Source organism: Rhinoraja longicauda, chromosome 8 (genome assembly GCF_053455715.1).
Source record: "Rhinoraja longicauda isolate Sanriku21f chromosome 8, sRhiLon1.1, whole genome shotgun sequence".
Lineage (NCBI taxonomy): Eukaryota > Metazoa > Chordata > Chondrichthyes > Rajiformes > Arhynchobatidae > Rhinoraja > Rhinoraja longicauda.
Window position 1 is genome coordinate 74,656,434 of NC_135960.1, and position 109,996 is coordinate 74,766,429.

Genomic DNA, 109,996 nt, shown 5'->3' on the forward strand with positions numbered 1-109,996 from the left:
CCACACTGTATCATTCCCCAGCCACACACACTGTATCATTCCCCAGCCCCACACACTGTATCATTCCCCAGCCACACACACTGTATCATTCCCCAGCCACACACACTGTTTCATTCCCCAGCGCCACACTGTATCATTCCCCAGCCCCACACACTGTATCATTCCCCAGCCCCACACTGTATCATTCCCCAGCCCCACACACTGTATCATTCCCCAGCCCCACACTGTATCATTCCCCAGCCCCACACTGTATCATTCCCCAGCCCCACACACTGTGTCATTCCCCAGCCCCACACTGTATCATTCCCCAGCCCCCCACTCTATCATTCCCCAGCCCCACACACTGTATCATTCCCCAGCCCCCCACACTGTATCATTCCCCAGCCCCCCACTGTATCATTCCCCAGCCCCACACTGTATCATTCCCCAGCCCCACACTGTATCATTCCCCAGCCCCCCACACACTGTATCATTCCCCAGCCCCCCACTGTATCATTCCCCAGCCCCACACACTGTATCATTCCCCAGCCCCCCACACTGTATCATTCCCCAGCCCCACACTGTATCATTCCCCAGCCCCCCACACTGTATCATTCCTCAGCCCCCCACACTGTATCATTCCCCAGCCCCACACACTGTATCATTCCCCAGCCCCACACACTGTATCATTCCCCAGCCCCACACTGTATCATTCCCCAGCCACACACACTGTATCATTCCCCAGCCCCACACTGTATCATTCCCCTGCCCCCCACACTGTATCATTCCCCAGCCACACTGTATCATTCCCCAGCCACACACACTGTATCATTCCCCAGCCACACACACTGTATCATTCCCCAGCCCCACACTGTATCATTCCCCAGCCACACTGTATCATTCCCCAGCCCCACACTGTATCATTCCCCAGCCCCACACTGTATCATTCCCCAGCCACACTGTATCATTCCCCAGCCCCACACACTGTATCATTCCCCAGCCCCACACTGTATCATTCCCCAGCCCCCCACACTGTATCGTTCCCCAGCCCCACACTGTATCATTCCACAGCCCCCCACACTGTATCGTTCCCCAGCCCCACACTGTATCGTTCCCCAGCCACACACACTGTATCATTCCCCAGCCCCACACTGTATCATTCCCCAGCCCCCCACACTGTATCATTCCCCAGCCCCCCACACTGTATCATTCCCCAGCCCCACACACTGTATCATTCCCCAGCCCCACACACTGTATCATTCCCCAACCACACACTGTGTCATTCCCCGCCCCACACACTGTATCATTCCCCAGCCCCACACTGTATCATTCCCCAGCCCCACACTGTATCATTCCCCAGCCCCACACACTGTATCATTCCCCAGCCCCACACACTGTATCATTCCCCAGCCCCTCACACTGTATCATTCCCCAGCCCCCCACTGTATCATTCCCCAGCCACACACACTGTATCATTCCCCAGCCCCACACTGTATCATTCCCCAGCCCCACACACTGTATCATTCCCCAGCCCCCCACTGTATCATTCCCCCGCCCCACACACTGTATCATTCCCCAGCCCCCCACTGTATCATTCCCCAGCACCCCACACTGTATCATTCCCCAGCCCCACACACTGTATCATTCCCCAGCCCCCCACTCTATCATTCCCCAGCCCCCCACACTGTATCATTCCCCAGCCCCACACTGTATCATTCCCCAGCCCCACACACTGTATCATTCCCCAGCCCCCCACTGTATCATTCCCCAGCCCCCCACTGTATCATTCCCCAGCCCCACACACTGTATCATTCCCCAGCCCCACACTGTATCATTCCCCAGCCCCCCACACTGTATCATTCCCCAGCCCCACACTGTGTCATTCCCCAGCCCCACACTGTATCATTCCCCAGCCCCACACTGTATCATTCCCCAGCCCCACACACTGTATCATTCCCCAGCCCCCCACTGTATCATTCCCCAGCCCCCCACTGTATCATTCCCCAGCCCCACACTGTATCATTCCCCAGCCCCACACACTGTATCATTCCCCAGCCCCCCACTGTATCATTCCCCAGCCCCCCACTGTATCATTCCCCAGCCCCACACACTGTATCATTCCCCAGCCCCCCACTGTATCATTCCCCAGCCCCACACACTGTATCATTCCCCAGCTCCCCACTGTATCATTCCCCAGCCCCCCACACTGTATCATTCCCCAGCCCCACACTGTATCATTCCCCAGCCCCTCACACTGTATCATTCCCCAGCCACACTGTATCATTCCCCAGCCCCACACTGTATCATTCCCCAGCCACACACTGTATCATTCCCCAGCCCCACACTGTATCATTCCCCAGCCCCACACTGTATCATTCCCCAGCCCCACACTGTATCATTCCCCAGCCCCACACACTGTATCATTCCCCAGCCCCACACTGTATCATTCCCCAGCCACACACTGTATCATTCCCCAGCCCCACACACTGTATCATTCCCCAGCCCCACACTGTATCATTCCCCGCCCCACACACTGTATCATTCCCCAGCCCCACACTGTATCATTCCCCGCCCCACACACATATAACATATAACATATAACAACTACAGCATGGAAACAGGCCTGTCCGGCCCTACCAGTCCACGCCGACCATTCTCCCTGACCTAGTCTCATCTACCTGCACTCAGACCATAACCCTCCAATCCCCTCCTATCCATATACCTATCCAATTTACTCTTAAATAATAAAATCGAGCCAGCCTCCACCACTTCCACCGGAAGCCCATTCCATACAGCCACAACCCTCTGAGTAAAGAAGTTCCCCCTCATGTTACCCCTAAACCTTTGTCCCTCAATTCTGAAGCTATGTCCCCTTGTTGGAATCTTCCCCACTCTCAAAGGGAAAAGCCTACCCACGTCAACTCTGTCCGTCCCTCTCATAATTTTAAAAACCTCTATCAAGTCCCCCCTCAACCTTCTACGCTCCAAAGAATAAAGACCCAACCTGTTCAACCTCTCTCTGTAGCCTAAGTGCTGAAACCCAGGCAACATTCTAGTAAATCTCCTCTGTACCCTCTCCATTTTGTCGACATCCTTCCTATAATTTGGCGACCAGAACTGCACACCATACTCCAGATTCGGCCTCACCAATGCCCTGTACAATTTCAACATTACATCCCAACTTCTATACACTGTATCATTCCCCGCCCCACACACTGTATCATTCCCCAGCCCCACACTGTATCATTCCCCAGCCCCACACTGTATCATTCCCCGCCCCACACACTGTATCATTCCCTAGCCCCACACTGTATCATTCCCCGCCCCACACACTGTATCATTCCCCGCCCCACACACTGTATCATTCCCCAGCCCCACACACTGTATCATTCCCCAGCCCCACACTGTATCATTCCCCAGCCCCACACTGTATCATTCCCCAGCCCCACACACTGTATCATTCCCCGCCCCACACACTGTATCATTCCCCGCCCCACACTGTATCATTCCCCAGCCCCACACACTGTATCATTCCCCAGCCACACACTGTATCATTCCCCAGCCCCACACACTGTATCATTCCCCAGCCCCACACACTGTATCATTCCCCAGCCCAGCACGACCAGGTTTTACCTTCTCCCCAAAATCCACAAACAAAACTGCCCTGGCAGACCCATTGTTGCTGCTTGCTTCTCTCCTACTGAATTAATTTCCATGTACCTCGACTCCATCCTATCCCTCTTGGTCGTTCCCTACCCATGTCCAAGACACCTCACATGTCTCTTCACAAAATGCTGGAGTAACAGCAGGTCAGGCAGCATCTCAGGGGAGAAGGAATGGGTGATGTTTCGGGTCGAGACCCTTCTTCAGACTGATGTCAGGGGGGCGGGACAATGGAAGAATATAGATGGAGACAGGAAGATAGAGGGAGATCTGGGAAGGGGAGGGGAAGAGAGGGACAGAGGAGCTATCTAAAGTTTGAGAAGTCACTGTTCATACCACTGGGCTGTAAGCTGCCCAGGCGAAATATGAGGTGCTGTTCCTCCAATTTCCGGTGGGCCTCACTATGGCACTGGAGGAGGCCCATGACAGAAAGGCCAGACTGGGAATGGGAGGGGGAATTGAAGTGCTCGGCCACCGGGAGATCAGATTGGTTAACGCGGACTGAGCGAAGGTGTTGAGCGAAGCGATCGCCGAGCCTGCGTTTGGTTTCGCCGATGTAAATAAGTTGACATCTAGAGCAGCGGATGCAATAGATGAGGTTGGAGGAGGTGCAGGTGAACCTCTGTCTCACCTGGAAAGACTGTTTGGGTCCTTGAATGGAGTTGATGGGGGAGGTAAAGGGACAGGTGTTGCATCTCGTGCGGTTGCAGGGGAAAGTGCCCGGGGTTGGGGTGGTTTGGGTAGGAAGGGACGAGTTACGGAGGGAATGGTCTCTGCGGAATGCAGAAAGGGGAGGGGATGGAAGATATGGCCAGTGGTGGGGTCCCGTTGTAGGTGACGGAAATGTTGGCGGATGATTTGTTGGATACGCTGGCTGATGGGGTGGAAGGTGAGAATGACCACATGTCTCTTCAATTACTTCCGGTTTCCAAACCCCAATCCTTCATCTTTATATGGATGTCCAGTCACTCTACCCCTCCATCCCCACCAGGATTGTCTTAAAGCCATCTGCTTTTTCCTCAACCGCAGAACCAGCCACTGTCCCTGTACCAACACTCTCCTCCGCCTAGCCAGTGGCGTATCTAGGGTGCGGCAGGTATGGCACATCCGCCACAGAGCATTTTCTGTTAACTCCAGCTGCTGGCCCTGTGATTTACCCTAGCCGCCCACTTTCCCCTTGGATACAGGTGTGACAATAGACAATAGACAATAAACAATAGGTGCAGGACAAGGCCATTCAGCCCTTCGAGCCAGCACCGCCATTCAATGCGATCATGGCTGATCACTCTCAATCAGTACCCCGTTCCTGCCTTCTCCCCATACCCCCTCACTCCGCTATCCTTAAGAGCTCTATCCAGCTCTCTCTTGAAAGCATCCAACGAACTGGCCTCCACTGCCTTCTGAGGCAGAGAATTCCACACCTTCACCACTCTCTGACTGAAAAAGTTCTTCCTCATCTCTGTTCTAAATGGCCTACCCCTTATTCTTAAACTGTGGCCCCTTGTTCTGGACTTCCCCAACATTGGGAACATGTTTCCTGCCTCTAATGTGTCCAATCCCCTAATTATCTTATATGTTTCAATAAGATCCCCCCTCATCCTTCTAAATTCCAGTGGGCTGTTGATTGGCCATTGGTTGGGCGTCGGGCCCCGGGGGGCGCGGTGAGTGGCGGCACGGCAGTGCGCTCCCGGGAGCCCAGAGACCATGGCTGTGGGGGAATATTAGTACTGCTGTCAGAGAATCTCCAGAGAATCTCCAGAGAGGTAACTGTGCAAAAAACAATATAGATATGAACAAAAGGAATAGCAGAGTAAAAGCGGCACCCTGTACATGCAGGTTGGACATGACAGGGGAGGGGAGGGGGGCAGCACCCTGTACATGCAGGTTGGACTAGTGACAGGGGAGGGGCACCCTGTACATGCAGGTTGGACATGACAGGGGAGGGGAGGGGAGGGGCACCCTGTACATGCAGGTTGGACATGACAGGGGAGGGGAGGGGAGGGGCACCCTGTACATGCAGGTTGGACATGACAGGGGAGGGGAGGGGAGGGGCACCCTGTACATGCAGGTTGGACATGACAGGGGAGGGGAGGGGAGGGGCACCCTGTACATGCAGGTTGGACATGACAGGGGAGGGGAGGGGAGGGGAGGGGCACCCTGTACATGCAGGTTGGACTAGTGACAGGGGAGGGGCACCCTGTACATGCAGGTTGGACATGACAGGGGAGGGGAGGGGGGCAGCACCCTGTACATGCAGGTTGGACATGACAGGGGAGGGGAGGGGGGCAGCACCCTGTACATGCAGGTTGGACATGACAGGGGAGGGGAGGGGAGGGGCACCCTGTACATGCAGGTTGGACATGACAGGGGAGGGGAGGGGCACTCTGTACATGCAGGTTGGACTAGTGACAGGGGAGGGGAGGGGAGGGGCACCCTGTACATGCAGGTTGGACATGACAGGGGAGGGGAGGGGAGGGGCACCCTGTACATGCAGGTTGGACATGACAGGGGAGGGGAGGGGCACCCTGTACATGCAGGTTGGACTAGTGACAGGGGAGGGGAGGGGAGGGGCACCCTGTACATGCAGGTTGGACATGACAGGGGAGGGGCACTCTGTACATGCAGGTTGGACATGACAGGGGAGGGGCACCCTGTACATGCAGGTTGGACATGACAGGGGAGGGGAGGGGCACCCTGTACATGCAGGTTGGACATGACAGGGGAGGGGCACTCTGTACATGCAGGTTGGACATGACAGGGGAGGGGAGGGGCACCCTGTACATGCAGGTTGGACTAGTGACAGGGGAGGGGAGGGGCACTCTGTACATGCAGGTTGGACATGACAGGGGGGTAGCACTCTGTACATGCAGGTTGGACATGACAGGGGGGCAGCACTCTGTACATGCAGGTTGGACATGACAGGGGGGCAGCACTCTGTACATGCAGGTTGGACATGACAGGGGAGGGGCACTCTGTACATGCAGGTTGGACATGACAGGGGAGGGGCACCCTGTACATGCAGGTTGGACATGACAGGGGAGGGGAGGGGCACCCTGTACATGCAGGTTGGACATGACAGGGGAGGGGCACTCTGTACATGCAGGTTGGACTAGTGACAGGGGAGGGGAGCCACTGAACACTTCAACATAACAAATTAATTCAACATTCATGTGTTCTTGCATATCTTTCATGTGCACCATTGAGTCTGGCAACTTGGGTGAAAAAGATCATTGCAACTTGTTTACGAATTTGCGATTTTCTTTCTTGTCAAGTCGTGTCTGGTTTTTTCCCCCAGTGCAATGCTGATTTTCGCCTACCTCTCTTTTAAAAAATCACTTTTAATGTTTGTGTGATTTTCAAATGCAAAGGTGCTGTGAAAAAGGATAAAAGATTTGCCTGCTGAAGCGATCTGTGTGTTGAATTATGAAGTGAATGTGTGATTCACTGGGTTGCAAAACTTCACTACAGTTCTTGTGAAAGGGTTTTGTAACTGTTTTTGTTCCCTCCTTCACCTCCCCCAGTCAACATTAATTGTGTATAAATTAGTGGAAATCTTCCCCATTAAGTGCATCCACGTTTCTCGGTTGCATTTAACATTACGTTAGCCAATTAAAGTATGATCGCAAAACATAAAAATAGTAATTCTAAAATTACAGCACTGCAAATTCCACCGCATCAGTGTGTTAAGTAGTGATCTGAGATAGCAAACATGTCTGTGTTGCTTGACTTGTATTTTTGAGCTGATATTATGGTAAAAGTTATCTAAAAGATGGGTGTCAGATGTTTGGACAGGGGTGCAATTTCAGTGCTTATCACAGGCGCTATTTTCCGTAGATACACCTCAGCGCCTAGCAGAGCTGGTCCTTACCTTCCACAACGTCTCCTTCGAATCCTCCCACTTCCTCCAAATCCAAGGCATAGCTATGGGCACTCGCATGGGCCCCAGCTATGCCTGCCTCTTTGTAGGGCACGTCGAACAATCACTGGCCCTATCCCCCAATTCTACCCCTGCTACATTGACGACTGCTTCAATGCTACCTCCTGCACCCATGCAGAACTCACTGACTTCATTAACCTTACTACTAATTTGCATTCTGCACTCAAATTCACTTGGACCATCTCCGACATCTCCCTACCATTTCCTGATCGCACCGTCTCCAACACAGGAGACAGACTACTAACCGACATCTACTATAAACCCACTGACTCCCACAGCTATCTAGACTACACTTCTTCCCACCCTGCTTCTTGTAAAGACTCTATCCCATACTCCCAATTCCTCTGTCTACTCTACATCTGTGCCCAAGATGAGATGTTCCATACCAGGACATCCGAGATGTCCTCAGTCTTTAGGGAACGGAGGTTCCCCTCTTCCATCATAGACAAAGCCCTCACCAGGGTCTCCTCGATATCCCACAGCTCTGCTTTTGCCCCCCCTCCCCCCAGTCATAACAAGGACAGAGTCCCCCTTATCCTCATCACATCACCCCATCAGCCATCGCATACAACACATAATCCTCCAACACTTTTGCCACCTTCAACGGGATCCCACCACTAGCCGCATCTTCCCGTCTCCACCTCTTTCTGCTTTGCGCAGACTGTTCCCGCTGCAACTCCCTAGTCAACTCGTCCCTGCCCACTCCAACCACCCCCACCCCCCAGGTACTTTCCCCTGCAAACGCAGGAGATGCAACACCTGTCCTTTTACCTCTCCCCTCGACTCCGTCCAAAGACCCCGACAGTCCTTTCAGGTGACCTCCTCCAACTTCATCTACTGTATCCACTATTCCAGGTGTGGATTCCTGTATATCGGCAAGACCAAGCGCAGACTCGGTGATCGTTTCGTTGAACACCTCCACTCAGTCCGCCTGAACCTATCTCATCTTCCGGTTGCTAAACACTTTAACTCCCCCTCCCATTCCCACATTGACCTTTCCGTCCCGGGCTTCCTTCATTGTCAGTAAGGCCCAGCGCAAATTGGAGGAACGGCACCACATATTTTGCTTGGGTAGTTTACACCCCAGCGGTATGAACTTTGACTTCTCTAACTTCAAGCAGCCCTTTCTTTCCCTCTCTATCTCCATCCCTCCCCCTTCCCAGTTCTACGACCAGTCTTACTGTCTTCCACTACATTTTATCTCCGTTTGCTTTGTTGCCACCTAGCTAACAATGATCTATTCTCCATTTTCCTTGATCTCCATTCCCTTTGTCCTGTTTTCACACATCACACTTCCTTATCTATCTATCTTCCTCCCCCCTGACGTCACTCTGAAGAAGGGTCTCGACCCAAAACGTCACCCATTTGTTCTCTCCAGAGATGCTGCCTGACCCGCTGAGTTACTCCAGGATTGGAAAGAAGGGTGACAAGAAGGGTTTAACAGCAAATCATGAGGTTCCACTCTTGGAACACTCTGACAATTCGACATATCAAAGGCTTTCTATCAATTTTAAAATGTCACTAACAGTAGAAAAGATTCAGATCCCAGTTTGGCCTGTGTAGAAAGTATCAATCAGTAAAACCATTTGCAATACTGGGCATTACCTCTCACCATTTTTATATGATGTGGAATCAGGAATCAAACATTAATTAGTAATAAGTAACTCTATTAGTAATAAGGAAAGAATGAGAGCCCAGAGTGCATTCAAAGGCACAACTTTACATTTAAAATAATATTGAGAAACTATCTGGATGTTAACATTATCCAAACTCCAAGCTTTGAATTGCTCTGCATCACACCTCTATATGGCATTTTACCCTGCGTCCTATGCTTATTTTTAGTTTGCTGTTTTCATGTCTAGGGGTGAAATAATTTTAAGACTTTACTGTCCTTCAGTCAAAATAGCAGGACTAGCTGAGAGGCAACCATCCCGAGGGCTGCTGTCAAGGTTGTATTGCATCAGCCAAGACTACTGGTACTTTGCCCGAGAGGGTGTGCGAATCCACATGCTTTTCCACAGCTGTGTTGCTTCAGCACAGAGCAGTGACCCTGCACAGAGTGAGATTCCAGTCTCCACTTGCCTCCTTCCTCTGTTGCTAGACACAGTCCAGGCCAGACCTCCCCCTGCAATTGCAGTTGCATCCTACAGTCAGTATATACATGAGCATGATAACAGTGCATCTAGTCTCTGTGAACTGTGTTGCTTATATATCTGAAGAAGGGTCTCGACCCGAAACGTCACCCATTCCTTCTCTCCCGAGATGCTGCCTGACCTGCTGAGTTACTCCAGCATTTTGTGAATAAATCGATTTGTACCAGCATCTGCAGTTATTTTCTTATACTCTTGCTTATATATCATCTGATAAAGTGACAGGGATTTGGAACGCATGATTGCATGGGAATAACGATGAGCGTTTTGGCATTTTCTTGTGGAAAACCAAAAATTTTGCTTTAAATCAGTGCACATGCACAATTGCCTTGCCTGATTCATATTTAGTTAATTATTAGCTTCTTATGTGCCACATAGATATTAAAAGATGTATGACAGAATGCACCATTGAAATTGTTCACCAAAATACTGTATGGAGTTTTACATTCTCCCCGTGACCTGCGTGGGTTTTCTCCAAGATCTTCAGTTTCCTCCCACACTCCAAAGACGTGCAGGTATGTAGGTTAATTGGCTCTGTATCTCTAAAACTAAAAAAATGAAATTGGCTAAATTGATTAGTATCTGTATTTCTGAACACAGATTGGAATTCAAAGAAGTGTACAATTTTAAGATAGGGAAAAGAATAGAAACCATCCAATAAAAAATTGCGAAGAAGACAGTAAAAACAAGAAAGAGCTGCATCCAAAATAAATGAATCAAATGGGAATTAAAGATGAAGATGGAGCACACAGTGATGAACCATACATATTGACAGTATCACACAATGCTGGATTAACTCAGCGGGTCAGGCAGATTAGCCAGAAAAAGTAGCATACCAGAGGACTGGGAGAAATTCAGAGTCCAGCAGAGGAGGACAAAGGGCTTAATTAGGAAAGGGAAAATAGATTATGAGGGAAAACTGGCAGGGAACATAAAAACTGACTGCAAAATCTTTTATAGATATGTCAAGAGAAAAAGATTAGTTAAGACAAATGTAGGTCCCTTGCAGTCAGAAACAGGTGAATCGATCATAGGGAACAAGGAGATGGCAGACCAATTGAACAAATACTTTGGTTCTGTCTTCACTAAGGAAGACATAAACCGTCTGCCGGAAATAGCGGGAGACCGGGGGTCTAATAAGATGGAGGAACTGAGGGAAATCCAGGTTAGTCGGGAAGTGGTGTTAGGTAAATTAAATGGATTAAAGGCAGATAAATCCCCAGGGCCAGATAGGCTGCATCCCAGAGTGCTTAAGGAAGTAGCCTCAGAAATAGTGGATGCATTAGTGATCATTTTTCAAAACTCCTTAGATTCTGGAGTAGTTCCTGAGGACTGGAGGGTAGCTAATGTAACCCCACTTTTTAAAAAGGGAGGGAGAGAGAAAACGTGGAATTATAGACCAGTTAGCCTAACATCGGTAGTGGGGAAAATGCTAGAGGCAGTTATTAAAGATGGGATAGCATCACATTTGGAAGGTGGTGAAATCATCGGACAAAGTCAGCATGGATTTACAAAAGGCAAATCATGTCTGACGAATCTTATAGAATTTTTCGAGGATGTAACTAGTAGAGTGGATAAGGGAGAACCAGTCGATGTGTTATATCTGGACTTTCAGAAGGCCTTCGACAAGGTCCCACATAGGAGATTGGTGTACAAACTTAAAGCACACGGTATTGAGGGTTCAGTGTTGAGGTGGATAGAAAATTGGTTGGCGGACAGGAAGCAAAGAGTAGGAATAAACGGGTCCTTTTCGGAATGGCAGGCAGTGACTAGTGGGGTACCGCAAGGCTCAGTGCTGGGACCCCAGTTATTTACAGTGTATATTAATGATTTGGACGAGGGAATTGAATGCAACATCTCTAAGTTTGCGGATGACACGAAGCTGGGTGGCAGTGTTAGCTGCGAGGAGGATGCTAGGAGGCTGCAGAGTGACTTGGATAGATTAGGCGAGTGGGCAAATGCATGGCAGATGCAATATAATGTGGATAAATGTGAGGTTATCCACTTTGGCTGCAAGAACAGGAAAGCAGAGTATTACCTGAATGGTGAACGATTAGGAGAAGGGGAGATGCAACGTGACCTGGGTGTCATGGTGCACCAGTCATTGAAAGCAAGCGTGCAGGTGCAGCAGGCAGTGAAGAAAGCGAATGGTATGTTGGCATTCATAGCAAGAGGATTTGAGTTTAGGAGCAGGGAGGTTCTACTGCAGTTGTACAGGGCCTTGGTGAGACCGCACCTTCAGAATTGTGTGCAGTTTTGGTCTCCTAACCTGAGGAAAGACGTTCTTGCCTTAGAGGGAGTACAGAGAAGGTTCACCAGATTGATCCCTGGGATGGCAGGACTTTCATATGAGGAAAGACTGGATAGACTGGGCTTGTACTCGCTGGAATTTAGAAGACTGAGGGGGGATCTTATAGAAACATATAAAATTCTTAAGGGGTTGGAGAGGCTAGATGCGGGAAGATTGTCCCCGATTTTGGGGGAGTCCAGAACCAGGGGTCACAGCTTAAGGATAAGGGGGAAGTCTTTTAGGACCGAGATGAGAAAACATTTCTTCACACAGAGAGTGGTGAGTCTGTGGAATTCTCTGCCACAGAAGGTAGTTGAGGCCAGTTCATTGGCTATATTTAAGAGGGAGTTAGATGTGGCCCTTTTTGCTAAAGGGATCAGGGGGTATGGAGAGAAGGCAGGTACAGGTTACTGAGCTGGATGATCAGCCATGATCATACTGAATGGCGGTGCAGGCTCAAAGGGCCGAATGGCCTACTCCTGCACCTATTTTCTATGTTTCTATGTTTCTATCTCAGCAGAGAAGGAATGGGTGATGTTTCGGGTCGAGACCGAAGGGTCTCGACCTGAAACGTCATCCATTCCTTCTCTCCTGAGATGCTGCCTGACCTGATGAGTTACTCCAGCTTTTTGTGATACCTTCGATTTGTACCAGCATCTGCAGTTATTTTCCTATACATATACTTACATGAGATGAGTATCACTGGTAAATGCCTCTGCACCCTCACCCTAATGCATTGCACACCATCCTAACCTTCATATATATCATGGTTCATTTATTGTTAGCAGGTGGAGATCTTCAAACTCCATGCTAACAACAATGAGAGTATCTTTACACCAGTAAAAGATGATGTCGTACCTCAAAAAGCTCTTTGTTTCAGACACACAATACAATACAATACCATATACAATATATCTTTATTGTCATTGTACAGGGGTACAACGAGATTGGGAATGCACCTCCCATACGATGCAATAAATTACTTAGCTAGTCAGTATTAATTTAAACAACCCAATGAAACAAATTAGAACAGTTTTAAAACAGAATAAAGTGCAAGTAGATCTGTGTCGGTTCACTGTGCGATGTGACCATCCGGTTCACTGTGCGATGTGACCATCCGGCTCAGCAGGACCGGTTCATAGCAGCTATGGCCCTGGGTGCTCCCTCTGGTGGCAATATATGGCCAGAGCTCATCATGAACGACACAAAGTTCAACAGGAATATCAATGAAAAGCACAGTAAAGACAAAAATATTTCTTAATTGAAAGTTTATTTCACGAACTTCTATATATATTACATGTATTTGTTCGATCTTTATGATGAAATGTTCCAGGGATTTTCTACTTTAAAAAAAATAAAATTGTTGATTCCTTTAAATTAGAGACAATCAGAGTGGGACTCGTGTCATTTGTAACTGGGGCTATTATATATTTTATAAAATCATTACCATTAAACCTATCATCGCTGCAGCGCCTCAGATTGCAAGCATTTGGGTCAAACAGATTTAGTTTCTCGATTATTATTAAAGGGCATGCACTTTAATTGGACATTCAACAGATTCAACAGAGCTTTATTTGTCGTTCGGTACCAAGGTACCGAACGAAATTACATAGCAGTCACACACAAAAAAGAACACAAGACACATGACCCCAACACAAACGTCCATCACAGTGACTCCAAACACCCCCTCACTGTGATGGAGGCAACAAAACTTCCACTCTCTACCTCCCCACGCCCACGGACAGACAGCTCGTCCCCGACCGACCCGCACAGTCCCCGCATACTCCTCCCCCAGTTTTGCAACATTTATTGGCATTATTATTAGTTTATTATTATCATCTGTCTCAAGGCACAGTGAAAATCTTTGTTTTCATGCTACCCAGTCAAATCATACCAGCAGCCACACATGTATACAATGTATACAATGAAGTCATGCAAAAATACACCAGGTAATGCAAAGGTCAAAAGACCGGAGTGCAGAATGTTGTGTTACAGCATTATACCATTACAGTTGCAGAGCAAGTGCAGATGACAAAAAAGTGCCAGGGCCACAAAGACTGGAAAATTAGGCTCCATCCTTAACTTATTATTCAACAGTCTAATAACAGCAAGGAAGATGCTGTTCCTGAACCTGGTGGTACAGACTTTCAAGCTTCTGTACCTTCTGTCTTGCAGGAGGGGGTGGGGGAGGGGGGTTGGGAAGAGTTGGGAAGAGAGAATAACGAGGTTAAAAATGCTTCTTGGTTATGTTGATTATGTTAGCTGCTCTTCCGAGGCAATATGAAGGGTAGATGGAGTCAGTGGGGGACATATTGGTTTATGTGATGGACTGGGATACATGAACACGTTTCTGCAACTGAGTGGGCAGAGCTGTTGCCAAACCAAGTTGTGATGCATCCCGAAAGGATGCTTTTAACGGTGCATTGGTAGAGGTTGTAAGAATTGTTGGAGATATGCCGAACTTCCTTAATCCTCTGAGGAAGTAGAGGCATTGGTGCACTTTCTTAGCCATTGCTTTAGTGTGGTTGATCTGGGACAAATTGTTTCACTGCAGTGAAGCCAGAGGAAAAATGCACAATGGAGACACCAGTTTATATACCAGTAATGGATGTCAGGTAAGTGAAGGAGCACTGGCTGAAGGCATGTAGGTGAGGAGTTTACATTTCACTCCTATTTCCCCTCAACTGACACCTTTCTGTTTCCTTTTGATCTCCACCCTTTGTCACTGACTGCTCCCATTCTGCCAATCTACACCCCCCTACACCCCCCCACACCCCCCCCCCCCCCACCATCACAATGTATCCACCTATAACTTGCCAGGCTTTCTCCACTTTACAATCATCAGTTTGAAGAGGGTCCCAACCTGAAACCTCACCTGTTCCTTCCCTCCAGATGATGCCTGACCCGCAGAGCCACTCCAATACTTTTGTGTTTTCTGAAAAATATTTAATGCTTTGTCCACTTTTTAAATTTCCCCATATATCGATTTCTATTATTGTGTTAGTGAATCCACATTTATTTTCACTCTTTTCCTACTTTTCTGCATAGGCATAGAAGCTATTTGTGTTATATTCAATTGATCCATTCCATTTTCATCACATTTCTGGTCATACATTACTGCTTCCTAAAACTCTCACAATCCTTTAATTTATCTTTCTTCCTCGCAACTTTCCTTTCTTTGCCTCCTTTTTTAGCTATGTTTGGATCATTTGTGGACTTCTTTTCCCCTATTCAATGGGATGATACATTGAGAATTTTGTGTTTTTGAGCAACACTTTCAGTCTGATTTCCCAATCTAGCTTTGCCAATATACCTGGTATATCTACGTAAGTGGCTTTTCATTCAAGGCTCCAGTGTTTCGACTGATGTACCTCTTTCGAACTGCCTATTTTCTGATCACTTTTCCCCCTTACTGTAAGATTTTGAGCCATGAATGAGATTATGAATTAGCCTTCTCATTAAACATGTTGTTTCCATCTCATTGATTTGACTGGCGCCTCCATCCTGACTTAAATCAAATAAATCAGCATAAAGTAAAAGTCCTGGGCCAACTGATCTACATTTGGAAACCTTCTTCAACATGGAGCAGCAGGTGTACTAGTAAGCATTTAAGATGGGGGCGGCAGCAGACGGAGATGATTAGGTGAGCGAGCTCGGTGTGTGGCTTCCAGGCCTCCCGAGACACTCTGTGGGTTTCGAAGCTCAGAAGGTGCCACAGCACACGGAAACGGAGAGATGGCTGCGGAATGCGAGAGGACCACGCGTTCATGGGTCAAGGTATTAGCGGAGGCTCTGCAGTGACCAGGGAATCATGTGGATAAAGTGCCGCTGGGAGGCCCCACAGAGGTCAAACACGGACTGGTGAAGCAGTGGTGGAGGACATCGACAGCATCGCCAGTCCAGGCCGACCCCTGCAACACTGACCCTGTGACCAGCCAAAACAATAGGCCTTTATCACCAAGATCAGACTATGTTTTTAAAAACTCTGAAACTCGAAGGGTACAAGTTTGTGCCAGACACTACCTTAATGTAATCTACTGTACTTATACTACAATTGTTTCACTCTTGTACTTATGTATGGTGGTGCTTATGTAACTGTACATAAGCACAACCAATTTTGACTGGATCTCGGGACATGTGACAATAACGTACCATTGAACCACTGAACTACGTTTGTCTAATTTATCCTTGTGGTCTGTATTAGCACTAAAATAGAAACAAAATAAAGCTTGAAATACTCAGCAAGTCAAGTCAAGTCAAGTCAATTTTATTTGTATAGCACATTTAAAAACAACCCACGTTGACCAAAGTGCTGTACATCAGTTCAGGTACTAAGAAACGAGCATACAATGGCACACAAACATAACAGCACATACATAAACAGTTCACAGCGCCCCCTCAGAGGGCCTCAAACGCTAGAGAGTAGAAATAGGTTTTGAGCCTGGACTTAAAGGAGTCGATGGAAGGGGCAGTTCTGATGGGGAGAGGGATGCTGTTCCACAGTCTCGGAGCTGCAACCACAAAAGCGCGGTCACCCCAGAGCTTAAGCCTAGACCGCGGGATAGTCAGTAGCCCCAAGTCGGCTGGCCTGAGGGACCTGGAGATAGAGTGGTGGGTTAGAAGATTTTTGATGTAGGGGGGGGAATGTCCGTTTAGGGCTTTATATGTGAATAGGAGTAGCTTGAAGTTGATTCTGTACCGTACAGGGAGCCAGTGGAGAGAGGCCAGAATCGGGGTGATGTGGTCCCTTTTACGGGTACCTGTCAGGAGTCTCGCTGCGGCGTTTTGGACCAATTGCAGGCGGGACAGGGATGATTGGCTGATTGCAGTAGTCTAGGCAGGAAGAAATGAATGCTTGAATGATTTTTTCAATGTCGTCAAATTGGAGGAATGGTTTGATTTTAGCTACGGTACGAAGCTGGCTTTTACCACAGCGTTGACTTGCTTGTCAAATTTTAATGCAGAGTCAAATATCACGCCAAGGTTTTTGACATGCGGTTTGACTAGGGAGGATAGGCTTCCAAGGCTGCCTGTTATCGTTTTGATGGAGTCGGGGGGGCCGAATAGGATGACTTGACTTGCTCTCATTTAGTTGAAGGAAGTTCTGTGCCATCCAACATTTTATGTCCTCAAGGCAGTGCATGAGGCTGATTAAATTTGACCGGTTGTTGGGTTTCAGGGGGAGATAAAGCTGTGAGTCATCGGCATAGCAGTGGAAAGAAATGCCTTGCCTTTGAATGATTTGGCCGAGGGAGAGCATGTACAGAGAGAAGAGAATGGGGCCTAGGATGGAGCCTTGTGGAACTCCGCAGGAGAGGCTAGCTGGGGAAGAGGAATAATTGCCTATGTTGATGGAGAAACTCCTATTTTTGAGGTAGGAGACGAACCAGCTCAGGGCAGTGCCATCAATGCCAACCCCATACCGGAGACGGTCAATAAGGATGGTGTGGTCCACTGTATCGAACGCTGCGCTGAGCTCGAGAAGGAGCAAGATTGCAGTCGCCGGTGTCGATGGCGAGAAGCAGGTTGTTGTGTACCTTCGACAAGGCAGACTCTGTGCTGTGGTGGGCCCTGAAACCTGACTGGAAACTTTCCAGGGTGGTGTTTTGGTGTAGGTAGGGCAGTAATTGATTTTGAATTGCCTTTTCGAGGACTTTTGACAGGAATGGCAGTTTGGAAATGGGTCTGTAGGTTAGGTTAGGTTTCTTCAGGAGGGGCTGGACCACCGCGTGCTTGAAACAGGTTGGAACAGTGCCAGTGGCCAGAGAACTGTTGATGATAGAGAGGATGCTGGGACCGGCTATTGCAATGATGTCCTTCAGAAGGGCAGTGGGGACAGCGTCAAGGGGGCAGGTTGCAGGTTTCATAGTGGAGACAAGCTTTGCAAGGGAGGATAGAGTGACGGGTTGGAAACAGTCCAATTTAGATGAACAGACCAGTGAGACAGCTAGGTCACGGGTTGGAGGGGAAATATTCATTCTAATGTTCTCAACTTTGCTAGTGAAAAATGTAGAGAATTCTTCACACTTAGCAGGGGACCCAACTAAGTTGGTACTGGGGGCGGGACATATGACAGAGGTAATAGTGCTAAATAGGACCTTGGAATTATGAGAGTTTTTGGAGATAAGGCTACATCTGCCAGAAGAAAACGGAGTTAACATTTTAGATGGAAGACCCCCCGTCGAAAGTGGGAAGAAGACAAAAGAAGCTTGCTAATGTGCAGGGTAGGTGGGATTTTTCAAAGAAGGGCAAAACTGGGGAGACCATGGAATAGGTTGTAAATAAGGTTATCTGGTCAATGAAGGAATGAGACAGTTACAGAATGAAAATAAAAACAAAGGCACATTAACAAGCATTTGGGAGTTCTGAAATGCAAAGTGGGAAGACATGTCCGATAGGACAGGTTCTGCATTCTTTCTCTACTTCTAGAGGGTAAAACATTCGATGGTACTTTCTTGCCATGTATACCCAAGTCCAGTGAGATTCTTTTGCATGCAGATCAGTGACAATCCTGCTGTACAATAGGCACAATCATTAAGATACACCGATCAGCCAAAACATTATGACCACTGACAGGTGAAGTGAATAACATTGATTATCTTGTTACAATGGCACCTGTCAAGGGGTGGTATATATTAGGCAGCAAGTGAACAGTCAGTTCTTGGAGTTGATGTGTTGGATGCAGGAGAAATGGGCAGGAGTAAAGACCCGAGCGACTTTGACAAGGGCCAAATTGTTATGGCCAGACGACTGGGTCAGAGTATCTCTGAAACAGCAAGGCTTGTGGGGTGCTCCCGGTCAGCAGTGGTGAGTACCTAACGACAGTGGTCCGAGGAGGGACAAACCATAAACCGGCGACAGGGTGTTGGGCGCCCAAGGCTTATCGATGCACGAGGGCAACAAAGGATATCCCATCTGGTCCAATCTAACAGAAGGTCCACTGTAAGTCACAGAAAACTTTAATGATCATGGAGGGAATGTGTCACATTACACAGAGCATCGCACCCTGCTGCTTATGGGGCTGTGTAGCTGCCCCCTACATCAGAGTGCCCATGATGACATAATGTTTTGTCTCATCAGTGCAGTTGACCACATTGAGTCAGTACACAAGAGTCGCCAGTTTTAGGCACCATCTTTGTACCCTTCAAGTCTGATTTTTTTTTTAAATGTTGAGTCTTAGGTTGGCCATAAAGGCCCATTGTCCTGATGGTAGGTTGGGTTGGAGATGCAAGAGCCGGCCTGGCCATGTGACGTGTTGACGTCCTCCACTGCTGCGCCACAGGTCCATGCCGTGTCCGTTCCGTGCTCTCAGCCACTTTGAGAGGCAGCCAATCTAATGGAGCCCCAGGCTGCTTCAGGGCCTCCATCAGCCCACTCCCTGACTCAACCACTCTGACGCCTCCTAGACATCAGTCCATGAACGCGCTATCCTTTGCCTCTGATGACCATCGATCAGCCCCTGTGCCCGGGACGCCTCCCACTGCTGACCCAAAGCAGCCAAGAGAGGCAAGCTCCCAGCCCGCTTGCTGCATCTGTCTTTTCTTCCATCTGCCACCGTCGCCATAGGGAAGATCAGGGGAAAAAACAGCTAACAAGCTGAGCCAATAAATGCTGGATGAAGATAGAAATCAGGTTATCTTCAGTTGTAGAATTCAATATTCAATCCAAAAGGCTGCCAATTGCTTGTATGGAATATGCAGGTGCTCCTCCTCCAGCTTGCAATGGGCCACAGATAGGTCAGAGCGATTGTGGGATGTAGAATAAAGTGACAGGCAACAGACTGAAAATAGATCCACTAAGCAATCACTCAGTCTGTTTGCTTTCTCCTGCTGGGAAATGTCCAACTTCGCACTCTCTCACTGCTTTCACTCCTTGACCAGGTAATCCCGTTTAGTTAGTCCTCATTGTCACCCCGGCTTTACCCTCTGAGAACCATACTTCGCTTTTTGCAGCTTATCAAGGTTATTTTGACTTCTTCCCAGTTCATACAAAACCTGAAAATGTTTACTCTGTTTCTCTTCCCACTTGTGTGGTCTGACCTGCTGAGCATTTAATGTTTTTATTTCAATCTCTGCAGCTTATTTTGTTTTTCAAAGTCTTAAGAAGTCTTACATCTTTGGTGTAAATCAGCATCTGAAGTTGCTGCCTATGCCAGAGAATCCTAATGTTCTCTTTGTCTATTTGAATTACTTTTCCAAAGTTACTTATTGTTTTCTCCTTCTATATGTTTCTATGAATACCCTGTAAATTACTCCAACCAATTTTTTGTATCCTTTGCAATCCATCTTCACCAAAATGAATTACTTCACTGGGGCAGGATTTCATACTACTGCCCTCCTGAATTTATTATCTGGCTAAACACTCCTGCAAACCCCCTCTACTGCACCTGTAACCCCATGGCCTCCCAACTATTTTTTCTGTTTTCTTTGTTCTTTCCATTTATTTAATTCTCAGCCCCGTAATCATATTTCTGCAATTACTAGATCAATTTGCCATAATTCCTATTCACCGGATATGGATATTGCTGATTTTTAAAAGCATCCATTCCGAAATATCCCCTGAACTACTTGGCTTGCTTAACCATGTCAGTCAGTAATTAAGAACTGAGATCTAGATCTGAACAACAGCAGTTGATTTCTGCCTTGAAGAATAAATGGCTTACATTATAAAATATTCCAGAAAATAGACCCCTTTCACTAAAGACTGCTTTTTCTTCGATTTATTCACAAAATGCTGGAGTAACTCAGCAGGTCAGGCAGCATCTCGGGAGAGAAGGAATGGGTGATGTTTCGGGTCGAGACCCTTCTTCAGACCCGAAACGTCACCCATTCCTTCTCTCCCGAGATGCTGCCTGACCTGCTGAGTTACTCCAGCATTTTGTGAATAAATCAATTTGTACCAGCATCTGCAGTTATTTTCTTATACTTCTTTTTCTTCGTTCAACCATATGCAGCTGTGGGCTTCTTACCTGAGAGAGTCTAACTTGTAGCACCATTTGACTCGAGCTGTTGGGAATTAAAGGGCCACCCCTTTTTTTCAATGGAAAGGATTAATGTGAAGGCTTGAGTGGTTGTAGTGGTGTAGGCAAGACCAAGACCGAGACCAAGGGGAAATATGGGGATTTGGGGGTGGGGGGAGGGATGTTGTGGAGGAGAGGTTTTAGAAATATACCCTAAAGGGTTTAACTGTTTATTACACACAAAAGCGTGTCATGCACTAGGTAACAAACTGTTATTAAGCTACAAATTGTATAAAATCAGAAACCCAACATTCGATTTGTAGCAGCGAAGGAGAAGGGACACATTCTGATGGAAGGAAGGATAACCAATATAATCTGCAGGATAAAAAATAATAGGCAACATAATATGCTTCAACTGGTGTTGCTAACGCAGCAATTGTGCACATAAATAACTATTAAATCCACCAAACAAATCCACAAATTAAATCCACAAATGCACCATTATCGTTTACAAATTCAAAGGCCACAACAGTTTCAATTTACACAGTTAAGCACACGATTCAGGCTTTGTCATTCTACTGTAAAAACTCAATAAGACAGCTTTTAAAAGGAAATTTATTCATTTTAACACAATTTCATCATCAGTAACATTTACCATTTCAAAATTTTAGAAAATACGACCAAGAAAATTACAGAAGAAAAATCAGTGTTTTGTGCTTGTTTAATGGGTTCTATATTCTGCTATTTTTCAGTTTATATAAAACAGACAGTTCATACCATCATAAGTCCTTCCATGCCATAAACTGCACAATACAATTAAGTGGTGGAGCATCAGAAGGACATCAGAATTTATTGCAACAAAAATCCCAGAAAACAAGTCTTTTAAAAGTTTTAAAAGTCAACTTATTTTAATTGGAAAACCAAGTTTAACTCCAGCTAAACTACTAGTTATGGGCAATTGAGCCCATCTGTTTTTGAACAGAGTTCCTCCAATTTCATAATCCTTTCTGGGAGAACATCTTACTCTTCTCCCTCTTCTGCCACATTTCTTTCACTATTCTTACCACTAATTTTGGTATTTCTTACCACTAATTCTCTTTTTTTAAAAGACACATTATTTAATCAACAAAATATGGCCACCTGTGGAATCTGGAGGAAGGGGGTACCAAAGGGAATGCATCACTGGTAGAGACAGTTAGTTGAAAGATAACAAATGGTCTCATTCAAACTACTTTCTCAAATTTTTATTATTTTTTCTCATTTTTGGGGAAAAAGATACGATTGTTACTGTGTACAAAAATAAACACCAGAAAGCAATCCAGTGTTTACTAGTAGTATTTCACGGTAATCAGTGATGCATTAGAAGTACTGCCATCTCTCACTATAATAATCCCATTAAAAGAAATAGAATACAGTGAATTATAAAAAAGGGCATTTATTCACAAAATGCTGGAGTAACTCAGCAGGACAGGCAGCATCTCAGGAGAGAAGGAATGGGTGACGTTTCAGGTCGAGACCCTTCTTCAGGGTCATGAAATGCTTCGAGAAGCTGATCAAGAACCCGTGTCTGTGACAGATGTCTGTGCCTTCCTCCCTCGCAACATGGACCCACTACAGTTCACATACCGTCCGAACAGATCCACGGATGATGCGGTTTCCCAGGTTCTGCACACCGCTCTCTCTCATCTTGACAGCCAGGGGGGGTATGTGAGGATGCTCACTGTATGTTTCTTTTTTTTCCTGGTCAGATGTGCAGCACTTTGGTCAACGTGGGTTGTTTTTAAATGTGCTATACAAATAAATTGACTTGACTTGACTTGACTTGTTCATTGACTTTAATTCAGCTTTCAACACAATAGTCCCCAGCAGACTGGCTGAGAAGCTGCTGAAACTGGGGCTTAACACTCCCCTGTGTGCCTCGGTCCTGGACTTTCTCACCGCCAGGTCCCAAGTGGTAAAGATGGGGAGACATACATCTAACCCCCTCACCCTGAACACAGGATCCCCCCCAGGGTTGCGTCCTTAGCCCCCCTACTGTACTCCCTGTACACACATGACTGTGTGGCCAGGTTCAGCTCCAACTCCATCATCAAGTTTGCTGATGACACTGTGGTGGTGGGCCTGATCTCCGATTAACGATGAGAAGGCCTACCGGGAGGAGGTGGCTGATCTGGCACTCTGGTGTCAGGACAACAGCCTCCTCTTGAATGTCACAAAAACTAAGGAGCTGATTGTAGACTTTAGAAGGGCTCAACATCCGAGGATGTACACGCCACTGGAGATAAATGGGATTACTGTGGATAGGGTGAGCAGCTTTAAATACCTGGGACTCCACATCAGAGAGGATCTGACATGGACAACACACATTGCCGCACTGGTGAGTAAGGCAAGGTAGCGCCTTTACAACCTCAGACAATTGAGGAAATTCAGAGTCTCTCTGAGGATCCTTCAGTGCTTCTACTCTGGGGCTGTAGAATGCATCTTGTCCGGAAACATCACAATCTGGTTTGGGAATAGCTCTGCCCAGGACAGGAAGGCTCTGCGGAGAGTAGTGCGTTCGGCTGAACGCACTATGGGAACTACACTCGCCCCCCTGCAGGACCTATACATCAGGAGGTGCAGATCCAGAGTCAGCAACATTATGGGGGACCCCTGCCACCCCAGTAACGGACTGTTCCAGCTGCTATGGTCAGGCAAACGCCTCTGCTGTCACGCTGTGAAAACAGAGAGGATGAGACGGAGTTTCTTCCCAAAGGCCATCAGGACTGTTATCTCTCATATCACCAGGGACTAATTTAATTTACTGTATTAATTTATTTTTTGTGTTAAAAAATAATAATTTCTATTCTGTATTGTAGTTTTGCACAATCCGCAGGTGTCGCCACTTTCATTTCACTGCACATCTTGTATATGTGACAAATAAGGTTGACTTGATATTTTGGAGTACCCAGCATGGCACACTTTTAATTCAAGTTTCATTTAGACAACCGAGCAGTGCAAAGTAATTCAATGCATATTTACCTTCCTAAAAAGGGAATAGAAAAATGTGAGCCTGGAGATGTTAATTCTTCCCAACTTTTTTCGATTTCTTGTAGAAAAGTAATTCAGCTCCTGTTTAATGTTTGCTGCCACCACACTCACCAGGAACGGAACATTCGAGCCAATAAATATGAATTGGTGGCCATGTAGTTATTACAAAGCTGGCTGATTTCACAAGGTAGTAAATGGGCTGCCAACCAGCAAATGGTTAGCAGCCCATTATGGTGAATGACATATTTGGGAAGCATCTTTCATGGAGAATGATCAACACCTAGATTGAGATGCGATGGGCATGATGCTGAACTCATTCAAGAATCAATTAAATAATTCTGGAAGAAGGCAATAAAAAAAATTAGTCAGATCAGCCTACTTCTTCTGACTTTGTCAGAATATCAATGCCAAAAGTAATAGTAATTCAAAACATTTCAGCATGTTTATAGCCTGCACACTAAGTGCCAACATTTATCAGGAAATTTTAACAATTAAAATGCACTTTTGCGGGTTTACACTGCATATCACAGACACGTCCTTGTGTTACATTTAAACTAGAACCCGTGGACAGTCTGGCACTATTGAAACTGCCGGAATATCTGACATCAATTAAAAGTATCAAGAAAACACGTTCTTCAATTATGCAGTTGGTAAGCACACAGACTACTGCGAAAACAGCAGTGCACTCCAGCAACCTCGGTAGTGTGAATGCTGCCCATTCCGCTGCTGACACTTGCCTGCTGTAACTGATTTTTCATTTGCTAGAAAAACCACGCGGCTTCCATCAGGTTACCATCCAGTGGTTCCTGTTGAAAAATTGCATCGGTGGAAATAGGATCAAACATCTTACATAAGTTATTGCCTGTGGAACCAAAACGTGCAGAGGTTAGTCCTTCAAAGTATGCGATGTCAAGAATATTTGTTTATAATTCCTGAGTACACTATTAATCCAAATTGGTGGAGAAAATGGCTATTCTCAAACAAAACAGGACACCCATTAAGATACTGAGTTGAACGGGGCAGATGTGATTTAGCACAAGGTACCCCACAATTGAGGAAAACTACAGGCATATTATTGCAAGCTATTGATTAATTTGCCTATACCTTTACTTTTCTGCAGTAACTTGCTCTGGAGGTTATTAATTTTAAAAGAACATTGGCTCCTGTAGACTTAAATCTAAAAATAAGCAATCGATGTGCAATGATTGCAAATATAAGCAATGCCTATAAAATATTGAATTAGAAAGAGAAAGTAATGGAATGAAAGAGAGAAAGCTATAGTTCAAATTGTTTCGTTTTCTATTCAGATCATACCTTAGGCTACTCTCCCCAACTTTGATAAACAAAGAAGACATTCAAAAAATTTCTGACTGTCAGAGGTACAGAGAAGAGTCACAAGACTGATTATCATTGCTAAAATTGTAAGGAAGTGACTTTTTCATACTTGACCTCAGATCTTCAAGAGATAACATTTGCAGTGCAATGAAAGATTAATTCTGGAACACTGCCTAGTTGACCATAGCTCATCAAGTTTATGAATCATTATCAGAAAATTATTTTTTACACACATTATAATACACATGTATATAAATATATATATAAATATATGTGTAAGAAAGAACTGCAGATGCTGGTCTGAAGAAGGGTCTCGACCCGAAACATCACCCAATCCTTCTCTCCAGAGATGCTGCCTGTCCCGCTGAGTTACTCCAGCATTTTGTGTCTACCTTCTGTGTGGGTATGTATGTGTATATATATGTGGATATATATATATATATATAACCACACACACATATATATATATATATATATATATATATATATATATATATATCTCATAATCTCTTTAACTAACAAATTCAGTACTACCTTTAGGTTAATGGGACATAATTTAAAGATTTTAAACACTGAGATTTGGATTTTGCATTAATCCAAAGTAAAGAACATTCCTCCTGCAGGTTTTCTGGTTCTCCCCTCACACCCATACCTTCAATATCACAGCACACCTTATGATATTCCACTTTGTTTTATCCATCTACTAAAATATTGCAGCACCTTTCCCCAAGTTGTGGCCAAATAAATTAAATCCATCTGCTGAGAGCATCAAAACCATTTGAAAAACAAAATCCTATCAACTTTGCAAATGGTAGAAGTAATAGAAGTTTTCTAACTTCATGGTGGCAAAATTCTCAAATGTTCACCAAATGTTCACAGAAGATGCCATTAATTTAAGTTCAACGACTATATATTTTAATGTTACATTTAAATAATACAACTTCCAATGAAAAGGAATTCAATCAAGTAAATCTGTATTATTGTTTGTGACATCCTTACAATAAGATTTCCAGGAGAATTATTCCAATAGTTTAAAATGCTGTATCCTTGTAATGGTCCAGTCAGGTTCCACACCTGGCGTAAATTCTCGTCGAAATCTAGAGTTTAGTGAAGAATGAAAGATTGGTTAGATTCAAGAACATACGACTGTTCCCAAATACCATTAAGAATAAATTGGAAATTATATTATTAAATTGGAAATGTTAGAGGGGCTAGTGGAATCTAGGGGCTAGTGGAATCAGGCGATATGGGGAGAAGGCAGGCACAGGCTACTGATAGTGGATGAACAGCCATGATCACAATGAATGTCGGTGCTGGCTCGAAGGGCCAAATGGCCTCCTCCTGCTCCTATTTTCTGTTTCTATTACATTTGCAATTGTGTAGTAAATTTTCAATACTGTTCAAATTGAATTTAGAAAATTTTGAATTTGTTATAGAGTACAGGAATGGGCCCATTAGCCCACAACTCCCACGTTGATCTGTTGCCTGTCGACACTGATCCTATTTGCCCGCGATTGAACAAATGAACTTGTTTCTGAGAGCCGATGATCGATACGATACGATAGAACTTTATTTATCCCAGGAGGGAAATTAGTCTTCCAATAGTCATAAAACACAACAAGATATATGAAACATGAAATTAAAGTGACGAGTAGAAATCTCAGGATTGAGGATGTGCAAAGACTGGGGAGGGGAAGGAAGTGGTCAGTCTACCCCATGACAGAAGGGGGAGGAGTTGTACAGTTTGATAGCCACAGGGAAAAGGGATCTCCTGTGGCGTTCTGTGCTGCATCTTGGTGGAACCAGTCTGTTGCTGAAGGTGCTCCTCAGGTTGACCAGTGTGTCATGGAGAGAGTGAGCTGTATCCATCATGCTTATTACCAATCTGGGCAATACAGACGGTAAACGCAGTATTCTTGCATATTTTCTAATTACACTATTTTAGAACTTCTTACTTACATTCTCTCTCAAGGTGTACTTCAAAAGTACTTTGCTGGCTTAAGTACTTCATGGTGGATTAAGTCGTAGAAAGGCGCTATATAAATACATCTTTTTTATCATCCTACCTATTTATTTTTCACCTGCATCAATGGTTTGAATTGCTCAGCTCTCTCATGCATTATCAAATAATATTTAGATAGACTGACCACACAGGAAAATTGACAAAATAACAAAGATTAAAAGATATCTGAGTTAAACTATTCTTGACCCAAAAAAGACACAACGTGCTGGAGTCACTCAGTGGGTCAGGGAGCATTTTTGGAGATCAGGGATAGATGACGTTTTGGCCCAGGACCCTTCTTCAGACTGATTGTGACGTTGGGGGGTGGGGGGGGGGGGGGAAGAGAAGAAAGCTGGAAGAGAGGAGGGGCAGGACATACCTTAGCAAGTGACAAGTGGGAACAGGTAAGAGAGGGGAGGGGGGGCTTTCGATCTTTTGTAATGTTGCAATATTTATCAAGGAGTCATCGTACGAACACTTTTATCGCGAAGACACTCCTTCCTTTTCATAACCAGTAACAGATTTACTGGATTAAAAGTTACCACTTGTCTAATGTAAACACATATTATATCACTATCTCATTATCTGACATAAACACTTCCTATGTACCCCTGAGACACATCAGTTATTAATGTACACATCAAACATTTGCCACCAGGTTTAGTGAATACTATAAATCATGAGTAGACTTACAGCTTGGGCCCAGATACAGAGAAACAGGATTCACATTAGATCCCAATAAGATTGGGACAATCAGCACACAAACGCAATCAAGGAGTCGTACAGCACTGGAGGGGGACATTTAGCCTAAAATACCCACGCAATGGAGTTAAACACATGCTCTCCATCATTTATAACAATTACAGTAATTAGCTAATAACAAGTTTGCATTTTACTAATTTCAATGATAAATCCTGCAAATCCAATGGGAAGCAATAGACCAAAATGGCGGCGCTGCCCTAGCAGCTGCGGCTTACCTGCGGTCCGTTTGTCTTTGTGTTTTTTGTTGTTTTTTTGTCTTAATTGTAGATGTGATGTCGTGTTTTTTTGTGGTTGTGTACTATGTGTGTGTGTGTGTGTGTGTGGGGGGGGGGGGGTGGGGGGTGGGGGGGGACTGTAAAATTGTAAATTGGTCCCTTCCGAACGGAGACCCGACCTTTGTTTTCTGGGTCGTGTCTCCGTTCCTGCTACGGCCTACCATCGGCCAAACTCCTGGAGCTGGCGGCCTCCATCCGGGACCACCTGGGCTCTGGTTCGCAGAGCCCGCGGACTGAACTTACCATCTGCAGAGCCGGCTGTCTTCGGAGGCTGCGGGAGCGGCTGCGACTCGCCTTCGGAGGCTTCGGCTCGGGCCGCGTAGATGCCGACATCGGGAGCTCCGGCAGCATGTTCACCCGCCCCTTGGCTCAGCCCGCCGCGGACATTTCACCGTCCGGCGCGGCCTGAAATAGGCCGCGGGATTTTTCTCTGCTCGGCGGGGGCTTCAATGTCGGGAGCCACGACCGCCCCGACGTGCAGCAGCAGCGTCTTCGCCCGCACCGGATCGCGGGGCTGGGGTCGGCCCACTGCGGACCTTTCACCGTCCGGCGCGGCCTGGAACGTGGCAACTCCAGCAGCCTGACCGCGGGAGAAGACGGCAGGGGAAGAGAAATGACATTCTGGCCTTCCATCACAGTGAGGAGAGGATTGGAGGAGACTCACTGTGATGGATGTTTCTTTTTTTTTTGTGTTGGTTGGGGTGGGTGTAATTTGCTTATTTTATTGCTCTTATTGTTGGACTGTGGGTGATGAAATCTCGTCCAAAAGACTTGTTTTTTGGATGACAAATAAAGGTAATTCTGATTCTGATCTTGCAAATTATGGAATAATAATATTCTATGGTCATATTTTAAATAGAATTACTCCATTAATTTAAAAACATCCATGCAATTGTCCTTTGGGGTTTCATATGTTTACGAGCTGTCCAAAAATGAGACTCTCTGCTTTGAGTTTCAGGGTAAGCCCATAAAAATAATGTATTGCCGCCTTGCTTTTGTTGTCCTTATGAGCTCATCTGTGATCGTCCACAATGTACACATGAATTTTATCTTCAGAAATGGCCCACAATAAACTCTCTTGGATTAAAAGTGAAAGAAGGGAGGCCAGCAAAACTTACAATTGAGAGTCAATTGTTCAGAAGTTGCTTTTCACAGGCTTAAATACTGCAAACTCTGAATCACTGATTAGATATTTTAGACCTTTTGCTTACCCTTTTTAGTGGTTTCATTCACAAATGCAATTAGATGAAGGCTATTCAGTCCATTACATGTGGAGTATCTGACAATCTCACTTACCCGTTCCGCCCATATATTTTTTTCCTTCAAGTGTTTACCAATTTACAACAATATACTTCTTGAACCTATAGCACTGTATAATATTGTACTATATAGCCTGTATTAACATTTCTCACTCTTCCTATCAAATTGCTTTATTGCCAGTTCAATTCCACCTGCCACGCCCACCAATTGGTCTATTATCTTCCTTGATATCTAATACATTACCAGGTACTCTTCGAGGTTTAAATGCAACAAATACACTATGATATCCTGCTATATGCTATTGATTTTACTGTTTTATGTTGGTCACCCATAAAACAGTTTTATTGCAATGGAATCACAAAACTAGCTGCAATTCTTCGTCCCCTTCTGTAAAGTTGGTGATCTTCAAAATGTTCAGTTTCTGTTATTCAAACTTCTAGTTCAGCCAATGAGAAGTGAAATTAAATGTGCCACATGTAGTAGTAGAATAAACCCTTGTTATGATGATTGTATAACCATGGGGGGGGGTGGAGAATGCCGTTCATCATTGTCGACTGTCAGGTATTATCATTGTATATGTAGTAGATACAAACAACTGCAGTTGCTAGTTAATATACAAAAGGACACAAGGTTCTAGAGTAACTCAACAGATCAGGCAGTATCTCTGGAGAGCATGGATAAGTGACGTTTCAGGTCGAGACCTTTCTTCAGACACTCGGTTTGGGTCTGGGCCTGGAATCCAGGTGGAGAGGCGAGGATTGATGGAGTCAATAGCCGCGGCTCACGGGTGGTTGCAGAGCAGATAAGGGTTGGATGTGCAGCCTGGAGGAAGCTGTGTGGGCTGGGGGTGGCGGCAAGAGGTCCGGCCTGGAAGCGGCGTGAGCCTGCGGCGGTGTGGGGGCAGTCTGGGCTGTGAGTGGCTGGGTAGGCGGCACTGAGGCAGCCAGCATTGTGAGTGACCGGGAAGGCGGAGCGGCATGGACAGCCGTTGGTAGGTCAGTAGGCTGAAATCCATTATAAGGAGTTTACTGTATTGTTCAACTTCATTACTAATGCTCTGAAACAGTAAATCAGCAAAACTAAAAATATTTAAAAATCAGCCTGTTCTTCCAGTGAAATGTAGCACAGCTGCATGGTGGTGCAGCGGTAGAGTTGCTGCCTTACAACATCAGAGATTTGGATTCCATCCTGACTGCGGGTGCTGCCGGTCTGGGGTTTGTACCTTCTCCCCGTGACCGCCTGGGTTTCCTCCGGGTGCTCCGGTTTCTGCCACATTCCAAAGACGATAGGTTTGCAGGTTAATTTGCTTCGGTAAAATTGTAAATCGTTCCTAGTGTGTAGTATAGTGCTAGTGCACGGGGATCACTGGTCGGTGTGCTCGGTGGGCCAAAGGGCCTGTTTCCACGATGTATCTCTAAACTGAACTAAATGTAGTTTTCTGTTAACTTCAGAGCTTTACTATTTCACTTAGTACATGGAGCATAAAACACAACATAATTCCCAACAAAACAAGAGGACAGTTCATTACAATTAAATCAGAGCAAAAATAAATCTTACTCGTAATTTGCTGTGAGAAGGCATTTGCTGTCTTTGTTGCTTTCATCACCAAATACTACTTGAAATATTTTAGTTCCCTCAGGTGTTTCATCAGGGAGGTCAACATTAGTCAGGTACCAGTAACGCATTATGATACTGACAAATTTTCTACCTGTTGAAATGACAAAAAAATCAATGGCAGTACCTTCTACCTAACGAATAACACGTATCTGTAGTCCAATATTCCAATTCAGAAAAATTGGTGTTGTCATTCAAATTTTCAAATGTATCGAAAAGTTAATCTCTCAAACTATCAAAACAGTAGTGGAGCAAAACCATAAAATCAATATCATTCCAACACATCTCACATCCCCAGCAAAAAAAAGGAGAGCTACTAGAGGAACTTTGCAGATCAGGCAGCATCCCGTGTGCTGACATCTCATGCTATTTTTACTTCTCACACTGGTGCTACAGTGACCAAGGATTCATCAAGGATGATTTTCCCCTTTACACAACTATTTTACAACGAAGAGACAGCAAGCAGGTTTGGTTTCTGCTACAATTGTTCAACGGAGGTTCTTCAATTTTCCGGGGCTTCAAGAGGTTAATTGTACCTATTTTTTGTTCATTCTTTTGATTAACATGACCATCTATATACTAAAACTCTCGTTTGTTTGTTTGTTTGTTTGTTCCTGAACTGCAGCCAAAATAGTACACGATAGCGCGACAATTTTAGGCCCACCTTACTCACCATTGGTGCTAATGGAAGAATTTTCATTGAAATCGGTGTTATATTTTTAAAGCCATTCACATTTTAAAGTTTAAATCTATCTCCTAGGGAGGGAGGGAGGATAAGGGGGGTTGAAGGGGGAGGGGAAAGGGGGGGAGAGGGAGGGGAGAGGGTCCTGCATCAATGCAGGAGAGGTTTGGGCCCAAAGGGTCCACTTGGTCTAGTAATAAACTAAAAATAAATCTAAACCAGTTAAGTGAAAAGATATTACAACATTCCTAATGGCAAGTGCTCCTTCAGATTTGGCAAGTCCATCTTGTATGCAATTCTGGTATTGTCTGAGGATGAAAAATTACTCTCCTATACTAAATTACTATACTGTCGTCATACTACATCTTCGGTGTCAGCTTGGCATACTGAAGTCTGAGTCACGTTGTGGATGTAATGAAGAAAGGCAACACCATGTAACACCACTGCTAATTTAGGCAGATATGGGAAGGAACAGAAACAAAATAAACCAAATGCAAACTGTCAATCTTCCAATTTAAGGACTCAAGATGGGAACTGTTGCTGTGGAAGGTTAGTGACAGTAAAGGGCAGTTGGAAATGAGGACAGAGAAACAAACAGAACATTAGTTGTGTTTCAGCAAAGCCAATGCAACAATGATGTCAACACAGGCAGAAGAAAGGACAGTGAAATGGTGTGGCCCAGGATACCTGGAGCAAGGAGAGTTTCTTCTCAAATGTTAGTAAAATGGAGGGGTTTAAAGAACGTAGAGAAACTTTGGCAAATAAATCTAAGCCATGGCCGCATATATTAAAACATGCACACAGACAGTAAAGATCATCAGAAATGGCTTTGAAAGAAGAGGATTGGGGTAAGTTAGTCGTTGTGCGGTTGTCTGGTGGAGAAAATGAAGGCTGCTGAACAAGGAGAACGAGATTCTCTTGCAAGGCAATAATAGAGAAATTAAAGACAACAATATTACAGGAAGGCAAATCATGAGATGCACAGTGTAAGTCAAGAAAGAAAAAAGGTTATAGCTGAGGTTACATGGTAGACTGGCAGTTTAAAGTTTTTTTTAATTGTATTGAATTGAATTGAAAGATACAGCATGGAAACAGGTCCCTCTGCCCACCGAGGCCATGCCAACCATCGACCGTTCACACTAGTGTTATTTTATCCCACTTTTCTATCCACTCCCTACAGACTTAGGACAGCTTACAAATAAGGCCAATTAACCTATAATTGTCTGTGAGATGTGGGATATACATGGTGCACATGGAGGAAGCCCACGTGGTCAGACAGAAAATGCAAACTCCACGCAGATAGCACTCTCGTCTCTGGCACTCGGACACAGCAGCTCCACCAGCTGCATCACTGTACCGCACCTCTGAAGAAAGGGACGTGGGTGGTAGAAGGTGAGGTTCTGTAAGGGGCAAATAAATAAAGAGAAACAGCAACAAGAATCAACGGGGAAAGACAGTGCCAACATCATTAAACCAAGGAATCTACTGGATTTTGTATCCAGAAAGTTACCGTAATCCAGTAAAAAAAAGGCAAATAGAATTTTATTCAGTCACAGCGTTAGAGTGTGTAGATATCATATTTATATGGTAGTAATTATTCTGCATGGCAAAATGGTTACAAGCGTTCTAGAACAATTAATGCAAAGACTTCATCCTACATCCTAAATGCAACGACTGTAGACTTTCAGGAAACACATCTTGCAAATATTGTATCATAACCTAATAAAACAGTACAGATTACAGAATCCAGTGCAATACCAAGAACAGTTTCAGTGGTTCATTTTAATAAATGAAACAAACCTTGGTTATCATAATAAATTCCAACATCGCCTGGTGTGCTATACATAATTTCTTCCAGATCAGCAGCTATGGCCTGCCTGCGATTAGCTGGCATTGCTGAACATTTTTCTTCCAGCTCTTCCAATGCCTGTACAGAAAACACTTGCATTTGGATAACAAAAATACATACCAACTAATAGATATAGATCATCAGATTTATATTTAAAAAGTCACTGCAATGTTGAACAGCATGTAATCAGATACTGATTAGTCCTCTTACAACAATGACAAATTATTTTGTTCCTCGGAAAATTCATAACTGAGTAGTTCTGAAAAGTAATTTTCCAAATACTAAAGTTCATAGGTTGTAGGAGTTGAATTAGGCCATTCAGCATATCAAGTCGACTCCACCATTCAATCATGGCTGATCTATCTTTCCCTCTCAACCTCATTCTCCTGCCTTCTCCTCATAACCCCTGACACCCGCACTCATCAAAATCTATTAATATCCGCCTTAAAAATATCAAAAATCAAAAAAGTCTACGCCTGTATTCCTACTACCAAAATGCATAACTCCACACTTTGCTATTCTGTATTCCACCTGCCACTTTTCTGCACACTCTCCCAACCCATCCAAGTCCTTCTGCAGAGTTCCTACTTTCTCTACACTATCTCCTCACCTATCCTCATATTATCTGCAAACCTGGCCACCAAACCTTCAATTCCCTCATCCAAATCATTAATATACAATGTGAAGAGTAGTGTCCCCAGCACCGACTCCTGGGGAACTCCGCTAGTCACTGGCAGCCAACCAGATAAAGCCCCCTTTATTACCACGCTTTGCGTTCTGCCATCCAGCCAACCTGTTATCTAAGCTTGTATCTGCCCTGATACTATGGGCTCTCATCTTCTTTAGCAGCCTCACGTGCAGTACCTATCAAAGGCCTTCTGCAAATCCAGGTAAACATCCACTGACTCTACTTAGTCATTCTGCTATTTACTTCCTCAAAGAATTCCAACAGGTTCGTCAGGCAAGATCTCCCTTTCACAAAGCCATGCTGACTTCAGTCTACTAATGCCTCCCTAATCTCTAAAGCCACCTCTTTCAGAAAACTGGGGGGCAGTCCATCCGGTCCAGGCGACTTATCTACCTTCAGACCTTTCAGCTTCCCATGCACCTTCTCCTTAATAATAGCCACTCCACTAACTTCCAGTTGAAAGTTGGACTCTCTTGAGTCTCTTGAATCTCAGTCACGTTGCTAGTGTCTTCCACTGTGAGGACTGATGCAAATAACTTATCTGCCATTTCTTTAATCCCCATTATCACTTCTCCAGCATCATTTTCCAACGGTCCAGTATCCACTCTTGCCTCTTTCTTAGTCTTTATATATCTGAAGAAACTTTTGCTATCCTCTTTTATATTAGCTAGCTTACCTTTGCTTTTCATCTTTTCTCCCTGTATTGCCTTTTTAGTTTCCTTTTGTCATTTTTCTTAAAGCTTCGCCATCCTCTAGCTTCCCACTAATCTTTGCAACGTTATATGTCTTCTCTTTTATCTTTATGCTGACTTTGACTTCCATTGTCAGCCATGGTTGCCTCATTCTTCCCCATAGAATCTTTCTTCCGCTTTGGAATTTAAAAAATCCTGCGTCTTCTGAATTATTCCTAGAAATTCCTGTCATTGCTGTTCCACTATCATTCCTGCTAAGGTCCCTTTCCAATCAACTTTAGCGAGCTCCTTCCTCATGTCTCTGTAGTCACCTTTGCTCAGCTGTAATACCAAAACATCTGATTTCATCTTCTCCCTCTCAACTTGAAGGTTGAATTTTATCATATTATGGTCACTACCTCCTGGTGGTTCCTTTACCTTAAGCTACCTAATCAAATCCGGTCATTACATAACACCAAATCCAGAATTGCTTTTTGTTTGGTAGGCTCAACTACAAGCTGCTCTAAGAAACCATCTCGTAGGCACTCTACAAATTCCCTCTCTGGTACCATCCTGATTTTCCCCAGTGTAACTGCCTATTGAAATCCCCCACGACCATTGTAACATTGTTTTTCTTCCATGACGATTGTATCTCCTGATGTAATTTATACCGTATATCCTGGCTACTGCAAATAACTCCCATCAGGGTCTTTTAACTCTTGCAGTTTCTTAACTCGACCCACAAGGATTCTACATCTTCTGATCCTATGTCACCCCTTGCTAAGGACCGAATTTCATTCCTTGCCAGTAGAACTACCCAACCTCTTCTGTCCACAGTCTGTCTTCTCGATAGGACGTATAACCTTGGATATTATTTATGTTTATTTATATAATATATTTGTATAATTACCTATAATTGTATAATAAAACATATATTTGTATAATTTGTATTATTGTATAATAAAAAATGGATGGTACTGACTGGAAGCCATATACACTTCAAAAGATCCCTTTACTCAGCATCACTGCCGTCAGCGTACTACATCACTGTAAACTAAACCTGTGGCTTATTCAGAACCTTTTTAAAAAAAAATTGCTGTTGTCATGCGTATGAGCACAAGAAGTTACTTCTTTTTTTTAAAACATGTACAATTCCCAAGATAAAAATTTAAACCAAAAATCGAATTAAAATAAATTGTGTTACCTCTTTAGAGACAAGATCCTTCAATTCAACGAAGTTACACTGTGATAGCATGTTTGACACGTGTACAAAGGCCTATGGAAGAAGTCAATGAGAATTGTGTGAGAGTTTACTTTCACAAAGTGAACTCTCTGATATGCACATCAAATGATTTATTTTACAGCTGGCAGAAAGAGAAAAATACTGGGAAGTATTTTAGGTTGCAATGCATTACAAGCAACATGACAGTGAGCATTCAACCGACGAGAAATAACTGTCACGGGTGTTGTTTTATTCGTAATCGGTCCAAGTCAGCATGGATTTACGAAGGGGAAATCATGCTTGACAAATCCTCTGGAATTTTTCGAGAATGTAAAAAGTAAAATGGACAAGGGAGAGCCAGTGGATGTGTACCTGGATTTTCAGAAAGCCTGTGATAAGGTCCTTCACGGGAGATTAGTGGGCAATATTAGTGCACTTGGTATTGGGGGTAGGGTATTGACACGGATAGAAAATTGGTTGGCAGACAGGAAACAAAGAGTAGGAATTAACGGGTCTCTTTCAGAATGGCAGGCAGTGACCAGTGGGGTGCCGCAAGGCTCGGTGCTGGGACCACAGCTATTTAAAATATACATTAATGATTTGGATGAAGGAATTAAAAGTAACATTAGCAAATTTGCAGATGACTCAAAACTGGGTGGCAGTGTGAACTGTGAAGAAGATGCTATGAGGATGCAGGGTGACTTGGACAGGTTGGGCAGATGCAGTATAATGTAGATAAATGTGAGGTTATCCACTTTGGTGGCAAGAACAGCAAGGCAGATTATTATCTGAATGGTGTCAGGTTAGGAAAAGGGGAAGTACAATGAGACCTGGGTGTCCTAGTATATCAGCCACTATGCACCAGTAAGCATGCAGATACAAGTCAGTGAAGAAAACTAATGGCATGTTGGCCTTCATAAAGAGAGTTGAGTAGAGAAGCAAAGAGGTCCTTCTGCAGTTGTTCAGGGCCTTGGTTAGACCACACCTGGAGTATTGTGTGCAGTTTTGGTCTCCTAATTTGAGGAAGGACATTTTTGCTATTGAGGGAGTGCAGCGTAGGTTCACAAAGTCAATTCTCGGGATGTCATATGATGCAAGAATGGAGCGACTGGGCTTGTATTCACTGGAATTTAGAAAGATGAGAGGGGATCTTTTAGAAACACATAAAATTATTAAGGGATTGGATACGCCCTAGATGTAGGAAACATGTTCCCGGTGTTGGGGAAGTGCAGAATCAGGGGCCACAGTTTAAGAATAAGGGGTCGGCCATTTAGAACTGAGATGAGGAAAAACTTTTTCGCCGAGTTGTGAATTTGTGGAATTCTCTGCCTCAGAAGGCAGTGGAGGCCAATTCCCTGGATGCATTCAAAAGAAAGTTATATAGAGGTCTTTGGGCTAGCAGAATCAAGGGGTATGGGGAGAAGGCAGGAATGGGGTACTGATTGTGGATGATCAGCCATGATCACATTGAAGGGCAGTGCTGGTTCTAAGTGCCGAATGGCATATTCCTGGGAATACACACATTGTGCCATGTAAATTGTACATTGTACCATGTAAATCTTGGTTCAGGATTCCTATTGGTGACCTGGGATAAAGGTTATTGTTTTGAGTAGTTGCTGTAAATAGATAGAAATGGACTCCTGCAACTTTGCTGTATGTCCCCCTGTTTCACATATATAATAAATAAGTGAAACATATATTCCCCTCAGATTCCTATTAAATCTATTCCCTTTCACCGTAAACCTATTTCCTCTGGTCTTCGATTCTCTGACTTTGGGCAAGAGACTCTGTGCATCTACCTGACCTTTTCCTCTCATTATTTTATAACCCTCTAAAAGATCAACATTGCACAGAAACTTAGGAAGCAGGCTGAGTAGGTATTCTACGCCGAGTTGCAGCAAGTTAAATAATTTTTCTCCACTCAGACCAGGGAGGATCTAAAATGCTTTGCCTTATTGGAGGCACACCCCATAAAACTCTGCACTTCAGGAACTGTAACCCTCAAGGTTGCTAACATAGGGCTGCCGCCCCCACCCCCTCGGGCATCACCCAGTCTCTTCCCCCGCCCCCCAAAAAACACACACACAGTGCTGGAGAAACGCAGCGGGGTAGGTAGCATCTCTGGAGGGCATAGACAGAATGGGTCTGTCTATTTCAAGCAAACGGGTCGGAGGTTTGAAGAAAGGAGTCGGTCCCCGTCCATTCGCTCCACAGACCCGAGGCTACCTACCTACCCACCTACCTACCTACCCACCCACCCACCCACCCACCTACCCACCTACCCACCTACCCACCTACCCACCACGCCCGTTGAGTTGGTCCAGCACTGTGTTTTATTCAATATTCCAGCATCTGCAGTTCCTCGTGTCCGGCTGCGAGATGCAAGTTTCCTGAATGAAGTCGGCACCAACCCTGTGTGAAGGAAGGGTCTCCACCCGAAACGCCACCCATTCCTTCTCTCCAGAGATGCTGCCTGTCCCACTGAGTTACTCCAGCACTTTGTGTCTTCCTTCAGTATAAACCAGCATCTGCAGTTCCTTCCTACACTGTTCTACACTCACTTGTTTAGCACCGGCAGCAAACTCGTCGAAGGTGAAGTCCTGGTCGAAATAAGTCCTGATCAAGAAGAAGTACATCCTTGTGCGGGCCCAGGTGAAGGGGTTGGGGATGCCGACCACCACCACCTTCTTGTTGGGCCGCGGCTCCCGCTCGGAGCTGTAACGCCGAGCATAGCCAGGGCCCAGCGGCAGGGCGGGTGATGGAGGGGGGAAGCAAGGGCCAGCCCGGGGTAGGGCGCCGAGAGCCAGCCGCAGCAGCAGGCGACAGTGCTTGGTGCGCAGCGCCATCTTAGGCTGGCAGCGCCTCCTCCTTCTCGTCCCTCACTGACACTGGCCCGGACCCGCGGCGGCGGCACGGTCCCTCAACACAACCGTCCGCCGACAAACACGCACTGTAGTGCACTGCACTGTACTGCACTGCACTCCCCGCTCAAACACACTCTGGCCCCACGCACTGCACTGTACTGCACTCCCCGCACTCTGGCCCCACGCACTGCACTGCACTCCCCGCACTCTGCCCCCCCCCACCCCCCACGCACTGTACTGCACTGCACTCCCCGCTCAAACACACTCTGGCCCCACGCACTGAACTGTACTGCACTCCCCGCACTCTGGCCCCACGCACTGCACTGCACTCCCCGCACTCTGCCCCCCCCCCCACGCACTGCACTGCACTCCCCGCACTCTGCCCCCCCCCCCACGCACTGCACTGCACTCCCCGCTCAAACACACTCTGGCCCCACGCACTGCACTGCACTCCCCGCTCAAACACACTCTGGCCCCACGCACTGCACTCCCCGCTCAAACACACTCTGGCCCCACGCACTGCACTGCACTCCCCGCACTCTGGCCCCACGCACTGCACTGTACTGCACTGCACTCCCCGCTCAAACACACTCTGCCCCCCCACGCACTGTACTGTACTGCACTGCACTCCCCGCTCAAACACACTCTGGCCCCACGCACTGCACTGCACTCCCCGCACTCTGCCCCCCCCCCCCCCCCCCCCCGCACTGTACTGCACTGCACTCCCCGCTCAAACACACTCTGGCCCCACGCACTGTACTGTACTGCACTCCCCGCACTCTGGCCCCCCGCACTCTGGCCCCACGCACTGCACTGCACTCCCGGCTCAAACACACTCTGGCCCCACGCACTGCACTCCCCGCACTCTGGCCCCACGCACTGCACTGTACTGCACTGCACTCCCCGCTCAAACACACTCTGCCCCCCCCCCCCCCCCCCCCCACGCACTGTACTGCACTGCACTCCCCGCTCAAACACACTCTGGCCCCACGCACTGCACTGCACTCCCCGCACTCTGCCCCCCCCCCCCCCCCCCCCCACGCACTGTACTGCACTGCACTCCCCGCTCAAACACACTCTGCCCCCTCCCCCACGCACTATACTGCACTGCACTCCCCGCTCAAACACACTCTGGCCCCACGCACTGCACTGCACTCCCCGCACTCTGGCCCCACGCACTGCACTGCACTCCCCGCTCAAACACACTCTGGCCCCACGCACTGCACTGCACTCCCCGCTCAAACACACTCTGGCCCCACGCACTGCACTGCACTCCCCGCACTCTGGCCCCACGCACTGCACTGTACTGCACTGCACTCCCCGCTCAAACACACTCTGCCCCCCCACGCACTGTACTGTACTGCACTGCACTCCCCGCTCAAACACACTCTGGCCCCACGCACTGCACTGCACTCCCCGCACTCTGCCCCCCCCCCGCACTGTACTGCACTGCACTCCCCGCTCAAACACACTCTGGCCCCACGCACTGTACTGTACTGCACTCCCCGCACTCTGGCCCCCCGCACTCTGGCCCCACGCACTGCACTGCACTCCCGGCTCAAACACACTCTGGCCCCACGCACTGCACTCCCCGCACTCTGGCCCCACGCACTGCACTGTACTGCACTGCACTCCCCGCTCAAACACACTCTGCCCCCCCCCCCCCCCCCCCACGCACTGTACTGCACTGCACTCCCCGCTCAAACACACTCTGGCCCCACGCACTGCACTGCACTCCCCGCACTCTGCCCCCCCCCCCCCCCCCCCCCCCCACGCACTGTACTGCACTGCACTCCCCGCTCAAACACACTCTGCCCCCTCCCCCACGCACTATACTGCACTGCACTCCCCGCTCAAACACACTCTGGCCCACACGCACTGCACTGCACTCCCCGCACTCTGGCCCCACGCACTGCACTGCACTCCCCGCTCAAACACACTCTGGCCCCACGCACTGCACTGCACTCCCCGCTCAAACACACTCTGGCCCCACGCACTGCACTGCACTCCCCGCACTCTGGCCCCACGCACTGCACTGTACTGCACTGCACTCCCCGCTCAAACACACTCTGGCCCCACGCACTGCACTGCACTCCCCGCACTCTGGCCCCACGCACTGCACTGCACTCCCCGCTCAAACACACTCTGCCCCCCCCACGCACTGTACTGTACTGCACTGCACTCCCCGCTCAAACACACTCTGCCCCCCCCACGCACTGCACTGCACTCCCCGCACTCTGGCCCCACACACTGCACTCCCCGCACTCTGGCCCCACGCACTGCACTGCACTCCCCGCTCAAACACACTCTGCCCCCCCCCCCTCCCCACGCACTGCACTCCACGCACTCTGGCCCCACGCACTGCACTGCACTCCCCGCACTCTGGCCCCACGCACTGCACTGTACTGCACTCCCCGCTCAAACACACTCTGGCCCCACGCACTGCACTGCACTCCCCGCTCAAACACACTCTGCCCCCCCCCCCCCTCCCCACGCACTGTACTCCACGCACTCTGGGCCCCCCACGCTCAAACGCAGCCAGTGGCGTCTTCATTTCGCTTCGGCAGCTTACAACCCAGTGGCAGGAAGGTAGACGCAAAATGTTGGAGAACTCAGCGGCTCAGGCGACTGCTTCAGACTGATTTATCTCACTTCAAGTAACCCCTGCATCCCCTCCCTTCCTTCCTTCCTTCCTCCCCCACCCACCCAAGACAAGTCACACCAGCCTCAAAGTCACCTTGTTGAGTCTCATTGTCTGTACTTGTTCTCACCTATGGCCTGTTTCCTTTATTATCGTTAGTACTTTACATATCTTTCTTTCATTCATTTGTTCTATATCTCTCTACTTCACCGTCTGTATCTCTCGTCTCTCTTTCCCCCGACTCCCTGAAGAAGGGTCTCGACCTGAAACATCTCCCATTCCTTCTCTGGACGGTGCCTGACCCGCTGAGTTACTCCAGCATTTTGTGGGCACCTCCTCGTCTTGATTGAAGATAGACACAGAAAGCTGGAGTAACTCGGCTGTGGAGAGAAGGACTGGCTGACGTTTTAGGTCGAGATGATCAAGGAATCTTGTTATGATCGAGGAATGTTGTTTTTATTTCCACACGCCTGCTGTGTTTCCAGCATGTTCCCCGTTTGTACTCTCCCCCCCCCCCGGCCGGGCCGGGCCAGGTAGTCCGGGGGGGTTGGTAGTCCGGGGGTTGGCAGTCCGGGGGTTGGCTGGTAGTCCGTGGGGGTTGGCTGGTAGTCCGTGGGGGTTGGCTGGTAGTCCGTGGGGGTTGGCTGGTAGTCCGTGGGGGTTGGCTGGTAGTCCGTGGGGGTTGGCAGTCCGGGGGGGTTGGCAGTCCGGGGGGGTTGGCAGTCCGGGGGGGTTGGTAGTCCCCGTTTGTACTCTCTCCCCCCAGACGGGCCAGGCCGGGCCGGGCCAGGTAGTCCGGGGGTTGGTAGTCCGGGGGGGGTTGGTAGTCCGGGGGGGTTGGCAGTCCGGGGGGGGTTGGCAGTCCGGGGGGGTTGGCAGTCCGGGGGGGTTGGTAGTCCGGGGGGGTTGGCAGTCCGGGGGGGTTGGTAGTCCGGGGGGGGTTGGTAGTCCGGGGGGGGTTGGTAGTCCGGGGGGGTTGGCAGTCCGGGGGGGTTGGCAGTCCGGGGGGGTTGGTAGTCCGGGGGGGTTGGCAGTCCGGGGGGGTTGGTAGTCCGGGGGGGTTGGTAGTCCGGGGGGGGTTGGCAGTCCGGGGGGGTTGGTAGTCCGGGGGGGGTTGGTAGTCCGGGGGGGGTTGGTAGTCCGGGGGGGTTGGCAGTCCGGGGGGGTTGGCAGTCCGGGGGGGTTGGTAGTCCGGGGGGGTTGGCAGTCCGGGGGGGTTGGTAGTCCGGGGGGGGTTGGTAGTCCGGGGGGGGTTGGTAGTCCGGGGGGGTTGGCAGTCCGGGGGGGTTGGCAGTCCGGGGGGGTTGGCAGTCCGGGGGGGTTGGTAGTCCCCGTTTGTACTCTCTCCCCCCAGACGGGCCGGGCCGGGCCAGGTAGTCCGGGGGTTGGCAGTCCGGGGGTTGGTAGTCCGGGGCGGACCAGCGGTGGTCGCTATGGAAACCCTGCGGCCGGGGCCCAAGATGGCGGCTGCTCGCAGCAAGGCTGCGTCTGCGGTCGCCGTACACAACCATGCGGACAGGGACACGTTTTTGCGAGATGTTTACCCGCTGGTAAGTTTAAGTCCGGCTCGCCAGTCCTTTTTCTCGGCTGTTCCCAACAGCCTGGCATCACAGTAACAACCCCCGCTCCCTCTCCCCCGACTCCCAGACCCCGTCTGACCGTAACGCCACCCATTCCTGCTCCCGCTGAGTTACTCCAGCATCATGCGTCTATCTTCCGTGTTAACCAACATCTGCAGTTCCTTCCACAACAGTACCCAAAACAAACTTTAAATTGAAATGTGATTGAAAGCTTTAAAATGAAACCAACGATGGATGCAGTAGATGAGGTTGGAGGAGGTGCAAGTGAACCTCTGCCTCACCTGACCGGACTGTCGGGGTCCCTGGACAGAGTCGAGGGGGGAGGTATAGGGACAGATGTTGCATCTCCTGCAGATGCAGGGGAAGGTATCTGGGGAGGGGGTGGTTTGGGTGGGAAGGGGTGGGTTAACCAAGAGTTGCGGAGGAAACAATCTGTGAAAAGCGGAAAGTGGTGGGAAGATGTGACTAGTGGTGGGATCCCGTTGGAGGTGGCGAAAATGACGGAGGATTACGTGTTGTATGTGACAGCTGATGGGATGAAAAGTAAGGACTAGGGGGACTCTGTCCCTGTTGCGACTAGGGGGAAGGGCTACTGCAGGATATCGAGGGGACCGTAGTGAGGGCCTCATCTATGATAGTCATAGAGTGATACAGTGTGGAAACGGGCTCTTCGGCCCAACTTGCCCACACGTCCCAGTGACACTAGTCCCACCTGCCTGCGCTTGGTCCATATCCCTCCAAACTTGTCCTATCCATGTACCTGTCTAGGAATGTACAGGAATGGATGGCGTTTCTTAAACGTTTGGATAGTCCCAGTCCCAACTACCTCCTCTGGCAGCTTGTTCCATACACCCACCACCCTTTGTGTGAATGATGGAAGAAGGGAACCCCCGTTCCCTAAAGAATGAGAACATCTTGGATGTCCTGGCATGGAACACCTCATCTTGGGCGCAGACGTGGTATAGATGGAGGAATTGGGAGTAGTGGATGCAGGAAGCAGGGTGGGACGTTTGTACGTAAGTTTGTACGTTAGTAGGTTTATAATAGACGTCAGTCGATAGTCTATTTCCTGTGATATCTCCTAGTCTATCCTCCCATCACAGGAGATAGACTATCGACTGACGACTATTATGAACCTACTAACGTACACACTTGCATGTCTTTGGGATGCGGGAAAAAACCGAAGCACCCAGAGGAAACCCACACGGTCACACGGAGAACATTCAAGTTCAGGTTAGTTTATTGCCATGTGTACCAAGGTACAGTGAAAAGCTTTTGTTGCGTGCTATCTAGTCAGCAGAAAGACAAGACATGATTACAATTGATCCATTTACAGTGTACAAATACATGAGAAGGGAATGATGTTTTGTGCAAGGTAAAGCCAGCAAAGTCCAACTCAGGATAGTCCGAGGGTCACCAAAGAGGTAGATAGTAGTTCTATCTAGATAGACATACAAACGTCCCACCCTGCTTCCTGCATCCACTACTCCCAATTCCTCCATCTATACCACGTCTGCGCCCAAGATGAGGTGTTCCATGCCAGTTTGAAAAGTCCGGGAGCAGAGCAAGGACGCCCGTTGGCTGAGCAGAAAAGTAAGTGCTGATTACAGTGGAAAAGGCAGTTTAAAAAGAGCGCCAAAAGGACGCTAGTAGTCAGTTTGAAAAGTCCGGGAGCAGAGCAAGGACGCCCGTTGGCTGAGCAGAAAAGTAAGTGCTAATTTAAGTGGAAAAGGCAGTTTAAAAAGAGCGCCAAAAGGACGCTAGTAGTCAGTTTGAAAAGTCCGGGAGCAGAGCAAGGACGCCCGTTGGCTGAGCAGACAAGTAAGTGCTAATTACAGTAGAAAAGGCAGTTTAAAAAGAGCGCCAAAAGGACGCTAGTAGTCAGTTTGAAAAGTCCGGGAGCAGAGCAAGGACGCCCGTTGGCTGAGCAGAAAAGTAAGTGCTAATTTAAGTGAGAAGTCAGGTAAGTTGGACAATCAGGCAATTTAATTGGTGATATAAGCAATACTTGCAAAAGGGTGCAGCCCTGTTCAGGTGCTGCCCAGTGAGGGAAGTGCGAGTCTTTGGCTGCGAGTCTTCGGCGAGGAGGCTGAGGTGAGGAGGCTGAGGTGAGGAGGATACAATTGTTTTAAGCCAGAACCGGTTATAGGCACAAGGTAATGGCGGAAAAGTTGGTGCAGTGTGTTTCCTGCAGGATGTGGGAAGACAGGGACGTCGCTGGAGCTTCTGGGAGCTACACCTGCAAGAACTGTGTCCAGGTGCAGCTCCTGAAGGGACGTGTGGTGGAGTTGGAGAGGAAGTTGGATGACCTCAGGGCCATCCGGGAATGCGAGAGTTTCCTCGACAGGACCTATTGTGAGGCTGTCACGCCAAGGGTCCAGGTCGAGCGAAGGTGGGAGACTGTTTCAGGGGGGAGTGGACGAGGACTACAGGAGACCCCAGTGGCTGTGCCTATTGCAAATAGGTATACCCTCTTGGGAACTGTCGGGGCAGAAGACGTTTCCAGTCCGAGTGGCGGACCTGTTGGCAAGGATACTCGACAGGGGAGACCGAAGTCTGGGAGAGCCGTAGTGGTCGGTGACTCCATAGTCCGAGGGACGGACAGAAGATTCTGTGGCAGCAGGAGGGACTTGAGGATGGTCTGTTGCCTCCCTGGTGCCAGAGTTCAACACATCACAACCGGCTTCAGAAAATCCTAGTGAGGGAAGGCGATCAACCTGAAGTCGTTGTGCACGTGGGCACGAATGACGTCGGGCGGAAGAGGAAGGAGGTGCTACAGCGGGAGTTTAGAGAGTTGGGAAAAACACTGAGAAGTAGGATGTCGAAGGTGGTTATCTCTGGACTGCTACCGGTACCTCGTGCTGGTGAGGCCAGGAACAGAGAGATAGAGGGTATGAATTTATGGCTGAGGGACTGGTGCAGAGAGCAGGGATTTAGATTTCTGGACCACTGGGATCTCTTCTGGGCTAGGGGTGACTTGTACAAAAGGGACGGGTTACATCTTAACAGCAGGGGGACAAACATTCTGGCAGGCAGGTTTGCTAGTGTGACACCTGTGGCTTTAAACTAAGTAGTGGGGGGGAGGGGTTAACAAATTGTGAATATGAAGATGAGGTAAAAGGGAATGCAGGAGATATTGCAAAAGACTCTCGGAAGAATGGGAACAGAAGTTCTAGAGGGGAAAAGAAATTAAGGGCAGGGCCAATTGTGACCGATGTGAGAGGGGAGGTAAATACAGAAGTTAAAGTGTTGTACTTAAATGCGCGTAGTATAAAAAATAAAGTGGATGAGCTTGAGGCTCAGTTAGTCATGGGCAAGTATGATGTTGTAGGGATCACTGAGACATGGCTACAAGAGGACCAGGGCTGGGAACTGAATATTCAGGGGTACACAACGTATAGAAAAGACAGACAGGTGGGCAGAGGGGGTGGGGTTGCTCTGATGGTAAGGAATGATATTCATTCCCTTGCAAGGGGTGACATAGAATCAGGAGATGTTGAATCAGTATGGATAGAAATGAGAAATTGTAAGGGTAAAAAGACCCTAATGGGAGTTATCTATAGGCCCCCAAACAGTAGCCTCGACATAGGGTGCAAGTTGAATCAGGAGATAAAATTGGCGTGTCAAAAATGTAATGCTACGGTGGTTATGGGAGATTTCAACATGCAGGTAGACTGGGAAAATCAGGTTGGAAATGGACCCCAGGAAAGAGAGTTTGTAGAGTGCCTTCGAGATGGATTCTTAGAACAGCTTGTACTGGAGCCTACCAGGGAGAAGGCAATTCTAGATTTAGTGTTGTGTAATGATCCTGATCTGATAAGGGGACTAGAGGTAAAAGAGCCATTAGGAGGCAGTGATCACAACATGATAAGTTTTACTCTGCAAATGGAAAGGCAGAAGGGAAAATCGGAAGTGTCGGTATTACAGTATAGCAAAGGGGATTACAGAGGCATGAGGCGGGAGCTGGGCAAAATTGACTGGAAGGAGGCCCTAGCAGGGAAGACGGTAGAACAGCAATGGCAGGTATTCCTGGGAATAATGCAGAGGTTGCAGGATCAATTTATTCCAAAGAGGTGGAAAGACTCTAAGGGGAATAAGAGACACCTGTGGCTGACAAGGGAAGTCAGGGACAGCATAAAAATTAAGGAGAGGAAGTATAACATAGCAAAGAAGAGTGGGAAGACAGAGGATTGGGACTCTTTTAAAGAGCAACAAAAGTTAACTAAAAAGGCAATACGGGGAGAAAAGATGAGGTATGAGGGTAAACTAGCCAATAATATAAAGGAGGATAGCAAAAGTTTTTTTAGGTACGTGAAGAGGAAAAAAATAGTCAAGGCAAATGTGGGTCCCTTGAAGACAGAAGCAGGGGAATTTATTATGGGGAACAAAGAAATTGCAGACGAGTTAAACCGTTACTTTGGATCTGTCTTCACTGAGGAAGATACACACAATCTCCCAAATGTTCTAGGGGCCGGAGAACCTAGGGTGATGGAGGAACTGAAGGAAATCCACATTAGGCAGGAAATGGTTTTGGGTAGACTGATGGGACTGAAGGCTGATAAATCCCCAGGGCCTGATGGTCGGCATCCCAGGGTACTTAAGGAGGTGGCTCTCGAAATAGTGGAAGCATTGGAGATCATTTTTCAATGTTCTATAGATTCAGGATCAGTTCCTGTGGATTGGAGGATAGCAAATGTTATTCCACTTTTTAAGAAAGGAGGGAGAGAGAAAACGGGTAATTATAGACCAGTTAGTCTGACATCAGTGGTGGGGAAGATGCTGGAGTCAATTATAAAAGACGAAATTGCTGAGCATTTGGATAGCAGTAATGGGATCATTCCGAGTCAGCATGGATTTACGAAGGGGAAATCATGCTTGACAAATCTACTGGAATTTTTTGAGGATGTAACTAGGAAAATTGACAGGGGAGAGTCAGTGGATGTGGTGTACCTCGACTTTCAGAAAGCCTTCGACAAGGTCCCACATAGGAGATTAGTGGGCAAAATCAGGGCACATGGTATTGGGGGTAGGGTACTGACATGGATAGAAAATTGGTTGACAGACAGAAAGCAAAGAGTGGGGATAAATGGGTCCCTTTCGGAATGGCAGGCAGTGACCAGTGGGGTACCGCAAGGTTCGGTGCTGGGACCCCAGCTATTTACGATATACATTAATGACTTAGACGAAGGGATTAAAAGTACCATTAGCAAATTTGCAGATGATACTAAGCTGGGGGGTAGTGTGAATTGTGAGGAAGATGCAATAAGGCTGCAGGGTGACTTGGACAGGTTGTGTGAGTGGGCGGATACATGGCAGATGCAGTTTAATGTAGATAAGTGTGAGGTTATTCACTTTGGAAGTAAGAATAGAAAGGCAGATTATTATCTGAATGGTGTCAAGTTAGGGGGAGTTCAACGAGATCTGGGTGTCCTAGTGCATCAGTCAATGAAAGGAAGCATGCAGGTACAGCAGGCAGTGAAGAAAGCCAATGGAATGTTGGCCTTCGTAACAAGAGGAGTTGAGTATAGGAGCAAAGAGGTCCTTCTACAGTTGTACCGGGCCCTGGTGAGACTGCACCTGGAGTACTGTGTGCAGTTTTGGTCTCCAAATTTGAGGAAGGATATTCTTGCTATGGAGGGCGTGCAGCGTAGGTTCACTAGGTTAATTCCCGGAATGGCGGGACTGTCGTATGTTGAAAGGCTGGAGCGATTGGGCTTGTATACACTGGAATTTAGAAGGATGAGGGGATCTTATTGAAACATATAAGATAATTAGGGGATTGGACACATTAGAGGCAGGAAACATGTTCCCAATGTTGGGGGAGTCCAGAACAAGGGGCCACAGTTTAAGAATAAGGGGTAGGCCATTTAGAACGGAGATGAGGAAGAACTTTTTCAGTCAGAGAGTGGTGAAGGTGTGGAATTCTCTGCCTCAGAAGGCAGTGGAGGCCAGTTCGTTGGATGCTTTCAAGAGAGAGCTGGATAGAGCTCTTAATGATAGCGGAGTGAGGGGATATGGGGAGAAGGCAGGAACGGGGTACTGATTGAGAGTGATCAGCCATGATCGCATTGAATGGCGGTGCTGGCTCGAAGGGCTGAATGGCCTACTCCTGCACCTATTGTCTATTGTCTATAGTTCAGCACTGCTCTCTGGTTGTGGTAGGATGATTCAGTTGTGTGATAGCAGCTGGGAAGAAACTGTCCCTGAATTTGGAGGTGTGCGTTTTCACCCTTCTACACCTTTTGCCTGATGGGAGAGGGGAGAAGAGGGAGTGGCCAGGGTGCGACTAGTCCTTGATTATGCTGCTGGCCTTGCCGAAACTGTGTGAGATGTAAATGGAATCAATGGAAGGGAAGTTGGTTTGTGTGATGGTCTGGGCTACGTCCACAAACTCAGCACAGATGGCACCAGTCATCAGAATTGAAGCCGGGTCTCTGGCACCATAAGGCAGCAGGTTTAACGCTTCGCCACTGTGCTCCCCACGGCGTTTGTGATGTCTATAAGTCATGGTCACTGCTTTGAATATGCCTTACTCCTGTGCGTGCTGGTTGATTCAGGAATCTCAACTTTGGCTGCTCGAACTCTTTGGTTAGTTAATAACATTAGTCCTCCTTCTAACAACACATGGCCTCAAATGCTCATAGAACCATTATTGATGCAAACTCTAGTCAGTTAATAATACAATTAAAAATTCATTTCCAAACCATCAATAGCTGTACAATTCAAACAATTGGGGCTAGCTGTAGTCATTGTTTCCACACATTGTTTGACAAGGTGCCTCCTAATACATTTTTCTGGAGACTTATAACTATTTTTCTGGAGACTTGTAACCTAGAAATTGAACGGATCTGCGCATGTTTTGTATTTGCACATCACACATGTTGAACATACAATATCTGCTTCCACATTAACTATCAGAAATTTGCTTTTATAGGTGTGACCCATGGCCCGCAAATATTATAACTTTATTCTTACCACAAGGATTAAACCCTGAAGTAAATCAGCTGAGATGGAAATTAAAAGGACATCAATATCTTGCCTGCAACTCCTGCCAAGTCCATTTTTCTGCGTCACAATTTTCTCCTTGAGTATCACTGCCAATAAATACAATACATGATGAGTATGTGACTTTCACATCCTCTTTCCTTTAGGTTTCCCACACCTCATAGGTACCCTCAGGCTGCACCAACGGAAAGTATTCTTTCAAGAAATTATTCTGTTGTTCATTTCCAACAGAAATGTTGGCTGTTGTCTAGCCAACATCACAGGTAAAATCCTACTGCATGACTCAAGGTGAAAGCTACCCAAACAACTTATTTACCAATTTTTTTCCTGTGAATGACTCAATTTGGCATGATCACGACTACCTGGTTCATGATCTCAGATTTCTAGGTTAATAAGTTTTTAGACCATTTACATTTTTTTTAAAATTAAACAATCCTCAGAGAAAACCGGCAGTTCTTAAAGGAGTTTACCTGGGTGCATGCACATCGAAATGGACAGTGGATTACCTGAGCTCGGCTGGAGGGAACCAAGAGGTCAAAGTTCACGTTGCTTCAGTGCCACAGATGGATTTTATCAACAAAAATTTTATCTACAGGTATGTATATATACGAGCAAATGCAAGATTATCGAGGAACTTTGTGGTATGAAATAGTGAGTTCCAAATTTAAAACCTTTGTACCTGGAAGAAGACCAGCGATAGGCCAAAACATTTAGTTTAGTTTAGAGATACAGCCCACCGGGTCCGCGCCGACCAGCGATCCCCGCACATTAACACTATCCTACACCCATGAGGGACAATTTGTACATTTACCAAGCCAATTTACCTACAAACCTGTACGTCCCTGGAGTGTGGGAGGAAACCGATGATCTCGGAGAAAACCCACGCAGATCACGGGGAGAATGTACAAACTCCGAACAGACAGCACTTGTAGTCGGGATTGAACCAGGGTCTCTGGCGCTGCATTCGCTGTAAGGCTGCAACTCTACCGCTGCGCTACCGTGCTGCCCTTTTCTGGAGGAGAATGTCTAGAATTCCAGAATTGCTTCCTTCAACTACTACAAATTAGCAATGTTGAATTTAGCAATGCATCAATAGTCTATCCAAATTAATGGGAATATTTCAGGAGGGCATTGAAAAGGACGATAAATCAAGCTAGTTAGGAAGCTTAAAAATGAACTCTTTATGATTTTATTTTCCAAATACATTTTGCAAATGAGAATGTTCTAGTGCTCTATGATAACGTACATTTGAAGGATTCTCTTTACCAGCTTCTTATTTATTTAATTATTTCAATTATTGTGTGTAGTCTGGAATTATTTTTTCAAACGTATTTTATTTCTGTACAATGAAAATAATATTGCAAAATGTCAAATCATGTTAATCTTTCAATAAAACTAATTAACGTAGATGGAATTCAAGGTTTGTTATTAAAGGGAGTGAGAACATTTCCTCAGAGTTATGAATGTCAAGATTTTGAAAAGATTAGTGGGTTAGTAGATATTTGTGATGCCAATATCCCCAGGTGTCAAATTGAGCTTTGTTCCCCTGTGCTGGAAAGTCTTGGGCTGAATGGATCAGGAAGTCATCTTTTCTTTTTCATGCTTTCATCTTTGAGACGAACAATTATTTTCTTCAATGATGTTCATAATTTGTCCATTTAAAAACTAATTTGTATTTTTATACTTTTGCTTATAGAACTTTACCATTTGATGTTTTTGTGAAGCGCGCAGCAGAGGCAACTCATGCAGAATATTTCATATCTGAGGTATTAATATGGCCCTTTCAAAAAGTATATATTTATTGTAGCAAACAATCTAGCCATTAGAAAAAAATCCACGTTTTCGACTCAGAACAGAAACAACCCCTTCAGCTCATCAGATCAATAGCGATCAATAAGAAGGAAACCATTATCCTGGTAGGAGATTTGCTAATGCTACTTGGCTGGTGCCTGCACAACGGAGGTGGTCATAGAAGCTAAGGAACTAAGGTAAATGAATAGTGATGTATTGGTAGATATCTGCAGTACAAAAGAGGTTGGGCTTCTGGAGTTTTTTAGTTTAAAGATACAGCACTATAGCCCTTCAACCCACCAAGTCCGTGCCGTCCAGCGATCCCCGCACACGAACACTATCCTACACACACTAGGAACAAGTATAGCCCTTCAGCCCACCAAGTCCGTGCCGTTCAGTGATCCCCGCACACGAACACTATCCTACACACACTAGGAACAAGTTATAATTGAACCAAGCCAATTAACCTACAAACTTGTACGTCTTTGGTATGTGGGAGGAAACCGGATAAAACCCATGCAGGTCACGAGAACGAACAGACTCCAGACAGTCCCATGAGCCTGGATCAAACCCGGGTCCCTGGTGCTGTAAGGCAGCAAATGTACTGCTGTGCCACCGCAGACAAATTATGTTTGGAACAGCAGCTGGATAGGCTGGGACTTTTTCTCCTGAAACATGGGAGGTTGAGGGGTGACCTTAGAGGTAAATAAAATCATTAGGGTTATGAATAAGATGGATATTTACCGCCTTTCCCTAGGATAGAGGAGTCTAAAACTAGAGTCTGTAGGTTTAAGTTAAGAGGGAAATTATTTCAAGGGGACCCGATGGGCAACGTTTTCACACAAAAGGTGGTGGGCATTTGGGATGAACTGCCAGGAGAAGTTGTAGAGGTATGTACAATTACAAAATGTTTTGAAGGATATTTGGACGGGGACATGGACATATGAATGTATGGCTGAGGGGCTGGTGCAGGGAGCAGGGATTTAGATTTCTAGACCACTGGGATCTCTTCTGGGGTAGGGGTGACCTGTACAAAAGGGATGGGTTACACCTTAACAGCAGGGGGACCAACATTCTGGCAGGTAGGTTTGCTAGTGCTACATGTGTGGCTTTAAACTAAGTAGTGGGGGGGAGGGGTTGACAAACTAGGAATATGGAGATGGAGGTAAAGGGGAAGCAAATACAGGATAAATTGCAAAGGACTCTCGAATGAATGGGGAGGGAAGTTCTAGAAGGGATATGAGAGTAAGGTCAGGGCCAATTGTGACCGGTGTGAGAGGGGAGGTGAATATGGAAATTAAAGTGTTGTATTTAAATGCGCGAAGTATAAGAAATAAAGTGGATGAGCTTGAGGCTCAGTTAGACATTGGCAAGTATGATGTTGTGGGAATCACTGAGACATGGCTACAAGAGGACCAGGGCTGGGAACTGAATATTCAGGGGTACACAACATATAGAAAAGACACAGGTGGGCAGAGGGGGTGGGGTCGCTCTGTTGGTGAGGAATGATATTCACTCTCTTGCAAGGGGTGACATAGAATCAGGAGATGTAGAACCAGTATGGATAGAAATGAGGAATTGTAAGGGTAAAACGACCCTAATGGGAGTTATCTACAGGCCCCCAAACAGTAGTCTCGACATAGGGTGCAAGTTGAATGAGGAGCTAAAATTGGCATGTCGCAAATGTAATGCTACGGTGGTTATGGGATATTTCAACATGCAAGTAGACTGGGAAAATCAGGTTGGTAATGGACCCCAGGAAAGAGAGTTTGTAGAGTGTCTCCGAGATGGATTCTTAGAACAGCTTGTACTGGAGCCTACTAGGGAGAAGGCAATTCTGGATTTAGTGTTGTGTAATGAACCTGATCTGATAAGGGGACATGAGGTAAAAGAGCCATTAGGATGCAGTGATCACGATATGATAAGTTTTACTCTACAAATTGCGAGGGAGAAGGGAAAATCGGAAGTGTCAGTATTACAGTATAGCAAAGGGGATTACAGAGGCATGAGGCAGGAGCTGGCCAGAATTGACTGGAAGGAGGCCCTAGCAGGGAAGACGGTGGAACAGCAATGGCAGGTATTCCTGGGAATAATGCAGAAGTTGCAGGATCAATTTATCCCAAAGAGGAGGAAAGATTCCAAGGGGAGTAAGAGGCACCCGTGGCTGACAAGGGAAGTCAATGACAGCATTAAAAATAAAAGAGAAGAAGTACAACAAAGCAAAGAAGAATGGGAAGCCAGAGGATTGGGACTCTTTTAAAGAGCAACAGAAGATGACTAAGAAGGCAATACGGGAAGAAAAGATGAGGTACGAGGGTAAACTAGCCAATAATATAAAGGAGGATAGTAAAAGCCTTTTTAGGTATGTAAAGAGGAAAAAAATAGTCAAGGCAAATGTGGGTCCCTTGAAGACAGAAGCGGGGGAATTTATTATGGGGAACAAGGAAATGGGAGACGAGTTGAACCGGTACTTTGGATCTGTCTTCACTAAGGAAGATACAAGTAATCTCCCAGATGTTCTAGTGGCCAGAGATCCTAGGGTGACGGAGGAACTGAAGGAAATCCACATTAGGCAGGAAATGGTGTTGGGTAGACTGATGGGACTGAAGGCTGATAAATCCCCAGGGCCTGATGGTCTCCATCCCAGAGTACTTAAGGAGGTGGCGCTAGAAATTGTGGACACATTGGTGATCATTTTCCAATGTTCTATAGATTCAGGATCAGTTCCTGTGGATTGAAGGGTAGCTAATGTTGTCCCACTTTTTAAGAAAGGAGGGAGAGAGAAAACGGGAAATTATAGACCAGTTAGTCTGACATCAGTGGTGGGGAAGATGCTGGAGTCAATTATAAAAGACTAAATTGCGGAGCATTTGGATAGTAGTAACAGGATTTTTCCGAGTCAGCATGGATTTACGAAGGGGAAATCATGCTTGACTAATCTTCTGGAATTCTTTGAGGATGTAACCAGGAAAATTGACAGGGGAGAGCCGGTGGATGTGGTGTACCTTGACTTTCAGAAAGCCTTTGACAAGGTTCCACATAGGACAAAATTAGAGCACATGGTATTGGAGGTAGGGTACTGACATGGATAGAAAATTGGTTGACAGACAGAAAGCAAAGAGTGGGGATAAATGGGTCCATTTCAGAATGGCAGGCAGTAACTAGTGGGGTACCGCAAGGCTCGGTGCTGGGACCGCAGCTATTTACAATATACATTAATGACTTGGATGAAGGGATTAAAGGTACCATTAGCAAATTTGCAGATGATACAAAGGTGGGTGGTAGTGTGAACTGTGAGGAAGATGCTATGAGGTTGCAGGGTGACTTGGACAGGTTGTGTTGTTAAATCAAATTCTTTACCTTCAGTCTGAATAATCACACGTGATACTGGATTAGCACATCAGATTTATTCCACCATGGGGTTCTTCCCGAGAAGATCTCCAGACACAACACTAGTGTCTGAAGGATGTGTAATTGGTCCTTGATTTCTTTTTGTCACACCTCTCTTTTTCTGTATAAAAAAGTAATCAATGGTGGAGAAGTTGTTGTTCTTCCCCTCCCCTGAGTTGTGGTCTCGTCAGACACTAGTGTTGTGTCTGGAGATCCAAACCATTAATATAAGTCACATGTTTTTAGAGAAACGCATCAATTTACCTAGAGTGGATTCAAAACGTTTCCTACTTTCACACGCACCCAAATAAGGAGTTGTTACTAAGAAATAAACTTTCTTATCTCTATAGACGAGCAATCTCGTAGCTGCATGACCTTGCTTTACTGTTTCAATACACAGCACTCGCAGTCAGACAGAGTAGTGGGAGAGGACAATAGCCCATCTCTTCTGTACACTCCTTATCATTCGTAAAGGGACAAACACATTCTGTTCCCAAGGATAACATTTCTGCCACAAGCATCCATCTTACTGCTTTCCACTAAAATAAGCATTCATTTTATATTAGCTAAAACAACAAAATAAACCATCTCTACTACAACAAAATATAATATCTCTAATTGACTATATCAGCTAATAGCATAGATTCTCAGTGTGAGTGGGCGGATGCAGTTTAATGTGGATAAGTGTGAGGTTATCCACTTTGGTGGTAAGAATAGGAAGGCAGAGTATTATCTGAATGGTGTCAAGTTAGGAACGGGGACGTACAACGAGATCTGGGTGTCCTAGTGCATCAGTCACTGAAAGGAAGCATGCAGGTACAGCAGGCAGTGAAGAAAGCCAATGGAATGTTGGCCTTCATAACAAGAGGAGTTGAGTATAGGAGCAAAGAGGTCCTTCTGCAGTTGTACAGGGCCCTAGTGAGACCGCACCTGGAGTACTGTGTGCAGTTTTGGCCTCCAAATTTGAGGAAGGATATTCTTGCTATTGAGGGCGTGCAGCGTAGGTTTACTAGGTTTATTCCCGGAATGGCGGGACTATCATATGTTGAAAGACTGGAGCGACTAGGCTTGTATACACTGGAATTTAGAATTTAGAACTGAGATGAGGAAAAAAAATTCAGTCAGAGAGTTGTGAATCTGTGGAATTCTCTGCCTCAGAAGGCAGTGGAGTCCAATTCTCTGAATGCATTCAAGAGAGAGCTAGATAGAGCTCTTAAGGGGGTCAGGGGGTATGGGGAGAAGGCAGGAATGGGGTACTGATTGAGAATGATCAACCATGATCACATTGAATGGTGGTGCTGGCTCGTAGGGCCGAATGGCCTCCTCCTGCACCTATTGTCTATTGTCTAAATGTTTCAGAAGGCTATGTGTCAAATGCAGGCATATGGGACTAGCTCAGATAAATGTCTTGGTTGACATGGATGAGTTTGGCCAAAGGGCTCGTTTTCATGCTATGTAACTGTATGACTCTGCTCGACTAGGTTAATTCTCGGAATGGCGGGACTGTCGTATGTTGAAAGACTGCAGCGACAAGGCTTGTATATACTGGAATTTAGAAGGATGAGAGGGGATCTTATTGAAACATATAAGATTATTAAGGGGTTCGACACGTTAGAGGCAGGAAACATGTTCCCAATGTTGGGGGAGTCCAGAACCAGGGGCCACATTTTAAGAATAAGGGGTAGGTCATTTAGAACGGAGATGAGGAAAAACCTTTTCAGTCAGAGAGTTGTAAATCTGTGGAATTCTCTGCCTCGGAAGGAAGTGAATGTTTTCAAGAGAGAGCTAGATAGAGCTCTTAATGATAGCGGAGTCAGGGGGTATGGGGAGAAGGCAGGAGCGGGGTACTGATTGAGAATGATCAGTCATGATCACATTGAATGGTGATGCTGGCTCGTAGGGCCTAATGGCCTACTCCTGCGCCTATTGTCTATTGTCTTTTGACCATGCCTAACTCATCTACCAACAGATGGTTTGTATCCTTCCATGGCATGACTCAAGTTAATTGTTTTATACAATGAAAGGGTAGCAGTATAAGATTGTAGAGATAACGTAAGTGGAAAATATTGGCAATAAATGAAGTGAGGTCTGAAACTACCAACAAATTGCAAATAAATTCCCCTCTGATTAATGCAGCTTTTGTTGTTTGCACCTGAAGAAATCAAAAGTTTATGACTTATTACTGTGTGATATTTATATAACTAGTAAATTGTAGCAAACAATGTGAGGCGTTTCAAGATCTCCAACACCTCCTCCATTGTAATAGACACAAAATGCTGGAGTAACTCAGCGGGACAGGCAGCATCTCTGGAGAGAAGGAATGGGTGACGTTTCAGGTCGAGACCCTAAACCAGCATCTGCAGTTCCGTCCTCCACGGTAATATTGATCTACTCCTGGATATCATTTTTTCTTCCCTGAACTCAGTAGATTCATATAAATATAGATGAAAAGTATTCATTTAAAAAAGACATTGCCCATTTCTATGGCTCCTTGCATAGATTACAACATTGATTGTTAAGGCGAGGTACTCTAGCAACCCTTTACAGAATATTTTGTGTTTCTCCGTTATCTTATCTGCCAGGCCTATCTCATGGGCCTCTATTTACCTTCCTAGTTTCCTCCTACATCTCATGCTCAAGGCACTTGCTTGATTGCAGCTGTTTTTCCTGGACTAGACTTTCAATGTCCCCGTCAACAAAGGTCAACTAATCACGCCAGCCTTCCCCTTCTTGACCTGAATATTTCACTTTTAAAAGTTTCCAACTTGCCAAAAGCCCCTTTACCAACAAATTGCTTCTCCCAATAAATCTTTAAGAGTTCCTGTATCACGCCATCAAAATTAGCGTTTTTCTCATTTCAGACTTTAACGATGACGAGTACTGTTTTGTAGGAAAATAACTGCAGATGCTGGTTCAAATCGAAGGTATTTATTCACAAAATACTGGAGTAACTCAGCAGGTCAGGCAGCATCTCAGGAGAGAAGGAATGGGTGACATTTTGGGTCGAGACCCTTCCTCAATCTGAGGAAGGGTCTCGACCCGAAACATCACCCATTCCTTCTCTCCTGAGATGCTGCCTGACCTGCTGAGTTACTCCAGCCTTTTGTGAATAAATACCTGTGACGAGTACTGTTTTGATTTATTCTGTAAGGTCTCTGCAGACCTGTTTTAAATATCCCTGTGGTTATCACCATGGTCCATACTTGCTTCCATTTTATGTCAGTACTGAGGGCTGGCCAAGCCGCCACAAGGTCGAGTGGTGACTCAGCATCAGGCATCGTATCCTGAGCCCCAATCATGATAACTGGAGACAATTACAAATAATTCAAGTGCATTTACTGATATGGCAGAAATCACGAGAACTTCAAAATAAATGGCTGAAAACACATTAAACTACAAGTAATTAAAACATTAAAATAAACAAAGCACATAAAATTAACATTGCATTACCCACAATCCTGTCAGAACCCCACTCTTCCTGGGTTTAAAGCCAGTGGTTCCTGTAAAGTGTCCCAAATGTATGGGTGAGTGGTAGAATCTGGGGAGAGTTGATGAGAAAAGTTGTGATCAATGTTAGATTAGTGGAGGTGGACGGTGGGTCGAAGGGCCTGTTTCCGTGCAGTATTTCTCTGACACTTTTAAGAGATCTTGCATTTGGAAGAAGAAGCAAATATGTTATCTGCTCTTGTTTCACCTGCCTTTCTTGAAAATACTTGAGGTGACCTGAGGCATTGTGAAAGGATGAACAAGGGTACTTCAGTCTAAACAGCTCTGCCTCTATGTCTTGTAGCTCTGCTCTCACCCCCCCCCCGACGAAAAAACATGGCGTTCTCCTGGTCCTTGTCTTTCATTCCACTAGCCTCTGCATCCAACAATTCTCCAACATTTCTGTCACCTCCATCGTGATCCCACCACCGGTCACATCTTCCCATCCCCGCCCTTGTCCACCTTCCGCAGAGACCGCTCCCTCCACAACTACTTGGTTCACTCATCCCTTCCCACCCGGGCAACCCTTCCCCAGGTACTTTTCCCTGCCACCTCAGATGTACCACATGTCCCAACACTTCCTCCTTCATCTCCATACAGGAACCCCAGCTGTCCTTCCAGGTGAGACAGACGTTCATGTGCACCCCGATGTAGCCTCGAGTGCATTGGCGAGGTCAAGTGTAGATTCAGCAGCCATTTCACTGAACACTTGTGCTCGGTCCACCAAGGTCTATCAAATCTCTCAGTTATCAGTAACTCAAATTTCACTGTACCTTAATTTGTACATGTGACAATAAATTGATCTTGAAATCTATTAACCATTTTAATTCCCCTTCCCATTCCCATACTGACCCATTCCCTTCCCCTTCCCATTCCCATACTATCCTCGGCCTCCACTATTGCCTCCACTATTGCGAGGGTGAGGACACATGCAAACTGGAGGAGCAGAACTTCTTATTCCACTTGGGTAGCTCATAATCTACGATATGAACATTGAATTCAATTTTAGACAACTAACGGAACCTCCTCCCCCCCCCCCCAAACCTTCCCCCTCACCTTCACCCCCTACCCCGGTCTCCCCTGTGCCCCATCTGGACATACCTAATTCTCCCCCACCCACATTCCTTCCTCTAGCTTCACAATTTACAACCCTTCCTCCTTTTGTCTCGCAACTTCTAGTCGCTCCAGTCTTTCATCTCTGGCATTTGTCCAACTATCTGGCTATCAAAACCGCCCTTCACCTATATTTATCTTTTACTTGCCAGGCTTTCTCCTGCCCCTCTTCTCTTCCAGCTTTCATCTCCCCCCTCCTTTCTCAATCTGAAGAAGTGAATAAAATCATGAGAGGAAGAGATCGGGTAAATGCACAGAGTTTTTTGCCCTGAGGAGGCGAAACGAGGACAAAAGGATATAGGTTTATGGTGAAGGGGAAAAGATTTAACAGGATTCTGAGGGGTGTCACACAAATGGTGGTTGGGTTATGGAACAAGCTGCCAGAGGAGGTAGTTGAGGCAGGGACTATCCCAACATTTAAGAAACAGTTAGACAGGTACATGGATAGGACATGTTTGGAGGTTTATGGGCAAATGTGAGCAGGTGGGGCTAGTGTAGCTGGGACATGTTGGCTGGTGTGGACAAGTTGGGCCGAAGGGCCTGTTTCCACACTATTAATATGACTTTAAGGATCCCAACACGAAACATCACCTATCTATGTTCTCCACAGATGCTACCTGACCTGCAGTTACTCCAGCACTTTGTATCGGAATGATAAGTTGAGCACAAAATTAATTGATTTGATTAACTTTGCTACATACAGTGGCTTCCCTCTGTTATTGGTCTTATTTTCTAGATGTCCTATTACTTGTGCGTGGTTTTGCATAAAAATAATCATCTGAATAATATTTTGCTTTTACTGTTACATTAAATTTGAAGTTCAGACAAATTTGGCATGCTGTCTTCGGGGACTTATTTTATGCTCACTTTCACTGTACATCAGCCCATGTGTTTTTTGTAATGGTTTTTGAGAATTCTGAAGGGAGCAGTCATGGAAAGTGCAACACTGCAGAGCAGTTTATCCCAGAACATTTAAATGACATTGAATATATTTATCTTTGATGAGTCTCATAATTTGTACAGATTTATGAGCTGATTGCCCTTATGACTAATGTGAGAATTGTTTTGTGTTCAGGATGAAAAGTACTACTTGCGGTCTTTAGGAGCAGACCCACGTAAGGTAGGGGACTTAAAATTATAAATATTTAGCAGGCTGCCGCCCCAAAACCTTCAACCGTTTTATAGTTTTCTCTTTGTGCTTGAATCACTTGGTAGTATCTTCAGTTATCCTATATTTGTAGTAATACTGTCAGTCTAAACAAATAGTGTTTGCAGGATATTTTCACCACAGGCATTGCAATGGAAATTTATCTCACCCTTGCTAGACTTGCACCATGTTACAGTATCCAACTAATTCTCAGTATCCTTTGAAATAGTTCGATGTTATAATTCAGTGCAAATTTAGGGATTGTAGACTTGGTGCAAGGTATAAGGTTTGCAGACTGGAGTAATGCTGATATGGTAGTGGAGCCCCCGTTACTACCCAGTTGCTGTGAGGCATCTATTTCGGGGGCTAGAACTGTAGCCATCTTACTCTGATCCAGTGAAATGGCAAGATAAATTTCCCAATGGGCCTTGACTGAAATAACTGACTGCCAATTAAAATGACTTGTGTGGTGTAGTTTTATTAAAATGTGCTTGTGATACAATTGGTTTAAATGTGCCTTGTGTACTGTTCAGATAATTTGAAATACAGTTGAAATACAATAACTCGGGTCTATGCTTGGTAGCTCTCAAATGTCAAATAATTAATCTGTTATTTTAAAAGATGCATAAACACAAGGGAAATAGCAAAACACATTCACATTTCTCTACTACACAAAGTGTCTGCTTTCCATCAGGGAACATTGGGAAATGAATGAATGAATGAATGAATGAATGAATGAATGAATGAATGAATGAATGAATGAATGAATGAATGAATGAATGAATGAATGAACGAACGAATGAACGAACGAACGAACGAACGAACGAACGAATGAACGAACGAACGAACGAACGAACGAACGAACGAACGAACGAACCAAGTGTGCATATACAAGGAACGTGTCTTGGTGCTCCGCTCACAAATGACAACACAAACATACAGTTAACAATTAAGAATAAAATTATCAGACTATTTCAAACAATTAGGAAATATCCTAATTTAGTTTGTCATCCGGATTCAAAAAGCATCTATGTTGAATTTAACCTTTATTACGAATTTAAAAAAAATGATGTTTGCAATACCTCGGGGGGAAAATGGCCAGAGAGGACAGATGCAAGTCGCTAATATTTTTGTATACAAGGCTTAATAAAATTTAGAGATGTCACATTGACGTGTGTTTCTGCACAAAAAAAAATGTGAATTTTGATTTACATTTTGAATTGCATCGAACGATATAAACTAAATACCAATATTACAGTTTTCAGGATGGGTTGAAGTATTGTTTATAAAATACCTGGAAGAAATTTGTTAATTGAAAAGCAAAATATTTGAGAAACATTGACAGTAATTGCACCAAAGATTTGAGATGAAAAGAGCATTTGTTGAGGTTTATGGCATTAGGGTGAGACAAAAATTTGGTGACAATTTTTCCTAATTGTAGTATGTTTACTGCTGTTAATTGCACTTTTTGACTACAGATGATATGCTAACATGCTTATTATCTGCTTAACATGACACATCTGTATTTTTTTCAGCGTACACTTCTTTTAGCGATGTTTAGCTACATTTAGCGATGCAGCATGGAAACAGGCGCTTTGGCCCACCGAGTCCACACTAACCACTCTCCACACATTAGGGGTAATTTTGCAGAGACCAATTAACCTACAAACCTGCATGTCTTTGTGGTGGGAGGAAACCGGAGCACCCGGAGAAAACCCACATGGTCACAGGGAGAATAGACCAATTCAACACAGACAGCACCCGAGTTCGGTCTCAGGCGCTGTAAGGCGGCAGTTGTGCCGGTTAACTTAAGTAGACAAATAGTATGTAAAAATTGACATACATTATCCTGGCTTGTGCAAAGATTAGCAACAGAAGAACAAAAGGGACTGTAGAGGCTATGACTTGTAAGCTTCCTGCAGGGGACCCTAATATTTGAGTAAAGAGTGCTTTAATATATACTTTTTGTTGCTGTTTAGCAGGATGCTCCATGTATTTCCTGTTTTTAATTTTAGCCCTCAGCAGGCAGTGGAATGCACCCTGAAAAACTGATTGTCTTTATTCAAAGGCTTTCATGCAAAGTTGATGATTATTGTCGTATGCAAATTCCTTGCAGGGGAAGATTTTTTTTGTTGGCTGTAATTATAATGAGAGATGTCAGCCTACAACAACTACATCCATGTAACAATTTGTTATTATACATTCCACTATTTTAGCAAGTGTGTTGAAAGGAACTGAAACATTTCCTTTGCTGCTTTAACAGAGTTGAAAGAACTTAATGGAGTCACAAGGATCTGCTGTTCACGGAATCTTGAGTAAAACACAAGTACTGGAGTAACTCAGCTTCAGTAACTTCAGTAACTGAAGAAGGGTCTTAACCCGGAACGTCGCCTATCCGTTGCTGCCTCATTTGCTGGCTTATTGCATAAGACCATAAGACATAGGAGCAGAATTAGGCCTTTTCACTCATCGAGTCTACTCCACCATTCAATCATGGCTGATCTATTTTTCCCTCTCAACCCCATTCTCCTGCCTTCTCCCCATAACCTCCCCATAACCTTTGATGCCCTTACTAATCAAGGATCTGTCGATCTCCGCTTTAAAAATATCCAATATCTTGGCCTCTACAGCCTCTGTGACGATGAATTTCACAGGTTCACCACCCTCTGACTGAAGAAATACCTCCTCATCTCCATCCTAAAGGTACACTTTTTATTATCAAGTTGTACCCACTAGACTATCCCAATACTGGAAACATCCTTCCCACATGCACTCTATCTAGGTATTTCACTATCTGGTAGGTTTCAATGAGATCCCCTCCCACACCCCCATCCTAAACTCCAGCGAGTACAGGTCCAGGGCCTTCAAACATTCCTGAAATGTTATCCCAATCATCTATGGGATCTTTCTCATAAACCTCCTTTGACAATAGACTATAGGTGCAGGAGTAGGCCATTCGGCCCTTCATGCCAGCACTGCCATTCACCGTGATCATGGCTGATCATGCACAATCAGTACCCCGTTCCTGCCTTCTCCCCATATCCCCTGACTCCGCTATCATTAAGAGCTCTATCTAACTCTCTCTTGAAAGCATCCAGAGAATTGGCCTCCACTGCCTTCTGAGGCAGAGAATTCCACAGCTTCACAATTCTCTGAGTGAAAAAGTTCTTCCTCATCTCCACTCTAAATGGCCTACCCCTTATTCTTAAACTGTGGCCCCTGGTTCGGGACTCTCCCAACATTGGGAACATGTTTCCTGCCTCTAACGTGTCCAACCCCTTAATAATCTTATATGTTTGGATAAGATCCCCTCTCATCCTTCTAAATTCCAGTGTATACAAGCCCAGTCACTCCAGTCTTTCAACGTACGACAGTCTCGCCGTTCCGGGAATTAACCTCGTGAACCTACGCTGCACTCCTTCAATAGCAAGAATGTCCTTCCTCAAGTTTGGACTCTTTCTTCAATGCCAGCACATCCTTCCTCAGATACGGGGTGCAAAAGCGCTTACAATCTTCCAAATGTGGCCTTATAAAGAAGCCTTAGCATTACATCCTTGCTTTTATATTCTAGTCCCGAAGCAAATGCTAGCGTTGAATTTACCTCTCTTACAACCGACTCAACCTGCAAATGAACCTTTTGGGAATCCTGAACCAAATCCCTTTGCACTTCCATTTCTGAATTCTCTTCCTATTTAGAAAGTAGTTTTTGCCTTTTTTTCAATGAGCATGACCGTAGGATTCCATTTGCCACTTCTTTTCCCACCCTCCCAAATTGTTCAAGCCCTTTTGCAGCCTCCCTGCTTCCTTTGTATCTTTGCATCATCTGCAAACTTGGCCACAACGCACATTATATTTTGTTAAAAGAATGTAACATGGTTTTTGATGTATTTTAATCTTTTCAAAAACACATAGATTATCTGTGCTTTAAAATAACTGAGCATTCTTCAAATGACAGCCAACAAAAATTGATCGCATTGATATATAATATAAATGACTTTTTGATTCTAAGTATTTGTTTATATATTCAGGTTTGGAATGTTATTTTAGATTAGTGACGTAAATTATTTTTCTCCATATATTGACGAAATATCTTTCTGATATATTGTCTGTGTCAACGAAATGGCTATTAACAAATGTCTTTGTCTTTAAAACAGGATGTTGCAGATATCACAAAACAGTTCCCATCTCTGGCTGACGACATCAATATCCCTGCCTTCTTTGACAAGGAACAATTTTTCTCCAGTGTTTTTCGAATTAGCTCACCAGGACTCCAGCTCTGGACTCATTATGATGTGAGTAGCTACTCTATCAGTAATAGATGTATCCAACAAGACAAATATTTTATAACGTATATCATTTCTATTAGCTTTTGGTTTGTTTAGGAAAATGTGTAGCTGTGTGAAGCCAGCATATTTTGTTCAGCCATGATGAGTGTGATTGTGAACATTTGCAGCCCATTAGGTATAGCTTTTTCTACAGATCTGTTGAATGGGTTTTCAGGATTTGGACCCAATGACAATGAAGAACTGGTGACATATATACAAGGCGGGGCAGCGTGTGACTTGGTGGAAAACCTTCAGGCGTTGCCATTTCTTTGGGCTAGCTGCTATCACATCCCCTCTGTGCTGAGGTGATCAGAACTGTAGTTTAGTTGTGGCATAAGTTGTGTTTTATCCAGTTTTAGCATGATCTCTGTTCTAGATCACCTCCACTGCCAGAGTGAGACCACACACAAACTGGAGGAACAGCATCTCATATTCCGCTTGGAAAGCTGACAGCCCAATGCTGTAAACATTGAATTCTTCCATTTTAGGTCATCTTTAACAGCACTCCATCCCCCACACGCTCTTTGCACTGTGGCAGTCCCAGTCAATATTTGGAAAGATAAAAACTCGCAATACTATTCTTGTACCTGTCATATATTTCCTCCTCAGATTTCCACTGACTATTGGGCAGCCTATTGTACAATCCCTTCAATGTCAGCACCCCCTTCTTATTTCTCATTGCCATCCATAAAGCTTCACTATACGCCCCAGAAATCTCACTATATATATATATATATATATATATATATATATATATATATATCCGTATGTAAATATATGTTTTTCTGTGATTTTGCCAAAACAGTAAACCATAGCGCCACAATTTATGCACCACCTTAATCACCGCTCTCGCAGCGACTCTTTATAACAAGTTTTATTTAAATTGGTCTCATTTCTTTTTAGTTAGAGACATTTTAAAGTTCAAAAATCTCATTTCTAAACACATTTTTCCAAGGGCTGCTGTGTGTCTTACGTCACCATAGGGCACGCATGGATTCTCTCTTCACTCGCACAAACAAGATGGACGCCGTTAGCCGAACCGCCCGCCCGCAATCAGGGGCTCCCCTCTCCACTCTCCCCTCGCTTCTCTCCTCTCTTCCCCTCTCTCCCCTCGCTGCTCTCTCCCCTCTCTCCCCTCTTCTCTCTCCCCTCTCCCCCACAACCGCCGCGAGTAATCCCAGCTCGGCTAGGCCCCAGCCGCAGTCGCGCTGCCCATCTCCAGTAGTCCGCCGCTCCGGGAGAGTAAGAGTGGGGGGGACAGGGAGGAGGAGAGAGTGGGGGTGGGAGCGAGAGTGGGACTGGGCAGGGGGACAGCGGGGGTGGGGGGAAGAGATAGTGGGGGAAATGGGGGTGGTGGGGAAAGGGGGGTTGGGGAGAGTAAGAGTGGGGCTGGGGGAGGAGAGAATGGGGGGTGGGGGGGAGGAGAGAGTGGGGAAAGGGGGAGGTCGTGGGGAAAGGGGAGGTGTGGGAGAGTTAGAGTGGGGGTGGGGGAGGAGAGAGTGGCCTCCTCAGTCACACTCTCTCCCCTTCCCTGCCCCCCCCTCTACGAGGAATGGGCCCAACATAACTAAAACTCTCATCTTGTACATATGTATGCGTGTTCCCGAAGTACAGCCAAAATGGTACACGATCGCGCAACAATTTTAGGCCCACCTTACTCACCATTCACCTGCGGTGTGCATTGATCAAGTTTCGTTACATTTTAAAAGTAATTAACTTATTAAACTTTAATAAATGCGCTCCCCCCCCCACCTGCGCAGCAGCGCCGGGAGGACCGGCGCCCGTCCCAGCGTGCCCCTCGCCTGACCTTCCTCCCGTGGTGCAGCGCGGTGGCAGAGGGTCAAAGAAGATGGCCGCCGGCAGGACGAAAATGCGGCTGCGCCTTGCGGCCGTTCTCCTCCTGCTAGCCGCCCGGGGCCGGGGTGATAGCTCCCTCTCCTCTTTCCTCTTCCCCCTCGCCCGCCCCCTGCCCCGGAGGAGTTTTAACGGCCCGGCAGCCGCGCCTGTGCAGTGGGGGGAGGGTTGCCTGGCCCGGGGGCTGCTGCCCTGCTGCTAGCCGCCGTGATGTCCGCCCGGGGCCAGGGTGAGTGGCTTCCTCTCCCCCCTCGCCCACCCCTGGCCCCTGGGGAGACTCCCTGGCTGGCAACGGGTTCACGGGTCGTCAGTTGGGGCCACAGGAGAGGGTTGGACCCCATGGGGGTTGCCGGGCCCGCAGGAGAGGTTTGGACCCAATGGATCCACAGGTCGTCTAGTATCTTTGATGTTCTTCATACTGAAAAACATGCCTACTCCTCTGCACATATCCCCTCTATCCCTAATGTAGCATTTGTGCACTGGCACATTGAACTGCCACTCCTGTCCCTCCCTCTGTCATATTTTAGCAATAACTAAAATATTCCATTCACATGTAACATCTGTATGGCCTCTTGGGTCAGTTTTGCCCTACTCCCTCCCATGCTCCTGCCTGTCCTGCCTACTCAACTTGCTCTCTTTAACATCTGTATTTGCCTCAACTTCCTATCTGCCGCATCTGTGTTTTGGGTCCCATTTCTAGTCTAAACCATCCAGTAAATCCCCCTGCCAAAATAATAGCCCCCTTCAGTTGTGGTGCAACATGTACCTCTTGTCGAAGTCGCATCTGCAACAGAAGAAATTCTAATGGTCCAAAAATCTGAACTCTATTCCTGCACCATCTCCTCGGCGATGCATTCATCTGCCCTAACCACCTTTTCCTCCTCTCACGAGCACATGCTGCTGCGAGTAATCCAGACATTCCTGCCCTTGAGGTTCTGATTTTTAATCTTCGGCATAATTCCCTTTTCTACCTTTATTGTTGGTACTGAGATGTACAACGGCCTCTGGCCACTCCCCCTCCCCCTTGTGATTTTTATCGTTCAGAAACATCTTTGACTCTGGCAGTCAGGTGGCAACATACCATACCATCCTAGTATCTTGTTTGAGGGTACAGACATATCTGACATAACAGATATCACAGTATCCAAAATGGTATAAGCACCTCGGATGTTCCTGAGTGATTCCACATGCAGTTCCAGCTGTTCAATGTGGTCAATCAAGAACTGCAGCTGGACATACCTCTTGTAGGTGTAGTCATTGGAAATTTCCCCTACCTCCTAGGTAGGCACAAAATGCTGGAGTACTGAGTGCGACAGGCATAATCAGTCTGAAGAAGGGTCTCGACCCGAAACATCACCTATTCCTTCTCTCCAGAGATGCTGGCTTGTCCCGCTGAGTTACTCCAGCATTTTGTGTCTACCTTCGATTAAAACCAGCATCTGCAGTTCTTTCCTACACATCCCTTCTCTCCTATATCCTCGTATCATCTGCAAACTCATTAGAATATTTATGTCCAAATTATCAAAAAAATACCCTGTCAAGGAATGGATCTAGCACAAAGGTTTGCAAGACTCCTCTACATTTGATCTATAGTTTCTGAAACCATTATCCTTTGTTTCCTCCTACTGAGCCAATTGTGTCCCATTTGCTACTTTCCCATGGATTGCATGAACTCCCGATCAGTTTGCCTTATGGAACTTCAACAGATTCCTTACTATTGATCATGAAAACTGCATCATCTACTGCAGTCATTGACTCTTATTTTATTTAACAATTCAGTATTCTTCAGACATGCCTTCCTTAACAAATCCATGCTCACTTCTTAATTGATCCACGCCCCACAAAATATTAACTTCAATCAGGTCTTCAATTTATTTTATAATATTTTTCCCGAAACCTGCGTTAGGTTGATTGTAGTTATTCTATATATTTCTTCCTTGCTTTTATTAAACATTGTCAGTTTTCCATTCCTCCTGCGCCACATCGAAGCCAGAGAGGATTAATCTCCTTTGCTTCTTCTTGGATATTTTTTTCAAGGCCAAATATGTTCGCTGCCTTTGTTGTCAGTTACAATATTTCATATTCTTCCTCCTTAGGTTTGCATCAACTAACTACTGTGAAGATAGCCAAAAGATTTTCATTTAGAATCTAGTGTCTTTTAAGGACCGTAAAAAGTGTTTCCACGTCACCTGACAGTCTGCAGCCCTCTGTTGCCTCTACCGATCATCGTCTAACTCTATCTCCACGCTCCCTTCCTTCCCGCTACCTGGCTCCATCTACCCATTATACCTATCCTCATCTGGTTCCACCCATCGTCTGCCAGCTCTTGTCTCTTGCAATCCATCCTCCTGGCCTCTTTATACTGGCTATCTCTCCTCCACACACACCTAATACAGTCATGACCTGAAACGGTGACCATCCCTCTGTCTCTACAGATGCCACCTGACCTGCTGAGTTCCTGAGGAATGAGAGGGGATTTTATAGAAACATATAAAATTATAAAAGGACTGGACAAGCTAGATTGAGGAAAAATGTTCCCAATGTTGGGCGTCCAAAACCAGGGGCCACAGTCTTAGAATAAAGGGGGGGGGGGGGCATTTATAACATATAACATATATAACATATAACAACTACAGCATGGAAACAGGCCTGTCCGGCCCTACCAGTCCACGCCGACCATTCTCCCTGACCTAGTCTCATCTACCTGCACTCAGACCATAACCCTCCAATCCCCTCCTATCCATATACCTATCCAATTTACTCTTAAATAATAAAATCGAGCCAGCCTCCACCACTTCCACCGGAAGCCCATTCCATACAGCCACAACCCTCTGAGTAAAGAAGTTCCCCCTCATGTTACCCCTAAACCTTTGTCCCTCAATTCTGAAGCTATGTCCCCTTGTTGGAATCTTCCCCACTCTCAAAGGGAAAAGCCTACCCACGTCAACTCTGTCCGTCCCTCTCAAAATTTTAAAAACCTCTATCAAGTCCCCCCTCAACCTTCTACGCTCCAAAGAATAAAGACCCAACCTATTCAACCTCTCTCTGTAGCCTAAGTGCTGAAACCCAGGCAACATTCTAGTAAATCTCCTCTGTACCCTCTCCATTTTGTCGACATCCTTCCTATAATTTGGCGACCAGAACTGCACACCATACTCCAGATTCGGCCTCACCAATGCCCTGTACAATTTCAACATTACATCCCAACTTCTATACTCGATGCTCTGATTTATAAAGGCAAGCATACCAAACGCCTTCTTCACCACCCTATCCACATGAGATTCCACCTTCAGGGAACAATGCACAGTTATTCCCAGATCCCTCTGTTCCACTGCATTCCTCAATTCCCTACCATTTACCCTGTACGTCCTATTTTGATTTGTCCTACCAAAATGCAGCACCTCACATTAAACACCATCTGCCATCTTTCAGCCCACCCTTCCAAAAGGTCCAAGTCTCTCTGTAGACTTTGAAAATCTACCTCACTATCAACTACTCCACCTATCTTAGTATCATCTGCATATTTACTAATCCAATTTGCCAGGTGAGAAGAAACTTTTTCGCCCAGAGAGTTGTGAATTTGTGGAATTCTCTGCCACAGAGGGCAGTGGAAGCCAAATCACTGGATGAATTTAAGAGAGAGTTAGATAGAGCACTAGGGGCTAGTGGAATCAAGGGATATGGGGATAAGCCTCCTCTATGGCTCACCTTCAAAAATCATCAGTAAACTTCAATACATTCAAAACTCCGCTGCCCGTCTACTCACCCACACCCCGATCCGTGACCATATCACCCCCGTCCTTTACAAACTCCACTGGCTCCCCATCCCCCAGAGAATCCAGTACAAAATCCTCCTCATGACCTACAAAGCCCTCCATAACCTGGCCCCATCCTACCTGACTGACCTCCTCCACAGGCACACTCCCACCTGCACCCTCCGCTCTGCTGCTGCCAATCTCCTATCACCCCCCCTCCGGACCAAACTCAGATCCTGGGGGGACAGGGCTTTCTCCATTGCTGCTCCCACGCTATGGAACTCACTACCCCAAACCGTCAGAGACTCCTCACTCACCACATTCAAAACATCACTGAAGTCTCACCTGTTCAGTACTGCCTTCAACCACTGAAGGTCACCTCACCTTCTGTCTCCTTTCTCTGTTCGTTTACTTATTTATCTATTTATTCACTTCCCTATGTTCTTTAAATCCCTGTAAAGCGTCTTTGAGTGTATGAAAAGCGCTATATAAATGTAATGCATTATTATTATTATTATAAGGCAGGCACGGGTTATTAATTGTGGACGATCAGCCATGATCACAATGAATGGCGGTGCTGGCTCGAAGGGCCGAATGGCCTCCTCCTGCACCTATTTTCTATGTTTCCTGCAGCAATTTGTATTATTGCTTGCAATAAATGTTTGTGGTTAGCCTATCCCTTGTGATGGCGACAGAAAGATCCTAAAGGGAAGAGTCAGAGAGGGATTATACATACAGGTGAGCACCAGGCCATAATCTCTCAGACCATTTCTGATTTCATCACTTCCAGTTGTCTGTCCGCCACAGCCTCCAACCTTATCGTTTCCCAGCCCAGCACGGTCAGGTTTTACCTTCTCTCCAAAATCCACAAACACAACTACCCTGGCAGACCCATTGTTTCTGCCTGCTCCTGTCCCACTGAACAATGAAGGACCCGGCGTGGGGGGACCACCGTGAGGAGGTAGGGGAGTATGGACAATAGGGGAGGGCGGGAGAACAAAGGACAATGGGGACCCAGCATGGGGGAAGAAACAAAAGGAGGAGCCGGTGTGCTTTGTAACTTTGTCAGCGCCGAAGGTGGCTGCGATTTGTACACATTGGGTTGCAACCAAAGAATTTCACTGTGCCTAGTCACATGTGACAATAAAGTATTTCATTCCATCCTAACCCCCCTTGTCCAATCTCTCCCGACCTATGTGCAAGATACCTCACACGCCCTTCATCTCTTTAATGACTTCCGCTTTCCGAGGCCCCACTCCCTCATCTTTACTATGGACGTTCAGTCATGCTACACCTCCAGTCATCATCAGGAAGACTTGAAAGCTCTCTGTTTCTTCCTCAACACAGAACCAGCCAATTTCCCTCTACCAACACTCTCCTCCACCTAGCGAAGCTGGTCCTTAAATAGGGCACTGGTGTTGAGAATTATTGTGGAAGAGGTGTTGTCACCTATCCTCAGATTGTGGTCTGTGAGTCCGAATGGAAGATCCAGTGGCAGAGGGGAGTGCTGACTCATAGATCCAGGAGTTTGGAGGTGAATTTGGATGGGATTATGGTGTTGAAGTTATGTATAACTACAACACCATATATAGTTGATAAATAGGAGTCTGATATAGGTAGGTGCCTTTGTTGTAGACCTGTTGCAACAGTAGACAGAATGTAGTGAATCAATGCTGGCCTAGAGGCTGGAGTTAATGCTTGCCATCACCAGTCTGACAATGCACTTCATGATAGTGAATGTCAGAGTCACTGGATGCCAGTCATGATGCACGCTAAATTTTATTGGCACCAGGATGATTGTGGTCTTCTTAAAGCAGGTGGGGACATCGGAATGGACTAGTGAGAGGTTAAAGATGTCATATCATATCATATATATACAGCCGGAAACAGGCCTTTTCGGCCCTCCAAGTCCGTGCCGCCCAGCGATCCCCGTACATTAACACTGTCCTACACCCACTAGGGACAATTTTTACATTTACCCAGCCAATTAACCTACATACCTGTACGTCTTTGGAGTGTGGGAGGAAACCGAAGATCTCGGAGAAAACCCACGCAGGTCACGGGGAGAACGTACAAACTCCTTACAGTGCAGTACCCGTAGTCAGGATCGAACCTGAGTCTCCGGCGCTGCATTCGCTGTAAAGCAGCAACTCTACCGCTGCGCTACCGTGCCGCCCTATGTTGATGAATACCTCTGGCAGCTGATCCCACAGGTCCTGAGGATGCGGGTGGAGACTCCAACCATGCCAGTTGCTTTTCCCATTCACTCTCAGGAAAGTAATTATTTCAGTCCGAAGAAGGATCTTGACCCGAAACGTCTATTCAGAGATGCTGCCTGTCCCGCTGAGTTACTCTAGCATTTTCTGTCTGCTTCGGTTTAAACCAACATCTGCAGTTCCTTCCTAAAACAAACCTCTTCTACTACCATCGACTTTATTTTTCGAATTTTGTTTTGCTCTTACATTCTGTGCTTTGCGCAGTGTTTTTCTTTTCACTATCTTGCAGAATTTACATGTGAATTGTGCGTAATTGAGTCTACCTTCAATGCTACTGGAAGCAAGATTTTCATTGTACCAGTACCTCACTACACTTGTCCACATGACAATAAACTCACCTCAACTTGGTTTGAAATGCATCAGTGTCCAGTGTGCCAATGCAATATCTGAACATCTGAGGAAAAGTGACCTCAAATCTAGCATAAAGATCGTGAAATATATTTCATCCCTTCTACATTATTGAAAAATTTAAACAGTCGACAGCAGGCATTCCAAAGCACTGGGGAGGTGTCACTTAAACACAGAAACATCGAAAATAGGTGCAGGAGGAGGCCATTTGACCCTTCGAGCCAGCACCACCATTCATTGTGATCATGGCTGATCATCCACAATCAGTAACCCATGCCTGCCTTCTCCCCGTATCCCCTGATTCCACTAGCCCCTAGTGCTCTATCTTTTAAATTCATCCGGTGAATTGGCCTCCACTGCCTTCTGTGCCAGAGAATTCCACAAATTCACAACTCTGGGTGAAAAAGTTTTTTCTCATCTCAGTTTTAAATGGTCTCCCCTTTATTCTTGGACTATGGCCCCTGGTTCTGGACTCCCCCAACATTGGGAACAATGTAATTGATTAGTAATAACGGCGGCACGGTAGCGCAGCGGTAGAGTTGCTGCTTTACAGCGAATGCAGCGCCGGAGACTCAGGTTCGATCCTGACTACGGGTGCTGTACTATAGACAATAGGTGCAGGAGGAGGCCATTCAGCCCTTCGAGCCAGCACCACCATTCAATGCGATCATGGCTGATCACTCTCAATCAGTACCCCGTTCCTGCCTTCTCCCCATACCCCCTCACTCCGCTATCCTTAAAAGCTCTATCCAGCTCTCTCTTGAAAGCATCCAACGAACTGGCCTCCACTGCCTTCTGAGGCAGAGAATTCCACACCTTCACCACTCTCTGACTGAAAAAGTTCTTCCTCATCTCCGTTCTAAATGGCCTACCCCTTATTCTTAAACTGTGGCGTCTTGTTACTTATTGAGTAATGAGGAAGGGTTAGTTAGCAGTCTTGTTGTGCGAGGCCCCTTGGGCAAGAGTGATCATAATATGGTAGAGTTCTTCATTAGGATGGAGAGTGACAAAGTCGATACAGAAACAAGTCTTCTGAACTTAAAGAAAGGTAACTTTGAGGGTATGAGGCGTGAATTGTCCAAGATAGACTGGCGATTGATGCTGAAAGGGTTGACGGTGGACATGCAATGGAAGGCATTTAAAGGTCGCATGGATGAACTACAACAAGTGTTCATCCAACTTTGGCAAAAGAACAAACCAGGAAAGGTAGTGCATCCGTGGCTAACAAGGGAAATCAAGGATAGTATTAAAACAAAAGATGAAGCATACAGATTAGCCAGAAAAAGTAGCATACCAGAGGACTGGGAGAAATTCAGAGTCCAGCAGAGGAGGACAAAGGGCTTAATTAGGAAATGGAAAATAGATTATGAGGGAAAACTGGCAAGGAACATAAAAACAGACTGCAAAAGCTTTTATAGATATGTCAAGAGAAAAAGATTAGTTAAGGCAGTCGGAAACAGGTGAATTGATCATAGGGAACAAGGAGATGGCAGACCAATTGAACAAATACTTTGGTTCTGTCTTCACTAAGGAAGACATAAACCGTCTGCCGGAAATAGCGGGGGACCGGGGATCTAATGAGATGGAGGAACTGAGGGAAATCCAGGTTAGTCGGGAAGTGGTGTTAGGTAAATTAAATGGATTAAAGGCAGATCAATCCCCAGGGCCAGATAGGCTGCATCCCAGAGTGCTTAAGGAAGTAGCCTCAGAAATAGTGGATGCATTAGTGATAATTTTTCAAAACTCTTTAGATTCTGGAGTAGTTCCTGAGGACTGGAGGGTAGCTAATGTAACCCCACTTTTTGCAAAGGGAGGGAGAGAGAAAACGGGGAATTATCGACCAGTTAGCCTAACATCGGTAGTGGGGAAAATGCTAGAGTCAGTTATTAAAGATGTGATAGCATCACATTTGGAAAGTGGTGAAATCATCGGACAAAGTCAGCATGGATTTACCAAAGGCAAATCATGTCTGACGAATCTTATAGAATTTTTCGAGGATGTAACTAGTAGAGTGGATAAGGGAGAACCAGTCGATGTGTTATATCTGGACTTTCAGAAGGCCTTTGACAAGGTCCCACATAGGAGATTGGTGTACAAACTTAAAGCACACGGTATTGAGGGTTCAGTGTTGAGGTGGATAGAAAATTGGTTGGCGGACAGGAAGCAAAGAGTAGGAATAAACGGGTCCTTTTCGGAATGGCAGGCAGTGACTAGTGGGGTACCGCAAGGCTCAGTGCTGGGACCCCAGTTATTTACAGTGTATATTAATGATTTGGACGAGGGAATTGAATGCAACATCTCTAAGTTTGCGGATGACACGAAGCTGGGTGGCAGTGTTAGCTGCGAGGAGGATGCTAGGAGGCTGCAGAGTGACTTGGATAGATTAGGCGAGTGGGCAAATGCATGGCAGATGCAATATAATGTGGATAAATGTGAGGTTATCCACTTTGGCTGCAAGAACAGGAAAGCAGAGTATTACCTGAATGGTGAACGATTAGGAGAAGGGGAGATGCAACGTGACCTGGGTGTCATGGTGCACCAGTCATTGAAAGCAAGCGTGCAGGTGCAGCAGGCAGTGAAGAAAGCGAATGGTATGCTGGCATTCATAGCAAGAGGATTTGAGTTTAGGAGCTGGGAGGTTCTGCTGCAGTTGTACAGGGCCTTGGTGAGACCGCACCTGGAGTATTGTGTGCAGTTTTGGTCTCCTAACCTGAGGAAAGACGTTCTTGCCTTAGAGGGAGTACAGAGAAGGTTCACCAGATTGATCCCTGGGATGGCGGGACTTACATATGAGGAAAGACTGGATAGACTGGGCTTGTACTCGCTGGAATTTAGAAGACTGAGGGGGGATCTTATAGAAACATATAAAATTCTTAAGGGGTTGGAGAGGCTAGATGCGGGAAGATTGTTCCCGATGTTGGGGGAGTCCAGAACCAGGGGTCACAGCTTAAGGATAAGGGGGAAGTCTTTTAGGACCGAGATGAGAAAACATTTCTTCACACAGAGAGTGGTGAGTCTGTGGAATTCTCTGCCACAGAAGGTAGTTGCGGCCAGTTCATTGGCTATATGTGCGGGGATCGCTGGGCGGCACGGACTTGGAGGGCCGAAAAAGGCCTGTTTCCGGCTGTATATATATGATATGATGATATGATATATTTAAGAGGGAGTTAGATGTGGCCAGTTTTGCTAAAGGGATCAGGGGGTATGGAGAGAAGGCAGGTACTGAGCTGGATGATCAGCCATGATCATATTGAATGGCGGTGCAGGCTCGAAGGGCCGAATGGCCTACTCCTGCACCTATTTTCTATGTTTCTATGTTTCCCCCAACATTGGGAACATGTTTCCTGCCTCTAATGTGTCCAATCCCCTAATTATCTTATATGTTTCAATAAGAAACGCAGCGGTAGAGTTGCTGCTTTACAGCGAATGCAGCGCCGGAGACTCAGGTTCGATCCTGACTACGGGTGCTGCACGGTAAGGAGTTTGTACGTTCTCCCCGTGACCTGCGTGGGTTTTCTCCGAGATCTTCGGTTTCCTCCCACACTCCAAAGACGTACAGGTATGTAGGTTAATTGGCTGGGTAAATGTAAAAATTGTCCCTAGTGGGTGTAGGATAGTGTTAATGTACGGGGATCGCTGGGCGGCACGGACTTGGTGGGCCGAAAAGGTCTGTTTCCGGCTGTATATATATGATATGATAAGATCCCCCCTCATCCTTCTAAATTCCAGTGTATACAAGCCTAATTGCTCCAGCCTTTCAACATACGACAGTCCCGCCATTCCGGGAATTAACCTAGTGAACCTACGCTGCACGCCCTCAATAGCAAGAATATCCTTCCTCAAATTTGGAGACCAAAACTGCACACAGTACTCCAACTGTAGAAGGACCTCTTTGCTCCTATACTCAACTCCTCTTGTTATGAAGGCCAACATTCCATTTGCTTTCTTCACTGCCTGCGCTACCTGCATGCTTCCTTTCAGTGACTGATGCACTAGGACACCCAGATCTCGTTGAACATCCCCTCTTCCTAACTTGACACCATTCAGATAATAATCTGCCTTTCTATTCTTACTTCCAAAGTGAATAACCCCACACTTATCTACATTAAACTGCATCTGCCATGTATCCGCCCACTCACACAACCTGTCCAAGTCACCCTGCAGCCTTATTGCATCATGCTCACAATTCACACTACCCCCCAGCTTAGTATCATCTAGTACTGTAAGGAGTTTGTACGTTCTCCCCGTGACATGCGTGGGTTTTCTCCGAGATCTTCGGTTTCCTCCCACATTCCAAAGACGTACAGGTATGTAGGTTAATTGACTGGGTAAATGTAAAAATTGTCCCTAGTGTGTGTAGGATAGTGTTAGTGTGCGGGGATCGCTGGGCGGCGCGGACTTGGTGGGCCGAAAAGGCCTGTTTCCGCGCTGTATCTGAAATATGAAAAAGTAAATATGAAACTATCGAACAAAGGGAATACATTCAGTAAATAGCCTGTTATGAACTCTTAAAAGGCAGCAATATAACCATATAACCATATAACAATTACAGCACGGAAACAGGTCCGTTCGGCCCTACCAGTCCACGCCGACCACTTTCTCTGACCTAGTCTCATCTACCTGCTCTCAGACCATAACCCTCCAATCCCCTCCCATCCATATACCTATCCAATTTACTCTTAAATAATAAAATTGAGCCTGCCTCCACCACTTCCACCGGAAGCTCATTCCATACAGCCACCACCCTCTGAGTAAAGAAGTTACCCCTCATGTTACCCCTAAACTTTTGTCCCTTAATTCTGAAGTTATGTCCCCTTGTTGGAATCTTCCCCACTCTCAAAGGGAAAAGCCTACCCACGTCAACTCTGTCCGTCCCTCTTAAAATTTAAAAAACCTCTATCAAGTCCCCCCTCAACCTTCTACGCTCCAAAGAATAAAGACCCAACCTGTTCAACCTCTCTCTGTAGCTTAAGTGCTGAAACCCAGGCAACATTCTAGTAAATCTCCTCTGTACCCTTTCCATTTTGTCAACATCTTTTCTATAATTTGGCGACCAGAACTGCACACCATACTCCAGATTCGGCCTCACCAAAGCCCTGTACAATTTTAACATTAATATGATTTTTAAATTGACACCATGAGTTGAGAGGAACATAAATTACAGTAAAATAAAGATCTAATTAAAATATTTACCTGTGTTTCTTCTATTTACTATAAACACTGGCCAATAAATAGAAACATAGAAAATAGGTGCAGGAGGAGGTCATTCGGCCTTGGAGCCAACACCGCCATTCATTGTGATCGTGGCTGATCATCCACAATCAATAACCCATGCCTGCCTTCTCCCCATATCCCTTGATTCCACTAGCCCCTAGAGCTCTATCTAACTCTCTCTTAAATCCATCCACTTCCCCCTGCGCAGAGAATTCCACAAATTCACAACTCTCTGGGTGAAAAAGTTCACCTCAGTTTTAAATGGCCTCCCCTTTATTCTAAGACTATGGCCCCTGGTTCTGGACTCGCCCAACATTGGGAACATTTTTCCTGCATCTAGCTTGTCCAGTCCTTTTATAATTTTGTATGTCTCTATAAGATCCTCTCTCATCTTCAGTGAATACAAGCCTAGTCTTTTCAATCTTTCCTCATATGACAGTCCTGCCATCCCAGGGATCAATCTTGTGAACCACTGCCTCAATTACAAGGATGTCCTTCCTCAAATTAGGAGACCAAAACTGTACACAATACTCTGGATGTGGTCATACCAAGGCCCTGTACAACTGCAGAAGAACCTCTTTACTCCTATACTGAAATCCTCTTGTTATGAAGGCCAACATGCCATTAGCTTTTTTCACTGCCTGCTGTACCTGCACGCCAACTTTCAGTGACTGGTGTACAAGGACACTTCCCCCTTACCTAACCTGACACCATTGAGATAATAATCTGCCTCCTTGTTTTTGCCGCCAAAGTGGATTACCTCACATTTATCTATATTATACTGCATCTGCCACGCATCTGCCCACTCACTCAACCTGTCCAGGTCAACCTGTAACCTCCTAACAGCCTCTTCACAGTTCACACTGCCACCCAGCTTTGTGTCATCCGCAAACTTGCCAGTGTTACTTCTAGAAATATATCAAAGGTAAATAATGACTTTCTTCAGAAACATTGAAAAGATATTTCTGCATGTTCATAAAATGTGCTATCCAGCCATTGGATTGCTTCATTTATGAAAATGGGTGAAGCAATAGGTTAATTTGCTTTTAAAAAAGACCCAGCGAGACTGGGTTGGATCCAAACACCTCCAATTTGCAAACATTGCAAGAATGACTCTGTCTTGTAAGGAGTGAAGCTCCTCACGCTCTCTACTAATGGATGACTTCAAACTATCTTACCTAGTCAGAATGTCAGAGGTCATTTGTCCAAGGTTCTCTGAGACATCTTGGCTGGCAGTGCTGGCAGTGGGCCTGATACTGAATGAGCCAGTGCTCTAGGTTATCTGGTTTCCTTGAAGAAAGTTATGAGAGTACGTATTCTCCCTCAAAGAGGGAAGGGAGACCTTGCAGACGTACTATCCACCTCCTCCACTTTCTCAGAAGATAGACATAAAATGCTGGAGTAACTCAGTGGGACAGGCAGCATCTCTGGATAGAAGGAATGGGTAATGTTATGGGTTGTGACCCTTCTTTAGATCTTCGGTGTAAATCAGTATCTTTCTTTCTTCCACTCCATCCACATCCTAGGTTGAATGTCTCAATTGACGTAACAGGAGTGTTATAGAGGGGAACATTAGCTGTACTCATCATTAGCTGTACTCCAAAGACGTACAGGTATGTAGGTTAATTGGCTGGGTAAATGTAAAAATTGTCCCTAGTGGGTGTAGGATAGTGTTAATGTGCGGGGATCACTGGGCGGCACGGACTTGGAGGGCCGAAAAGGCCTGTTTCCGGCTGTATATATATGATGATGATGATCACTACAAATGCATATTCAAGCATACATCATTGTTGACAGCGGGATCAGACATTCCTGTATTGGCCTGGTTTTACTAGAAACTAACTTGATAAAAAATAACGTGTTGCTCTTCACTAGAGGAAAAATATAAAACAGCCCTCTGGGAAGACCATACTGTGTGTATAAATGTGTAATATAATTGGAAACTCAATAAACTACTGACTCTACAAACCAACACTTCCACTGTTATAAGATTGAATAAGAATCTGAAATAATTTTTCGTAACTTATTGTCTCCTGCAGGTTATGGATAACTTCCTGATCCAAGTAACCGGAAGGAAACAAGTGGTTCTCTTCAACCCTCGAGATGCACCATATTTATACTTAACAGGTGACGCTTGTAGGAAGAAATTGCAGTTTACCCGATCCTGCTGAATTCTAATTCAGATCTAAATTCATTTCAAATTAAGCATCATCAAGTCTGACACACACTTCTCCACAGGACAATGATTCAATGAATCTTTATTGTCACATGTACCTAGGTACAGGGAAATGCTTTGTTTTGCATACAACCCGATAAAATCATGTAGCAATAGGCCCGACCCCACCCCCATCCACCGGGTAGCTCTCCAACGGCCCTCCACTCTGTCTGATGGCACTCACTCACTGCCGGCCCTCCTCTCTCTCTGCCGACCCTCCTCTCTCTCTCTGCCGGCCCTCCTCTCTCTCTCTGCCGGCCCTCCTCTCTCTGCCGGCCCTCCTCTCTCTCCACCGGCCCTCCTCTCTCTCCGCCGGCCCTCCTCTCTCTCTGCCGGCCCTCCTCTCTCTCTCTCTGCCGGCCCTCCTCTCTCTCTCTGCCGGCCCTCCTCTCTCTCTGCCAGCCCTCCTCTCTCTCTCTCTGCCGGCCCTCCTTTCTCTGCCGGCCCTCCTTTCTCTGCCGGCCCTCCTCTGTCTCCGCCGGCCCTCCTCTCTCTCTGCCGGCCCTCCTCTCTCTCTGCCGGCCCTCCTCTCTCTCTGCCGGCCCTCCTCTCTCTCTGCCAGCCCTCTCTCCACCGGCCCTCCTCTCTCTCTCTGCCGGCCCTCCTCTCTCTCTCTGCCGGCCCTCCTCTCTCTCCACCGGCCCTCTCTCTCTCTGTCTCTCTGCCGGCCCTCCTCTCTCTCTCCACCGGCCCTCCTCTCTCTCTCTGCCGGCCCTCCTCTCTCTCTCCACCGGCCCTCCTCTCTCTCCACCGGCCCTCCTCTCTCTCCCCACCGGCCCTCCTCTCTCTCTGCCGGCCCTCCTCTCTCTCTGCCGGCCCTCCTCTCTCTCTGCCGGCCCTCCTCTCTCTCTCTGCCGGCCCTCCTCTCTCTCCACCGGCTCTCCTCTCTCTCCCCACCGGCCCTCCTCTCTCTCTCTGCCGGCCCTCCTCTCTCTCTCTCTGCCAGCCCTCCTCTCTCTCTCTCTGCCGGCCCTCCTCTCTCTCTCTGCCGGCCCTCCTTTCTCTGCCGGCCCTCCTCTGTCTCCACCGGCCCTCCTCTCTCTCTGCCGGCCCTCCTCTCTCTCTGCCAGCCCTCCCTCTGCCGGCCCTCCTCTCTCTCTGCCAGCCCTCCCTCTGCCGGCCCTCCTCTCTCTCTGCCAGCCCTCCCTCTGCCGGCCCTCCTCTCTCTCCACCGGCCCTCCTCTCTCTCTCTGCCGGCCCTCCTCTCTCTCTCTCTGCCGGCCCTCCTCTCTCTCTCTCTCTGCCGGCCCTCCTCTGTCTCCACCGGCCCTCCTCTCTCTCTGCCGGCCCTCCTCTCTCTCTGCCAGCCCTCCCTCTGCCGGCCCTCCTCTCTCTCTGCCAGCCCTCCCTCTGCCGGCCCTCCTCTCTCTCTGCCAGCCCTCCCTCTGGCAGCCCTCCTCTCTCTCCACCGGCCCTCCTCTCTCTCTCTGCCGGCCCTCCTCTCTCTCTCTCTGCCGGCCCTCCTCTCTCTCTCTCTGCCGGCCCTCCTCTCTCTCCACCGGCCCTCTCTCTCTCTCTGCCGGCCCTCCTCTCTCTCCACCGGCCCTCTCTCTCTCTCTCTCTCTGCCGGCCCTCCTCTCTCTCTCCACCGGCCCTCCTCTCTCTCCACCGGCCCTCCTCTCTCTCCCCACCGGCCCTCCTCTCTCTCTGCCGGCCCTCCTCTCTCTCTCCACCGGCCCTCCTCTCTCTCTCCACCGGCCCTCCTCTCTCTCTCTGCCGGCCCTCCTCTCTCTCTCCACCGGCCCTCCTCTCTCTCTCTGCCGGCCCTCCTCTCTCTCCACCGGCCCTCCTCTCTCTCCACCGGCCCTCCTCTCTCTCCCCACCGGCCCTCCTCTCTCTCTGCCGGCCCTCCTCTCTCTCTGCCGGCCCTCCTCTCTCTCTGCCGGCCCTCCTCTCTCTCTGCCGGCCCTCCTCTCTCTCTGCCGGCCCTCCTCTCTCTGCCGGCCCTCTTCTCTCTCTCTCTCTCTCCACCGGCCCTCCTCTCTCTCCACCGGCCCTCCTCTCTCTCTCTGCCGGCCCTCCTCTCTCTCTCCACCGGCCCTCCTCTCTCTCCACCGGCCCTCCTCTCTCTCCCCACCGGCCCTCCTCTCTCTCCACCGGCCCTCCTCTCTCTCTCTGCCGGCCCTCCTCTCTCTCTGCCGGCCCTCCTCTCTCTCTCTGCCGGCCCTCCTCTCTCTCTCTGCCGGCCCTCCTCTCTCTCTCTCTGCCGGCCCTCCTCTCTCTCTCTCTGCCGGCCCTCCTCTCTCTCTCTGCCGGCCCTCCTCTCTCTCTCTCTGCCGGCCCTCCTCTCTCTCTCTCTCTGCCGGCCCTCCTCTCTCTCTCTGCCGGCCCTCCTCTCTCTCTCTCTGCCGGCCCTCCTCTCTCTCCACCGGCCCTCCTCTCTCTCTCTCTGCCGGCCCTCGCTCTGCCGGCCCTCCTCTCTCTCTCTCTGCCGGCCCTCCTCTCTCTCTCTCTCTGCCGGCCCTCCTCTCTCTCCACCGGCCCTCCTCTCTCTCTCCCGGCCCTCCTCTCTCTCTGTCTCCCTCTCTCCGTCTCCCTCTCTCCGTCTCCCTCTCTCCGTCTCCCTCTCTCCGTCTCCCTCTCTCCGTCTCCCTCTCCCCGTCTCCGTCTCCCCCTCCCCGTCTCCCCCTCCCCCTCCCCGTCTCCCCCTCCCCGTCTCCCCCTCCCCCTCCCCGTCTCCCCCTCCCCGTCTCCCCCTCCCCCTCCACCTCTCCCCCTCTCCCCTTCTCCCCCTCCCCGTCTCCCCCCCTCTCTCCCCGCCTCCCTCTCTCTCTCCCGCATATTCTATTTTCTCTTGGTTGCCAAGATCTCTTCTGTCTTCCTTTTTCAACTGCCAACCTCTCCCTGCCTCCCTCCCTCCCCGCCTCGCCCTCCATCCCCGTCTCTCCCGTCAATGAATCTTTATTGTCACATGTACCTAGGTACAGGGAAATGCTTTGTTTTGCATACAACCCGATAAAATCATGTAGCAATAGGCCCGACCCCACCCCCACCCACCGGGTAGCTCTCCAACGGCCCTCCACTCTGTCTGATGGCACTCACTCTCTGCCGGCCCTCCTCTCTCTCTGCCGGCCCTCCTCTCTCTCTCTGCCGGCCCTCCTCTCTCTCTCTGCCGACCCTCCTCTCTCTGCCGGCCCTCCTCTCTCTCCACCGGCCCTCCTCTCTCTCCGCCGGCCCTCCTCTCTCTCTGCCAGCTTTCCCTCTGCCGGCCCTCCTCTCTCTCTGCCAGCCCTCTCTCCACCGGCCCTCCTCTCTCTGTCTGCCGGCCCTCCTCTCCACCGGCCCTCTCTCTTTCTCTCTGCCGGCCCTCCTCTCTCTCTCCACCGGCACTCTCTCTTTCTCTCTGCCGGCCCTCCTCTCTCTCTCCACCGGCTCTCTCTCTTTCTCTCTGCCGGCCCTCCTCTCTCTCCACCGGCCCTCTCTCTCTCTCTCTCTGCCGGCCCTCCTCTCTCTCTCCACCGGCCCTCCTCTCTCTCCACCGGCCCTCCTCTCTCTCTCCACCGGCCCTCCTCTCTCTCCACCGGCCCTCCTCTCTCTCCCCACCGGCCCTCCTCTCTCTCTGCCGGCCCTCCTCTCTCTCTGCCGGCCGTTCTCTCTCTCTGCCGGCCCTCCTCTCTCTCTGCCGGCCCTCCTCTCTCTCTCTGCCGGCCCTCCTCTCTCTCTCTGCCGGCCCTCCTCTCTCTCTCCACCGGCCCTCCTCTCTCTCTCCACCGGCCATCCTCTCTCTCTCCACCGGCCCTCCTCTCTCTCTGCCGGCCCTCCTCTCTCTGCCGGCCCTCCTCTCTCTCCACCGGCCCTCCTCTCTCTCTGCCGGCCCTCCTCTCTCTCCACCGGCCCTCCTCTCTCTCCACCGGCCCTCCTCTCTCTCCACCGGCCCTCCTCTCTCTCCCCACCGGCCCTCCTCTCTCTCTGCCGGCCCTCCTCTCTCTCCACCGGCCCTCCTCTCTCTCTCTCTGCCGGCCCTCCTCTCCACCGGCCCTCTCTCTTTCTCTCTGCCGGCCCTCCTCTCTCTCTCTGCCGGCCCTCCTCTCTCTCCACCGGCCCTCTCTCTTTCTCTCTGCCGGCTCTCCTCTCTCTCCACCGGCCCTCTCTCTCTCTCTCTCTGCCGGCTCTCCTCTCTCTCCACCGGCCCTCTCTCTCTCTCTCTCTGCCGGCCCTCCTCTCTCTCTCCACCGGCCCTCCTCTCTCTCCGCACCGGCCCTCCTCTCTCTCCCCACCGGCCCTCCTCTCTCTCTGCCGGCCCTCCTCTCTCTCTGCCGGCCCTCCTCTCTCTCTGCCGGCCCTCCTCTCTCTCTCCCGGCCCTCCTCTCTCTCTCTGCCGACCCTCTCTCTCTCTCTGCCGACCCTCTCTCTCTCTCTCTGCCGACCCTCTCTCTCTCTGCCGACCCTCTCTCTCTCTGCCGGCCCTCCTCTCTCTCCGCCGGCCCTCTCTCTGCCGGCCCTCCTCTCTCTCCACCGGCCCTCCTCTCTCTCTGCCGGCCCTCCTCTCTCTCTGTCTCCCTCTCTCCGTCTCCCTCTCCCCGTCTCTCCCTCCCCGTCTCTCCCTCCCCGTCTCTCCCTCCCCGTCTCTCCCTCCCCGTCTCCCCCTCCCCGTCTCCCCCTCCCCGTCTCCCCCTCCCCGTCTCCACCTCCCCGTCTCCCCCTCCCCGTCTCCCCCTCCCCGTCTCCCCCTCCCCGTCTCTCCCTCCCCGTCTCCCCCTCCCCGTCTCTCCCCCTCCCCGTCTCCCCCCCCCCCCGTCTCCCCCCCCCCCCGTCTCTCCCCGCCTCCCTCTCTCTCCCGCATATTCTATTTTCTCTTGGTTGCCAAGATCTCTTGTCTTCCTTTTTCAACTGCCAACCTCTCCCTGCCTCCCTCGCTCCCCGCCTCGCCCTCGCTCCCCCGCCTCGCCCTCCATCCCCGTCTCTCCCTCCCCGCCTCTCCCTCCCCGTCTCCCTCCCCGTCTCCCTCCCCGTCTCTCCCTCCCCGTCTCTCCCTGCCCGTCTCTCCCTGCCCGTCTCCCCCTCCCCGTCTCCCCCTCCCCGTCTCCCCCTCCCCGTCTCCCCCTCCCCGTCTCCCCCTCCCCGTCTCCCCCTCCCCGTCTCCCCCTCCCCGTCTCCCCCTCCCCGTCTCTCCCTCCCCGTCTCTCCCCCCCCCCCCCCCCTAACATACATATTTAAAATGCATGAATATAAAAACAAGTATACAATGCATGGGTCGATATGCCGCTGTACATATATATATATATTCACTCAATACATTTATAGCCTTTTATCGATTGCTACTCGTTCTTGCAGTTGTAAACAGTACAGAAAGGTGGCAAGTTTAGCAGGTCGATATTAATTTCCTTAATGTCAATTTATGTATGAGTGTGTGTGTACATGTTGGTCATTCACTGTCCCTCAGGGTGTGGCGTGCTGTTATGTATTGTGCACCAAGATGTGCCGTATTTCCTTCGCCAAGGATTATTCTTAGTTTTGATATATCGTCTAGTTCTTTAAAATCTGTGGTCGCCAGACTGAGTTTTTCAAAATATATTTTTCTTATTATATCGAATTTCTTACATTTTATCTGTTTCAACCTCATCTGTCAAACATGACCACATATTCTATTTTCTCTTGGTTGCCAAGATCTCTTCTGTCTTCCTTTTTCAACTGCCAAATGATGGTCACTTAACCTGTACTTGGTGAGGGTCTGTCTCTGCTTTATGTCTCTAACAGTTGAGAGATAGTTTGCCAATTTATAATCTCTTTTTAGGGCACGGTAGCACTCTAATTTTTTTTTAGATTTAGAGATACAGCGCGGAAACAGGCCCTTCGGCCCACCGAGTCCGCGCCGCCCAGCGATCCCCGCACATTAACACTATCCTACACACATTAGGGACAATTTTTACATTTACCCAGTCAATTAACCTACAAACCCGCACGTCTTTTGGAGTGTGGGAGGAAACCGAAGATCTCGGAGAAAACCCACGCAGGTCACGGGGAGAACGTACAAACTCCGTACAGACGGCGCCCGTAGTCAGGATCGAACCTGAGTCTCCAGCGCTGCATTCGCTGTAAGGCAGCAACTCTACCGCTGCGCCACCGTGCCGCCCTAGTCTGCTTTGGCTTTTAGTTACTTTATCCCAATGTTCCAAATAGATTTCTTTGCATTGTTTAATAATTTGGCTCACTCTAACTGGTGATTGGAAAGCAGTGTTGATCTAACTGTTAGAGTAGGTCTAACTGTTGCTGCACTCCCTGTTCTGTGGGAGACGACAAAACCAAGTCATCCGCATAAAGCAGGGATTTTACCTCTCCGTCCAGAAGACAGAGGCCTGGCGCTGTGCTCTGGTCCAACTTTACTGCCAAATCGTTTATGTACACATTAAACAGTGTTGGACTCAGATTGCAGCCTTGCCGGACACCTCTTCTCTGGGTGAAGAGATCAGTGCATTCGTCCCCAATTTTGACACCACATTTATTATTCAAATACATTGATTTAATAAGGTCGTATACCTTTCCTCCTATACCACAATGGAGAAGTTTGTAATAAAGCCCTTCGTGCCAAATAGAGTCAAATGCTTTCTTAAAGTCAATAAAACAGGCAAATATTTTCCCTTTTTTTGCTTGATGTATATGTTTTCCAATGAGAGTGTGAAGAGTATAGATATGGTCAGTGGGGCAGTGTTTTGGAAGGAAGCCAATTTGTCTTTTACTGAGAATATTATATTTGCTAAGGAAATCCTGCATTCTGTTATTTATAATACTGCAGAATAACTTCCCTAGGCAACTACTGACACAGATGCCATGATAATTGTTTGGATCTGATTTGTTTCCATGGCGAAATAAGCCCTTGACACCAAATATTGGGGAAATAACCTGAACCAAATATGATGTTGAACAACCTAAGCATTATGTTCTGCATCTCCAGAGTGCTATACTTAAGCATTTCATTTTTAATGCTGTCTGGACCACAAGCTTTCTTTGAATGGAGAGTTTTTATTTTTATGGCCAATTCTTCTGGAGTGATTGGGAAGTCGAGAGGGTTTTGATTGTCTCTAATTGTTGTTTCTAATGTTTGGAGTTTTTCTCTGATATAAGAGTAGATTGAGTTTATTTTATTTATTGGAATATCTTTATATAGATCTTCGAAATATGCCCTCCAGTTATCACCATCTTGAGTTGGTAATGTTTGTGGTTTTGTTGTGCCCATATCACAGAATTTGTTTTGATTTATGGAGTTTTCAATTTCTTCAAGTCTTTTATGGGTGTAGTTTTGTGTTTTGTTTCTAATAGTGTGTTTATATCTTTTAAGGGTTTCATTATATCTAATACGTAAGTCTGAATTGTTTGGTTGGCGGTGTTTTTGATTTGATATTTTCCTCTGATTTTTTCTGGCATTTTTGCACTCGTAGTCAAACCATTTTTCATGGTTACGTTTTTTGATGATTTTTCTCTTTTGTTTTACAAGGTCAGCTTTGATAGCTGCCTTGTGAAAGATCATATTAATGTCATTTATGGCCATGTTTACACCATCTCTGGTAGTCTCATATGGGTTTGTCTTAAATTTCAATATTTTATTTATGAGATCGGGTGAGTTCAGGGCCATGATGAATTTATCTCCACTGTCTGGAGTCCATCTGTATGTCTGATTTAGTTTATAGAGCTTACTGGGCTTTTTTACGTCTTTAATTTGAGCAGAGAATTTTAGGTATACGTTGATTTGGCTATGGTCTGAGAGAGGGGACTGCTGCCTAACAGTGAATGCACTGATAGTGCAGGGGTCCATATCAGTGATTGCATAGTCCACCATGAGCTGAGGAATATGTGAACCTCCCCATCGAGTCCCCTCTGAACCTACCATTAACTATATATAGGCCCAAGGCTCGACAGAGATGCACTACCTCTCTGCCACTTTTGTTTATTTCAGTCAAGGTTGTTCCGGTTGGTGATGGTTGGTGTGACGTACAACGGGGTTTGACCGAACACATGGTTGTTGCCCTGTGGGACTATGAAATCGGGTTCACATCCGGTCCTTGCATTCAAGTCCCCACATAGTAGCACATTTCCCTGGGCCTGGAAATGGTTGATTTCCGTGTGGAGAGTTTCAAATAGATCCTCCTCAACGTATGGTGATTCCATTGGGGGGGTGTAGACAGCACATAGATATGTATCTACCTCAGTTATTCCAATTCCTTTATCTAGTTTCAGCCATATATCATCAGTAAACTTCAATACATTCAAAACTCCGCTGCCCGTCTACTCACCCACACCCCGATCCGTGACCATATCACCCCCGTCCTTTACAAACTCCACTGGCTCCCCAGAGAATCCAGTACAAAATCCTCCTCATAACCTACAAAGCCCTCCATAACCTGGCCCCATCCTACCTGACCGACCTCCTCCACAGGCACACTCCCACCTGCACCCTCCGCTCTGCTGCTGCCAATCTCCTATCCCCCCACATTCGGACCAAACTCAGATCCTGGGGGGACAGGGCTTTCTCCATCGCTGCTCCCACCCTATGGAACTCACTACCCCAAACCGTTACAGACTCCTCCACACTCACCACATTCAAAACATCGCAGAAGTCTCACCTGTTCAGTACTGCCTTCAACCACTGAAGGTCACCTCACCTTCTGTCTCCTTTCTCTGTTCGTTTACTTATTTACTTATTTATTTATCTATTTATTCATTTCCCTATGTTCTCTAAATCTCTGTAAAGCGTCTTTGAGTATATGAAAAGCGCTATATAAATGTAATGCATTATTATTATTATTATTATATATGTGATTTCCCCAGTTTTATTGATGTGATGTGACTGTCTAGTTCTCCCTTGTACCACACCAAGTTCTGCCCTTATGTATATTAGTAATTATTACTGAGGACACCATGACTTCATGATACCCTGAGGGGCAGTGAGTAAACGGATCCTTTTGGTGCCATGTTTCTGTTAATATCATTATATCAGTATCTTCTATGAGCTTTAGGAATTCAGGGTTCCTAGTCTTCATCCCGAAGGTTGAGGAGTAGAGACCCTGGATATTCCAGCAGCTTATATGGAATCAACTCATTTATTTTTACTTATATATCTTTCTTTTTTTTCTCTTTGGAGAAAAACAAAAACCCATTTTGTGGGACAAGTGTGAAAACACTATTTCTTTCTATAAATGGGGAATGTTAGGTAAAATTTGGTATGCCGTGGTAAGGCAGGCTTGTACTGCCACCTAGTAATAATAACAATATTAAAAATAGCAATATCAACAATATTAATAGTAATATCGACAATATTAACAATATTTTCCAGCAGTCAATAGTCAATTTATTTGTCACATACACATAAATGTGCAGTGAAATGAAAAATTACCCGCAGTTCAACAATAAGACCAATAAGAATAATCAATAAAAATGCAATAACACATACAATCATAAACCAACATCAAACAAAAGAAACATCCATCACAGTGAGTCTCCTCCAGTCACCTCCTCACTGTGATGGAAGGCCACAATGTCTTTTTCTCTTCCCTGCCGTCTTCTCCCGCGGTCAGGCTGTTGGAGTTGCCACATCGGGGTGGTCGTGGCTCCCGACATTGAAGCGCCGCGCCGGGCGGAGAAAATCCCACGGCCTATTCCAGGCCGTGCCCCACGATTCGGGGCGGGCGAAAACGCTGCCGTTGCCGGAGCTCCCGATGTCGGCCCCCATCCAGGGGTCTGTGGGCTTCCGACATCCACGCGGCCCGCGCCGGAGCCTCCGGAGACGAGTCGCAGCCGCTCCCGCAGCATCCGAAGGCAGCCGGCGCCGCAGGTGGTGAGTCCGGGCCGCGGGCTCTGCGAACCAGAGTCCAGGTGGTCCTAGCCGGAGCCCGACAGCTCCAGGTACATAGCCGGTGGTAGGCCGCAGCGGGAACGGAGACACGACACGGAAAACAAAGGTCGGGTCTCCGTTCGAGAGAGACAATGTTCGGGAGAGACAGTTCCCACCCTCCCCACATAACACACAACCGCAAACACTACATCATATTTAAACTACAATTAAGACAAAAACAACAAAAAACACAAAAGACAACGGACTGCAGGCAAGCCGCAGCTGCGAGGGCAGCGCTGTCCCTCCACAAATGGATGTAGTTCGTGAAGAATATGAAGTTATTCTTCCTACTCCCTCGATGTCGGATGTAATAAATGTAGAGGACCTCTGGTAGTATTAGAAAATAACTGCAGATGCTGGTACAAATCGAAGGTGTTTATTCACAAATTGCTGGAGTAACTCAGCAGGTCAGGCAGCATCTCAGGAGAGAAGGAATGGGTGACGTTTCAGGTCGAGACCCTTCTTCAGACTGATGTCAGGGGGGGCGGGACAATGGAAGAATATAGATGGAGACAGGAAGATAGAGGGAGATCTGGGAAGGGGAGGGGAAGAGAGGGACAGAGGAACTATCTAAAGTTTGAGAAGTCAATGTTCATACCACTGGGCTGCAAGTTGCCCAGGCGAAATATAAGGTGCTGTTCCTCCAATTTCCGGTGGGCCTCACTATGGCACTGGAGGAGGCCCATGACAGAAAGGTCAGACTGGGAATGGGAGGGGGAGTTGAAGTGCTCGGCCACCGGGTGATCAGTTTGGCCAACGCGGACCGAGCGCAGGTGTTGAGCGAAGCGATCGCCGAGCCTGCGTTTGGTTTCGCCGATGTAAATAAGTTGACATCTAGAGCAGCAGATGCAATAGATGAGGTTAGAGAAGGTGCAGGTGAACCTCTGTCTCACCTGGAAAGACTGTTTGGGTCCTTGGATGGAGTTGAGGGGGGAGGTAAAGGGACAGGTGTTGCATCTCGTGCGGTTGCAGGGGAAAGTGCCCGGGGATGGGGTGGTTTGGGTAGGAAGGGACGAGTTACGGAGTGAACGGTCTATGCGGAACGCAGAAAGGGGAGGGGATGGGAAGATATGGCCAGTGGTGGGGTCCCGTTGTAGGTGACGGAAATGTTGGCGGATGATTTGTTGGATCCGCTGGCTGGTGGGGTGGAAGGTAAGAACGAGGGGGATTCTGTCCTTGTTACGAGTGGGGGGAGGGGGAGCAAGAGCGGAGCTGCGGGATGTAGAAGAGACCCTAGTGAGAGTCTCATCCATAATGGAAGAGGGGAAACCCCGTTTCCTGAAGAATGAGGACATCTCTGAAGCCCTAGTGTGAAACACCTCATCCCGGGCGTAGACGGAGGAATTGGGAGTAGGGGATAGACTTTTTGCAGGGGACCGGGTGGGAAGAAGTGTTGTCCAGATAGCTGTACGAGTCAGTGGGCTTGTAGTAAATGTTCGTCACCAGTCTGTGTCCTGTGATGGAGATGGTGAGGTCCAGAAACGGGAGGGAGATGTCGGAGATAGTCCAGGTATATTTAAGGGCAGGATGGAAATTGGAAGTGAAGTGTATGAAGTCAGTGAGTTCTGCATGGGTACAAGAGGTAGCACCAATGCAGTCGTCGATGTAGCGGAGGTAGAGTTCGGGGATGGGGCCGGTGTACGTCCGGAACAGGGATTGTTCGACGTACCCGACAAAGAGGCAGGCGTAGCTAGGGCCCATGGGAGTGCCCATAGCTACGCCTCTGGTTTGGAGGAAGTGGGAGGAGTCAAAGGAAAAATTGTTGAGGGTAAGAACCAGCTCTGCTAGGCGGAGGAGAGTGTTGGTAGATGGGGATTGGCTGGTTCTACGGTCGAGGAATTTTCTCCTTATGTTTGGGTGCAGTCTTTGTAGTTTTCTGTCTCTCTGTCTGTCTCTCTCTCTGTCTCTCTCTCTCTCTGTGTCTCTCTCTGTCTCTCTATCTCTCTCTGTCTCTCTATCTCTCTCTGTCTCTCTCTCTCTGTCAATTCAATTTTCAATTTCAATTTAAAATACTTTATTGGCATGATAAGATACATCATTATATTGCCAAAGTATAGAACATTGCATCATACATATTTAAAATGCATGAATATAAACACAAGTATACAATGCATGGGTCGATATAGCCCTGTACATGTACATATATATATATATATTCATGCAATACATTTATAGCCTTTTATCGATTGCTACTCGTTCTTGCAGTTGTAAACAGTACAGCAAGGTGGCAAGTTTAGTAGCTTGATATTAATTTCCTTAGTGTCAATTTATGTATGAGTGTATGTGTACATGTTGGTCATTCACTGTCTCTCAGGTTGTGGCATGCTGTTACGTATTGTGTCTCTGTGTGTGTGAGTGTGTGTACATGTTGGTCCCTCAGGTTGTGGCATGCTGTTACGTATTGTGTGTCTCTGTATGTGTACATGTTGGTCTCAGGGTGTGGCATGCTGTTACGTATTGTGTCTCTGTGTGTGTGAGTGTGTGTACATGTTGGTCCCTCAGGGTGTGGCGTGCTGTTACGTATTGTGTCTCTGTGTGTGAGTGTGTGTGTACATGTTGGTCTCAGGGTGTGGCATGCTGTTACGTATTGTGTCTCTGTGTGTGTGAGTGTATGTGTACATGTTGGTCCCTCAGGGTGTGGCATGCTGTTACGTATTGTGTCTCTGTGTGTGTGAGTGTATGTGTACATGTTGGTTTCAGGGTGTGGCATGCTGTTACGTATTGTGTCTCTGTGTGTGTGAGTGTATGTGTACATGTTGGTCCCTCAGGGTGTGGCATGCTGTTACGTATTGTGGGCCAAGATGGGCTGTATTTCCTTCTCCAAGATTATTCTTAGTTTTGATATATCGTCTAGCTCTTTAAAATCTGGGGTCCCCAGACTGAGTTTTTCAAGATATATTTTTCTTATTTTATCGATTTTTTTACATTTTAAGAGGAAGTGCATCTCTGTTTCAACCTCATCTGTCAAACAGTGACCGCATATTCTATTTTCTCTTGGTTGCCAAGATCTCTTCTGTCTTCCTTTTTCAACTGTCAAATGATGGTCACTTAACCTGTACTTGGTGAGGGTCTGTCTCTGCTTTATGTCTCTAACAGTTGAGAGATAGTTTGCCAATTTATAATCTCTTTTTAGGGCACGGTAGCACTCTAGTCTGCTTTGGCTTTTAGTTACTTTATCCCAATGTTCCAAATAGATTTCTTTGCATTGTTTAATAATTTGGTTCACTCTAACTGGTGATTGGAAAGCAGTGTTGATCTGAGACTGGTCAAGGTTTAACTGAGTAGGAGTAGTGAGTTTCAATACCAACTGACACAGGGAGCTCTTTTCTAGGTTCCCCTCTTGGGTTTGGAGGGCTTTGAACTGGAGGGTGTCTGGGGGACTAGATTTAAGGTGATTCCAAAAATTTAGTGCTGGTTTCTGGATATTTATTATCAGTGGGTATCTACCTAATTCCGCCCTACACGCGTTTGTTGGTGTTTTCCTTTGGATGCGGAGGATGTTCCGACAAAACTCCGCATGTAGGGCCTCTGTTGTGGGTTTTTCCCATTTAGTATAGCTGTGGTGACTGAGTGGACCCCATACTTCACTACCATAAAGCACAATGGGCTGAATTACACTGTCAAATATTTTAAACCAGATTTTAATTGGAATTTGGATGTTGTGGAATCTTCTTTTTATTGCGTACAGGGCTCTTTGAGCTTTCTCTTTTAGTGCATTCACTTCCATGCTAAAGCTCCCTGATGCTGCAGTAGTCAGACCAAGGTAAGTGTAGCTCATAGTGTGTTCGATAATGATACCATTGAGAGTGAATTGGTATTTGTCTTCCTGACATCTGGGTCTTTTTTGAAAAATCGTGATATTGGTTTTCTTTAGATTTACTGCCAGGGCCCAATTTTGGCAGTACTCATCGAGTAGGTCTAACTGTTGCTGCTGTCCCTGTTCTGTGGGAGACAACAAAACCAAGTCATCCGCATAAAGCAGGGATTTTACCTCTCCGTCCAGAAGACAGAGGCCTGGCGCTGTGCTCTGGTCCAACTTTACTGCCAAATCGTTTATGTACACATTAAACAGTGTTGGACTCAGATTGCAGCCTTGCCGGACGCCTCTTCTCTGGGTGAAGAGATCAGTGCATTCGTCCCCAATTTTTTTATTCAAATACATTGATTTAATAAGGTCATATACCTTTCCTCCTATACCACAATGGAGAAGTTTGTAATAAAGCCCTTCGTGCCAAATAGAGTCAAATGCTTTCTTAAAGTCAATAAAACAGGCAAATATTTTTCCTTTTTTTTGCTTGATGTATATGTTTTCCAATGAGAGTGTGAAGAGTATAGATATGGTCAGTGGTGCGGTGTTTTGGAAGGAAGCCAATTTGTTTTTTTCTGAGAATATTATATTTGCTAAGGAAATCCTGCATTCTGTTATTTATAATACTGCAGAATAACTTCCCTAGGATAACTTAATAACTTCCCTAGGATAACAGAATAACTTCCCTCTCTCTGTCTCTCTCTCTCTCTCTGTCTCTCTCTCTCTCTCTGTCTCTCTCTCTCTGTCTCTGTCTCTCTCTCTGTCTCTCTCTCTTTCTGTCTCTCTCTCTCTCTCTGTCTGTCTCTGTCTCTCTCCATCTGTCTCTCTATCTGTCTCTCTCTATCTCTATCTGTCTCTCTCTATCTCTATCTGTCTATCTCTGTCTCTATCTCTCTCTCTCTCTCTCTCTGTCCCTCTCTCTGTCTCTCTCTCTGTCTCTCTCTGGCTCTCTCTCTCTCTGTGTGTCTCTCTCTCTCTCTCTCTCTCTCTCTGTGTCTCTCTCTCTGTGTCTCTCTCTCTCTGTCTCTCTCTCTCTCTGTGTCTCTGTCTCTCTCTCTCTCTGTCTCTCTCTCTCTGTCTCTCTCTCTCTCTCCCTCTCTCTCTCTCTCTGTGTGTCTCACTCTCCTCTCTCTTTCTCTATCTCTCTCTCTCGCTCTAAATCAATCATTTTGTACACTCACATTTGAATATTAAAATTATGAAGGTAATTCCTGTAATTTGTCATACTTAGAAAATATCTTTGTAGTTTTTATTGTTTGCTTGACTGATGATAACCATAATTGTTTCTAACTTTGTGCAGGTGATAAATCTGCGGTCTTGGACCTGGACACTCCTGATTTGGGAAAGTATCCCCAATTTTCTAAAGCCCAGCAGTATGAATGTCAATTAGAGCCAGGCGATGTGCTTTTCATTCCAGGTATTCTGCTAGATCAATTCTACATTTCAATTTAACATCAAAATAACCTAGCAAAGCATTATATCATTCTTGATAACTGGAGATCATAAATGATTCTCCTGAATGCTGTTAAAATTAAATGAGATGGTGTGATCTATTCTGTATTGAGCCTTTTCCATCTGAGTCAAATACCATGAGTATGCCTTGTTTGAGAATCCTACATACAAATCTCAGATAATGTTCCAGTGCAGTACTCTAGCTATGTTCCACAAGTGCAGTCTTTCAGGTGAGATGTTACACTGAGGCCAGAAGCCTTCTCGGATGGAGATGAAAATTCTTTGGGACTATTTAGAAGAAAACAAGTAGTTTGGATGACAATTCTGCTAACATTTTCTCCTTGCATTGTTTATGTCACAGTTTTGCAATTTGTATGTGATTCTTTCTACACACATTCATGTTGTAAAGATTTTGCTTTTATAATTATAAATTGTAACATCAAGAAACCAAATTTGAATCCGAGCAGTTTCTCCTTAAACTCTAAAAACCAAGTCATTAATTAAACTGCTATTTTTGGAATGTTTATGATCCTCAGTTCCTCCAACAATTTCAGTTGCAAATTGATCTAACATTGGCCTAAACCTCAATTTACCAATTGGCCTAATCCTTTGTTTATCATCTACGCCTTGGACTTCAGATATAACTCCGTCTCCTGCCACCTGCAGGAGTTTTCAGATTACTGCAATTGTGGGCTGCGTCAGTGAGGAGAGGGAAGCTGGATACAGAGGTGTAGTCAACGACTTTGTTGAGTGGTGTGGGCTGAATCACCTGCAGCTCAACACCGACATGACTAAGGAGTTGGTGGTGGGCTTTAGGAGAGGAACACCCCTGTCCCCTGTCTCCATCAATGTTGTGGATGTGCAGTTTACCAGGGAGTACAAATACCTTGGAGTGTACCTGGACAGTAAACTGAACTGGTGCAGGAAAGCTGAGGCCCTGTACAAGGGACAGAGCCTAGCTGTACTTTTTGAGAAGGCTTGGCTCCTTCAAAGTCTGCAGTAAGATGCTGCAGATGGTCTACCAATCGGTGGTAGCCAGTGCCATCTTCTTCGCTGTCGTGCTGGGGCAGCAGGGCGAAGGCTGCGGAAGCCAATAGGATCAACAAACTCATCAGGAAGGATGGCTCCGCCCTGGGGGTGAAGTTGGATTCGTGGGAGGTGGTTTTGGAGGGGAGGATTACTACCGATTCAGCTTGCAGATTAACTTTTTAGGAATCCTGCACTAGCACTCCCAAGTCCTTTGCACCTCCAATTTATGGATTCTCTCCTTGTGATTAATTGCAGTTTCACAGGTCATGAGTCATAGAGAACTAGAGCCTTCGGTCACTATTGCACACTAAACATTAAGCACCCATAAGGCAATAAACGGCTAAGACCCTTCTTCAGATCTGCAGGGGGGTCTTGACCCGAAACGTTACCTATCCATGTTCTCCAGAGATGCTGCCTGACCCGCTGAGTTACTCCAGCACTCTTTGAAACGTTACCTATCCATGTTCTCCACAGATGCTGCCTGACCTGCTGAGTTACTCCAGCACTCTGTGTCCATGTTCTCCTCAGATGCTGCCTGACCCGCTGAGTTACTCCAGCACTCTGTGTCCATGTTGTCCAGATACTGCCTGTCCCGCTGAGTTACTCCAGCACTCTGTGTTCATGTTCTCCAGAGATGCTGCCTGACCCTCTGAGTTACTCCAGCACTCTGTGTCCATGTTCTCCAGAGATACTGCCTGTCCCGCTGAGTTACTCCAGCACTCTGTGTCCATGTTGTCCAGAGATGCTGCCTGACCCTCTGAGTTACTCCAGCACTCTGTGTCCATGTTGTCCGCAGATGCTGCCTGACCCGCTGAGTTACTCCAGCACTCTGTGTCCATGTTCTCCACAGATGCTGCCTGACCTGCCGAGTTACTCCAGCACTCTGTGTATTAACCAGCATCTGCAGTTCCTTGTTTCTACATTCATGCTTCATCCTTGACTCACTCTTCTGAGGGCAACATCTACAGTCCCCTGACACCTCACAAGACTTCACTCTTCTTTGTCTGGCCCCACAAGATTTCTTTGAAATTTATTATAAACATTTCATTTAAAAATTGTTTGATCTCACAACTCATGATGACATGCAATGTGGTACAAATTGGAAAAAATGGTTACATTTTATTTCTGTTGTGACCTGAGTGGGGTGCTTTTGGATTTGATTCATGCAGTGTTTGCCTATTTTGATCAGGCACTCCACAGGTTTGTTCTCTTGGGTTTGACAAAGAAACATCAGAGTCGCAGAGTCCCATCTCACGGAATGAATCAGAGTCACGGAATGTAAATTGTTATGTCACAACTTTTGACAATGATTAAATACCAGTGTGACGTGCTGTCCATATAAATGTCTCAAAATCAGTTTTATTGAATGTTATGTGTAGGAAAGAATTGCAGATGCTGGTTTAAATCGAAGGTCAACACAAAATGCTGGAGTAACTCAGCAGGACAGGCAGCATCTCTGGAGAGAAGGAATAGGTGACGTTTTGCGTTGAGTCAAGAAGGGTCTCGACCCGAAACATTATCCATTCCTTCGCTCCAGAGATGCTGCCTGTCCCGCTGAGTTACTCCAGCATTTTGTGTCGACCTTTTATTGGATATTACTTTAATTCCAAGATCTTGACCTATGCAAACTTAGCATGCTTGAAATATCCAAAGTATGAAATGTTCTTTCAGTTACTTTGTAAGAATATCTTAATCTTCTAAATCGCTTTTTATTCTTTACAGCATTGTGGTTTCATAATACCGTGGCTAAAGAGTTTGGGGTGGGGGTGAATGTTTTTTGGAAACACCTTCCAGAAGACTGCTACGATAAAACAGACACGTATGGGAACAAGGATCCCACAGCAGCCTCGAGAGCCATGCAGATATTGGACCGAGCCCTCAAGACACTAGGCGAACTTCCTGACGAATACAGAGACTTTTATGCCCGTAGAATGGTTCTACGGATACAAAGCAAATCATACAGTAAACATTATAAATAATGTACGCATTCCTCAACTATGTAGTATTTTTTTAAATGCACAGATACCATATTTATTTGTTGGCAGTGAAAACTTGTATTTGAATAAGGAAAGTTTTCTATTATTTTATGGTGTTTTATTAATTGGTCAATTTAGCTATAATCAGAACACATGCAAAAAACACTGGCTGCTGGAAATACTCAGCAGGTTATGCAATATCTGTGGTGGAAATTAATAGAATTAATATTTCGATGATCAATGTCTTTTTATTTGAACAGAAGAAGTCAGTGATAAGGAAGTTCTACTCTGCAGGGAAATGAGGGAAAGAACAGGGACTAAAGGACGATGGGTAGTTGGGTGGTCAGAGAGTAAACGACAAAAGGATTTCAGTATTAAGTGTGTAGGTCATGAAGCAAAAGCAAAGCAGCCCAAATGTAGGAAATCTGAATTAAAAACAAAATTTTGAAAAAGCTCAGTACTGTTAGGCAACAGTATCATAACAAAACTGTTGATGACCATTCATTGGATATGAGAATAGTTAGACGCATAATTTAAAATATGGAGAAAATTAAGGAGGGAAGGAACGAACAGAAAATGAGATCTGAGGAACCACAAGAAACTATTTATTGCTGGAGGAACTCCACAGGTAAAGCAACATCTGTGGAGCGTACAAAATGGTCAATGTTTTGGGTTAAGACCTTGCATCAGGACTATGGTTGGGGGTAGAGGAATGATGGCCAGTGCGTAAAAATGCAGAGGAGGGGTGGTGTAGCAGTTGGTAGATGTTGGGTGGGCAGATAGATCCAGGAGAGCATGAGATAACAAAGGTGAACTGAGAGGACTAATGAGAGTGGGAAGGCAATGTGGGTTACCTGAAGTTGGTGAATTCAGCATCCATACCATTGGGTTTCCAGACGACCTAGGTGGAATATGTGGTGCTGTTCTATTTTGCATTTGGTCTCACCCTGGCTGTGAAGAAGGCTGAAGACGGACAGGTCAATGTAGGAAATGTAAAGCCAGAGGCAATGATGTAGGTGGAATGGGATAGGCTGTGAGAAGAGTAGTAGGTTAGTGGATTGAATAGGTGCACACTGCGGTGGGGAGTGTTACTTAAAATTGCAGAATTTAATGTTCATACCGTGTAGGAAGGAACTGCAGATGCTGGTTTAGGAGGTCCTAACATGGTCCAATAACACTGCTGCACTGGTCAAGAAGGCACAGCAAAGACTGTTCTACCTAAGAACACTGAAAAAATCTGGTCTACCCCAACAGCTGCTGACGACCTTGTACCGCTGCACCATAGAGAGCATTCTAACGCATGGCATCCCTGTGTCGTACCTCAGCTGCACGGAGGCAGAGAGGAAGGTTCTTCAGCGGGTAGTCCACAGAGCTCAGAGGGCCATCGGAACACAGCTACCAGCCTTAGAGAACAATTGTTTCGTTGGGTTGCTGTTGTCTAAATGAATTAAATTATTCATCGTATGGGAGGCGCATTCCCAATCTCGTTGTACCCCTGGGTACAATGACAATAAAGATATATTGTATTGTATGCTAAAGATAGACGCAAAGTACAGAAATAGACACAGAGTAGGTGACATTTCAGGTCTGTCTTCAATGTTCAGACCGTTGGATTGTAAGCTACCAAGCATAATATGCGGTGCTCTTCTTTCAATTTACATATGACGTCACTCTGGCAGTGGAGAATGCTTAGGACAGAAAGGCCGGTATGGCAGTGGGAAGGAGAGTCAGCAAGCAGGAGATCCAGCAGGCCTTGGTGGACTGAGAGTAGTATGCATCACCGAGTCTGCCTGATCTAAGCAGGCACACCGGGAGCACCAAATGCAGTAAATGAGACTATTTTGTCACCTGCAATGCTGTCAGAACGATCCAGAATATGAGGCCAGGGTTCAAAGGTCTGTTTATTGTCACGCGTACCAATGAAGGTACAATGAAACTCATTGAGGTTGGTGGCAAAAGTGATAACATTGACAAGGACTGCATGAGTATAGGATGCAGTTATCAATGAAGTGGAGAGTGTTGGGGAGTAGGTTTGGAAAAAAACTATTCCATAGCCAACAAAACAATAGGTGGCATGGGGCATATACAAGTGCATGTGGCTAACCCTTTGATGTGCAGAAGTGGGAGGAATGGAAGGAGAACTTGTTGAGTGTACGAACTGGCTGTGAGCTTTACTGGAGGGCAACTAGTTGGGTCTTTGTTTCACTAAGTTGTGTAGGAGCCTGAGATCTTCCTGGTGTTGGATGGCGGTGTATAATTGATTGTCCAAAGTGAAGATGAAGTGGTTGAGATGATTGGGTGGAAAGTGAGACAGGTTAAATGGCAGAAGAGATGAAGGCACATTTATTCCCAGATCCCTCTGTTCCACTGCATTCCTCAATTCCCTACCATTTACCCTGTACGTCCTATTTTGATTTGTCCTACCAAAATGCAGCACCTCACACTTATCAGCATTAAACTCCATCTGCCATCTTTCAGCCCACCCTTCCAAAAGGCCCAAGTCTCTCTGTAGACTTTGAAAATCTACTTCATTATTAACTACACCACCTATCTTAGTATCATCTGCATACTTACTAATCCAATTTGCCACACCATCATCCAGATCATTAATGTAAATGACAAACAACAGTGGACCCAACACAGATCCTTGGGGTACTCCACTAGACACTGGCCTCCAACCTGACATACAGTTGTCAACCATTACCCTCTGGTATCTCCCATTCAGTCATTGTTGAATCCATCTTGCAACCTCACTATTAATACCCAACGATTTAACCTTCTTAATCAACCTTCCATGTGGAACCTTGTCAAATGCCTTACTGAAGTTCATATAGACAACATCCACAGCCTTGCCCTTATCAATTTCCCTGGTAACCTCTTCAACAAATTCAAGAAGATTAGTCAAACATGACCTTCCAGGCACAAATCCATGTTGACTGTTTCTAATCAGGTCTTTTTTATCCATGTGATTATATATATTGTCCCTAAGTATCTTTTCCATTAATTTTCCCACCACAGATGTCAAACTAACAGGTCTATAATTGCTAGATTTACTTTTAGAACCTTTTTTAAACAAAGGCACAACATGCGCAATGCGCCAATCTTCCGGCACCATACCCGTTTCTAATGACGTTTGAAATATTTCCGTCATAGCCACTTCTATTTCTGCACTAACTTCCCTCAATGTCCTAGGGAATATCCTATCAGGTCCTGGAGACTTATCCACTTTAATATTTTTCAAAAGTGTCCGTATCTCCTCTTCTTTAATCCTCATAATTTCCATCACTACTCTACTTGTTTCGCTTACCTCACATAATTCAATATCCTTCTCCTCGGTGAATACCGAAGAAAATAAATTGTTAATATCTCCCCATTTCTTCTGGCTCAGCACATAGCTGTCCACTCTGACTCTCTAATGGACCAATTTTATCCCTCGCTATCCTTTTGCTATTGACATATCTGTAGAACCCCTTGGGGTTTACTTTTACATTACTTGCCAAAGCAACCTCATATCTTTTTATCGCTTTTCTAATTTCCTTCTTAAGATTCCTTAAGATTTATATTCCTCAAGAACCTCATTTACTCCCTGCCGCTTATATTTATTGTATATATCCCTCTTTTTCCGAACCAAGTGTCCAATTTCCCTGGAAAACCACGGCTCTTTCAAATTATTATTCTTTCCTTTCCACCGAACAGGGACATAAAGACTCTGTACTCTCAAAATTTCACCTTTAAATATCCTCCATTTCTCTATTATATCCTTTTCATAAAACAAAATGTCCCATTTCACTCCTTTTAAATCCTTTCTCATCTCCTCAAAATTAGCCTTTCTCCAATCCAAAATCTCAACCCTTGGTCCAGATTTGACCTTCCCCATAGTGATATTGAAACTAATGGCATTGTGATCACTAGACCCAAAGTGCTCCTCAACACATACCTCCGTCACCTGACCCGTCTCATTTCCTAACAGGAGGTCCAACACTGCCCCTTCTCTGGTAGGCACCTCTACGTATGGCTGCAAAAAACTATCTTGCACACATTTTACAAACACTAAACCATCCAGCCCTTTAACAGAATGTGATTCCCAGTCTATGTACGGAAAATTGAAATCACCCACAATCACTACTCTTACTTACTACTAATATCTGCTATCTCCTTACATATTTGCTCTTCCAATTCTCGTTCCCTATTTGGCGGTCTATAATACACCCCTATAAGTGTTGCTAAGCCTTTCTCATTTCTGAGTTCCACCCAAACAGCCTCCCTAATCGAGCCTTCTAGTCTGTCCTGCCAAAGCACTGCTGTGATATCCTCCCTGACAAGCAATGCAACACCCCCACCTCTTGCCCCTCCGATTCTATCACATCTGAAACAATGAAATCCTGGAATATTTAATTGACAATCGCAACCCTCCTGCAACCATGTTTCACTGATCGCCACAACATCATACTTCCAGATGTCAATCCAGGCTCTAAGCTCATCCACCTTTCTTACAATGCTCCTAGCATTAAAATATACACATTTAAGGGACCCATCATTTCTTATTCTCAGTTTATTTCTTTTCACTTCTTTCTCTCCTACATATTGGGTCTGATTGTTTCCATTTTCTGCCTCCTGCCTCACACACTGCCTATTAGCTATCTGTGTTTGAGTCCCTCCCCCCAACCGTACTAGTTTAAAGTCTCCGCAGTTATTTTAGCAAATCTCCCCGCCAGGATATTGGTTCCTCTCGGGTTCAGATGCAACCCGTCCTTTTTGTACAGGTCATACTTCCCCCAGAAGAGGTCCCAATGATCCAGAAACTTGAATCCCTGCTCCCTGCACCAGTTCCTCAGCCACGTATTTATCCTCCACCTCACTCCATTCCTATTCTCACTATCGCGTGGCACAGGCAGTAAGCCTGAGATTATCACTTTGGAAGTCCTTTTTTTAACTCTCTTCCTAGCCCCCTAAATTCTCCTTTCAGGACCTCTTCTCTTATCCTACCTATATTGTTGGTACCTATATGTACCATGACCTCTGGCTCCTCTCCCTCCCTTTTCAGGATATCTTGGACACGTTCAGATACATCCCGGACACTTGCACCAGGGAGGCAAACTACCATCCGGGTCTCCCGACTGCGTCCACAGAATCGCATACTTCTCTACTGCGCATGCTGTGTTGGCTGGACATGTAAAGCTCTCCTGCGTTCTACTGCAAGAGTCCCTTCTCCAGTCAATTCTTCCCCTCATCTCTTCTCGTAGGGACGGCTGATGTAACCCTTGAGTTCGTCTGGACCTACCCTGATACAGCTGCTGCTTCTTACATGGAAAACTAAATTCATCTGTCAGGCATTGGAAATTAAACTGGCACAAAGCGTGTCCGCAGGGTACAACCCAATAGGCTTGGTCTCTCAATTGTTTAGCTCTGGTCTTATTAAACCATCCTGAGCAGGGTCCTATTTTTTCTGCCTTCCAGGGGATTGTGCCATTGCCTCCTCTGCACATCATCTGATTGTCTCTACATAAATGTGGTGAAGTAAATACAGATTGACCACAATCCCATATAGATCTTGAGTGCACGTCCTCTAATAGCGGGAGTAACAATAACAAAAGGAACATTATTTTACAATGCTAAGCATTATATAGTTTGAAATTTCAGACTGGATGTCAAAGTCCTATCGAGACCTTCGGCTTCAATCTTACGGCTAAACACATCAACAATAACTAAGCAATACTTATAACATTTGTACACGTGGCAGTTCAATAAAATCAATTTGCAAACCACAATTTATTTTGAGGTGATACCATGTAGCATTTATTACATCCATCATTCCCCTCTTACCAGCATGGCCAAGAGAGTGCACATAATGCAACAAAACAGGTAAAAGCGCGTTAGGGACACAAACTTTGCCAGAGGCAGTAACCCAAAGCGAGTCAGCTCTGCGAGGGGAACACCCATCCTGGCTCCACTGGTGTCTCTTAGCCTCGGGGGCGCCCCCTGAAGCTGGCAGAGTTCCGAAACACTGGGCATAGCGGTAGTTGCAGAAAACTGCTGTTGTTCACCTGAAGGAACTAAAATGGTAGGGGTCAGGGCCTCTGTGCGTACCAATGTGTCAGCCAATGCATTCCTGAAAGAAATGAGATCCTTGGCAGATGTATGCAAATCACATTTAATGACAGCCAAGGTTTTTGGGAGTGTCAAAGCCGGCAGTAGATTTCGGACAAACAGGGCATTTTTAATAGGAGTGTCTGCTGCTGTCAAAAAGCCCCTGTGCTGCCACAGGGTACCAAAATCATGTGCAACACCAAAGGCATATCGTGAGTTCAGAGGTAGACACAAAATGCTGGCGTGCCTCAGCGGGATAGGTAGCATCTCTAGAGAGAAGCAATATGTGACGTTTGGCGTCGAGACCCTTCTTCAGACTCTGAATTCAGACTTCAGATTCTTCAGGTCTGAAGAAGGGCCTCGACCCGAAATGTCATCCAATTTTCTCTCCAGAGATGCTGCCTGTCCCACTGAGGTACTCCAGCGTTTTTTGGACTACCTTCGATTTAAACTAGCATCAGCAGTTCTTTCCTACACAGTTAGTTCAGAGGTGACAGTACTGATGAGCTGGAACGGAGGCAAAAAGGTGAATTAACTATTGAGCAGTAGGATCTAGGAGGATAGGTACTTTGTGCGTTGAAAGCAAAGATACTAGAGGAACAAGATAGAGCACTCGACCCTAAAAACTGTCGTATGTCATGACGCCATTTCAGTAGGCAGAAAATTGCAGAAACATTTAAAAAGAAAAATAACAAAAATCTGTGAATTGATAGATGAGGTATATTCTGCATTTTAATGGTTTTATCACACACTGATCACACTGCGAGAGGCATACCGGAAGGCGGGTTTTACCTACTAATATAGCTCCTTTGCGTACTACACTTCAGTATAGGCGATTTCAACGGAGTGGGCCACCTTGTTCCTCTAGTATCTTTGGTTGAAAGTAGCATCACGGGAGATAAGGTGGTCAAAAAAGCATTTGGTACATTGGCCTTCATCGGTCAGAACATTGAGTATAGCTGTTGGGAAGTCAAGTTGGAGAAGACGTTCGTGAGGCCGCATTTAGAGTATTGTGAGCAGTTGTGGGCCACATGATATAGGAGAGATTCTGTCCATCTAGAAAGAGTGCAGAGGAGATTTACAACGATGTTGCCAATACCCGAGGGCCTGATCTAGAAGGTCAGATTCTGTAGGCTAGTACTTTATTCCTTGGTGCACAGGAGGATGAAGTTTGATCATTTAGATATGAACAACATAATAAAGGTCCAGACCCTAAACGTCACCTATACCTCCTCTCCAGAGATGCTGCCTGTCCTGGTGAGTTACTCCAGCACTTTGGTATCTTTCTTCGGCTTAAACGAGAATCTGCAGTTCCATCTTGCAGAAAATAATAAAAAGGACTAGATCTGGTAGTCGCACAGAGTCGAGGAAGCCAGAACCAGGGGAAATGGGGCTTGAGGCGTGGTGGGCGGAAGGTTTCACAGGAACCCGAAGGGTTAATTTTCACGCAAAGGGTGGTGAACGTATGGAACGAGCTGATAGTTTAGCTCAGTACTACTGCATAGTCATAGTGTTGTATGGTGTGGAAACAGGCCATTCGGCCCAACTTGCTCAGGCCGGCCAATATGCCCCATCTACACCAGTCTGACTACCTGAAATTGGTCTATACCCCTCCAAACTTGCCCTATTCAGGTACCTGTCCCATTGCTTTATGTGTTGGGAGAGTCGCTGTCTCAACTAACTCATCTGGCAGCTTGTTCTATACATCCACCATGCATTGTGTGAAAGAAAAATCCACTCTCATTCCTATTAAATCATTTCTCCTTCACCTTAAACCTATGTCCTCTGGACCTCGATTCTCCAACTCAGGGCAAGAGGCTCTGCTCATCTACCGGTCTATTCCTCTCATGATCTTATAGACCAATATAAGATCACCCTTTATCCTCGTGCGCTCCAACGAGACCAATCGCACAAGATCGAATCTGTCTTCTAACTAATGCTGTCAATTGCAGAAAACATCCTGGCGAATCTGTTCCGCACTGCCTCTGGCAATAGGACATCATTTCTATAATACGGTGACCGGAACAACACATAAGGGCCTCGCAGACATTTGAAGTATGACTGAGGAGAGCGCTGCAATGGAAGGAGCAGTTAAGCCTTCATGTTTCTTTATTTGGATGTTCAGCTGCTGTGCAAGTGTATTCAGAATCATGCGCAGATGGGATGTGAAACCATCAGTGTGTTCAAAGGTGTCAGTACCGATTATGTGTAATCGAGATAAAAAGGTGGATTGAGTGTGCAGCAGAGAGCTCTTGGAGGACGGGTACACGTTGCGTTGAACGTAGCATTGACAATTTGGGAATATGGAGATGGAGTTAAAGGGGAAGCGAATACAGGAGAAACTGTAAAGGACTCTCGTATGAATGGGAAGGAAAGTTCTAGAAGGGATATGAGAGTAAGGTCAGGGCCAATTGTGACCGGTGTGAGAGGGGAGGTGAATACCAAAGTTAAAGTGTTGTATTTAAATGCGCGAAGTATAAGAAATAAAGTGGATGAGCTTGAGGCTCAGTTAGACATTGGCAAGTATGATGTTGTGGGAATCACTGAGACATGGCTACAAGAGGACCAGGGCTGGGAACTGAATATTCAGGGGTACACAACATATAGAAAAGACAGACAGGTGGGCAGAGGGGGTGGGGTCGCTCTGTTGGTGAGGAATTATATTCACTCCCTTGCAAGGGGTGACATAGAATCAGGAGATGTAGAATCAGTATGGATAGAAATGAGGAATTGTAAGGGTAAAACGACCCTAATGGGAGTCATCTACAGGCCCCCAAACAATAGCCTCGACATAGGGTGCAAGTTGACTCAGGAGCTAAAATTGGCATGTCGCAAATGTAATGCTACGGTGGTTATGGGAGATTTCAACATGCAGGTAGACTGGGAAAATCAAGTTGGTAATGGACCCCAGGAAAGAGAGTTTGTGGGGTTCCTCCGAGATGGATTCTTAGAACAGCTTGTACTGGAGCCTACCAGGGAGAAGGCAATTCTGGATTTAGTGTTGTGTAATGAACCTGATCTGATAAGGGGACTCGAGGTAAAAGAGCCATTAGGAGGCAGTGACCACAATATGATACGTTTTACTCTACAAATGGAGAGGGAGAAGGGAAAATCGGAGGTGTCAGTATTACAGTATAGCAAAGGGGATTACAGAGGCATGAGGCAGGAGCTGGCCAAAATTGACTGGAAGGAGGCCCTAGCAGGGAAGACGGTGGAACAGCAATGGCAGGTATTCCTGGGAATAATGCAGAATAATGCAGAAGTTGCAGGATCAATTTATCCCAAAGAGGAGGAAAGATTCCAAGGGGAGTAAGAGGCACCCGTGGCTGACAAGGGAAGTCAATGACAGCATTAAAAATAAAAGAGAAGAAGTACAACAAAGCAAAGAAGAGTGGGAAGCCAGAGGATTGGGACTCTTTTAAAGAGCAACAGAAGATGACTAAGAAGGCAATACGGGGAGAAAAGATGAGGTACGAGGGTAAACTAGCCAATAATATAAAAGCTTTTTTAGGTATGTGAAGAGGAAAAAAATAGTCAAGGCAAATGTGGGTCCCTTGAAGACAGAAGCGGGGGAATTTATTATGGGGAACAAGGAAATGGCAGAAGAGTTGAACCGGTACTTTGGATCTGTCTTCACTAAGGAAGATACAAGTAATCTCCCTGATGTTCTAGTGGCCAGAGATCCTAGGGTGATGGAGGAACTGAAGGAAATCCACATTAGGCAGGAAAAAGTTTTGGGTAGACTGATGGGACTGAAGGCTGATAAATCCCCAGGGCCTGATGGTCTGCAGGAGGTGGTGCTTAAGGAGGTGGCGCTAGAAATTGTGGACGCACTAGTAATAATTTTCCAATGTTCTATAGATTCCGGGTCAGTTCCTGTGGATTGGAGGATAGCTAATGTTATCCCACTTTTCAAGAAAGGAGGGAGAGAGAAAACGGGAAATTATAGACCAGTTAGTCTGACATCAGTGGTGGGGAAGATGCTGGAGTCAATTATAAAAGACAAAATTGCGGAGCATTTGGATCGCAGTAACAGGATCGTTCCGAGTCAGCATGGATTTACAAAGGGGAAATCGTGCTTGACTAATCTGCTGGAATTTTGTGAGGATGTAACTAGGAAAGTTGACAGGGGAGAGCCGGTGGATGTGATGTACCTCGACTTTCAGAATGCCTTCGGCACGGTCCCACATAGGAGATTGGTGGGCAAAATTAGAGCACATGGTATTGGAGGTAGGGTACTGACATGGATAGAAAGTTGGTTGACAGACAGAAAGCAAAGAGTGGGGATAAATGGGTCCCTTTCAGAATGGCAGGCAGTGACTAGTGGGGTACCGCAAGGCTCGGTGCTGGGACCGCAGCTATTTACAATATACATTAATGACTTGGATGAAGGGATTAAAAGTACCATTAGCAAATTTGCCGAAGATACAAAGCTAGGTGGTAGTG

At 46.5% G+C, this 109,996-nt stretch overlaps 2 protein-coding genes across 2 annotated transcripts; one reads left to right on the top strand and one right to left on the bottom strand.

Moving 5' to 3' along the window:
- Window positions 1–21,340: 21,340 nt before the first annotated feature.
- LOC144596116 (m-AAA protease-interacting protein 1, mitochondrial-like) lies at window positions 21,341–39,406 on the bottom strand. The gene is made up of 6 exons (XM_078404295.1): window positions 38,930–39,406; window positions 36,351–36,422; window positions 33,739–33,865; window positions 31,200–31,350; window positions 26,343–26,440; window positions 21,341–24,814 (listed from the first exon to the last, which is right to left on the bottom strand). The coding sequence occupies exons 1-5, from the start codon at window positions 39,212–39,214 to the stop codon at window positions 26,362–26,364; spliced, it is 714 nt and encodes a 237-aa protein (XP_078260421.1). The 5' UTR covers window positions 39,215–39,406; the 3' UTR covers window positions 21,341–24,814; window positions 26,343–26,361.
- Window positions 39,407–43,206: 3,800 nt separating this feature from the next.
- Window positions 43,207–99,664, top strand: tyw5 (tRNA-yW synthesizing protein 5). Its single transcript, XM_078404294.1, has 8 exons — window positions 43,207–43,423; window positions 50,899–51,053; window positions 52,155–52,224; window positions 61,314–61,358; window positions 65,540–65,677; window positions 81,197–81,284; window positions 96,307–96,423; window positions 99,210–99,664. The coding sequence occupies exons 1-8, from the start codon at window positions 43,307–43,309 to the stop codon at window positions 99,464–99,466; spliced, it is 987 nt and encodes a 328-aa protein (XP_078260420.1). The 5' UTR covers window positions 43,207–43,306; the 3' UTR covers window positions 99,467–99,664.
- The last annotated feature ends 10,332 nt before the right edge of the window (window positions 99,665–109,996 follow it).

What these genes read in the sequence shown, in the direction of transcription:
- LOC144596116 (XM_078404295.1), bottom strand. Translation starts at nt 39,214, where the DNA reads ATGGCGCTGCGCACCAAGCACTGTCGCCTGCTGCTGCGGCTGGCTCTC. An exon ending in AGGATCTTGTCTCTAAAGAG is followed by an intron (nt 33,866 to 36,350) that starts GTAACACAATTT and finishes TTTTCTGTACAG; the next exon opens with GCATTGGAAGAGCTGGAAGA. An exon ending in AATTTATTATGATAACCAAG is followed by an intron (nt 31,351 to 33,738) that starts GTTTGTTTCATT and finishes TCATTTCAACAG; the next exon opens with GTAGAAAATTTGTCAGTATC.
- tyw5 (XM_078404294.1), top strand. Translation starts at nt 43,307, where the DNA reads ATGGAAACCCTGCGGCCGGGGCCCAAGATGGCGGCTGCTCGCAGCAAG. An exon ending in TGCGAGATGTTTACCCGCTG is followed by an intron (nt 43,424 to 50,898) that starts GTAAGTTTAAGT and finishes AACAATCCTCAG; the next exon opens with AGAAAACCGGCAGTTCTTAA. An exon ending in AGCTCTGGACTCATTATGAT is followed by an intron (nt 65,678 to 81,196) that starts GTGAGTAGCTAC and finishes TGTCTCCTGCAG; the next exon opens with GTTATGGATAACTTCCTGAT.